The following is a 124447-nucleotide window of genomic DNA, read 5'->3' on the forward strand; positions in this document are numbered from 1 at the left end:
TGTCATATTCCGTAAACAATAATGTGTTTCGGGGGTTTGTTCAGCAAGTTGAACATCTCTTTCCATCACATATGAAGCTTGTTTTCAACCATCGGTTTCGACCAAACCACTCTGTGCTTTCAGTTTCAGAAGTTCGAGCTTCCATCATCAGTGCCGAAGCAGTTTCAGTAGGTATGTGGGTTTGTGCTGTCATTACCATTGTAACGGGCTCTTCGGCGGTGCCATTAGTGCTAACGGGCGCTCAGTGACGCCCTAAATGGCCACTTGTCAGGCCATAGCGTGATGGACGGACCGACGGACCGACGGATCGACGGACCGACGGACCGACGGGCCGACGGACCGACGGACTGGCGGGCCGACGGACTGGCGGGCCGACGGACTGGCGGACTGACGAACCGGCGGACCGACGAACCGACGAACTGGCGGACTGCGAGTGATGGACCGACGGACTGACGGACTGCAGGTGATGGGTTTGAAGGCGGTGGACGGTGCTGGGACTGGGACAGGTGTTGGAACGGGTACAGGTGCTGGGACGGGTACGGGTGACGCTACATGCAGTGGGCGAAACGGAGTCACTTAGCGCCGAGTGTTTGCTTAGTCTTAGGGCGGGTGATTATCGTTGATTTCATTTTGAAAACTGAACTAGGATTGAAATTAACGACTGAGTAATTCATCTTTCGAAAAATATGAAATGAAAATCACAAACGAATTCTGAACATACGTCTATTACACTTACTGTCATTAGTTTTTATTTCGTCTTCAATAACCTATCCCCGGTGATTCAGTCAAATACAGGGTGTCCCAGAAGTCTTGAAGCTTTTTTATTTTTGTCGTGTGACCTTGCTATGCCACCGATTAAGGCGAATCATGCCTCAAACGAAAGAGAACGAACTGAAATTTTGCATTTTCATGCGTAGAGCACCACTTTAGTCAGGTGGCCCCCGTTGTGAGTCGCACAAGATTGAGCACGAGAGATCACGTTCTTCGCTGCCGCCAAGATCTCCCGGTTTGCGAAACATCGGTGTCGCCATGCCCGTTTCTTGTCAGCTTCAGAGTCTTATTCCCTGAAGCGAGCGACATAATATTAGCGACATTTATTTGCGACGGGTTGATATTTGTTTTAGCCCCATAATAATGCGACGAATCAAAGGATTACAACCAGCTGTTGCTCACCGCGCTCAAGCAGCCTTATTTTCGTAATGGATGCGTGCAAACATGTCAGGAGACTTTCTGATCAGTAAATCATTATGTTGCTAATGTTTTCTCGGAGATCCAATACTCTGTTTCCTGGCTCGCTTCATGAAATAAGGCTCTGAAGCTGACCAGAAACGGGCATGGCGACACCGGTGTTTCACAAACCGGGAGATCTTGGCGGCAGCGAAGAACGTGATCCCTCGTGCTCAATCTTGTGCGACTCACAACGGGGGCCACCTAACTAAAGTGGTGCTCTACGCATGAAAATACAAAACTTCAGTTCATTCTCTTTCGTTTGAGGCGTCGTTTGCCTTAATCAGTGGCATAGCAAGGTCACACGACAAAAATAGAAAGGCTTCAAGACTTCTGGGACACCCTGTAGATCCCCATTCACCTGATAAGCTAGAAATAATGCTGATCCTGATTGTGATGCTCAAGCAGAAATAATTTTCTCACAGTCAAATTTTGTTATTATTTTCTAAACAAAAGGTTGGGTTTCAGAAAAAGAGGCTGATTTTATGTGGAGATATGTTTGCACTTTGCAATGTTGTATTTGTATTACAACCATTACTCATTCAACCAATATCAGCCCAACAATTGGCTATAATTCCATGTGTAAACTTCCAGTAATTTGTTGAATAATTCTGGAAAGTGGTGAGATCTTTTTAAAATCTGGTTCAATCCAATCCAATCCAATCCAAAAATAGAAAGGCTTCAAGACTTCTGGGACACCCTGTAATTCATTGACCCCTAAAAATTAGCTTCCCCATGTATAATTTACCAGCTTTCGAGCACGAACTTTACACAAGCACGAGCACGAGGATTACACGAGGAAAGTTTTCTCGTTGGTCCCTCTTCACCAGTCCAATACAATATAATGCAACAATAAAAATAATACGAAATAGCATAATAATCACTATAAATTATGAACGATTTTAGATAACGTAATATTGCATTACATTTTATCCCGAAGTCATTTGGTTATCCTAATGGTTATGCTTTATATTAAATTGCATGTTTTCCTTCCGGAATAGATAACAATGATGTATGTGGCAGTAGCCCGGGAAAGGCAGCCCTGGGTTATTTATGGTGACCATAAACCATATTCACGACCTGGGGGTACCAGGTATATAACCCCGGGCTCCTGTGTTGGTAGATGTGTAACCGCGCTTCCCGTAAACATGGGCGCTGGTTGTAAAGTTGATTACTTTGGGTCAGTAAAGACTGCCTCGGCAGACGGCAGGCATCACTTCTTCCGACACTTACCCCATTGTTTTACGAATTTGAACCAGGGGATGATAATGAGAAGACACGGTTGTCATGCTGATCGCTGCGAAGATGTCAGTTGCCCTGTCCGGTCCACTGGGTTAAAACTTTTTATGTATATGTTAGCATGTATAATGTATATTGTATAGATTGGAATTTATCAAATCGTGATATGCACCTCATCTTCATTAAAAAGGAGCTTCGAAATAATCAACAGTGAACAATGGACACACCGATAGCATTTCTATCATATCTGCTGAACACTAGAACTTCATTTACAAATCAATCAATAAGACACTTCTAAAATTGTAATAATTTAAGTGTAAGCAGATATGTCGAATTTGGGCTTCTTTTTGTCAGTGGCATAAACCTCTTAACCCTCGCCGGCCGAGGGGAGGGTTTTTCGCGATAGCTCCGAACACGCCGGCGATAGAGAGCTTAACTTGGAATAGGTACTTGACCTTTGATTCAAGCCGGATCTTTTGACTTCAACCGCATTTTCGGGTCAGGTCAGGTCACTGACCTATGACGTCATAAGTGAACCTCTGCACGGTCTTCACATGTCGCAACTTCCCAACTGCCAGAGGAGCTTTCACAGGAAAATGAAACTTGCAGGACCTATTATATATTAGGAGTCTCATAGCTTGTATATCTCAGATTTTTCCTAAAGGTCATATGCTTTTTCATAAAGGTCATATAAGGTCAGGTCATTTTCGTGACCTCACCATTATAAGTCAATGGGGGAAAATGAAAACTACTATTCTGGCGCCGGGAACGATCTCCAACTATCTCAAGCACACAGAATCGTGATTTCATGCACTCCTTGCAAGGCTCAATGCGTTACTTTTCAATGTTGACCTTGCGTGACGTTATTTATGACGTCATTAGGGTCATATTAGTTTTTCGTCGATAACTCCCGATCAAATTGGGCTGACGAGTCGGGAAAGCCACCAATGGGCGCAGGAAGACCTGTAGAATCGAATGATATGCGACATGACCTCCTTCGACCAAGCTCGTGACCTGGGGGCGCTGACCTGACCGTTACCCGAGGTCAATATACTAAGTTGACCTCACCCAAACAAAAAGTACCTATATCATTCGACGCGTTCAGATTCAGATTCAGATTTAGATTTATTCAAAAGAAGTCCACTCACCATGGCTTTTCACTCTTTCACGTCAGTTACAAGTACAAAAAGGACGAATTTAGGCCACCTTCACGTTCCACACGCATACCACTCATAAATCAACTCACTCCGATCATCACTGAGGATCGAAAGATCCGACGACCGCTCTGACATCTCTACGGAGCCCGGGCTCACAGGGATCTGCCCCTATATCGTTGAGCAGTGTCACGCCAAGGTAACACATTCTCCGCCTACCGGATTCAGTGCGTATGTTGGGGCGGCTGAATAGATCGACTTGTCTCGTTCTGTAGGTGTGCCTTTGGCTCGATCTCGGTCCAACAGTTCCACATAGGTACTCAGGCTGCTGAGTCACGATAACACTCGCCAGCGCACACACGGTGTGGTAGTCGGTCAGCTGCTCTACCTTGAGCCAACGGAGCCGCCGTATCTCACCACTAATATGGTCGAAACGGCGCTTCCCTGTCACTACACGGGCACAGAAGTTGACTATCTTCTGTACACGGTCGAAGCAAACACGATGTTGCCAAAATCGAGGTTCTGCAGCCGTTTTTTGCGAAGTTATTTACCAAAAACGGAACCGTATCCTGGGGCAATTGACCTGACCTCAGAGGTCAACGGTTGACCTAGGACCTTATAATTGGGTGTGAATCTCTGCGTCTTGCAACGGCGCACACGCTCGTCTTTTCTGCGACGCGCTAGCTCCACCAGAGGCAAAACGGCGAGGGAGATGTCGTACCCGCCCCCCCCCCCCCTCCCCCCCCACCTCGGCCGCGCCGGCCGAGGTAGTATGTAGAAAACAAATAGGTTCGGCGAGGGTTAATGATTCTAAGAGCAAAAGCCATCCCTCATTTGAGAGCTTACATATTGTTATATGCAAGCTTTTGCTTTTGTATTTATGCATTTTATTGTATCACTTCACGACGGATCAATTCGTTGAATGCATTTGGATGTATAGTACATATAATCGTTTTACGCATTTTGCTTTGTAACGAATAAACCCCGGGTGGCCCAAAAAAAACGTTCCGAACTTTGGAGGCCTATATCTTTAAGTTGAGTGCAAATAACGAGCCAAAATTCTCATCAAGTTTGCGTCACTTCTTTGTGCATTAGTATGCCAAATTATAACACTCTATCTTGATTTTCAAGCCGGCAATCTTATGTTGAATTAAGTAAGACGTTTTTGCTTTTTTTGCCGATGTTGGACGGTAGTGATGATTAGACGTACCATGTTAGGAAAAAATAGAAAAATGGAACACGTGAATGAAACCAGCACGTGTGTTGTTATTTTAAATATTTTTGTCCCACTTATGTGCCGAATATTCAAATACTGAGCCGAAATGGTTTTAATGGATGCCATTCGTTTCAACACTGAGACCTCTTTCGAGCAGAAGGAGTGGCGCGGTGCATGCGTTACTGCTGATTGCCCTCCCTTCAAAAAGATCAAACAGTACATCGACCGAATAGGGGAAAAAGCTAGAGGGAATGTGCCACCCTAAGGCCTGAACCATCAGTGAGGCTAGTTGCCAGTAGCAGTCATGGCTGCAGGCCGTGGTACCGAGATGGAAGTGGCCCGTTCACTCACATTTTTTTTTAGTAAACATCTAAGCAAAAAAGTAATTTTTACATGGTATGCTAGAAACAAGAACCATTTAAAGGAAATAGTTCACTTTTAACATGGGGTTTGGAACTGGAATAGCAGTTTTGTTGCTTGCGCTGAGACTAGCACAAATCAGAAGCTTTTACGGCCCAACGATCACCCTAGACGAAGATATTCCATTTTTCGTTCCGAAAAGAGTGCCTTGCAGAGGAATGCGTGCCTTGCTGAGGAATGCAGTCACGTCATCGTCAGCCAATCAGAATGCTGTTTACAGCCGATGGGTTTGTCCTACGCAATATGATTGGTCAACGCGTAATAAGCTTCCGCGTCAAATATTATTTTATATAGAATATAGTTCTTCTTATACTAAAATATTGAAAATCATCCTTTTTACAAAAACGTTTTGTTTTATTTTCTGATCATTTTGAGCATAAAAAAACATAAATCCATAGCAAAATACTAATTTCAGGAAAGTGAACTATTTCCTTTAAGAAGTAATTGCCCGAATAACATAAAAATAATACAATTTACTGAAAATGTATGCCGCATTGACTATTGAAAGTTTCAATGTTGTGTCTCTATTACTTTCTGAGAAATGCTGATTTAAAGTTGGGAACGTTTTTTCTGGGCCACCCGGTATAAGGCAGCAAAAGCACAATTACCATATAACTGTATCGTCTTCTCCCTAACATAAAAGGTAACCCTTTCCGGCGACAAGAGGTGACTTACATCTTACTCATGTCCGTAAGTCGTAACAGCATTAACAAATGAGTGCACCTGCCGGCCTACGTTCACATAACGAGCCCCTGTCGCACGTGGTGAGACCAGGGGCCGCTCGCGCACAGAGGACAGCTTCCATTGAATCTATGTAACATATTTCTCGATGACAATTTTTCATACGTGAGCTGTGAGCTGCAAAATAGGCTCAAGATAACGTTAGCGGCATGTCTAGGGTAAGGTGCCTAATTAGCGACCCCCTTAATTTGAACCGTCATTGCTCACGCTCTGTGGGTGCCACTGTATTACTGGCTTGATTTTCGGAGAGATCGCTCATTTTTCTATTAAAATATAGTCATTTTCTGCCCCAATATTCACTAACTGATTTGTAGTGAGCATTTTGGCAAACCATTGCAAAAAAACGCTAATAGGGAACTCTTCCCGATTAGCGTCCGGGGAGGGTCGCTAATAAGTCTATGGGTTTCCCCATATTAAAAATGGCAAAAAATGCGACGCCTGAAAAGATGAAATATGATCTCAAAAAGGTAGCCTATACGCAAAGCACTCAATCACTCGAACAGGAACGTTTATCCAACACATTTACGTAAGTAAAAGCTGATCACGTGATGCACCGAAGGCGAAAAGAAGGCGGAAACCCAAATTTTGCGGGCTATCTCGTATGATATTCGAGGTCCGCGCTGAATTCGGCACCCCTGCAATCGGTGACAACATTTGACATCCCCTGCCACACATTGCAAGCTTCAGCAACACCTCATTTTCATTTCTCACTTTTCCCCTTTCTTTCCCTTCTTGAGCTATTTGCGACCATGTCAGGCGCAAATAGGAAATATGAGTTGTGACACATTTTTAACCGCCGTGCTGTGCACAGTTAAGCGATTCACTATGGGAAAACGGCAATCAATTGAAAAAGGAATGTCGATTCAGAATAAAAAAGGTGCATCATCCTAATGTGCATCGCTTTTCATCAGAGAGGGCCCAAACACACACGTTTTGGATAAGAAACTCGTCATTTTTATTTAAGCTCACCTGAAACGTCCCACCAGAAACATCGACAACCGTAAAATAATTTAAAGGGACCCTCCCACCTTAACATTAGATTTGAGTTGAGATAGCCAAAATGGGGTCCCTGGCTCACAATTACCGGTTTCGGCACTCAGAACATCGAGAAATGCCTTAAATCGGAAATATTAAATTTCAAAATTGCAGCATTTTGATTCAGAGGGGCTAATGCATAGGAATACCCCTCTGAATGTGTGACGTCAGCGCAGATATCTAACGATTTTTAAATGTTTGACTAAAACGTTTTGTAGCACGCGGTGGTATATGCTGCGTTGCGCGCAACAAATGCCGCACTTTTAAATAAAGTCGCTAGGAACAGCGGAGATCCCAAAAAGTAAACAAAAGTAAAAGTCTAATATCTTGAAAACCGGTGAATATTTTTCGATGAAATTTGGTAGATATTCGTTTTCGCTCTTTCTGAACCGAGCGACATCACTTTCATGCCAATTCATAAACTTTTTTGAAGGTGGGAGGGTCCCTTTAATTTGATAACCAAAGTATGACTGACCTTTTGACAATGTTTTTACTGTCGCAAGGCTTTGCTCAAAGGACTATTGCTACAAGCGCGTATGGCCTTGTTCAGGTGCGTGCGGCCCGCTGCAGATCCGGGTTATTAATTCAACGACTGACCGGTTCTGCAGAGGTTTCCGCGTCGTTCCTCGAATAAGCTTATGCGCTTGCCGCATGACGCTCCTTATATGATCGCGCTGTGCGTGCAAGATCCTGTATAAAAGCGTGCGTGAATTATCAAATACAGAGAGTGCTCGAGACCGGCTTTGGGGACGCATCGGCACACCGAACCAAGTAAGTCGGCGATTCCACCGGCCGACATAATGGTGGCAGCGGTAGGATTATGTGCCCTACTGTGTGTCCCCCTGCGTGTCCCCTATGTGTGACGTACATGCCCGTTTAGGATTATATAGGGTGTATTTTTCTGGTCCCAATTTTTTTCCCGGTGCATTTTAGATACTAACCATGCCAGACGACCATATTCAGCCTCTCCCTAACACCCTCAACATTCATCAAATCGGTACTTTTATCCCCAACTTCGACGGTTCGTTCCCCATTCAAGATTTTTTCCGGGACGTCAGAGAAGCCGCATCCCTAGGAAATTGGCCTGACGTGGTCTCTATCAAAGTTGCCAAATCTAAAATGCAAGGTCATGTCGCTGACATTGTCCGCACTCGTGTGGCTCTGTCCAATGCAGAAACGTTGAATGACTTTGAAACTCTTTTAACGAACGCTCTTCATACGGATCGACCTATCTCCTCCCGTCTGCAAGATCTTATGACGTGTATACAACATCCCTCCGAGTCTGTAGACGCATTCGCCTGCCGCCTCAGAACTAAAGCAAAGTCATTGACAGAGTGGGACGCTACCCCAGACACCCAACAACTCAAAAACCGTACTGTGGCCGCCACCTTTGTGAAAGGGTTAAAGCCTTCCATCCGTCAGTACGTGCTTCCACAGAACCCTGCCGATTTCGATTCCGCGGTGACTCTAGCTCGGACACATGAACTTAACAGCTCTTTGCTGCCCGATGCTACTTCCACCCTCGCCGCATCTTCAACCCAGGCACAGTCTAGTGGCGCAATGGACGATCTCCAGCGCCGTGTGGCCAGCCTCGAGCTTGCCACGTGTCAGCAGGCCACCCGTGGCCGTGGTCGCTCTTCACAACGCCGACCCAGAGGTGGTTATCCACAGCGTGGCCGTGGCCGTGGTTTCTCCACACCACCCACCACCAACTACCACCAATCATCATACCGCCGATACCAGTCATCTTCCTCCCAGCCCCGCCGTGCATATTCGCCCGATCAGTGTCGCCATTCCTGTTGCGATTACCGTGCACGCTCGCCCTACCGCCACTATCGCGACTCATCTCGTGACCGCCACTACCATCGCAGCTCGTCACGTCCGTCCTCCCGAGATCGGCGCGGACGTTCGTACTCAAGGTCGCCATCGTGCTCACCTGACAGGTCCCGTTCGGACCGGTCCCGTCAGTCGCGTTCCCCAAACGCTCGCCGCTCGCAACGCTAGACGATGGTCCTGCGTTTGCGAGCATTGCATCCAACACTGCTAGTGCTGAACATCGTTCTCCTCCACCCATTCTTCAGGATGTCTCCATTTCTAAGCGAAAGGGTACTGCTTTATACGACACAGGTTCCAGTGTTTGCCTCGTCACTCGTGATTTTCTATTATCATGCGATATTACAGGTTCTCTCAAAACTCCATCTGTGTCAGTTCTCGGTGTAACCGGTTCTGCGATTCGCATTGTTGGTGAAATTGACATAGATATCCAGATTCTTGACCGTACTATCAAACATAAATTCTACGTCACAGAGAAATCTCTTTCATTTGGATGTGACATCATTCTTGGTATCGACTTCATCATTCAGCATCAGTTGATGTACAGTCCTGCGACAATGGCAATTACATTTCTTCAACCCTGTGCAACGTCATCCATCCGGTCCAAGTCAACAAACCGCCTGAGTCCAAAACGTAGGAAACGAGTGAAGTTCTTGCTAGGCACAACCGATAGCCCTAGCCCGATTGATTCTGACAATCCCTTGTTCGCTACGGACGAAAGCAATGCATTTACCATAGATGATGAGACAACGTTTCCTCTTTTCGTGTCACAGTCAGTTGAAATTCCAGCATTCTCAGAAATGTTCGTTCGGATGAAGCTCCCTCGCTACTTCACCCCAGGTGAAACTCCGTATTTCATTCAGGGTCACGTTGAACAATCTTTGGCTGGAATCCAGGTAGCTCGTGCTATTGCATTTGTCAATCGTCCACAAGTGTCTATTCGCGTTGCCAATGTGACTGATGCACCGATTCTGCTCCGCAAAAACGTCCGTCTTGCGCAATTCAGTCCCGCTGCAGCTGCACCATCTGATGAGCCCGGCTCCGTGCAGTCCGACCTTGACCATGTCGCACACTCTGCAGCGACTTCCTCTGAAAATCAAGTTACCATAAAAGACTTCAAGATAGACCACATCCCAGAGCCCTATCAATCTCAGTTACGCGATATGCTGGTAAAACACGTCTCTGCTTTCGGCAATGATTTAAAAGATATTAAATTTACTAACGTATATGAGCATCACATTGAACTTTCGGATACGACTCCTGCATTTAAACATCCTTATCGACTACCTTTCGCTCACCGTGACATAGTCAAATCAGAAGTGGATAAGTTGCTTGCAAGTGGTATAATTGAGCCCGCTGTTTCTCCATACAACGCCCCGATTATTTTGGTGAAAAAGTCATCAGGTGGATATAGATTAGTTTCCGATTTACGTCTCCTCAATCAGAAAATCAAAGATGATAGATATCCCTCTTCTTTCGCTGCCGATGCCATTGACCAGTTGTCAGGATGCTCAGTTTTTTCGACATTAGATCTTCTCAGTTCATTCCACCAAGTTCCACTCGCACCTTCTTCTAGGCCGTATACCGCATTTACTGCAAACAATGAACATTTTCAATGGAAAGCTTGTCCTTTTGGTCTCAAAAGCTCTGGCAGTGGATTAAACCGAGCCTTACAGATAGCTCTTTCAGGTCTTCAAGGTATTGATGCATTCTTGTACGTAGACGACATTCTTATCGCTAGTAGAGATTATTCGGAACATTTAGAGAAATTAGAAAGAGTTCTTGTTCGTCTTGAAAAAAACCAATTCGTTCTCAAGCCATCCAAGTGTTCTTTTATGCACCGACAAATTCGGTATTTGGGTCATATTGTTGATGAGCATGGCATTCGACCTGATCCTTCCAAGATTCAAGCAGTTCAGGACTTCCCTACCCCGACCTCAGTCAAAGAAGTGCGATCTTTCTTAGGGTTTACAAACTATTATCGGAGACATATCCCCAATATGTCTGAGTTGGCTGCTCCTCTGATCAATCTCACTCGCAAGAACGTTTCATTCGATTGGTCCGAGAAGTGTGAGGAAAATTTTCAAGCTATCAAAAGCGCACTACTACATTTTCCGGTTTTGCGATTTCCCGACTTCACGAAAGATTTCTATATGTCTACTGACGCAAGTGATTTTGCAATATCCGCTGTTTTAGAACAGAAACATGGAAACGATCTTCACCCCGTCGCGTTTATCAGTCGTCAGCTCAACAAAGCTGAGCGAAATTATTCTACTACAGAAAAAGAATGTCTCGCTATTTATTGGGCATTTGAGAACTTGCGTTGTTATCTCCTTGGTCATTTTACACATGTCTTCACAGATCACCTACCATTGCGTGGTATATTCAAAGGTACAAATCCAGGTGGTCGTTTGACTAGATGGTCTCAGAAGCTTAGTGTTTTCGACTTTGAAATTCATTATTTGCCAGGTCGACAAAACGTGAAAGCCGATGTTCTCTCTCGTACCAGAGTAGATTCACAGTCTAAAACAGATTTTCTTGGTTATGTGTCTAGCACTACCTTCGAAAACGAAGGATGGACCCGTGAGAAAATTAAGACCGAACAACGAAAAGATCCAGCTCTTGTGCCCATCATAAATCAATTATCAGGAAAAACAAACGTTCGCAACGATTTACAGTTACATGAAGAGTTGTCTGCTTACTTCCTCAGTTCAGATGGTTTGCTATATCATGTTTCCCCACAAAAGAACAAAACTCGTCCCTTTCTCGATCAAATGGTTGTTCCAAAGCCGATGCAATTGAGTATCGTTCAAAAATATCATGACACGATCTGGTCTGGTCATTTGAAGTTCGAAAAGACATTGCAAAAGATTCGGTTGTCATTCTTTTGGAAGGGTATGTACACCGACGTGAAAAAGTATGTAGAGTCCTGCCGTCTTTGTATGGAAAGACACGCCCACAAACACATCAAACGTGCTCCTTTGCAGCGAACTCTTGTTCCAGAATACCCCATGCACATCGCATCTTTTGATATCGTCGGACCTCTGAAAGAAAGTTATCGTGGCAACACTCACTATCTTAGTTGGATTGATCATTTTAGTCGGTATCCCGAAGCTGTTCCCTTATCAGAAACTACCACAGAAGCGGTAGCCAAAGCATTTGTAGAACAGATCATTTCTCGTCATGGCATTAGCAAAATTTTGCTTAGTGATCGTGGGTCAAATTTTACGTCCAAACTCATGCAAGCTATCTGCAAATTATTAGGCATCAAACGCATCTTGTCCTCTCCACGTCACCCGCAAGCAAACGGTCGTGTCGAAAGACTCCAGTCCACAATTGGCAATATTTTGTCCCAGTTTGTCGATTCTTCGCAAAGAAATTGGGACGAAGTACTGCCTCTCGCTCTGTTTGCGATTCGTTCGTCCGTAAACCGTTCGACTGGAGACACTCCAGCCCAAATCTTCACAGGCCGAGATCCGATCCTCCCTTTAGATGTAGACGCACAGGTTCCATTCGATCCGTTCTCATCCATCGATTCTTACCGCGACGTCCTTCACAAACATTTGGATTCTCTTCACTCCATCGTGCGTGCAAACAACGAATCCGCTATTTTGGCACAAGAACAGTCTCACGCGACACAAGACCAAACCCCATCCTTTCCTCCCAACTCCCTTGTGTTCCTTCACAATCCTCAGTTCAAGCCCGGTTTGACTCGCAAATTCCAAAAAGTCAACCGCGGCCCATACCGTGTGCTGCACATGACGAGCCCCGTGAATGCTCGTATACAGCACACCTCAAACCCTGACGACGTGCAGCTCGTCCACGTCGACAGGCTGAGGCGTTTTACTGAGCACACACAGCTCAAAGCCTCAGAAGATCCTTCTCGCAGTTGCGACCCTGACGGTGGTTCCGTAGGCCAGGCCACTCAGCGCAGTAATACTGATGCACACCCGCTCATTACACTGCCGGTCACGCCAGGGATTTCTGCAGGACCCCGCTCTGCTGAAGAAGCAGATCTTGCGGCACCAGAAGTGCCTGAATACAATTTAGCTCTATTAGAGGAACTATGGCAAGTTCCCGCGGCCCCTGCGGTAGACCCAGGTCCCCGACAGGACGAGCCGGCCTACAATCTGAGGCCGCGCCATCATATAGGGTGAATAGGTCAAAAACGCCCCCATTAAGCGCGAAACCTTCTGACACTCAACCCAACCCAGATTACTCAAACCTTTGGGCACCATCATGTACTTCATTCTTTTTACTACGCTTTGAGACCAAGAAAAGACACTTGCGTCTGGTATTTAACCCCCCAAAAAGGTTTCCGCATACCCTTACAAAAGGGCGTTTTGCCCCACACCCTGGGTAATACGCCCACACCCATGTGCAAAGCGCCCCCACCCCATCCATCAACAGAAAATGATGAACGTGGCAGAACTTGACGTCATTCTGACGTCATTTGTGGTCAACCTATCATAGCCTTTGGAATAAAATGTTGTTACAATGTGTAAAATGGATGCCCGGAGGAGTCCTGAAAGTTTGGTGACGATATCTGCAGTCGTTTAGGATATATCAGCAAAAAAGGACAGGGAGAGGCCTTTTCTGCCCCGACCTACACGGCGCTACCCTGCACTCTCACCACCGTGCAAAACGCCCCCCTTTCAGAAAACTGGGGGCGTCTTGCCCCATGCATCGAGTAGGCGTCTTTCCCCATCCACTCCGTTTCCGGTCAATAAAATATTGACAAAAAACGCGCCACTATCGCCGCAGCATAATAAATTCAAAAGAATGACAATAAAACGCAGTTTTGAGTGATGTGCACAATAGCAAGTTTTGTGATATAAAGAGGGCATCAAAAGCTTAGGAATCTTCTGTAAAAACAACAAAAACAGCACCCAAAACCAACATCAGCACTTACCCACGCTGCTCCTCAAGACGCAGAACCGGAAATAGAGAACTACGTAAACAAGCAGCTGACTGTTCTGAAAGGCAGGATAAAACACCTATCCGTCGATAAGATCTACGATTTTTTTAGGGGAGGCGTTTAACCCAGGGGTGCGTTTTCCCCACAGTTACCCTACGGCCGCCAGATAGATTCCGCCAGTGAGCGGACATGAAAAGGCATGCTAGATTAAGGAACGCGTTCCCTTGTACATATCCCCGTAGGATAAGATGATGATTCGTCACTGACGACAATGATTACAATTGCCAATGTTCACGATATATCATATATATCTGTTGAATAATTTTTGAAATGATTTGTACGCCGTACGTTCAACCGATAACATTAAAAGACCCGTTCTTTTTCAGGTGCTTGGAGAAAACCGTGGTACAATCATGCAGCACCCACTTCCAAAATTATTCATTGTACTTCAGTATATCTCGTTCTCTTTAGGCTTATACCATATATGTTACTATCATCGTACCACCGAATGGTGCGCAATCGGAGATTTCGACCCTCCCGTGCTGGAACTGCCCGACAACATTTGTGCCGTGGAACAATGCCCAGAACACCAAACTTGTTTAATGTGCTCCGACTGCCCCGTCGTTAATTGGGTAACTTTCGCTCAACATAAAGGCACGCTGTATGCCCCGACACATTTTCTCTCTCAACCGCATTTCGAAACCAATGGGACCCATGCTGCCTATGATTGTACCAGACGGTTAGACGACGACCGCCGACGCCAGGCAGAGGTCTGCAATTGTCCTGAGACGCAGCCCTGCCACGGCGACGAAGCATTTTGTAATAAGCTTCCCTGTGATAATCAGTCTTCATGCTCTTGTGTTACCCGCTTTGCTAGTTTCCATTCTTATCTGCAAATTTCCCATGATTTTGGATTCGAAGACCCTCTTCTAGTGTCATTCAAAGCTTGTTTTTACCAAAGCCCAATCAACTTGGCACCCGCTAGAAAACTTCTAAGCGTAGACACTGCCAACTTTCAAAATGACTTCGCCGAAATTATTTTTCATGATCCTGTTTTTACTTTCAATACTTCAGGAACTTTCATCGCCAGGAAAGATGGCCTCGAAATTATCCATACTGTTTCAGATACCGATCGCCAATTTGTTCTTCCAACTGAACTACGTTACACAGAAGGCACGTTATCGTTTACGTTTGTTTCTCCCGATGGTAACGTTTTGTCTGGCTCAGTTTTGATCCCCAGTTCTACTCGATGCTCTAGAATCTCCTGTACTTTTTGCAAAGAAATGTTGTTGAATCTTTCATGCCTACCCCACACCATTCAGTACTTAGTTTATGGATTTATCATCGTTGTTTCTGGTCTAGTTATTATCTACGTTCGATCTGCCTGTAACGCTATTTTCAGTATACTTCGTACTATTTGCTACATTATCTTTGGCATTTACCGTCTTGTCCGTTCTTGCTTCCGCCTTTCTCTGCGAACGGGCGCTGTAGCTGGCCATACATCCCGCCGCCAGATTTCTACAGCCTTCTCTAAAATCTCAAAATTTGCCGATTCACCCAATCAGGTACAGACACCACCCGCTCCTAAATCTATGCAGCTTAAGTATAGTGTGGTTATTCTTATTTGTTTTTTACCGCTCATTCTGGCTTCTTCTATTCACGATGACTGCAATGAACTCAAAATAATATCTTCTCGTATATCGCAGTGTCAAACACTGCCCACAGGTAAGCAATCCTGTGTTATCTCAGGACAGGCACAGCTTAGTCTGAGTAACATAGGTTCTACGACTTGCATGTTCTTTTCGGACGACAGTGGCGCCAATGTTTATTACATTCGGATTAAATTTGAAGACGTCTATTGCCAATGGACCACAATTCACCAATATTATACTTTTCCGGTTTCCGTTGAAATTTCTTCCAAGTTGATATGCCCTAACTTTGAGTATTGCAGCTGGGGAGCCAAATGTGTTCCTCGGCGAGAATACTTTCCGGAAATCACCAAAGAATCACTTTCATGGCCCGGCATCACGTCATGCATTTCTATTCCAGCAAAAACTAGATTTTGTGGCGTCATTCATTATGATCCCTGCCTTCATTTCCGCTGGTACCTACTCCCACAGTACAATGCCACCTATCGTGTTGATAAGATTACAGGGCAGTACTTGTCAACCGATCATTACAATTTCGGAAGCTATCGACAATCGTTTAGTCAATACCACGACATCCGATCAAGTTATTACAAATTCCGGCATTGAACTGAATGTCTTAGGTACCTATGACCAGCCCCTATCCCTGCCATCCCCATACCTCGTCCAAAACGTCCATGACTTTTCTGACTCACATCTGGAATCCGCTTCTTCTCCATCTCAGCCTACCCCAGGTCAATTGGGTGACATTCAGGCCCCCAAACCGCTGTCTACCGATTTTATTTTTAGCCCCCTCATGGTTGACTGCACTAACTACGAAACAACCCTTCGATGCCATATCCCTCAAAGTTACATTTCGGTTATCCAAAATCAGCGTCCTAATATCCTTCCTCGCGCCGTTCATAACCACCACCTTTACATTAATTCGGACGGTGTTTTGCAATCTAAACTACTTCGGAGTGCCCCAGTAAATATTCACATACGCTTCAATGACATGTCCCTTGCCATATCCCATTACAAAATTTGTCCTCGTATTGAATCGATTGATTCAGTCACTGGGTGTCATTCATGTCCAGTGGCTGCCAAAATTATCATACGAGCCAAATCCATCTGCTCTCCAGGTACGGTTTCCGTATCCTTCAATAATATCCCACTTTCATCCCGTGCAGTGGCCTTATCCACTGACAGCTCCCTCGTGACAATTCAGTTCGTTACGTCGGTCCCCTGTCACGAGGAAAGACTGTGTCTTTACTATAACGAAATTAAAAGCTGTGAACCCGTCTCTTTCTGTTTAGATACCCCTACTCTTTCACTTACCCAGCGCAATGAGACGGTCGCCCAGTCCACAGCTGTCATTCACTCCAGTGGTCTCTTTGATTCTTTTCTTTCGACCACTTCTTCATTGGGAACTACACTACAGCAGGGGCTCTACTGGTTCTTCGCTATTATCGCCGCTATCTTCATCTTTTCGATGGTAATCAATCTATGCCGTCGATAGCCCCTATACATACATCTTGGCTATATCATTTCTCCGGCTGCTCGTCAAGACCTTCATTTTCGGTTGTATCACCATGTACTTACGGCTAATGTCATGGCGGTCTGGCGGCAACTATCTTGATGTGTTGCCCCACATGTTTCATATGCATACCTACTTGCATCCACTTCAGCCAGATCGTCATAAAAAAAAAATCATGTATAGTTTTTAAGGCTTGTATATGTCTGTTCGTTTGTCTTGTGTACGTATGTGCCATTGATGAAAGATTTTGTATGTTGCAGACAGCCGACCATACTCGCATCGCCTGTTGCTGCATGCCGACTCACTCCTCATGGGCCACAATGGACTGTCAAATACACACGGCTGACCGATCTTCACGTCTCCGCTGCCTGGCCAAGGGCCCGGCCGGCAGCCGGGACGTCGAGTACCAGCCGAGTCAACCACACCGCCACTGGTACCTGACTCCATGGCGATTATCCGGCGTGCATTCTCGGGACCACATTACCCGAGTGCGGTCAAAATCGCCCTACAAGTACAATCGCCACACAACCATGGTCCGGTACCAGTGCATCGACTCGAGACGTCCCCGTCGACTTCTGCTCGCACACCATCCAGAGGTCCCCTCTACCACCGGCGTCGCTGTCGACTACAGCCAGTTGCCACCACAATCACTGGCCGCCAGCAGTCGACAGCACCGCCCGCTCCAGCCGGCCGCGCCTTCTGTCACTGTCCACTGACGGTGATCTCATCAGCGCGGCTCTGTCATGGGTCGGGACCTCGGACATCAAGATCCGGAGGACCTACACATCTCCGCGCTGCGAGCAAGTCACCCACCAGCTCGGGACGTCTACTTCTTCACTCGGTCGTGTGTTGTTCTGACGCCTCCTATTGTCGGCTCATGGGGGAGGGGAGGTAATGTCGCAAGGCTTTGCTCAAAGGACTATTGCTACAAGCGCGTATGGCCTTGTTCAGGTGCGTGCGGCCCGCTGCAGATCCGGGTTATTAATTCAACGACTGACCGGTTCTGCAGAGGTTTCCGCGTCGTTCCTCGAATAAGCTTATGCGCTTGCCGCATGACGCTCCTTATATGATCGCGCTGTGCGTGCAAGATCCTGTATAAAAGCGTGCGTGAATTATCAAATACAGAGAGTGCTCGAGACCGGCTTTGGGGACGCATCGGCACACCGAACCAAGTAAGTCGGCGATTCCACCGGCCGACATTACCCCCTTTTCTCCTGCCAGTTTTTCTGTAAGGAGGTAGGTCGCAAATCGGAAAGGGTCGCTAATTAGGCACCTTACCCTATTGACCGTAGTCTTTGATGTTGCGTTCTTGCTTGTCTTACCAGAAACAGGCCCTTATGCGGCAATTGCTTGTCGTTTAGGAGCTCATTCCCCGCCATTATCAGAGACATAGCCACTTCGTCATGTAGCCCAGACATTAAACAAATAACATTTTACCAATTATTTCTTTCTCCAGTCTAGTTTCAGCATTATTTTGACGTTGCCGTTATTTCTCAGCCGCCTACGTTTCCCCACGGGTCGCCATTGTCACTTCTTGCCGTCAATGTGGTCGAACCGTTTCAATCAGCCGTCGGGCCCGCTGACCTCAGCTATCGCCGGAGGCTAATTGTCCCCGGCCGCCGGAGAGCCGTCTGCGTGCCGCGGCACCAGTTGCACGGCCCGGTGTGACGTCACACACCGTTGACATGTGACGTCACCGGCGGCAGATCCGTGAGGCGGGGCGGCAGCGTCAATACGGGTGGCCGGGCGGCGGACGGACGGCAGTCTGCGGCGAGCTCGGTCGCTGGAAGCCGCGCCGCTGTCGGAAGAGGCGGCCGACCGAGCCGGCCAGCAGGCCACTCCGACCAGCCGAGCCGAGAGGAGAACCTCTGCCGCGCTGAGAGGAGAGCTCCAGCAGAACCGAGCGGAGAACATTACATCCGCCTCTGCACCCAAAGGTAGGCATCTGTTGCTGTGCTATCGGGCGGATAGCACAAGAAGTCTGGTCAAGTGTGATTGGATGAATACCAACCATGTAGGCTACAGTAATCATTTTGCATTTTAGACGGTAAGAAGATGCTCAAAGAATTAACTTTTATTTATTTTTGTGTTAAATAACGCTTGCTTTTGGCTTTTGCGTTTTTGCCGAGATTATTTTATGTATGAAATTGTACCCTTATAAATAATCCGTTTCCAGATGACTTGTGATTTTTTGTATCTCTCTTGTGATTCTTTCTCGCAAAAACGTTTAGGACATATCAAGCATAATTTTCGTTTCCTTTTGCATTCTAGCCGGGATTATTTTATGTGAATGTTTTTTAATGAGGTAGAGGCATGATTGACAGAACCGCTGCATTTGTACTTGAACCTTTACGCTTCTATGAAAAATCAAATGGTGAGGACTGATAGAATAAAGCTCTCGACTCTTTCAGTTGGGTGAAAAGGTGCCTGTTATTTGAGATGGTTCTTATGAAACTTGAAAACGCGCTCTTTCGGCTGAAATACGCAAAAGCAGAATGCTTTCATTTCCTATATATTTCGTAGTGTCCTCATTTTTATTTTCTACGATAATTCATAGGGAAAAGAGAATAGGTGTTTGCTGTAATGCTGTGTAAGTATGTATGAAGTAAGTAGAAAAGCGGAACGCGACATTTTTTTTTTAACTAGTTGACGTGTTCTTCTTTGACAAACATGCACTACGACGGTCGCCCATTACCCATGCACATTTTAGTTTGTCATGGCTCGCGCCTCACCATCTTAAAACTGAAGTGATATGATTTATTTTGAACGGAAAACGAATTTCACAGTCACAGCACCTGCCTGCGTGCAGAGTAAATGCAAAATACGATCACATTACAATAAGACCATGCCGCATCATGGCGCCGGTTCACTGGGAGGATATGCTGTAGGTACCGCATCACAGAGATGCGTTGCGGCACAGCATCAACGCTTGCGTCCGCTTTTTAGACTCTCCGCGCATCGCCGCGCGCTGGCCCGCTACGCTACTGATGTGAAAAACATATTCTATTTTTACGTGCCTATAACGTAGCGCGAAGATCTACCATAATTATTTATTTTAGTTATCAGTTATCACAGTTAAGGTCATTTAATTCCTGATGGGATATCATTGGTTGTAAGACGTTGACAGCATATTGATGACTTCCGAAATACTAGAGAGTAGAGACAGAGTGAAATTCCTGAAGTCAATGTTGTTGTTTCATTTCCAGGTGCGCCACCATCTCTCGTCATGCTCCGCGCTCTGGTTGCTGTGGGCCTGGGCTGCTCGCTGATCTGCAGTGTCATTGGTGCCGAGTTTCGCTACCAACTGCTCAATGACATCCAGCCACTGGACGGTAAGTACAGAATAAAGTTTGCTGTGAATGGATAGTCATTAGTCAGCTTGCAAATTAGGATAGACTTCCTATGAAGCAGACTCGACAAGCGACGACACTGCGGTGACATCTTTTCGCTAGTTAGCATTGAAATGGGTCAGGCTAACGACAATAGTCTGGGTACGGCATCTGTGGATATATTTATCATTTAGCTCACATATGAAATTAGATCGGAAAATAAAATGCGAGATGGTGGCATTAGCCAGGATAAGTTCAACAAGCCGCGCTTATTGCTGGCTTTGATCTCAGGGGTTTGTAAATTGAAATATTAATTTATACCCTATATTATTTCTAATGAGGGCAATGTTATGCCGGTTAAATGTTTCAACTAGATGAACGATAGATTACTGAGCTGAGAGCTGGACTGACCGACCTAAGGGGCGTTCCACGACAAATCGACAAGTGCCCTGCACCCTCATATTTTATTTTTTGCTTAAAATTGGTCTAATGGGTTGTGATGGGCGGGGAAGCCAGCTGTGGCAAGGATTTTTTTCTTCGAACAACGGTTTCCGAGATATAGCCTCGGGCAATTCCTGGAGTTCGCGCTGCAGCACTATGTTTGGCGGCCTATAACTCAGAAACTATTGTTTTTTTACGATAAAAACTTTATATGGTTCAACACACAATCAACCAACAAACATTTTGGCTATCTCGGATTTTCAATTTTTGAAAATTTTGATCACGTGACCTTTTGTCCTATTTTTCGAAGAGTGACCTTGATATTTTCCCCACTGAAAGTTCCAATTTTGTCTGATGACGATTAAAGCCTTATCAATTGTCATTCATTTTCGATAATGAAAAAAGTGGTTATCGCCCTGCGTTGACCTCAGGTCAGGTCATTTTTATGACCTGTCCATTATTACGAGCGGGAGCGACAGCGAGATCTCGAGAATAAAGCAAGATAGCGACAAGCGGTAAACGGTAAAGGGTACACACGGATAAGGTCTATAATTTTTACTGAGGTCATTTTCAGGTCAGGTCAAAGATGACGTCACAGGAGCTAAAAGGAAGTCAAAATAGCGGCACTATACATATATATGAAGTTTTTTCTCGAATAACTTTCAAGGCATCCCAGCTAGGAACAAACTAATAGCACTATCGTGATCCTCTCGTCGATCCGCATCGAAACATATGTATGTTGACCTCGAAAGGTCGAAAGGTCAAAAGTTGAACTTATATCACATGACCTAAGGTCAACTTTTGACCTTTCGACCTTTCGAGGTCAACATACATATGTTTCGATGCGGATCGACGAGAGGATCACGATGGTGCTATTAGTTTGTTCCTAGCTGGGATGCCTTGAAAGTTATTCGAGAAAAACTTCATATACATGTATAGTGCCGCTATTTTGACTTCCTTTTAGCTCCTGTGACGTCATCTTTGACCTGACCTGAAAATGACCTGAGTAAAAATTATAGACCTTATCCGTGTGTATCCTTTACCGTTTATCGCTTGTCGCTATCTTGCTTTATTCTCGAGATCTCGCTGTCGCTCCCGCTCGTAATAATGGACAGGTCATAAAAATGACCTAACCTGAGGTCAACGCAGGGCGATAACCACTTTTTTCATTATCGCATATGAATGACAATTGATAAGGCTTTAATCGTCATCAGACAAAATTGGAACTTTCAGTGGGGAAAATATCAAGGTCACTCTTCGAAAAATAGGACAAAAGGTCACGCGATCAAAATTTTCAAAAATTGAAAATCCGAGATAGCCAAAATGTTTTTTGGTTGATTGTGTGTTGAACCATATAAAGTTTTTATCGTAAAAAACCAATAGTTTCTGAGTTATAGGCCGCCAAACATAGGGCTGCAGCGCGAACTCCAGGAATTGCCCGAGGCTATATCTCGGAAACCGTTGTTCGAAGAAAAAAATCCTTGCCACAGCTGGCTTCCCCGCCCATCACAACCCCTTACACCAGTTTTCAGCCAAGAATAAAATATGAGGGTGCAAATTTAATTTTTTATTTGTCGATTTGTCGTGGAACGCCCCCTAAGCGAAAGTCAGAAATGCTCAGTAATCAAGCCGTGTGCGATGGCTATGCTTAACCCGCGCCCCACTGGGGTCTGTGTATAACACGCCCTACTGGGGGGGGGGGGGGCTATTCATAGCCCCCCCTCCTAACTCCGAAACTACTGGGCCGATCGTCAAAATTCAAACGGCGTCTGATAGCCCCGGAAAAACTGTCGAGCGAAACCTAATTTCATTGACCTCGAGGTCACCGATGACGTCACAGGTCAGGTCAAAGTAAAAATTATTAGCATTTTTGCTTGTTCACATTTTGGGCTCTGGCCGCCGTCTTACAAGTCAGATCAGGCTCATTTTTGGTTTCCACACTCGTGAACAGATGCTCTAGATACCTTGAGGGTACCAAACTTGTACTTTGATTTTCAGGTCAGGGTCAGGTCATCACAGGTCACGAAAATATTATATCATGCGTCGGTCACGTGACACATGTTTTATGGTCCATTTAGGCCATATATTTCGAATTTGATGTCGTCTGTGTCATTCGAGGTCATTTTGAGTCGAATTTAGCTTAGGTCAGGTCACTTTCAGGTCAAAAAAGGTCAAATTTTGAAGTTAAAATTTTTCAACAAAAAAGGTGTCTATTGGATGCAGTTTGAACTCAGGAACACGATGGTGCCATTTATATTGGTGTACGATGTCAAATACGTACTGAAAAATTGATTTGAAAAATTAATAATTGTGAATTTTTTGCAATAATGCGTATAACTTGGCCATTTTTGAAGATATTTAGCTAAAACTTGCTAGAGTTAGTCATAATCATGCATTCTGTCACAAATATTCCGGTTTTTTTCGAAAAGTCAAAAACTTTTTGAAAAAAATATAAAAATATAAATTTTGAATATTATTATATACAATTTTCGAAATTTTCACAATTTTGAAAATCCGAGATAGCAGTATGATAGCGCGGTCAATTCTGAGTCCTTTCATGCAAAGAAATTGGATCTAGCTTAAAAACTAAGCTCTTGGGAGCGATTGCCGTGGTTCAATGTTTTGCGTCGAAATCGGACGAACATGACGTCACTCTGACGTCATTTCCGGCCGACCTATGGTAGGTACGAAGTTCAAATTTTGACACAAGGTGTCAAATTGATGCAGCCGAAGGTACTGAAAGTTTGGCGTCGATCCGTCAAGCGGTTTGGAAGTTATTGCAGAAAAACGGGAGGGGGGGGCTATAAATAGCCCCCCCAGTGGGGCGCGGGTTAAAGGTAGTGTGCCAGCTTTCCTGGACCGTATGGAGTTAATGGCCCAGATAAGGAGAACCGGATTTTTAGAACTTATCCATACCTTCAAAACTAATGGAAACGTCTTAAATTCTTCAAATTTTGAGTACCCCAGTGCGAAATTCGCCCCGACGGGTTGTCGGTCGTACCCCAACCACATTTTACACCACTATGAACAATAAATGCACACACTGAAATCGCTATTACCGATAGGCTCATCCTATCAAGTTTCGATAAACCCGTTCATCAGCATCTCCTGCGGTTTCGAACACGCCTGTTAGGTGGTGCGGTAGACCGCGCCCAAAGCCAGGGCCCCGGTAACGTGAGGTAGCCGAGTCGGGGCAGCGTGCGCTGACCCAAGCCGGGGCCGCGCGTCCTCCCGGTGTCATGTGATAGCCCGGGGCTGCCCGCGGGGATGCGGTAGACCGCGCCCAAAGCCGCGGCCCCGGCTTGGGTCAGCGCACGCTGCCCCGACTCGGCTACCTCACGTTACCGGGGCCCTGGCTTTGGGCGCGGTGGTGGTGCGTCGGGCCGCGTGCTCTGACTTCGGCCAAGAAAAATGCGTCAGCTGACCATTGTCATTTCTGCCACTTTCATGTGGTGAGATGGGGTCATAACTTTAGAGACGGCTGTTTCATATCAATTATTTTACATAAAATAATATTTCCAACCATAAATTAATGTTCGACACCCATATTAAAGGTAGTGTGCCACCTTTGAAAGATTTCCCGTTTTATTTTTCCTAGGATAAGAAGCTTCTGTTTTTACCTAATATCGCAAAAAAAAAATCAAAAATGGGCCTGGAATAGTGCCTTTTTCGCCTAAAAGTTTATCGGTTTTTAGATATGTATAACAACTGTAGTGGGCTCACCTGCAAACAGGCGTCGGGCAACAATCGCGAATGCGGCGCACTTGTGACAATAAGCAAAGGTCATTATAGTGTTACGACCATACGACGTACGGGAATGAGTTATCAGCTGTCTAATCGTAGACAACACAAATTCGAGCCTTAAACTGTAAGCCTGTATTGGTATTGTTTCTTAAATTTGGCTGTCGAACATTAATTTGTGGTTTGAAATATGATTTTATGTAAAATAATTGATATGAAGCAGCCGTTTCTTAAGTTATGACCCCATTACACCACACGCAAGTGGCAGAAATGACAATGATCAGCTGACGCATTTTTCTTGGCCGAAGTCAGAGCGCGCGGCCCGACGCACCACGCGTATTTGGAAATTCCGACCTCGACGAGCATCAGAAGCCACCTAACTGGCGTGTTCGAAACCGCAGGAGATGATGATGAACGGGTTTATCGAAACTTGATTGGATGAGCCTATCGGTAATAGCGATTTTAGTGTGTGCATTTATTGTTCATAGTGGTGTGAAATGTGGTTGGGGTACGACCGACAACCCGTCGGGGCGAATTTCGCACTGGGGTACTCAAAATGTGAAGAATTTAAGACGTTTCCATAAGTTTTGAAGGTATGGATAAGTTCTAAAAATCCGGTTCTCCTTATCCGGGTCATTAACTCCATATGGTCCAAGAAAGCTGGCACACTACCTTTAAAGAAACAATACCAATACAGGCTTACAGTTTAAATTCGACATTGTGTTGTCTACGATTAGACAGCTGATAACTCATTCCCGTACGTCGTAACTCTATAATGACCTTTGCTTATTGTCACATGTGCGCCGCATTCGTGATTGTTGCCGACGCCTGTTTGCAGGTGAGCCCACTACAGTTGTTATACATATCGAAAAACCGATAAACTTTTAGGCGAAAAAAGCACTATTTTAGGCCCATTTTTGATTTTTTTTTTGCGATATTAGGTAAAAACAGAAGCTTCTTATCCTAGGAAAAATAAAATGGGAAATCATTCAAAGGTGGCACACTACCTTTAAGCGGCTCAAGCTGATTCTAAACTAAGTCGGGTCAATGCCATTTGAGCTGGTCTGGGTCACCGCATCAACAGTTTGAGTCAACGGATTTGTGTTAGGTATAGCAGGTCCAGTTATAATAGATCATGCCTCAGCTACAATAATGGTGAGGTGTGACCCATCTCTAAATACATCTTATGACCTGCGATTCCCTCACGCACTGCCTACCTTGTATCTTGCATCATCACATTGTCTTTCATCTAGTCCATCCCCTCTCCACGACTTCCCCGCGACCCCGGCCGACCTGAGACCCCCCCCCCCCCCCCGCGTGCGGCCGCCACTCGCCAGTGCCGTTAACGACTTCCGTTTGTCGTCGTCGTCGGCAGCTTTATCAGTCGACCGGCGCGACACTGATCCATAACGAGCGTCGGCGACGACACAGGTAGAGTGGTGCTGTGACAGGGCGTCCGGGACCGGCCGCCGCGGCGGGAAAACCCGGGCCGTCGGGCCGACGACGACGGCGATTATGGTGTTAGAGCGCTGGATGAACGTCGTAGAAACCTGACCCGTGTTAACGAGCGTCGCGTGGAGGATTATTATGACGAGGATTAGGGTCGCTCAAGTTAATGTGCACCACAGAACATACACATTATACAAGATACATACAACCTTTCCCTTCCATGTATACACACATGAACATCATGTTGTTTGCAAACATTACAAAAGCGCACATCTATGAGCCATTTGGTGACAGACCTAGGTTTCCTACAATGCTCTGTATTTCCTGGGTGGTCGATCAATATATATTAACACATGGTTTCCCGTGTGTAAATGGTTTTAACGCACGACGTGGATGGATTGGAGCACGAGTGTGTTAATGCACGAGTGAAACGAGTGCATTAACGCACAAGTGCTCCATTCCATCCACGAGTGCGTTAAAGCCATTTATGCACGGAAACCATGTGTTAAACTAATTAATACATGCTTAACGGTGCGAATTTAAATTAAAATTGAACCTAGTCCATGCCACTAAAAAGGGCCCTTTTTGGGAAATCTTAGAATAAAGTCAATGACCCTTCCGAAAAACTTCAGTCGAGAAAGTCATCACTGCACGAGCGTGCACCAATTTAAATTGGTGCACGGCTACCTTCGAATTAACGCACGGTTAATCTCCAGTGAACGCACCGTAAAGTATGTATTAATGTGAAATGGAACATGACAGATGAACTATAATTCTTCACTGATCAATCAACCATCGCCCGCCGTACGTAGAGGCACTTTGGCTGTCGGCATCTTCAAAGGCGCTGCCGCCGACCTCGCAACATACGAGTACAGCTATGGAAATGATTGGGTAGAACAAGTTTTTGACAGTAGATGGCCAGCCAGCGTTGATTGAGTTCTGGAGGTCATACAGCACACTATCAAAGCTCATGCATATAAGAGCAGCGTGTCGTAAAAAGGTCACTCATAAACAGCTGCTATGCCGCAGGGATGCACACAAGCTTAGAAAATATGAGCCAGTTCTAATCATATGTCGTGTATTGTGACAGGGCCGCTTGTTGCTTAGCCGCTAGTTCCTCTAGGTATTAGATAGATAATAAAATATGTTTATTTTACAGCAGCAATAACAAGCTATTTTTCAATATACCCAATGCTGAAATACAAGGATAATACTTCTGCCTGATATAACAATCCATGCTTCTGCCCTAACTTTTATCATCTTCTTTTTATCGCCCATTACATGGAGATGGTCGTTGGTGAACCATAACATGAGTATGAATCAGATCATATCAATCAGGTTAACCATAATATGAACTTAGATATAAAACAGTATTCGTGTTACACAGATATATGAAAAAATGTAATGTATGACTTGCAATTTATGTATTTAATACATACAAAACCCTTTTCGTTTAAATTAACCCTCGCTGGCACAGGCCATTTTGCGTCCTTCGACGGCACAAGGGAGGGGGGTTGGTACGACCCCCCCCCTCGCGTTTGGCCCCTGATCGAGCTAGAGCTTCGCGGAAAAACGAGCGTGTTGCCCGTCACGAGACGAAGCCGATGATACCCAATTTTAAGGTCCTAGGTCATCGGGTGACCTTCCAGGTCAGGTCAATGACCCGAAAACCGGGAAAATCGGAACCTTCTTAGAAAGCTGAAACTCTGCTTGAGGCTCATGATGAATAAAATTGATATAAGAATAACCAGTAACCTCATAATATAAATCTGAAATAGGAGCCAAAAAGTTATATTTAAGATTATCGAATATTTCGCTCCTGGAGCTTCGTCAGCGATAATTACAGAATTTTTTTTTAAATTTTACAGAAAAAAATAAACAAAAAAAAATTTAAAAAAATAAACAGAATTTTTTTTTCTGTAATTATCGCTGACGAAGCTCCAGGAGCGAAATATTCGATAATCTTAAATATAACTTTTTGGCTCCTATTTCAGATTTATATTATGAGGTTACTGGTTATTCTTATATCAAAATCGGAACCTGTTAGAAAGTCGTAAAGTGCGGCTGTTATGCGGTTTTCCGGGGTGCTGATCACGAATATCGTGTTAGTTTTGATCAGAGATGATGTCTTGAAGCATTTAGACGAGGTCGGGTCAGGTCAGGTCAGGTCAACCGGTAGGGGTTGTGACGGGTATTCGTAATACGTGTCAACCGCCGCTGACAGCTTCGTAACATGTTACGAAGGCACCAAAACTACTTCGTAAATGTTTAAATGGTTGCTAAATTCAAATTCAGCTCCAAAAACTAGCCTAGAAACATGTAAAACTCGAAAAAGTGAACCGAGGTCACCCGAGGTCACCAAAGGTCAATGACCTGACCTGACCTTCAGGTGACCTTGACACCCATCCTAATGTATGGGAGCAACATCAAATCACATGTTTGAACGTTTGAAACCACGAAAAGCTTGCAAACGCGCGGCTAATGCGAGCCGACATACGCCGAATCGCGATTCCAGCCAAACATGGTCTCGGAAAAGAGGTCACAGGTCAAAGGTCATTTGGGTCAGGGTCATGAAATTTTCAGGGTAGGTGTAAAATTGATCAATGCAAGGGTACTGAAAGTTTCGTCGCGATCGGCCGCGTTTTACGCGAGTTATTCGCGAAAAACCTTAGGGGGGTTGCATCAACCCCCCCCCCCCCTGTGCCGGCGAGGGTTAACTTTATAATCGTGATCGGCTTTGAACTTTAGAACCAAATGAACTAACGAACCAAATTTCGTGAAGCTTTGAGTTCGCCAAAAGATTAGTAGGTTATCAATCAATTAAAGGCTAGGCACCTTTTAACTCAAGCATCAAAGAATAAGAACAAAACATCATATTTTCAAAGAGATAAAGAGTTGTGCCTTACCCTCACTTATGACTTATCCATTATCCATACCCTAAAAAGAAACGTACGTGGCAGGTTTGTATTGACTATTGAATTACGTTTCCCTCATTTCCAGATTTGCCGCCGAGCGCCTATCTTGACGAGGACAACTACTTTAGAGATCCTGAACGAATGATAAGGGTAAGTACGAAACCAGACAAATGCTATTTCTGCAAATTTTTATATACTATCGGAAGCTCTAAAAATTCAAAGTCCCAGTGCTATCTTGACCTCTCACCGTACTAACTCTGCACGCAGTTCCAGAAGGTAACGCTGGCTATTTTCCCCATTACCAGGTCAGGAAGGCAGCGGGCAACTGTTACGCCCAGGGCAAGTGTCTCTACTACAGCAAGCGTATGAAGGGCGAGTTCTGTGGCACTTGCGGCAAACGCGGCAGCTGTTTCCCAGGTGAGTCCCCTTCTAGAAAGCTCCATCAGCCGCAAGCTTCGCCAGCTTTGTGGAAAGCTGGGGCGGCCTACCACTCGCAGCTCACGAATAACGGCGGTCGTATGCGGGTTTATATAGGACGTATTTGTGGCAGCTATTGCCGGGCTGTGACGCAGGGACAGCCCCCGAGGCAGTAGGTATAATAAGATTGCATATTACGGGCTGGAGCCTCCGCACATGTATTATTTATGGAGCAGGCTGGGTGCTTACGGCTATGCAGACGAAGTCCATGTGGAACCGCGAAGCTATAGTTTACTCTTTGTTTGATAAGGATGCTACGCAACAAAATAATAGCAAATGCTGTCGTGTATGGTTTGCTGTTTTGTTTATAATTATGAGCCCCAGTACGCGCGCCTGAGGACCTCAAAATTAAGTCCATCATGCTATATATCTTGTGAGAGGTCTGTCCACAACAGGTGATTATAATCTTACACACTTTGCTGTGAATTGTGCGCAATTTCCTGCGATTTCCCGGCGCTTTCTGCAGCACCCTAATGAGTTTGCCACTGCTCCGCTATGATTCCATCGCGTTAAATGCCAACATTTTCCCCACCGTCCATTTCTGGCGCTCACAGCGTTTCATTTTCCGGAGCGCTCCCTCGAGTGCCGTGCCCTCTGCGACTGGTGTCGGGTGATCAGTCAGCCTGCAGAGCAACCTTTTCCGACCTGCCCTCGATCACTCATGGCCGCCCGGTCCCGCCCTGTCCCATGCCCGCCTTGTCCGGCTTTGTGTCGTTGCGTGGACCTCCGGATCAACTTTATTAGCACGGGGCGCCGCGCCGTGCCGGGGTGGCGGTCTGACCTCCGCGCGCCGTGCCGCCAGCAGCGCGGCCGACCGCTCGGCCTGCACGGCGCCCTGTTCTGATCAATACAGACAAACGCGCCACGCGGCGGCCCGCGCCAGAGCGGTGCAGAGCCCATCTCGGGGTGGCACGGCGCCGACGGCGGCCGCTAAGGTGACCACAGGTGGCCAGAGTGGCCGCCCCCGCAATCCGCCGCCGTCATCCCACGCTGACCACGGCGTGATGGATGGCGATCAATTTATAATGTTGCCATGCCTGTTGAGTGATTGCTATTAAGGTCAAACAAAGTGGCTGCTGTCATAATTATCCGCCATCTTTATGTAACTGATTTCTAATATTCAATCCAATTATTTGCGATCTATAAAAACTGGAAATTATTTTTAAAAGGTCAATGAGAAAATGATATAGGGAAGATGTGATGTCTGCAAAAACTAAGATGCTCATTAGCAAATACTATCAAATGATGCGAAAATTGCAAGTGCAGTGTAGCGTATTTTCTCTCGTAACTAGCTTATCCTTTCTCAACCATTGAGGGGGATGTAATATTATGACCGCACCAACTCGGCCCGGTGGCCACGGCTGCTTCTGGCACGCAGTCCGACTGTTCGCCCAGCCGCTGCAGCAATCCAATTACGCATAAGTAGCCCGGCTTGATGAGATATTCATGCACCGGCGCTCGTTTCTAATGCAATCACGTCGTTGTTACTTTTTAATTTGTGTTTTGATAGGATGGTAATATCCGACTTTTGATGGAGTGCCTCAAGATATCTCGAAGTCTAGCAGCAGGCAGAAGAAAAAAGAAAAAAATCATATAGCAGTCATTTTTATTGAGACCCATGTATGCTATGGGAGGGTAAAAAAATGCTTTCTTGATCCCCAATGGATTGTAATCTATATAAGTCCGGTGAACAGAATATAAGATGAACGTTTGCTATCTACCCTTTTATATTTATCTCCCAGACATTATCCTATATGTAGCCTCCTTTAATCGTCAAACCGTACTCGTCAATAGTTAGTTTTGCTATCCTCGGAAAGCTCTTCTCGAAAATCTGGCAGGATAATCACCCTCTCATTTGTATTCACGGGGCGCCCAGTAACAGATCAAGAACAGCATCTTGTGGAGCTGTCGGCAGCCGCTTCACAGCATAAATTACGCTCTCCGACGTTTGATCTCTGCTTATTTAAATTCGTCAGCGTTGTGAGCTGTGCGTTTATAAAAATAGGGCTCCTTGGAAGTCATCAGTTGAATGTTCTGAAGGCAGTATATCCTTGTGATATCAATTTAGGCTTGAACTGTGACTAATTTAGGATATTACTGATAACTGCGATGAAGATGATGTAACGCTCCTTAAAGTTTTTTTCGAATGTTATTTTTCTTTTGAAGAAAACATTGCTAAAAAAACAGCTCTGCTTATTTGAAATCGAACGTTACATTCGTTTCATGCAAAGGCTTATACATAAATAATGCGGATACATTGTGGTCTCTTGCAGGGAGCGCTACAGTGCTGAAGGAATCGGGCGAGGTCACTCCGATGACGAACCTTCGGGTCAACGATAGGGTGCTCGCAGGTAAGGACTAAGAATCACCCTCAACCTCATGTCAGTATGACATTATCGCATTAAGGATGAAGTATTGATGTACCCTGAAGCATCGACACGCACCATGAATTTACTCCTTTTCAATAATAAGAATTCTGCGCATTTCATTATCTTATTGATATTGCATTAACTTTACACCAATATTGGATTTTCACCATCTTCTTCTTTGGCACATTAATCCTTGGCACAGTCACCTAAAGGAACCCAATCATCAACAGATTGTCATGACCGTCTGTTCGCCTTTTTTCAGCGAGCCGCTCTGGAGAGCTCACCTTCAGTCCGGTGGTGACCTGGCTGGACAAACGCTCTAACGACACCACCCAGTACCTGGAGGTGACCACAGAGACGGGTAACCGGATCCGGCTGTCTCCCAACCACGTGCTACTCGTCAACGAGCAACAGGAGCTCGTCTCCCGGTAAGTGTGAGCAAAGTGCCATGGCGTTTGGGCTGGTGGCCAATGAGCATTGGGCCTATTAACAGGTGAATACAGGGGCGGGACAATCGGATGCAGTGAGTAAATTTTTATTGCAGATATATGTACTAGACGAGAAAAAGGGTGGAATATGAGCAGGGCACTACTGTGCTGTGACCTGCTCGTAATTACTAATTACTGCTATTTACTGTGTCGCCACAGTTTTGCCTCGGACATCTGTCCCGGAGACCTGCTGAAGGTGGCCGACTCTGACTCCGACTCAGAGTCATCCTGGTCGCCGGTGACCGACGTACGTCCTCTGGTCGACACTGGTGAGTACAGAATATTAATACACCAACGTGGATTTATCGCAGACTGGTATTCACCGGGCGCCATGTGTCCTAAACGGCTCACATACATTTGTTTGTGTTTTATCGAGGCTTCAAAAGCCAAACACTCGTTCCACTTCTCCAGCTTACAAATCAATGTCACCCCGCCTGTAATATTTTGCAAAATACAAAGCCTTTCCACGGCACTCAGCACAGAAATGCTGAACGATATTTCTTATGTTTCGTAGCGCGGTATTCTCCTCAATATTATAGTACACCAAACGGTGGCATTGCATCGCTTAGCTATGGCAGCCTGTTTCCTTCCCTCATATCTAAAACATTTAAAGTGCAATGTGCGATAAACCATGACAGGCTGTGCCATAAATATTTCCATGGGATGGTCGTTGTGCCATGCAAGCGCGACATATTGGCCTTCTCACCATGCTATTGCAAGTCGTGGTGGGCTAAATCGTACATTAATACCAAGCCCAAACGGGTTTCTTGCAGACTAAAGAGCGATGAACCGAACAACATAGCTGACTGTCGCGCATTTATTATTCTGTCTCGGAGCGGGGACCAGTAATAGTAACTGCTCCGCTCGATAGATGACGCTAGCCTACAGCGCCTGGCGGATGCTGTGCCGCAATGCACACGGTCCGCGAGGACGCTGCAAGCTGTAACGGAGATAGATATGGCGAGCGACTGGAGGAGACAGGGATTGTGGAGGACATATGAATCTGCTAACATGAGAATAATGCCTTAAATACCGAGGTTTCAATCTTGCTCCTCTGCTTTTAATTGCAAGCTTTCGTTCCACAATGACCATGTGGAGTAGCCAGTCATTCGTATAGGGGAAGCCGGGGGAAGCCCGGCATAGTAAGCTCTTTTTCATTTTTATTACATACCATACGTGCTGTATAAAATGTTGATATCCTGCTAGCTAGCTAAGTTCATTGGCCGTGTTTTCCCAAAAATTCGGTTTCGTGGAATAAGTATAAGGTTGAGAAAATCGAGTTTTAAAAAAGTGTTGATTTTTCTGGGGTAAGCCCGGCATAGGGGTAACGCCGGCCACCTCCCCAGCGCTTTACAACGAGTTGATGAAACCATTATGTGTTTTCCAAATATTAACGGAAAGTGAAATATTAAGGTACTGATTAGCTCTGGACATCTTAGAGTTTATGTTACTACTGGTATTTTAGCTAGCGTCTACTGCATATACAGTACAGGTCGATGAAAATCCTGATGCAAAATTGACAAAAAATGTGTATTTCAAAATTCCTTAAAATTTATTTTTCTTTTTATCTTAATGCATCATATTGCATATCATTCGACTCGGCTGATGAAGAAGAACACAACGACACCATTTTTGAAGCTCTAGCTTCATTGTCTGTCGCGTTATCTGCAAAAACGTAGTTTGACCCTAGTTGACCTTAAGTGACATGACTGGCTTTGTCTATGATAACATGTTTATTGTCGAAATTCATCATTGATCTAGGTGTAAACCAAACCTGCTCAGTACCTATTATCTCATGGAAAACAGTGGTTTAGTGGCATTGCTCTCGGTTGGGGGTAAGCTTGGCCACTCGCCCGGGGTTACCCCAATGTGCTAATTTTTATTTTAGAACATCGATATTCGAAAAAATGTCATACTTAAGCCAGCCTGCCTCGTCACCCCTCACTACAAACACTTAAACGGTCCTTACATAACATTCGTATAAATATTCGTACTGTATGGTATAACATTAACAGTGCAAGATATCTCACTTTTTAGCTAAAAACCCTTAAAATATCATTTTTGCGCTATAACTTTAACAATATGCAATTTTTGTCAGCCTTAACTTTTTTGCTGGCGTTACCTTAGCTGCCACGCTGAAAGGACAAACAGTTGAGCATCTTATTGTGAATAATTTAGCCGGAAACGGGGTGGCCGGGCTTCCCCCGCGCCCGGGCTTCCCCCGGCTTCCCCTACATATGAGTTATGACGATATTCCCATGCGCATTTACTTGCCTACCAAAAATAGTCCTTACTCGGCCCACCCTGAGTGCCCTCTCGTGTCTTTTCCTGACCCTACCGCGGTAACACCCGGACCTCCACTCGCACCTGATTGGCCTGTGGTTCGCATGCCGCCAAAGGCTAGATGTCCAGGCGACCCGGGCCATGAAGTTGACAAGCCGCTGGTCACTGCAGGCAAAATAGTTCTTGGGTGTAGCCTTCTATTGAAGGCAGGGAAGTTAGTAAGGTGTTAGTGAAGGGCGAAGTGTTTTATTCGTTCTGGGAAACCGCTCAGTGCAGTACGTATTTAGCCCTTCTGTGCCAGCAATGTGAGGGCATGAAAATGAATGCTCCTTTACCTATATCCAGCTTAAGCATTCAAGTTTCTTGTTCACATGCTTCTGGCTTCTTCTTAATTATTTAGGTAGTGCAAAGGGATGAAAATTATGGCGCTTAGGATGGGCGTTTGTAGCATATTGGCAAAATGACATCGTTTTGGGTTTCATTTTCTATAAAAAAAATGTCGCAGCCTCTTTCTGGTTGTAGTCTCAATGCTCTCGTTTGATAAGCCTGCACCGGCGGCTTTTCTTTTGATCTCACTTCAAAGCAGAAACGAAGGAGTGCCTCTTAGTAAGAATAATTCATAGTTATCTTGACATCCTTGGCGGTTGTGTTCGTGAATGCTCCAAATAATGGTAATTTTAACCATGTATAGACCCGTTGCTACGCATCCATCTAAGTTGAAGCCGTCTTTACGTCCCGGCGTATTCATCCCAGGACCTCTCGAGTAGGCCATTGTTTGCGTCTATTTAGAGCACATCTAACGTCTACTCGGTCAGTCAGTGACCCGCGCGCCGCATTGAGTGCCAGTGGTGATGAAGCGGCAAACGCAACGTGATGACGGTGGCGACAGCCGGTGGTGTGATGGTCGATACAACGCTCTGCGACTGTACCCTGAGGGCAAGTCCCTCAGGGTGCGCCTGTTGAGATTACGAGTACTGTGAATCCGAGACATTGTGAGTACGCCTGCAGACGCCACGGTGAATAGGACGAATGCGTCTCTTGGGTACTTAGCCGCCCCCGCTGCAGCCTGTGCCTCGTGCGCCGCTGGCTGGTCTGCGTGTCGAGCCTCCTTTCCGGCTCAGATTGGACGAGATCGGGTGATAGAATTGATCGGCCCGGATATGATTATTTGGCGCGGGGCGGTTGCAGTCGGTATTGCCTGGGAGAGCGGGCTCCTGGAGCACCTGACGATGGAAAATGATTACTGCAAAGGAATGCTACCACCTGGCACTTCTCGGCGGTAAATTATTTACGTGCCGCGGCCACCCTGCAGTGGGGATACCAGAAACTGGTGGCAAAAAGCAGCCGAGCAGAAGCTACTGAGCTGACAATCAAGCGAGTGCTGTCTGATGCCCAGTCACCCGGCTGGATAGCATCCTATTAGCGAGTGTCCTATTAGCTTTTATTGGCAGCGACGGCAGAGCTGTAAAAAACCATTGCAGCAAAAAATAAAACGAGACCGTGCGACCCTTGATGCATTCTTTAGGAAAGTAGATCTGTCATGGAGTCTTGGGGCCTGCCTAGTGGGAACAGGGGAGTTAACGCTTCCTGCTGACGTTTTCCAGGCTTTGAGTGGAGTGGGTTTGAGTGGGCTTGTGGTATGTGTAGCATGTGGTACGCACCTAGGCATAATTGCATTCATTTCAAGGAAATGCCTAGTGCCCACTTACAAGACACTAGTGGATCCGACCTTTTGCCAACATTGTTGGGTCTAGAACGTTTTATATCGCCATGCCTCTGAAAAGCGTGTTCACGGCCTAACTGTAGGTAACTTTTACACTTTTTCCATTGTTCATTTAATTTAATATCCATATTTAAGGAACAAAAATTGTTTGTAAGTGGCATATGCCCAGCAGAAGATATATCCCTCCCTCCCTCCCTCTTTATCTCTCTCTCTCTCTCTCTCTCTCTCTCTCTCTCTCTCTCTCTCTCTCTCTCTCTCTCTCTCTCTCTCTCTCTCTCTCTCTCTCTCTCTTTTCCACACACACAAACACTGAGCACGTTTATTGATCATGTATGTCTGCTTTTCAACGGAATGTCTGTTTCAATTCGATAGGTAGACTGTACCGCAATATCCCAATGTACTGCGGCACAGTATGACTTCTATTGACACTCGGCAGCTGCGCTGATCGTGGGAAATTGTGCTAGCCGCAGCTATCAGCAAGCGCTTAAATGTAGCGGAACGTCGTCATCCTATAACCACAGGCCTCTGTTTACAGACTACAAAGATTGTACAGAGGTCTATGCTATGATATATTTTTAAAGCAAATTTTGTGACCCCTATCGCCCCACGATCACAGGAGCGTTCGTGCCGCTGACCGCTGAGGGGACGATTGTTGTGGACGGCGTGCTGGCCTCGTGTTACGCCTCGTTCGACCACGACTGGGCCCACCTGCTGACCACACCGGTTCGCTGGTTCCCCTGGCTGTTCGAGGGGGAGGAGGAGAGGGAGGCCGACGGACCCAGAGGTAGGGCGGCCGGCTCACGTCTTGTTTGACGTGTGCCTGACTGTTGTATAATTGGTATTTTACCGATGTTTAGCAGTGAAAGGACTTTTCCTTTTTATAAATTGCATTTTTTGCATAGATGTTTATACGGGTAGTTTGAAGCAGTTAGCTTGTGTTTATGTGGCTTAAGCCGAACCTCAGCCCGGTGAGTTAGATTATGAAAATAAAAAGTAATGTTCGTAACTGCAGTGTCGACTAGAAGTTTTGTAAACTGAGTTTGTCAAGCTTTATGTTTCAGGAGCTTTATTTCTATTTATAGCATTTATATATTTCACTGAGGGAACAACATTTTGGCCTAAGCGTTTTATTGTTTTGTAGCTGAATGTCTTAAGGTTCTCCATAGCGAGATCTTTTAGTGCCATTAGTTTGGTTCACTTTATTTTTTGAGTGTTGCCTGTCTGTGTTAATTAAGATCTTGAATAGTTAAAATGTAATTTAGGTTACATATAGATACCAACGCCATTATACACTTAGGTACCATAAAGTGTAGCAAAGCATATTTTACTCGAAAATACCAATCAGTTAACAGTAAACTGCATATCATTAAAAGACGTGAAAACTTCTCGCGCTGCCTGTTACGCTTGTGCGACGTTCACACCACTGCTCCGTATGAAATTATTGCTAATCTCTAACTTTTCACTTGCCCATCGCTGAGTAACTCGCTGACCGGCCTCTCCCCGTGCGTGTGCGTGTCTGCAGCTGCTGTGGAACAGCTGAAGGAGCTGGGTCGCTGGCTCTTCCCCGAGCCCGGCTCCAAGAACCGCGCCGCGCCGGACGACACCGTCATCCAGCTGACAGACAATGACGCCGGCGTCATCCACCTGCCGCTGATGTCGTCCCTCGCCGCCACCAGTCAGTAGAGGCGATCAGGGAACACCGCCGGGGTGAGAGGACCCTCGCGGCTGGTTAGATCCGACAAGAACCAACCCGACCCGGCCGCAACTTAGTTGATCTAGTGTCACCTGGCTCTCTGTGCTGTGAGGCTTGTTTTTGGTTAAATTTCAGTTAGTTGGAGCCAGTGGTGTGCTGGAAGATGCCATGGACGGTGTGCAAATTATGCTAAAACATTTAAATTGGCGGAGTCTGGACTCAGTTTGAGAAACACTATGTCAGAAGGGACGGGCGTACTTCCTCAGAGGAAGTCAAATGAATGACAAAAGTCACGTGAATACCCAAACGAGCCCCAAACCAAATGAAGATAGCGAACGTCCAGGGCATCTTGCTGCACACCGATTGGTCCCTAGTGTCACCCAATGAGCGTTTGTCGGCCGGCCGGCCGGGGGCTGGCGGCGGGGTCAAGCCCCACTGTGACCCTGCCGCGCCCCTCCCGGCCGGCCGGTGACCTCTGGCTGACTTCTGACCCCTGAGCGCGCCCATCTGGCCGGACGCCGGCCGGCTCGGCCGAGGCTGTCGACGATGCCAGCAGATCACCACCAATGGCCAAACTGTCGTAAACGCGGCCCAATATCCGGCTCAAGTTGAGCGGCCGCCGCCGTCTGCCCATTCCGCCAGACGGTCGGAGAGAGGCCGGTTCTCCGTGACGTCCGAGTTTGGTGATCCTCGTCGTTCAGCCGACCGGCGTCTGTCGTTGTTGTGGATCCTCCCCGGGCAGAGCGCAGCAGTGGCGGCGGGCCGGCCCGTCCCCCTGAACCGAGGCGTGACCTCTGCCTGACCCTGACCGGGTCACGTCTCCGGACGACCCGACAATGGGCGTCCGACCGGGCCGACCTGTCTCCGACGATATCGCCGCCACAACTACCCATCGGGTGGCTCTCGACTCCCGGGGAGTCATCAACAACCAAAGGTGTGGCGAGGCTCAAACCGCTTGCAGCTTGCTAAGTTTGGAGCCGTTAAGCTAATTTATAGAAGCTAAGTTTCGTTTGTGATCAATAGGCGGAGTTGGTCCCGTTAACGCTGCCGTTCAGATTTGTTAACCATTTTTCGGAGTGACGGCGTCACGCGAGTTGAATTCTGTGACCTGCCGACCCCCTCGTAACTGTCGGTCCCTCGCAGCTAGCGCTACAGCGCTAATGAACAGAGTTGGTCGGTACACCTGGCTGCCACGCAACAGCAACGCCCACACCCACTGAAAACGGAGCTCGGATGCCTGGAACTGTATCGACGAATATAGCAACACTAAAATAGACTAACAGTCAATAGCAGACTTTTCAACACAAGTCTGGAACGATCTCTCGTAGATTCGTCGATTCTGTTTCACGCTCCCGACCCCGGCGATGAAGAGATTCGTGAAGGATTGTCTGCGTCGCGAGCTGCGAGCTGTGTAAGGTCTCGAAGGACAGTGTCAGAAAGCGTCAGCCCGTGCCAGCCGAGTGCGCTAGAGTGCGGGCTGACTCTCGTGTTGTGTGTGAAACGCGACATATCATTTCGAGCATATCAGCTAACGTTAGCGGTCTCTGGGCCAGCGAACTGTAGCATGCTACAGTCTCTCATAGCCATGCTGTCGCTATAGTACAGTTAAACATATCAGATGTGTGATATATTCTCGATGAGTGGCGCCTCTTAGACATAGTTATGCGTACTCGCTAGTTTTAAAGTGGCCCATTAGAGTGCGACAGAAAAGGTTACATATTTTACTCGTGGCATTCGGTAAGACGAGAAGTCTTTGATTGAAACCAGTTTTCATTGTGCATTTTGAACACTACAGTTCCTGTGATCGTCTGATAGGTATCGACTACAGTCGTTAGGTGCTGCATATTTGCTCTCTTACAAGACAAGACCAGCAGATTATATTGTTTGTGGCGTATTTGGCGTTTTCAAATATACGGGCAACACATCTCTTATCTTCTTTTGGTTGCTAGCTCCTTAGTTCCTTCCTATTCCATAGCGGCTGATAAAAATGATGAACTTGAAACTCTGGACTCCGCTATCTTCACCCCGATGTCGGGTATTTTTATTCAGTGTCGTCCCTTAGTGGAATTCATAAAACATCAGACGGAAGGCGGCACACAACACTGGTGACAAACACCTCGGTCATTTTAGTGTCGTGCAGCGTCGTGAACCGACACCATAAACGTTTCTTAACACTCAACTTGTTTGAACACTCTGGTACTTTACCATCGCATGCAACTTGACGGAACAGAAAGAGGCACTTAGCTTTAAAAGGAAAAGGTTGAGTGGATATAAGTCAGGGACATAGGTACGTCTAGCGGCGACAGAATAAAAGCGTTGAAATTGTGTATGCTTCAGGTAATTGTTCGATCTACATCGCACCCCATATATTATATGAACATCACAGGAAACAGTTTCAGTATCAATACCGCTATACAATATACATAAATAACAATGCATCAGAGCTGCATAAATATGTCAGACAGGAATGCAGCCGAAAAGTGACAGAGCAGCCCCAGGGACTGCACTGCTGTTGTATCTTTCAGTCAGGTTATTTCAACAGCAGCTAAATCTTAGCTGCAGCTAATGGCATTCCTTGTTTCACATACCAATAACACATTGCCTCAGAAATAATTCATTATACAGATATTCAATGTCATCTCGACCCATCTCGCCTTCAACACGTATCACATTCAAGCTCTCACTATGCGCAAAAGTAGATAATCTTCTGCGCAAACACAATTAAACTACCGCGTCTCCATCATCCCACGCCAGCCGGCACCGAGCGCAGCCAGTCTGTGGAGCCGCCGAAAGACGCCGATCCCCAGGGCTCTGGACAAGGAGACGGCATTAGGCTGATCTTTGCCGTGCCAGCTGAGGGCCATTCGTCTTAATCTACCGGCTGACGCATAGCGCAGCTCAAGCAGCGCGGCCTTCGGTCCAGACGGCACATTACCGGCTCGATGGCATCGATTACGGGAGAACGGAGCCATATGCTTCCACACGCACCAGGTGGATGCGATAATTATGCGTGCTCCATGTCACGACATTCATACAGGAGAACCACAGAAACTATTACAAATATCTACGCAATGCTGTAAATACAGGGACGCAAAGGGCACGCCATATCACGGCATAGTGTAATTCGAACAAATAGATAATTAAGCAACGAGCAGAAACCCTCTGTTCACGCAGTGGACAAAAACTACATCAAATATTTATACACATAAAGGTCTGGTACAGACACGTTTATTTGATAAGGTACCATTCTTGCTTTGGTACCCAAATCCAATGCAATTCCGATGGAAAGCGACTGGTCAAGACACAAATTCTTCTGAGCACAATAATGTAGAGAACAAAACATCAAAATGTCACAGAGCAAATCTACCAAGCACCTACACACAATACAAAGCTCTATCGACTACATGTTACAGGAGCCTTTTCCGCTACCCCGCGGATGCAGCAAACACATCGTTAACACACATCATTACACCAATACGGCGAGTCCGGGAAGGTTAGCGCCTCGCCAATGACCGATCGCCTTCTCCAGGGACCTCAGTGAGCGGCGGGGCACGCCACTGCTCCGCTGCTCTGTCCGGCGTGGTCACACCGTGCTCTGTCTTGCAGCGCAGCCCGCTGCGTCCACCCTCTATAGCCAGCGGGCTGGGATTCACCCCACGCACTACCTGGACAGTAGCGTTGATAGCCGCTGATCGGGGAGCAGATACGTGCACAGGGAACCACGCAGCTCGCGAACCGACTCCCGGATTTGTCCACGATGCTTCTGTTCAGGTTTTCAGGTCACGTGACGGGTGACATTGGGCGTGCGCGGCTTTGGTTGACCATCACGTGACAAGACTGCGTTAGGGGGCGGCGGCGGTGTTGAGTCATGTGACCGACTAATGGGGTGGATGGCTCAAACCCGGCTCTCGGGGCCCTCAGTCACGTGACAGAAGGACTGACGCAGCGCGGCCAGCTCTCGGGCACACTCGTGGCCGTAGACGCGGCTGTACCAGTCAACAGAAAGACCCCTGAAAACGAGAACAAAATCAGTCAGTTGGCGTCAGTAACACGACGACATCCCACCCAATCACCTCTATCAGCTGTAATCTCAAACAGAAGCCTATTGACCATTGTGTTGGGCGGCTCGCTCATGCATACACATCAGAGCGATTCACGAGCATTGGGCGGCGGCAGCCGGATGGCTCGCACCCGCCGCATGCAAATCCCCCATCACCGCCTGGCCCATGAATGGCTAGTGGACGGCGAGCCTTTCCATGATGAACCCGAGCAGCGCGGATGGCCCCTGACTCGGCCCGGGACGGCGCCATCAATAGAAACACTTTGCAATTCACATGGTCGGCGCCGCCGGGGAGGCAGCCGTAAATCAGCACCGCACTCGTTCCCCCGGTCATTTGCAGTCTGACGAGCGGCGCCGCAGCACGCCCGGGAACGCTTAGATGCCGATTTGGGTCGGTGGCGCCGGCCGAGCCACTTTACGTGGGCGGTAGAGAGGCCTGTTGGGACGATTGGTTAGCGCGGCGGCGGCGGGGCGACGCACCTCTGTTCGACTCGCGAGAAGTGGGTGACCTTTGACCTGCCGGAGCCGCAGGGCTCGACCAGGTAACGCGATGCGAGCACGACGCCGCGCCGTGCGCCGCTGCCGGCTGGCGACTCTGGGACGGAGAACGGGACGGTCAAACTCAGGCCGCATCAGAGAACGACACGGTGACACAGCCGGATTATTCCGCTCAAACACGCATGCGAGTATTCGGTTCAACAGTTGAAATGGGAAGCACAACAGTCAACATCCAACAGGCTTATGCTAGATGCAAACGAGATTGCCCGCAAACCAAACATATCCAGGCTACAGGGTGGAACTAATTGGTATTTGTCTGTCGCTGGAACATTCACGCTGTATAATTTACTCCATGACAATCACAGTCCAATGCAACTGAGCCAGACCCCGACCGTCAACATTGTTCCACAATGGCACCACACATTCGACCAGCGAGATTACAGCGGGCTCGGTTACACAGCTGTCGCGCTAACTAAATGAGATGTCTGCGTCCGCATGGGACTAATCTGGTTGTCACCAGCGAGCAGCCAGTCTGACTGGTACCATTAGCTCGCTCGGACTCGTAACAAGCAGTAGAACGGACAGCTGGGCCGAGCGGGCTCGACTTCCGACCGGAAATTGCCAGCGACAAGTTCCGAGAGAGAAATACCGGATCTAAGGTGGTGTGATCGTAACTGTTACGTGGTAGTAAAATGTCACTGTGTGATGGTTATATCTCGGCGGGATTCGTATTCAGGCTAGGTACGTATTAAATTACAAAGGGAGACGGAAAGTTGGCGACAGCTTAGCCCAAATTGCATCAACGTTGGGGCTTATGTAACAGCCAAACGGCAAACGTTTCCTGGGCGAGACGGCACAATTTATATCGGCTTTGGCCGGGTGGCCCGCATGGCTCGGCGGCGGGTTTAGGGCGGCTTGTGGCGGTGACGGGGCCGCCAGCGGAGAGCTGTGCCGAGCTGCGCCAGCCGCCGCCACCGCTGGCCGGTCGATAGTGCCGACCGTGAAGCGGGCCTGGTCACGACAGCGTCGCTCCACTCGGCGGCTCAGCTCAAGTGGGCCGACAGCGTCACTTGACACCGAGCTAACCGCGTCAGACGGCCAACACGGGCCCTCCCGGCGCGACGGCACCGACCTCGGAGGTAAACACTCGAAATGGCGCGATATCGTCGACATCTGAAAACAATCCTTCGGTCACTCACCGGGGTGTTCGATGGACGTCTCGACGAGCGCGCACGCGCCGCGCGCCAGGTCGGTTCGCCATGCCCTCAGGACGCAGAACTCTGTGGCTGGCAGGGGCGCTGGAGCCGATACAGCATACTGGTACACCTCGGCGTCTTCAGCGAGCCGCTCCACGACCCGCCACTTGACCACGCGCATGTTGAACGCGTGCCTCTGGCGGAGGATCCTCTGGAGCGCCTCAGAAGGAGGTGCTTCCACCTCAACTGCCGCCCTCCACAGGCGCAGCCGGTGTCCGTCGCCGACTTTTCGGTAGGCCAGCTCCACATCTGCTGTGGTAGCCGGAGGAAGCGGCGAGGAGCTCGGAGACCCAGAGAAGACGGAGAACGCTGACCCTCCGTTGGCCGAGGGAGTGGTAGGGGTAGATGGACAGCTCGCCCCGGCCGGTACACAGGGCACCGTCACCCATCCTCGCGGCTTGTCACGAGCCTCCCGCACCAGTGCCGTGCAGCAAGAGTCGGTGTAGGCGCGCCACGAGCCCGGCTGGTCCTCCGTTCCCAGTGAGGAGAGAGCCACGGGCTGGGACACGTCCAGGTAGGAGAACCGACACCGAGAGAGCAGTGCGGCCGGCAGTCGGAACAGAGCATCACCCTGCGGAGGAGAGGCGGGTCGGTCAGATAAGAAGATGATATTGGTCAGAAGTAAGACGGAGGCACACTGGGGTAACAGATCAGATGGAAGACAGAGGATTTTAGTGGCAGAAATAGCTATACGATGATAGAAATCGAACGTCACATGGAATATGATCCAGTAGTAAGGATACACATGTGGGCCGATCAGGAAATGAAATGTCAGACGGAGATCAAAACAAAGGTCATGAGGCAGACGGATGACAATAGAAAAGCTAAATGATGATGAAAAGCGTGGGACAGTCATAAAGCATATGTAGAAAAGCCCCGTGTAAGCCGCTCGGCGAATGAGTGGAATTACGGGGAACACCGAAGTCAAAAACAAAGCAAACTATTTTTACGATGGTTAGACTCAGAGCCCTTCATCTTTTAAAAGTAGCCTATTTTAGTAGGATCAATAAGCTTGATCTCGACCAATATTCATCGCTCCAACGCCCTCAGCTAATCCAATATCATGCTGCAAACACCAGAACATCTAACGGCTCATCGTTCCGGAACATAATCAGCGACCACCGCTCAGATCAGCGATCAAAGCGTCGGATGTTGCCGAGAGCTCTCGTCCACCTACCTGTCTGATCAGCTCTGCGAGACACTCGTGAGCTGCGCGGTTTTCATCGAGCTCCCTCTGAGCGGGCAGACCGGCCCGGCGCGTGCGGCGGGGCGAGGCAGACGAGGAACGTTTGGACGTGACCGCCAGCACGGAGGGAGCCAGACACACGGCCAGGTTGTGCGCGGTCATCTGGTTGGCTTCAGAGGCTGTCGCTACCTCGCCGAAGAAGGCGAGCAGGGTTTGGAGTGCCAGGCGAGATTCGTCCGGTAGAAGAAGCAGTGCGCACCGGACCAGGTCCAAACGCAGCTCGGCCGGAACATCTGAGGGACAGAAGCCATACATTGGTTAAACAGCGAGTAAATATCTATAATTTAGTTGGACATTTTAAGGAGGTAAGCCGATAGATCTTACAAGCTATTTCACAAAAATGACTTGAACTGATTAGGAAATGCATTCGCCATAAAGGTATAATAAAATCCGGCGTTATGACGTCTAATGGTGATGAAGAAAGCAGATTTCGGAGTTTATGGCGTCATACAATAGCTAAGCAAATATGGAGTCACACCTGACCTTTCAGACATGACGATTTTAGCATAAGACGGCGCCAGGTTTTTAGTTCGAAGGGTATAAAATACATTCCACAAAATTATCTCGTTAAAACAACTACATTCGTTCCCAACCAATTTTCGTTCTTACATTGGTAGATGGTGATGAGCATCTGCGAGACTCGTGATGTGAGCAGCACCTCCGGCAGCTCTCTGAGATACTGTTTGACCAGGTCGGCCACGTCGAACGCGCTGAACCCGGCGAACGAGACCTGCTCCTCGTCTCCGGCCGCCTCGCATATCAGCCTCAGCTGCTGGATCCGCGAGCGAACGCCCGACTTACGGAACAGGCCCACCTGAAAACCAGAGCGGAAACGGTCCTTGGTAAATGCTGGAAATGTCACCCACCAATGGTCTTCCGAGGCCCATTCTTCACCCATAAAGGCACTCCTCGTCGATATCGTCTGCAAGTGTGTGCGCTTAATTGTGCCTTGCGTCGACATCGATGTTTGTCTTTCTCACGCTCTATTGCGGTTCGGTAACACGATATTTGGTCGGCAAACAGCTGGGACGGACGGACGGGGAGTATCCACCGTCGACGCAGGGTTCAATAGTTGTGGTGGGAGGAAGGGATACGAGGCGCCGATGGGCGACAAAGAGCGACATTCGGTGGTTGATTGGGCGGCAGTGGGCGGCAGTGGGCGGCAGCGGAGACAGAGGACGAGAATCAGCGACATTGTGCCATAATTGCGGGCTGCAGACGGCGGCGACATAAGAAAATGAGGAACCAATCACAGGTGATGGAGGACAGAAAATAGCGAGCGAGAATGGCACGAAAGAAAAAGCTGGCAGGGCATGATAGAGGGCGATAATACGAACATCCACCATCGTTCGCCATTGTTGGCTAGCGTTTACCAGCGTTCACCAAAGTTCACCAGGGTTCTACGGCATTTTGCAACTTTTACCAGCGTTTATTAACGCTCGCCAGCATTTAGCAGCCTTCCGCATTCCATTCCACTCCATTCCATTCCTTCCAGCATTTAGCATCATTCCGCCATTCCGCACTCCTCACCTGCTCTAGGGCCGTTCTTTTGAGCAGCTCGAGCGCCTGTACGACGGGAGCGGGTAGCGGTCCGGCGCCCCTCTGTGCCACCACTGTCAGAGGTACTCCGAACACTCGCCGGGAGCGGTAGTCCGGGTCGGCGCGCCGCCGTCGCATCAGCTTGGGCAGCTCCCAGCCCCAGCCGGCAGACTTGGACGGGCAGTAGCGCTGCACGGCTGTCGTGATTCTGAGGAGAGGGAGGGAAGCTATCGGTGACGAAGAGTGGAAGCAAGCGTTAGCACCAGAAGCCGGGAGTTACGGACAGCGAAACTTCGGAAAAGTAATAATACTTGACGTCGAGTGAAGCCTAAGCCCCGTTAGCTGAGATGAGCTCTCATCATTTATATGCAGAGCTTTGTTGTCGAGATAGCAAGAGCTGGAGGCACTCAAACGGTAGCCAGGGTGCTCTTCAGAATAATTAATGCTTTCGACCTATTTGATTATGCAAACGGCAAGAACACAAATATCATACTGAATGTTCAGAATTGTCCGACGTTGAGCTTTTACAGCAAAGCAGGCTGAACAAATTAAAACGATGTTTCAGTACGTAGCCATTTGAAATTTGATTTGCGCCTCACAGCGTCAGCGAAATATCTTACATCCGGCCAGCCAATTGCTGATTGAAGCGCTGCAGAATATTAAGCATCGGCAAGCTATTGATAGGTTCGACCCACACTATTTTTACTGGATCGTATCGTAAATAAATGATTTAATTTATCCAGTCGGCTTCGAACGTCTCTGTACCACTGGTTCTCATCCGTCGTCATCTTCGCTCTTTACCTCTTTCCATCTCAGTTCGTCCCGTCTCCATCCCGTCTCCGTCCCGTCCCCTTCTCCGTCCCGTCTCCGTCCCGTCTCCGTCCCGTCTCCGTCCCGTCTCCATCCCGTCTCCGTCCCGTCTCCGTCCCGTCTCCCTCGTTTTTCCATCCGTTTCTCCTGTCTCCCCTATCTCCCCACCCGTCTCGCCGTGTCTCCCCTTGTCTCCTCGTGTCTGCCTTTGTCTCCGTCTCACCTGAGCAGGGCGTGGTTGCGCAGAGACTGGATCTGACCAGTCGTCAGCTGGGAGACGGGTGTGTCTCCCCCGTCCGTGGGCGGCAGAGGAGCCGAGCCAGCTGCACTCTCCCTCCGGAAACTGTGCCACCGCACCACGCTCGACCTGAGCACCAAACGGGGGATGAGATCAGCCGCAGAAGGTCAGACGGACGGAGGCGGCACAGAGGTTACCTAAACACTGTCCGGGGAGGCGCCATCAGTTGGCTTTGGCGAACTCGTGCAGGTAAGCTCTGCCGATGCCAAAGTGGATGAGAATTTATATAACTTGAAAAACTTGCGTGTCGAGAGGTGTCCTGGATGAAAATACCAAGAAGGGCCTGGTACTCTGAGGTGGCTGGGCCCGACAGCACCGTTGACTAGATCGAACGGCACATGGAGACGAAGATTGCCTGGGGACCGACGGCCGCCAGTTTTAGCCCTGGCCGCTGAGCCGTGAGAGACGAACTGCGGCTCGGGGCCCGTGTGCCAGTGTCGCAATAAATTCCACTGACCAGAAATACAGACCGGCGCGGCGGCTCGATGGCATTCAGAGATGGCCGAATCGACCACGCGACACTCCCAGCCACTGCAAATGTCAACTCGGCAATTATTTACGCCGGTGTTAATGCCGGGAGGTTCTAGCACCGGCCGCAGTGCAGGATTTCAGCCGCCTTAGGGGGTCACGCCACCGGCCATTTATATGATTTACGCTAATCCAGACTGGGAAATGTTTCTCGGCCGAGCGGAGCAGACGGCGGCGGCGGTGTTAAATTCCATCGGGCCGGCCCGAGGCGGCGGCCGCGGCGGTGAATTGGCAGAGCGCTCGGCCAGAACGGACAGCGCGACAGCGACACATCGATTGGATGGTCCAACAGGCGGCTCGGGCCAGACACTGGACAAAAGGGACCCGACCCTGGCCAAGACATACAGCCGCCACTCAGTAATAGCCGTCCCGTACATTTGCTACAAAAGGCTGATGTCCTTTGATCATGGTGCCATGTATTCCTTCTCTTTTCAGCATTTTATTCGACAAAGGGAAGAAGAGAAACTGTAAAAAAAAAAAAACACTCAAAGGGATTGTCACTCCAATCGATATTGTAGCGGCCCCACGTCCTCTTGACTAACGCGATGAACGTACTACATGTATTTCAACGGTTTCTGTCGGACAAACAAAATCATGACAATACAAAAGACGACAAACAAATAAAACTTAAATTCAGACGCAATTTCGAGCAAACACAAGCTTACACATACACATAAGCCATCAGGTCACCTAATGTAACAGAAATAACAACATAAAATAACGCAAACAACTACTCACCAAGAATATCATACAGACGCGGGTCGCTTTGTCTCAAATCGCTTCTTCGTATCGTTTTCGTTGTTCGTTTCGGTCACAGGTGTTTGTTTTGACGTCGTAGCACGTTTTACAGAGACAAATAACGTAAATAAACTTAACCAAAACGTAGCATACAATTTTCCAAATAAATAACTTAAGTCCTTACCGATCCATTCTAAGGGTCTACAAATTTAATCCACCACAAACCAAATAAAATTAGTGAAGAGCAAAATCGCGAGCTCGGCAGCATGTGCCGGTTATCGACAAAGATCCTCGCCGATAACACCCTCCCCTTTGTATCGTCGCAGCGATACAACATGCCCATGTGTACAACCGTATATCTAAATTGTCAATCCGCATCTGACAATTTCTGACAATGTAACTAGACATCATGGGCAATGTGTCTGCGGATCAGTCCTACGATGTTTCGTCTTCTGATAGTAGTTTCACCAACTTTTGGATAGGTCTCGTCAACTGTGTCCCGCGACAGAGAATCGTAACCGATCTTACCAGACCGTCTAGACTCGTTTTTACCGTCTGCACTCTTCCTATGGGCCACTGCCCTCTTGGTACTGCTGTGTCAACTAGGAGTACAACGTCTCCCTCTTTCAGATTCCCTCTACTTCGAGTCCATGCTCTCGGACGGCTCTGCAACAGTGGCAGGTATTCGGTTCGCCACCTCTTCCAGAAAAGTTCTGTCATATATCTGGCCTGTTTCCATCTTCTTATGCTGATATTATCAGTTTCTTGCCAAATTCCAGCTTGCAGATCTCCCCCTGGTGCAAGCAACAGTAAATGGTTGGGAGTGAGCGGTTCAGCATCCGTGGGGTCCATCGTTAAAGGAGTCAATGGACGGCTGTTGATAATACTTTCCGCTTCGCATAAGAAAGTTCTTAGCGTCTCGTCCGTAAGCAACTGCGATGAGAGCAAGGATTCGAGGACTCTTCTCGTGGACCTTATCATTCTCTCCCACACCCCTCCGTGATGTGAGGCACCTGGAGTGTTGAAAATCCACTCGATTCCTCGTTTTGCTAGTGTGTTATAGATTGCGTCTGAAGAGTGCAGTTTTCTCCATTCCCTTTTCAATTCGTTATTTGTTCCGACAAAATTTGTGCCGTTGTCGGACCGAATCACCTGCACATTGCCTCTACGGGAAATGAATCTTTTTAAGGCACAAATAAATGAATCTGTCGAGAGATTGTCAGCCATCTCAAGATGGACGGCGCGAATTGCTAAACAAGTAAAAATGATGCCATATCTTTTTTCTTGTCCTCTTCCACGTTTGACGAAGAATGGTCCAAAACAATCGACACCAGTACTTGTAAATGGAGGTTGCAACGCCTGAACCCTATCGATAGGCAAATCGGCCATTTTCTGATTCTCTGGCTGACTAAATCTTCTTCGACAGTGAAGACAGTTACTCAAAACCTTTCTCACAGCTTTATTTCCATGTATAATCCAAAACTTTTGTCTCACTGTGGTAAGAACGTGGGACAGTCCTTGATGCCCCAATTGCTCATGTACATCCTGAATGACCATGGTGGCATATCGAGAACTTGCGGGGAGGATGATAGGATGTTTCGCCGTTTCTGGTAGCAAGGCACGTTCGAGTCGCCCACCAACCACGACGAAGCCATCTTGTAATATTGGATTAAGTTTCTGCAAGGAACTAGATAGTTGAACAGGTCTGCCAGCTGCCAAATGTTTCCTTTCCGATGCATAGCTTGCCATTTGTTCATGAATCACTATCTCTCGCTCCCCAGCTTCCATCTCCTCGATGCTCAAATTTCTTCTCGTAGCTCTAGGCGCTTCCTTACATAATAGTCTGTGACGAACTCTCAATAGCCAAGCTATTGCTCTAACCACTTTCCATCTGCTGCTGTAATAACTAAGAAGTGTTTCTACGGGATGTACGTCCAGCACGGTAATGACGTTTGTGCAGTTCGCTCTCAGATCAGTATTCGGAAGCTGTTCCTTTTTGCGCTCTCTTTTCACTTCAATGTCTTCTGTTATGTCCCCCAAATTATTGGGCGTCAAAGGCCATTCGTGGCTTTCTTTCCACAGAAATTCGGGGCCGGAGAACCACTCCTGGTTCTTACTGATGTCTTTCCCACTTGCTCCACGTGAAGCAATGTCTGCAGGATTCAGGGAACTTTGAACATACTTCCACTGGTTCGGCGAAGAGCCTTCCCTTATGACTGCTAGTCGGTTTGCAACAAACGTGTGAAAACGTGTCTTCTCGTTTCGAATATAACGCAAAACTGTGGTACTATCGGTCCAAAACCATGACTCAATTTTGGTTTGGAACGCGCTTTGAATCATAGCGTTCACTTTCACAGCCAAAGTTGCTGCGGCTAGCTCTATCCTTGGGATAGTCGTCCCTTTCAACGGTGCCAATCGTGACCGCCCGAATACAAAACCACAGTGAATATCACCTGCTTCGTTGACAACTCTGAAATAAGAGACAGTTCCGTAGGCGCGTTCACTACCGTCAGAAAAATGATGGAGCTGGCAAAATGCGTTCCTGAAAGACCGTGGCCTCAGACACCTAGGAACGGAAATGTTGTTCAAGACCAGAAGATCGTTTAGCCATTGTTCCCACTGCTTCTGATATGGCTTTGGAATGCATTCATCCCAGCCGACTTTGATTCTGCACAGGTCTCGCAATAGATGTCTTGCGATTAAAACGTAAGGGGAAATCAAACCAAACGGATCATACACTGAGCCTACGATTGCGAGAATACCGCGTTTGGACATGGGCCTTTCTTTTATGGCCGCCGAAAAACTAAAACTGTCAGTGTCTAGAGACCATTTTACTCCAAGAGCCTTCCGTGCAAGACCCCTTTCCTGATCAAATTCAATGCAACAATTGCTCTTGTCATTGTCCAAATGAGGAGAGAGCGCGCTGCAATTACTGACAAACTTTGTTAAGTTGAAGCCTCCTCGTGAGCATAATTCTATCAGCTCTTGACCGATCCTGATTCCATCGTCACCTGTTTCAACCGACTTAAGGCAGTCGTCAACGTAAAAGTTGTATAGAATGGTCTCCACAGTATCTGCGCTGAAGTGTGATCCGTGGTCAGTGGCGGCCCTTCGCAAGGCGTAATTGGCGCACGCCGGTGATGATGTGGCTCCGAAAGGATGTACAGTAAATCTGTATTCAGCTGGCTGATCAGTCAAGTCGCCACCAGTCCACCAGAGAAACCGTAAAAAGTCTCTGTCGCGATCGGGTACTCGTACTTGATGGAACATGGCTTCTATGTCCGCCGTAAAGCATACAGGAGCCCATCGAAACCGTAATAGTACGTCGATAAGGGAATTGGTTAAGTCGGGTCCCTGTAGCAATGCGTCGTTCAAGGACGTGCCTTTGTAGCTAGCTGCCGCGTCGAAAACGATACGAACTTTATGTGGTTTTTGCGGATGATACACCCCATGGTGTGGGAGATACCATTTCTTCCCACCTTTAGTCATTGAATCGAGCTCGGGTGCCCTTTCTATGTAACCCTTGGAGAGCATATCTGTCATAGTCGCCGTGTAGTGCTCTCTTAATCGGTTATCTTTCATAAGTTTCCTTTTGAGTCCCTCAAGTCTTCTTATTGCCAACTCCAGATTATTTGGGAGCTCGGGATTCGCCTGGCAGAATGGCAAGGCTATCTCGTAATGACCATCAGCACTCACTCTACAACTTTCTTGAACCATTGCCATCCATCTTCGATCTTCATGTGACATCCCCTTTGCGACGGAAAAATTTTTCTCTGGAAATTCTTGTTCATACATATTTTGTAAGGTCTCATCGAGCCCGTGATGGAACGCCGCGGCGCGTGTTCCATTCGCGTGTATTACGTTCGCTCTGAGGTCTCTGACAGGTCCGTTGATGACCCACCCCAGCTTGGTTCGTATGGCGTAAGGACCGTTCATTTGACTATGACGCACCTCCCACGGTTCCATAGCCTGCGGGACGTTGTTCCCAATCATTAACTCTATTCCAGCATTGATGCGGGGCATATCAATATCACTGAGGTACGGAAACTTACTGATGTCATGATATGTTGGAATATCGTCCTCCGATACAGGTATGTAACTAAGGGTGAAGATTGACGGAAGTGGAATATGCTCGTTCTCATCCAGGTCACTTAACATAAGTCCGTCGATCCTCTTGCTCAGCAATGTTTTCTTATGTGAATGAACAGTTGTGAGCTTCAATGTGATGGGCTTTGTGTCGGAAACGTGTAGTCTTTTGCAGAGTGATTCAGTACAGAATGAAGCCGAGCTGCCATTGTCTAGGAATGCATAAGTTTCCACACAGTGTCCAGTCCTGGTCCTTACTTTAACCGGTACAATTGCCATTCCACACGATGCTAAAGACGCCTCATTGTTAATATCAACTCTAGCGTTTTTTATGGCTTCATACGTCGTCGTTCTTCGTGTGCTCTGTACCTCGCCTGGGGGCGAATGTAAGGCGGTAGCATGCTTCCCTTTACATTCGCGACATACACTACGATTTGTACAGCTTTTTGCTACGTGACCTTGGACCAGGCATCCGAAGCAAAGCGAATTGTTTCGGATAAACTCCCTTTTCACCTCCATTGGATTTTGGACGAAATGGGCGCATTCATCGAGAGGATGCATCGCTTTACACCACAGGCAAGGCACTGGCTGACCGCCGTGGTTAGCTGGACCAATATGAGCAGCAAGGCTGTAACGGTTCGCTGGTCCACTTCTTTGCCCTTCCGGCTTGCCTCTGGTGGCGGGGAACAGGTGGCGACCGAACAAAGGGTTTGTCGCAATCCTGGCTTCTCTTTCCACAAAATCTACTAAATCTTTAAAGGTGACTATTCTGTTCTTGTGTTCACGAACATCTTCAGCAAGCCGACGCCAACGGTCCTGAATGGTCGGCGGAAATTTTTCCAAAATTTTACGTATTGTTTTAGGGTGATCCAATTCCGAGGTTTCTGTAACCATGCCCGCCATGGAATTGTAGCAGGTGCGAAGAGCGATAGAAAAGTCATCCATGGCGTCTATTTCGTCCACCTTGATTGCTGGCCAGTTCAAGATTCTATCGACTGATCGTGCTGCAATTTTATACTGATTTCCATATCTTGCCTCGAGCAAACGTCTGGCTTCTTTGTATCCCTTGTCTTCAGGCATATGGAGACAGCCTCTAACAACCTCTCGAGGCTGGCCTGTTGTATATTGCTCCAAATAGTATAGTTTCTCGTCATCGCTTTGAACTTTATTGCAGATGAGGTGCTCGAAAGCGCGTATAAAAGATCGATAATATGCCACTTCCCCATCAAACTTTTCTATTTCCACTCGCGGAATGGTGCTTCTTTCAGTTAATCCCAACATTTGCGTGAATAGGTCAGGGGGTACAGTGGTTAGGTCATATGCCTGGGCTGTTGCTTCACTGCAAAAACTTGTCTGCTTGTGTGCTGGTGATTCAGTTTTAGTAGCAGTCAGACAATACCTGCCCTCAACATCAGTGTTCTGCCCCCTCGAGACCATGCCCTCGACACCTACACAATCTTCACTCATACTAGCTGCCGTAGCTTTATTCTCTCTGAAAAGTGTAGGACGAATTTCCCTTTGCGCCTCCTGCTTAGTAATTGATGGATTGACAGCTGTACTATTTTCGAGGTGAACCTGGAATTTTTCAAATTCTTTCTCTCGCGCTGCAGAATCCAATATTTGCATCTGCAGGTCGAGTTTCTCTTGTTGTAATTCTAGTTCGAGCTCCCGCTGTCTAGCTAACCTTGTTTCCTCTGTTAATCTCTGCTTCTCAGCAAGAAGCATCATTCTGGCTTCTAAACCCGCTCTTTTCGCAGCCTCGTTGGCTTGCTTGATAAACAGTGATTCCGATATGCAAGAGCCAGATTGCGCAGAGTGAACAGAGCTAGATAAAGATTCGGTAGATCGGTCCGCTTTTCTTATAGAGTTCGTGGAATACTGTAGTGAATTTGTCGATCTCGGCTTAGTGGAATCGTCGTCGGTGTCTGCCTCGGCCATAGCTGTCCGTAACCGGTGCAGAAGCGTCTTTTTGGTACCCCTTTGACTCAAACCTCTCTGACGCAACTGCTCACGCAATTCCGAAACTCTCAAATTGTCCATGATGCTTAGTCACAGTTCAGTTACACGAGACAGAGTGGGGTCGCTCCGTGGTGAACGCACCAAGCTTCACCTGCTAAATTTACCTGAATATATAAGCTCAAAACAGACGTTTCGCGATGAAAAACATTAGAACATAGATGTCTTGCTTTGCTCACTTAATCCAAGTACAAGTAACAACATAGCACGGGCATAATCACGTTTACTGCTAGTCTCTCAGACGATCTTAGTTCATGTGTCCGGATTTTCTGAGGTCACAATGTCGAAGTTTGAACTGCAGCTGCAGCAGCTCGTCACTTACTGTGGGTAGACGTCTGTCCAAACCGGCCGCGTGACGGTAGAGAGGATTTATCCTGATATGCTGCAGTCGGGGACAGATATTCTTGAAACTGTAGCGGCCCCACGTCCTCTTGACTAACGCGATGAACGTACTACATGTATTTCAACGGTTTCTGTCGGACAAACAAAATCATGACAATACAAAAGACGACAAACAAATAAAACTTAAATTCAGACGCAATTTCGAGCAAACACAAGCTTACACATACACATAAGCCATCAGGTCACCTAATGTAACAGAAATAACAACATAAAATAACGCAAACAACTACTCACCAAGAATATCATACAGACGCGGGTCGCTTTGTCTCAAATCGCTTCTTCGTATCGTTTTCGTTGTTCGTTTCGGTCACAGGTGTTTGTTTTGACGTCGTAGCACGTTTTACAGAGACAAATAACGTAAATAAACTTAACCAAAACGTAGCATACAATTTTCCAAATAAATAACTTAAGTCCTTACCGATCCATTCTAAGGGTCTACAAATTTAATCCACCACAAACCAAATAAAATTAGTGAAGAGCAAAATCGCGAGCTCGGCAGCATGTGCCGGTTATCGACAAAGATCCTCGCCGATAACAGATATATTTCGTTAACAAAGTTGTTTTGCAGGGGAAAAGCATGCTTCTTATATCATCAGCGTGGGACATATTCGGGCTACAGTAATGTTCATAACGCTTCCCCTGAGTGCAGTAAATTTTCCTGCTCCGGAGAAGGCGAGTCGCCAGCCCTCAGTTCACAAACATGCCTGTAATAATGTATGGGTGCTTAACACGAAAGGATTGTAATATCACTACGGCCTATATGATAAATATATCGGAACGGGAGCATTTTAATAGGTGATTGATCATAGTTACACGAAGTAATATGATGCCAGTTTGTCAATAAACGATAATCATACTTTGAATAACACTTCGACTGCCTGTCATCTCTCTCATACGTGCCTAAGTCCATATTGGTGCAAAAATAAGCGGCTACCATACGATCATAGCCACTAATCTGAGCTCGATCCACCCGGCTGTTGTCAAAGTCTAATCAGCTCCTATTCCTCGACCCCGTCAGTGTGTCTGTATGCCTATACCTGCGAGCCACGAACCCCCACTTTTCGACCGGCTGTGGGTGTGTTTCCGTGCCGTACCTGCGCTGCCTGCCGTCCGTCTGATCGGGCGACGTCGCCCCTGTCGAGGACGCCAGCGAACACTCGGAGCCGTGGTCCAGGGTGTTGGAGCAGCTGTTGGATCGGTTCCGCCACTGAGCCAGTCCGGAGATCATCGGGCCTGGAAAGAACCGAACCGTTAGGATATTTTATATCGTAGAAGGCCGGTGTCTGGCTGGCGCTGGCTTGTTGACGATCTAAGTATACCATGCTTAATGTCAGTGTGTGATGTAATATTAGTCCGTTGCAAAGCTGTACATTGCAAGACCTGTAAGGTTCTGACGTAGCCGGGTATATTGCAAGCTTATTAATATAACCCGCGCACCGACGGGGGGGGCGGATATCCGCCCCCCCTGAGGTTTTACGCGAATAGCGGGAAAACCGCGGCGCTACGCGCCGCGAAATTTGGTATGACTATTCCCTTATCAATTTTACACATGGTGTGCAAGTTTGAACCTCCTACCTTTCAAGGTCAGGTCACCAGGTCACTTTGAATGACCCAACCTCAAGTCACTTTTTTGCAACTTTGTCACCGTGCCAGAGCTACAGTAGATGTCGGAGGCCTTTGAAAGTCGCAGGATGTTATTAGGTCATTAGTAGCTACAATTTGTATATCTCGGAATTTTGATATCGGTGACCTAAGGTCAGGTCAATTTCGCGACCTCCCCATTATAAGTCAATGGGGGAAAAATCAACTCCCTGTTTTTACCACTAAAACGGGTCGGAATGGCCCCATATACCATACATGACTTCATATACGATCAACCTTCACTACCTTGAGGTCTGTTTTGCTGTTGGGCAGCTGTGAGGTCATGTGACGTCATCAAAGGTCACCAAAGGTTTTTGGCCAATAACTCCGTGCAGGAACAAGATACAGACGCGTGGATGGTCTCATTGTGTTCAGCTCGTCAAGACGCATCGAATGATATACATGATGACCTCGAGGTCACGTGACCTGAGGTCAACCTTTGACCTTGACCTTTTGAGGTCAACATATATATCATTCGATGCGGATTGACGAGAGGATCACGATGATGCCCTTAGTTTGTTCCTATCTTGACTAATTCGAAAGTTATTCGAGAAAAACTCTCTCCATATTCAGCGCCGCCATTTTGACTTTTTCGACCCCTGTGACGTCATCTTTGACCTGACCTGAAAATGACCTTTGTAAAAATTGTAGATCTTGACCGTGCGTATCCGATGCCGTTTACCGCTTGTCGCTAACTTGCTTCGTTCTCGAGATCTCAGGGGGGGCGGTCATCCGCCCCCCCCCCCCCGTCGGTACTAAGTTGGCGCAGACCCCCGTCGGTGCGCGGGTTAATTGCTGTATGCTACCTAAATGAAACAAGGCCTTCAGTGGATTGCTGTCCTACATTTACGTAACAGCGACGTTATAAATTATTCAGGCGCTGAAATGTTTCGCGACAAAGCTGGGGCCACCAGGGGCCACTCCGTGAGGCGTCAACTCACTCGAATTGGCCCGGTTCTCGCGGACACTGAACGGTGAGACATCCTCCTCCTCTTCCTCTGTATTGTCCACGTAGCTGCGGTTGTAGACGATGAGTGGCGCAGGAGCACCGGACTGCGGCGTACATGACGTGGACTTGTGCAGTGGTGGAAGGGCTGCTTCGCGTAGCTCTTTCCTTTTCTTCAACTTGTCTGAAATTAAGCGAAAAGTGGGTGTTGAATAATATACGAGAAACGTCTAGCCTACTTTAAGCACAAGGAATGTGGAGCATGACAAATAACTTTATTTAAATGTTCCAAGCTTATTGATCGATTTAATATAGTGATAAGACAGTGACAGTTTAAATTTGTTTGTTTGTTTTGTTGGGTTAGGCCCTTTCGGTCCAATGGGACCATTTCAGAGCCGGGAGGATGATAGGAATTAGGGGGAGACATTGGTCTGGGCAGGCACCTTAGTGAGTCGCCGGGGCTGAGCCCATCCGTTAAGACAGGCCGACCAGCCCCAAGGTTCTCACTGCAGCCGGCTACGGGGTGCGCTCCCTCGGGAGCAGCGGTGCCGCTCCAAGGGAGCAGCCCGCATGAGATAAAGCTGCCTGTCCAGCCCGGAGTGGGGGTTGCGGCGTGGAGGAAAAGAATTTGATTGTCCGGGACTCCGGAGGATGGAAATGACGGACGGGTGACAGCTTAAGTAGCTCGGAATGTGCTTAGACCAGCGGACATCAGCATCTGAGGCACGTACTTTGTACTTTCTTTCTGTAGGCGCCGCTCTCCTGGCCCATGTTGAGGCTGCTCGGTCTCCAGCTGGCCGTTGTCCGTCTGCCGAGCCGCACGCTGCCTCCCCGGAGCCAGCGGCTGAGCGGGGACGGTTCCGCCGGCTCCGCCTCCTCCTGTCCTTCCAGCCGCTCCAGCGACAGAGGCGCCTCTATGTTCGAGATGGCATACCCGTCACCCTTCGTACCACCTAGGTGGCGGTGGCTGTCACCTCCGGCCGGGTCCGTCTTCCTCCTCCGCCGGCGGGCTCGCATGCTCTCGACGCGTCGAAGGAAGGCGGCTGCCGACTCCTGAATCCTGTCGCGGCTACTGCGGCGCGGTTCCTGCGCCACAGCCGCTCCCACGCTGGACTCTGAGCTCAGGGTGCTGTTAGAGCCGCCGCTAGGGGCGCTGCTGTCGGCGGTGGCGCCCAGAGTCGGCCTCATTCGCCAGCGCTGTGAGTGCCTCCCGTACAACCACGGGTCACCGGAGGGCGCCAGCCGCGCCAGTACGTCCTCGTGCACCTGAGGAAGACAGTGACGTCACGTCAATACCTGGGGTAAGCGATGACGTCAGGGCACAGCCAGGGAGGGCTCGTGATGTCAACATTTGGCTAACACCTGTGGAGCGGAGGTGATTAAAAACCGCAGCGGATAGATCGAGTCATGGGGAGAAACCCAAAGCCACTGCAATGACTATAATAGCCGGTGAGCTTTAGCTCCATCATACATAATGTAACATAATATGTAATAGGTATGTACATACATACCTATGTATCGTGACACCACGACTAGACATTACATCATGCGTGACATGATATAAAATTTGCGTATGCAGAGGAGGCAAGGACTGGCTGAAATAACTGGCATTGAAGTCACCAAAACCAAGTGAACGCATCGGCTTAGTTTATTTGCTGTTGTTGGGAAGATCACAGGAGCTGAACATTTAATAAGAAGGACAAGCAAAATAATTCGCTTGATCCGACAAAAATAATTAAGCGATAAAGCCATACAAATACGCCTGCACTTCGAATAGTAACGCAGTGCACCTATCAACCATTTCATTTATCCGATAGTTTCCGATTTTCATGACAGATTCGTATAAGTCAAACAGATAAGTCTAGGTTTGGGGTGCTCTGCGAGATACTACTTTTGTACACACGATAATGCACTGAAAAGTACATCATAAGCAGTCGACTCCGAGAAAATCGGATGTCGAGTCGTGAGCGTTGCAGCGCCCCGACGTCGCTAAAACCGCAGCTCGGCTCATGTCGATGCAGGGCCACGATGTGTTGGTTTTATGTAAGATAGGCGTTCCGTCTACGAAACGTGACGGGCAGATGTGAGATGACGCTCGTAGAAAATCGCTGCCCACCAGAACCATATATGGAAACGGCCTCCGTGACAGAAATCCTATGAAATTTCACCGGATGTAGGAGGAGAAAACGCCGATGGTGTTTCATTTGTAAATGTAAAAAATGGGATAAGGTTTATTGTATCAGATAAAGCAAGCAAGTTTCAGCAAAAAGGAAACTAGCAAGACCTGTTAGCTATATTTATGACTCGTTATATTTGCAACCTGCTTAGAGCGTCATGGAACATGCATACGTAATTAACTGAAATTGCCCTTGAATCTTGATGCATAACGCCGCTTTTCATCAGCCATGAAGAAAGTCGTGAACAGCTGCAACAAGCAGCCGGGCCAGCCAAGGAACACGAAAAGTCTGATGTTGGGCTCGAGTTGAGGCGGCGGTGCCCCGCTACTGCGACATAAAACCCTGTATTGACGTCTGCAGACGGGTTGGAGGTAACCGGTTCCAAAGCCAACACAGAGCTGGTCTGGGGGCCAGCCGGTCGGGTGGGAACGATGGTATAGGAACGGGGTCGGAACGGGGCGGAATGGTGATTAAAACGGGGCGGAAAATACCTAGTGCAACAACGCGGGAGATCGGAGCAGGGTCCAGTAGATTGGGACGGGAATCTGCGAAGATTGAAAGATGACGGAACAGGGTCCACCACCACAGATATTTCGGGAGTATCACACGTAGCGGAGTATAGCATCACAGAAATTTCGACTTTTGAGAACGTGATCCAGTCCCATGAGGAACTCTGCGTTCAGGTTTAGTCGAACAACACGGGGTTTCGGAGGCCAGACCGGAAGTCTGAATCTAGCCACACAGGTTAGTTGAGTCCCGAGTCCGACAGCTGGCAGATGGCTGCGGGTCGGAGCGATAACCGGACCAGACAGGATCGTGCACGGTACGGGAGCACTGTCGTGATTGGGGCATTTGTGACGACGGTAGCTAAAGACTGAGTTAAAAATGGCACTCGATCACATCCGGTGAGGTTAATTGGGGTCAGTCGGTGAGCTTAATATCAATTTCCGCATTGAGACGTTTTTAAGATTCACGAAGGACATCGACCTTGGCGTGGGATAAAGTTGCAGCACTGGTCAATATTGAAATCATTTACAACCAATTCAACTACATACGAGCATTTAGGCATGTTTGACTGCAACGAGTGATTTATTGTTTGCTTGAACGAAACTTATCGACCTAACAGTTATCGTGCCCCGATACTTAAATAAACAAAGAACGAATTATGCGAATTGCACGCGAGATATGAGCATCCCAGTTAGTGGGAAAGGTTTTAACTAGCACAAACAAATAAAACCCACACTATTGTCATGCTATATTATAATTTCGTATCTGCGGTCCTCTCACTTTCATGGTGCGAGCCAAAACGGATGACTTATTTATCCCCAAGAAACGAAAACAATGTAGGTGTCCACTCACAAATGGAACAACACGCTGTGTTTGGCAACTCATAGGATTTCATAAATTACGCCGCACCACTGCTCAATGCGGATGTCTCCGGCACCATCACAATATTTCACCGAGACAGACACAGAGGTCCTCAAGGTAACGACACCAATACGAGTGTTATCTGCGACCAAACTGGGCCTTCGCGTGATGCTATTGCCGTCATGCTATGAGGTCGCGGCATATTTAGCTGCTGTTGGAATGTTACTGGGCTCTGTTTTTAGCTAAGGAATTTGGACTTATTGATTGCGGCGTATGAATAATTACTCGTGTATTAATCTTTAATATGTGTATGTTCTTTTGTGTATTTCCTAGTTTACTTATTTCTCAGCAGAGTAGTTAAATCGAAACAATGACCATTTGTATTTTAGATACATTAAATTATCACACTTTAGTTGTGACATAATTGTTTCATTTAAGTTGAATTTTCCCTCATTACGTCGGTAAATCCGATCATAAATTCAGTAAAGCCGTCATCATCTGCCCCTGTCACAGGATCCCCAACTTCGACAACCCGTGACGCCGGGGGCTGGCCCCAGACTCGCGCCTCGCTGCACACTGCACAGTGCACAGGCCTTCAACATTGCACCCCAGCCCCCGCCGGTTCACCGTCGCAGTTCTGAAAACCAGCTGACTCAACTGACGTCCGTCCGCGCGAGGGGGAGGGGGGAGCAGCCAGCGAGATCGGGAGGGTGGGGGCGTGTCACAAAACGACAAAGTGCAGGACACCCGCGAATGGTGCGGAAGTGACTCTGGGCTGAAAGACACGCGCTGTATGAATGACACGTGATATTATACGAGTCGCAGGCCGGAAGGGGATTGCGGACGGCTCTGAATGAAAGGCACGCGCACGACACGTAGAGCTCATTGTATAGAGAGCGGCTCATGTTCGACCTTTCACACCCTTTGCTCGTTAACAATAAGGTGTCTGGTACTGCAGAGAGGTCTTAGATAAAGGGACAGAGAATGAAGGGCTTCTATGTTCAGGAGAAAGAACTATCGTTTATCAAGCATTATTCTGCTGATTGTTTCATTAGATGTTTTCTTACACGGGGTCATTCACGTTTACAAAAGCCGTGGCGTGAGCATATACATCAAGGGTAAGGGAGAGATAAAAAATAAGTCAATTCGGATCATGGAATCAACGAATATTTCATGTCAATAAAGTTAAACTTGCCAAATGTGCCAGTCTATTTAATTTCATTTTAAACACATTCTTTTTTATGACATACACTTTTTAAAAGACCTATCACACATACAAAAAAAGCGCGACATACACTCACAGCATGCATAAAACAGAATCAAATGAAGTGCATTATCGAGGCACATTTGATCATTATGTTCAATTTGGTGACTCAGAGACAGCGTCCCAATGCTGAATGATCAAAGCAATATTACAAAATGTTGCGGTACATACCATTTGCTCAGACACCAGCTCCAGTTTCATGTCCAACATCGGTGGCTTATACTCGCGAACGTATTTCGCCAATAGTTCCCCACAGGGGCTACCGACGCCGTTCGGTCTCTCCGGTCTTCACACTCTCCGTCTGTTCACTTGAGGTCTCTCAGTTCACCTCAGTTCACCTCCCAGTTCACCTCATCACACGCTCTCCCCCGTGCCCTCCCGCACCGGCGCTCCGTGGCAGACTGCCTGTAAACCGGGCCCAGACGCGGGTAGTGTGGTGGACTCCTCCGGACCGGGCCGGTCCGGGCCTCCACTCCGACCGACAGATGGCGCAGCGGGCATGGCTGCTGCGGTTAGACGCTTCTTCTTCTTCGTGGATTAGGGTGCGGTTAGACGCGATAGCCGCAGCCGCAGCCGCCGCCGCCGCCGCCGCCGCCGCCACAGCAGCCCTCTGAGCCCCTCCTCCGCAGCGGCAGCGAACACAGGAGGGACATCACCTTATCCCGGGGATTACTGAGAGGGATGGCCGGGCCGCAGACGGCCGGCCGCCGAGGCACCAGTGGCTCCGCGGCCGAGCCGAGCGGTTCAGGAAGTGATCGACGCCTACTGACGCAAAAGTGACGTCATTTTGACCCGGACGTCTGCTGAGGATTAGTGTCCGTATGAACAGAGCTTATAATTGGCTGTTCAGGGTGACCTTGACCACAACATTCAACCTATGTTTTGAATTTCAGTCAATGTTCTTAGTCTGAGGCTGTACGCAATTTGTCACATAACAAAACGTTTTAACAATTATGTCGCAGCTAAAAGTTTAGAAACGACGCCCTCAATCGGTTTTATTGCAAATTTAATGCACACACGCTCTATGTGTATTATGTATAGTGCATACTGCACAGTTAAAAACAAATAAGTTACAAAGCAAAGCTTACAAGTTACAAGCTTTCTAAGTTGTACCGACATCTCCAGCCTGTTACAGCATGTTCGCCTTCCCGTGAATCACCCGTGATATGGCATTTCCGTCACGGTACATCGGGATTACTTTCTTTAAACGGACCGACTCACCCGCGGTCTTTGAGTCTACTGAGACGCCGCCATTAATCGCCCAAGACGAATCGCGAGACCAAGCCTGTAGGTAAGCCACAGGGGATAATGAGCTAGCGACCACCTGCGGACATACGATTGGCTGCAAATTTGGTCAGTGGCAGTGGCTCATAGTTCAGCTGTGGACATGCCTATGTCAAGTCACTGCAAATAAGGCACGCTGAAGCACAAGTCCGGGCCACACCTGTGCTGGTGTAAATACCCTGCTCAGTGCATTGATTGACAGATAAATTTGATACAATCGCTCCTCGTAGAATTAAAATATTAATATGCCTATTAGGCATGGAATAAAAAATGGAAGGATAAGTGATGACATCAGAGGCGGAAAATCGATAATTTGTGGGTGCTCGAGTACCCTTCTCACTAGCTACCAAAACCACTCCCTGATATTTGTAACCCTTTCATAAAAATTAGTACCCTTTTTCCGGTGGATAGCTAGTGGACACAGTCGTGTGCGCAGGTGTGCTGCGTATAAGCGTATAAGCTTACATAAGATGAATTAAACTAATGAAGTAAGCTGCGCAAGATTTCGCCGCTCCATAGCACATTGCTAAGAAAGCATCTCGTGGTATTTGGCGAGTCCACATTTGGATGACATCGCTTGATGGATGGGCGGTCGATTCTTATTAATTCAGGTTGCCTCTGCAAGGCGTTATAAAACATTTATTGATAACCGCTTCCAGTCCGCCTACGCTGACTATCCTCGCGATCCAAACTTGTTACTGGAAGCTCGTTCTGCAATTTTGGCGTGACGAAACCTGAGCACCAGTTTTTAATCTCACGAGGGCGATATTTTTTCGGTTGCTGGATCGCCCACAATCGACATGAGATAAGTTCATGCCGTCAGTTGCTATTGTTCACGTCTGTATACGGCAGCCACGAACACCAAAATTGCAACCAGCAACGGCGTTGCAACACCGCTATGCCTACATTGCCTCATGACGGCGAGCTGGAGGTCCGTGAGCCTCGTTTTTACCAGAAAGTTGAGTAAACGAGGCTTGTTGTGTCCGCTTCACACGGTAGCGTGGTACTTACTTCTTACAAATGGGAGCGGCAAGGAGGTGACAACATGTTAGCTGTATCTGTACTTCAGTTCATTCCAGTTCGGTTCTGGCGTGCCGCTAAGATTGTCGTCCCGACTGCCTGCAGTCCGTATTATACTGAGCTCTCGGTCAGATACAGCCAGCACCTTAGTGGCCGGGTCAGGTGACTGCCGGCTAAAAATTAAGTCCAATGGGAATCCAACTAGGAGATACTACCGAAGAACACGATGGTTAATCCCGTTGTGCCTGCAGCTGCTGCAGGATAATTTAATGACGCATAAGAAACTAACGACAAATAAATTCGCCATTCGCCAGAAAATTTGTTGAGATTGAATCGTCAACAAGTTACATATTTGACTAATTTTTTATGGATGGTAATGGTAATTTTTACTGACATGTTCTGTCATATTTAAATGTCTTATTTATCCAGGTAAATTACGGATCATATTAATATACTTTATGTTTCAATGTTTTTTAATAAGTGAATGAGGACTTTACCCCACAAGAAATCGTTCGGGTATGACATGTTCGGGTCGGGATTTTTTTGTGTGGAGTAAAGTCTTCATTCACGTATTACATTAGCGAACTCCACATCATGTGCTTTCAATGTTTTTATATTTATTTTACGTTCATCTAATCACAATAATTGAAGGAACGGTGGTATCGCCATTCCTAAGCCAAACAATCATATTTGTCTCGCCGTTTTAAATCTATTGCTATATTTAAAGAGTCATCTAGTTATTGCTATATTTATCCGCCCCAACAAGCATTGCCAATACGGGAAGATTGCCGTTTAAATGTCACGACGATATTCTTAGAAGTTGCAATCACATATACACCCCGTAATATAGGAACGCCTATAAGTTCAATTAAATGTCACGACACTATTTTCTAGCAGCTATACTTTCACCCAAATTAATATGGGAACGGCTTATTTTAATGCAAAGAAGAGACATCAACCAGGGGATAACCATTAGCAACTCAAGCTGCTTAGATCAGCATGCTTCTTGTCGGTAATCAGTATTTAATGTCACCTCACTCACGGTGAGTTTCGATTTATGACAGTGCTTACGGACAACATACAGAGGACGCTCAGCAATTCTCGGAGGATTGACGTTAATTGACCTTGGGTGTACGTGATCTTATTTATTTACTTATTTATCTATTTATTCATTTATGTATTTAGTTATTTTTGTACTTCGGAGAGGCATTTTAGCGTCTAGCACAGACGCACAGCCACACATTTTTACCACTCGTTTCTTATTTATAAGTGAAAAATATCAGCAATTGTCGCTGAATGCTGATGCTATCATGCTAATAGGACATCCAAATATTAGGAATTTAAGCTTATCGACACACTAGTTAGGGGATAGCTGAAAGACATATAGCTACAATAGACATATGAGGTCGTATGTTTAATCATAGAATGGCACGTCATACGATTCTCGCATGACATAAAACTGAAACTAAGCAAAAGTGCAGGAATCTGACCAGCGTTACGCTATATGTGTTAAGTATTGCAATCAGGCTGTCATATCTATAGGTACGGATCAATGATCTATAAATATTTGCATAGTTGGAATAACTCAGACATCTCGCACAGCCAACGGAAACACAGACACGCATAGTTGCACCTATTTGGAATGAATGCATACAGGATGGCATCGGGGATCGGCCACATTCGGTATTCGTCGCATTGATACCAAATAAGGTCATGCCGACTCTTCACTGGAGCCTGCCGCTCTGGCCCGCACGGGGAGCTGCCATTGCAGGTCGGCTTTTGACTGGCTAATGTCTGCGCGTGTTCCGTCATCCCTGGCTAACCGGACACAATGAACTCTCACTCTCTGATCCTGTGAGCGGTGCCAGACGGCCGCGCAATGCCCTGTCGTTGAAACTGCAGCGGCGTGAGAAGCCTCCCAAATAAGTCAATGTGCTCGCCGGCCGGCCGCGCCGCCCGGCGAGTCGCGACAAAATTTTTACCGTCCACTGACGGCGTCAGGGATTTCATGAATCAGTTCATTTTTACCGACTGTAGAAAGCTGGCTTACACACTGATGACGTAATCTGTGTATGACAGTTACCAATCGCCTTGTCCTGGTGCTTGTATCGATAGATCGACGGCATTTATAGTCGGCTCGTGTCGTCAGTTCAGCAGCGAGGAACGATGTCACGTCGTCACGCAAAAACAGCGTCACCTGCAGACGTCACTACCGGTATGCGGTATCACGACAGTGGCCACGAGCGCACGACGACGAACAGGGCCGATCTACCCCTATTCAGCGGGATATGAGTCACATTAGCGGTGAGGGTGGCGAGTGGGGTCGTGACAGGCGAGGGGAGGAAGCTGGGTCTCCCTGTGACTACCCGGCACCTCTGCAACAGGTGGGCAGCAGTGCGGCTCGAGTTCCCTTGTGACGTCATATTCTGCCTCATTGTGATGTCCCTAGCGACGGCTACACCTGTTGTTGCCTCCCGATAGCCGGGAGAGGGTTATTTTTATCGTGTTGTCGCATAGCGCCATTGAAATGCGACGCTGCCCCGCATGCATGATGAAGCGACTCGGAGACGCTGTGATCATCGTTCACCGCTGCTCGACACGCTTGTTATTCGACACACCTGTGTTTGGCGGTGTCGTGGGTGGAGTCAATCGACGGTGTTACCTCATACATACACCGAACTTCATAGAAAACAGACCGGTGAATACCGTCACCACGCTTTAGCTGCCTATCGGGGTGAAATACCACAGCACAACATGGCGTGTGTCTTGTCTCATGCAGTTGCCCTGGTGTGATTGTCCCACCTTTGGGCTGGGAAGTTGTGTAATGGACCATCCATGTTACAGGGGGAGAAAATGACATCATGGAGTTCGAGTTACCGGGGCTGGGCTTATCAGAGGTCAGTTACAGACCGGATGATTGGATAAGTAGACCATTTCTTGACTCTGAACTCCCCGCTGCCGACTTCCATGAATACGAGACGTCTCGTACATCTCGGTGAAACGCCCCATGAATAATCTGATACTGGCATTGCTGTCAGCAGAGATGCAGATATAATCACTGATTGATTCAGTGTGATATTCACGAACCAACTGTGCTCCATCGCTAGCCCATGGATCGTTAATTTGAGTCACACCCTCGATAAAGAGTCAATGACCACTGACCAGCCATGAGCTAAGGGTCACGTTCACAACACAGACAACCGTGACTATCGCAATAATAGCTGACCTGAGGCCAATGCCCTTTGGAAACGGCCGGGTGCTTGCAAGCGGGTCGCGGTGGTAAATGACTCTGACTCTCCGGAGTCGGAGAAGGAACTCTTTCACAGCTGGCCTGCGGATTGACTCAGGTAAGAGTCAAGCATACACGGACATAACCTGAGCCGGACCTGCAAGTCGAGGACGAGGCGCAGCAGTCTTTATCCATGCTTTAGCGTAGGTGTCTGAGTCAAGAGTCAGAGTCGACACCAAGGTCGATGAGCTCATCAGAAGTCATCAGCAGTCGGCTGACCGCAGATAGCATCATCCTGTGCAGCAGTAGCCGCGCCGGGCAGCGCGGGGAAGACTGTGCAGCACACTGGCGAAAGGCGACCGCCGCACGTCCGCTTCGGCGAGCTGAGGAACAGTGAATTACATGGATCGTCTGCATCTCCGCGCCATCTGCCGGTCACCTGTTCCACCAAGGTCGAGCCGCGAATGGCCACCGAACGCATGTCGGGAAAGCCAGCGACATTGAAGGCACTCTGATGAAGTGTTGAATACGCGACACGGGGTTAGCCAAGAGATGAATAGAGGACAAGAAGACGAGCCGTAGGGTACAAAACGTGACATTGCATTCACCGATGGATTAGGGCCAAGAGCAGGGCACGCAGCTGTGACACAGTGACCTGAACCGACACATGTGTAACCAAGCTTCAGCGAATCATCCTCGACAGAAATTGAGGAGTCGGTGGCCTTTCAATGTTTCCAGAAGAGCTGTAAGTGAAAGGGCAGTAAAAGTGCACACCCGTGACTGTGCGTCTCCAACATAAGAAAGTTAAACGTGATTTTGGATTCACATTCTCTCTAAACAACTCGAGAATCCAGCTTCCTGACGCTAGTTATTGACGATGACCAGCAATCGAGTCTCGGGCCCCAGACTGTCTCCTCTCTCTCTCTCTCTCTCTCTCTCTCTCTCTCTCTCTCTCTCTCTCTCTCACTCTCTCTCTCTCTCTCTCTCTCTCTCTCTCTCTCTCTCTCTCTCTCTCTCTCTCTCTCTCTCTCTCTCTCTCTCTCTCTCTCTCTCTCTGTCCCTTTCATTCTCTTTCCTTGCTTCCTTCGCGATATTCTGCGCTGGTAGCACAGTGCACTGGGCAGCAAAATCAGCGCCAACAGGCAAACGTGACGATCGGGGAGGCATGCAACGCAACATGGCCGAACCATAGCGTACCCTATACAGCCGGGTATACCAGCCCCGCCAACTGTAGACATGTGTATATTTGAAGCAGCTGGTGCAGAAAGTTAGTACATGGAGTTCGAACGCTGCAGGCGGTGGACCCATGGACCGGACGCTGCAGTCCGTGGTGATTCAGCCCAACAGGAAACACACCGTGGGGGGAGGGGAGGGGTCAGTCGGGTCCCGTTTCGTAACTGGTGCGTACCGCATATCCTGTTCAACGTCTAGAGACCGGCAACCTCAAGACCGTTATTACCTAATGATAAAAATCATTCACGTGTTAAATTGTCGCGGCGCTTACGGCGTTGTGTGGGGATGATAACAGGGTTAGGAGGAATTTGCGGATGTATAAAGCACGAAAATGAACAACCATGAGCTTGTTGTTTAGTGAGAACAACCGGATTTGAGAGCTCGTTATCAAACTTGGTGCATTTTCGTAAGCGTTGAGAATTGCAACAAATGTGCCAAACTTGTGCAAGAAGAGAGATATTGAACTTCAAAGAAATTGCATGCTATCGATCGCCTTTGCCAAAAAAGTAAGTTCCGAACGCTAACGACGATGAAAGGCTTAGTCTTGTTTTCAGACTCACTCATCAAAAGTAGACGGCTGAGAGTGAACTATGGCACTCGGTTCAAACTTCAAGTTCACGCCAATGTGAGCGCGCCTCACTACTGCGCCTTAGCTGTGGCGTGTCTGCATGTAGCACAAGCGGCAGCGCTCGCTGTAATTCGTTGATAGCCGTTTTAGTGGCCGGTAAACTATGTCGATGGCCGGCATGGCACTCGGTTAGGTCTGGTTGGGGCCGCGGCGGAATGACGGCACTGTTTATCCACTGGTGCCCATCGGTATAAATTAACATACGGTGTCGTTCAAGTGCCGGCCAAGGCGGGGCGCCGCGTTCCAGCGGTGTTAGACTTTGACCTTGGTGTGTTAGTCGCCAGAGCAGGCGGCATGGAGACAGCATTGTTTGCTCTGCTGTGATGAGAAGCAGGGAGGAATGCGGGGCGCACTCTGTCCTCTCGCAGATTATGGAAGGAGACAATCAGCATAGTGAGAGACAAAACATTGACTTTGACTTTGACATTGAGGTTCAAGGGGACAGGAGGGCATCGCCTGTAAATAAGGCTTTCTGGTAAGTTCTGAAATCGGATATGATGTCTTACATTCGTGTCTTCCACGCCCTCACAAAACAATAAATTTGGTCAATTTTAGTACTTTTCAGATAAGGAAAGGCCGAAGTCAAAATTAAGTTGGAGATTTCTTGAACCTGATGATTGGAAATTGCATGAGCAAAGGATATCCCAAAGTTCATCGCTAGGCTCATTGCATCGGTAATGTTTTACATAGATGTTAATAGTGTAGGAAAGGCAGATATTTAACCAAACATTGGATGAACGTACCTCAAAGTTGCATTATGTCATGAGCATAGCGCCCATGCTCCCCGTTCACGGCATAATGAGCGATTTAACAGACGACCTATTCAGATAAAACGGTTCTTCGAATGATGCTCGTTAGGTCGCTAAGTAAGGGTCAAGTATGTTTGCAATCGGATAAAGCAATTCTTTATTCTGCTTGACCTTCAACTTCATTAGCGCTTTGTTTTGATCCGCTTGTGGCAATCATATCGCACTCTGAATCGCTAGGGCCTAAGACTGGTAATTCAATCTCCAATCTACGGGCAGTTCGGCTTCATTACACATAACAAATAAAACTTTCCACGTAAAATATCTTACAGCGTTTACAGAAGAAATGGCCGATTTACTTGACTAGTGAGACGCTTTGGTCTTGTCTCACACGTCACGGGATCGCCCCTGTCTCCCCCGTCCCACCGTGTGACGGAGCTGACTCGGCTGCCGTGTGACCCCTCACAATCGCCCCACAACCGAGCCGAACCCACGTATCTTCAACACCCGACACCGGACAATAGAGTAGGCCCGACGCACGGCGATGCGGAGCTGACTCAGGCCTGACCGCCGGCGGCTACGCCTCGGGCCGGCGCATAGGTCAAACACGACCTGTCAGCAGCGGGCTAAGAGCCGTGACGTCACAGTGACCCCCGTGACGTCACAGTCGCCACCGGCTCACCTTCGACAGTGCGTCGGGCGAGAGACGAGCATCCGGTGGGGGAGGGGGTAGGGGAGGGACCAACAAGTCAGGGTCCGGACTGGATCGGGCCCGTTGGCCGTGAGCGAGTTATGGACTGTGCAGCTAAGGTAACGGGACATCGCCACGCCACCACAAGTCACGGCCCCACACCGCCACCGCTATCGTCCCCGCAGCCACCGCAGCTTCTGCCATCGCGCCACCCGTCAGGTGAAACCTATAGAGCTCAGGAGATACGCACAGTTTAGATAGAGGATAGCACGGGCGGGATAGCCATCAGGCACCGCACGCATGCAGACTGGGAAGATGGATGGCTGCGGAAGAAGTAGAAACGAAGATAGAGAAAAGCAGAGGCCCGGGAGGAGGACAGGGAGGAGATATTCACTTTGCAAAGATTGCATACGGTAGCAGGAGAGCGAAACCCTTTCAGGCGGCCGCGATCAATCACAAGATTTGTGAATGCTAGCTCGGTTTCAACGGGAAAGTTTCACATCTTCAATCACATGTAAAAATGGATAGGGTTTGCCCTACTAGAGAATGGCGGAGGGCGGAACAGATTTTGCCAGCTGCGCCCATTGAGAAACCGTCTGCCCCTCTGCCTCGTTACATTATGTGTTGAACCAACTGACTCCCCCATCGGTTGGGCCAGATTAAAGAGTTTTAAATCGTTCGATTCCTAGACCGGGCCGCGGAGCGAATCTTCGCCGAAACGTCGATCGCAGCCGCCTCCGACTCTGTAATCTCAGCACCCTTCCGTCGTTTTTCCAGGCAGTCATCCATTAGTCAGTTCGCGAGAATCATCAGACGTTTTCCTGCGCCGCGGGCGCTTTCCATTGCGCGGTTCACAGCCTCATGGTGGGCGCACACACAGGCTGGGTCTTTTCCCTCGGCTTCGTGCCGCAGCGAATGTTAACAGAAACGACGGACGGTAACACACAGGCAGTATAAACATCATCATCGGATCGAGTGTCTCCCAACGCAAACGGCCCAGAGTGGCCGTGACCTCATCGTGGTCGCCGCCACCTCGTCATTTATAATTACACGGACGGGGCGGGCAGCCCAAACAAACTGAACAGTCCGAGTCGTGAAAAGGCATAGCCGGCGGCTGCAGAGAGCCAGTACGTCGCAGAGCTGAGAACGTCCTCGTTATTAGAAATAAATCAGCTCTTGGTGGTTATGAGTAAAATATAGGCCTTATCTTCGTAATTATCAGCTTTCGTTTGCAGTCGAATCGATTTTTGTCGGCGGCACAAAGCGTTAGTCGGCGTCTTTGAGCCTGCAGCGAAATACGGAAAACTATAATGACATGAACATACTATCGGTGGGTGGCAACCGGCGACTTTATGGTCAGTGCATGCCCACTGCACTGCGCACATTTAGAACCACGTACAAGGAGGTGCGTGCGCGCCCCCTGCACGGAGGCTGCAGCGCGGGAGGTCCTGGAAACGCGTGGGGAATTTGGCGAGAAATGCGTGTTCTCCAGTCTGCACACGTGCACGACACACGCGTATGAGACCTTGACGGGAGCGAATGGTCAGAAGTGCTGCAAATTTCAGACGCATGAGCTCACCATTTGTTCAAATACATGCCAAATGTGCTGTAACTTAGCTTTAGTTTGAAAAGAGACTTTTTTCGTCTTTGAAATAGACGAAAAAGCAAGGACTTATTCGTGAATGAATGATATCGGGACTCAATAATGGTTCCAGTCCGTGTTTCACTCTTTCCTATGCCTTAAATATTTGTGCATTGGGTCTGCTATCGCGTGAGGTGTCCTTCTGCTACTGCATCAGATTCCTTATGGTCATAACTGCACAGGGAGAATGGATCACCGGATCTTTTCCATTAGGAGCATTCATTGAAGCCTGAAGGTCAGATCTTGTGATCAGTATCATGCTCAAAATGCCGTCCATATTCTCGCTACGCCTTTTCAGCCACGCACGAAGAGTATCGTAATGTGAAGTTCAGGGCCTCACATAATGTCAGACTTCAGTAGCCTTCACAGTGCCTTACGTGTGCAGCTTATACTCAGACATAAGTGCTGATAAGCTCCTGGTCAATTTAAGAGGTTCTAATCCGAGGCAATGCAGGAAGGAGTATTCCTCCAAAATTACTTTCACCTTTTATCAATAATGAATAATGGTTGATGTGCTCTCTGAGTACTTAGTTAAATACCTACAACTTTCGGTACACATGCATTTACACATGCATTTCGGTACACATGCATTTCAAAAGAGAGACATTTGTATTCCATGGTTTCATCCATAGACCACTATATATAGATATACAGTGGTCTATGGTTCATCGATCATCAAAGTTTTGCTTATGAATCACAGAAGTATTGCTATGATTGCAAATTTTGCACTAAGATAACAGGCAAGAGCTATCGATGCATGACCACAGACCACCAAAAGGCCTTGCAATGCTTGCTGCCTAATTGGTGACCGAATGATCACATTGCAGGAAGAGGTAATTATGTGTCCCACATAGACGTCCTTTGTGCTTTTAGCAACACACCCTAAAGCTGCAATAATCATGCCTTAAAACTTTGTTTAAGTGCTCGACATCCTTGGCAACTTGGCTGCAAAGTTTTTGCTTTTTGCTCTGACACCGTCCCGCTTGCAAGTGCACTCAGTGCCTGCAGTCACGCCGCGGCCCTCGGTGCCTTTCTCTTACCGTTTTCCTTGTCTCTTTGTGGCATATCGAAACTGTATATGTATCTGCGGTGGAGATCCGGGTCACCAATATACGGTGAGGGGAGAGCCACCCTGCGCCGGGGGTCTCCCACACGCAGACCGGTCCACGGCCCCCGGCCGAACCCACGCATAGATAACCGGCGCACAAAACCAAGGATGCACGCGAGCTTCGCTGATCTGAGCACGCTAAACGCGCCGACTCGGGCATTCGTCGACGGCGGGCGGGATTCTTGCATGCATCAGCAGCATAAATCTGCAGATGCTGACAGCACGGGCAAGGGGCGCCAAGGGGGCACTACAGAGAAAAGGAGTGGTGGGCGTAGACTGTATGTAGAGGGTGGTGACAACTTCCCACTAACAACGATGGGGATTTACACCGATACAGAAAACGTTGATTTTTAGCTCCACTAAGCCGGAAAGATCCTTCGTGGTATCCAGTTAGTCGATATGGTGATATTTATTCTGTCGAGGAATGTAGGAAAGTCGAGGGTCATCGATGCATATCATGCACCTACCTTGCAAACGTCAACCCTCGAAATGCGATCCGAAATGTATGTCGGATTCCGGCCACCTTCCTTTTCAGTTACTGGCTGTTATATATGCTTCACCTCATCACTTTTCCTGAAGCCCAGATCATTAAGCCACATTGATTCATATTCCACTGATGCTGAAATCCCCGCCAGTCTCCGCGCGCCATGGTCAGATATATCTCACCATGAATCACCATCTTCTGGAGCCTGCAGCCAGTTGTATATGTGACAGATTCCGGTGGCGACCGCAGCAGTCGCTTAACATCAACACAAATACACACTGCATGAACTCAACTATCAATCACCTATCTATGCGTAAACACGCTGTTAAATTTCAGTTGCAATACGTTCATTAACTAGAGCAGCGTTTGACACAGTCATGTATCATGTATCATGTATTACAACAATCACGAATGCCGGTTGGCCCTGGTGATGTTAAATCTGGTTCACACATCATGCACACATCAGTATCGCACATACACACAAGTACATACACACAAGTACATACCTACTCACATTACTACTGATTTCAGATTGATTCATTCTGCATTACTCATGAGCAATTTCAATTACAATCACGTTTACGCCGAATTTACATGTGTTTGAACGTTTTTCCGAAAATCTTCCACAGATTCGGCTTCCATCATGCTGGGCAAAAGTTGGTTCCACTCTCTTATGGTTTTTGGGAAAAACGAGTTATGGTACTGAAGTAATCTCGACGGAAGTCTCTCTATCTTTTTAGGGTGATCACTCCGTGATATATAGCTAGGTTCACATATAATTCTACTAACATCTACTTTCATGTTGCCATGGTGTAATTTGTACAGTAAGCATAATCTCGCCTCTCTACGTCGGCTTTCTAGGGATACCCATCCTATTGTGGCCAGCATGTCAGTAACACTGCTATGTCGGTCGTAGTCATTAAGTATAAATCTAGCAGCACGCCTTTGAACCATTTCCAGCTCATGCTTCATGCCCTCTCCCCATGGGTCCCAAACAGAGCTGGCATAGTCTAGATGTGGCCTAACAAGGGACAAATACATGATTTCCTTTACAGCCTGTGGGCAATCCTTGAAATTTCGCTTAATAAATCGTAGCATCTGATTCGCTTTACCAGTGACATGTTGTACATGATTTTGCCAGGTACATTTATTCGAAATATGCACGCCTAAATATTTGAACTCATTGACAACCTGAACTTCTATTCCATTCAAATAGTATCTAGGCATTGCAGCAAGTTTTTGCTTTGTCATTCTCATGATAGCACACTTTCCAACATTAATAGACATTTTCCATTTGGAACACCATTGAGATAATCTATTTCATAGACCTCTGTATACAGAGGTCTATGTCTATTTATATTTGCCTGTAACGAAAAACTACATTCTTCATTGCTTAAGATGTCTGTGTAAAGAACAACATCATCAACATCATCATCATCAGTCAATGATATGCGATAAAATAATACACACATGCGATAGTATCGTAACATCACGAAAAGTTTCTAATCACATAACCATTTTTGGTCAAAGTATGCTCAGAAAAATACGGTGTTAGGATAGTGACTCAGATGGTAACAGCGGTAACAGCAAACAACAAAAAGAAACCGTCCTTGGCGTATAAACTAGTTATAAAAGGGTCTGAAAGAACGTGTTTCATTAGCTTATAGCTACTCCGGCTTATGCAATTTCCCATGGCACCGTATTGTCTGATTGTACATGTTCGTGCCAGCCCCGTAGGCCCGTTATTCGCGTTCGACCCTTTTCCTTCTCACGAACCCATGTGTGACAGTAAACGGGTTGCATCAGCTCCTTTCATTAATCTGAGCATTTTAATTGTTTTCTAATGCCGCCGGGTAAAACTGGACGTACGGTATCCGCCCATTCGTGAGGCCTGGCTCCTACCCCCGCATTACATTCTCATTAGAAAGTCCGCCGCCCTGCCGTTTCCCTAACGCGAGGTCAGCTCTGACTGCGAAACTACCCTGGTCAGATGGTCAAAGCGGGGAGATGGAACCGTCATCGGCATCAGAAAGACCACCAAAGGCCACTTCAGTGAGACGTAAAACTTGGTGCAGTGAAGCTCCACCCCAAGAGGCCAAAGGGGCAGGCTGGAGAAGAGACTCGCCTAGCAGTTATGCAGCCATTACTGCCACTAAACGACGGTAAGTGTCTACTTCACCCACTAGGTTACCTCCAGGTCAACGGACAGGCGGAAAGACAGACGAAACAGACGTATGGATGGATAAACAGACAAACATGAAAACATAAACGAGAGAGAGAGAGAGAGAGAGAGAGAGAGAGAGGAGAGAGAGAGAGAGAGAGAGAGAGAGAGAGAGAGAGAGAGAGAGAGAGAGAGAGAGAGAGAGAGAGAGAGAGAGAGAGAGAGAGAGAGAGAGAGCTTCAAGGTATCCTGCATATCTAGATTCTGTACAATTTGTATATCAGCTAATTCTGCATAGCTAGTTATTCAATTCAACTTAATAAGTCCATAAGTTATAATATTTTGAGCTTTTATACCTATTTATAAATAGCAGCGTTAGCCTTCATGGCCACCGCCAGCCACCGCTACTCACTGCCCAAATGCTCGCCGGAGCGGAAGAGGAGGGGGTGAGGGAGGGACTAGAAGTTCAGGTGAACCGAGTCCAATCGCCTTGTGCTGTGTGCACTCGGCGGCATGATCAGACAGTGCAGCTAATAAACCGGTTAGTGCAGCTAACGGGGCTGGTCGGGCACCTGCTCCATGCCGCAGCCGTACCGAAGACAAAGGTGAACAAAAATGGAGTGCATGCGGGCACAGCTAGAACAATGACTCGAATGTTTGTAGTGTAGGAACAATGGTAGTTAAAGTCACCAAAGAAATTCTCACAAGTGGTTGATTTTAATGAAGCTATATTTTATTGATGCTTCCGCCCGGTTGGATCCGAGACTGATGAACCCATTTTTTAACATAGCAAAGAGCACATAAATTGAAGTGCTCGGTTTCCGGTGGCGGGACAAACATTTTAGCACTGCAATCCGACGGAATATAACGGCGACTTCAAAGGTTACTGCCATCCTATCTCACCTTACCAAATTATGCACTACAATCAGTAATGATCATTTGTAGATACATTTTAGGATCAATAACACTTGGCAGTCAGCATTTATGTTCAGTGTCGGTAAAAAATCGTTTCGCGTTATCATTAAATCCTTTTCATCACTTTTCATCGAAAATGCATGGAGGGTCACCACTCACTGTCCCTGACCAAGATCGTATAGGCGGTCGTGGGGAGTGGCCGATGGCGATATTTTCTTGAAAAGGAAGCGGCGGCGGCGGTGGTCTTGCTGGAGGAAGTGAGGTAAAGGAGGTAGTCATCCGCTGAAGAGATGAGCTGTCTGAGCTTCCTGAAGCCTTCACATCCCGACCGCCAAGGAAGGAACATCCGCGGTGGTCGTCAGATATGGTTTTAGTGGTCACGCTGTACACTGAAGCGAACACCAAATGAGGTTTGCATGACATAGACGAAATGCAGGAGCGATGTTGATGAATATTTACGGATATTTACAACATACATATAGGTAAGGTCTTAGTGCTGGTAACCACGAACAGGTATGTCATAATGAGTAAAGGATTACATTGTTTTCGCTTTTGATATTAGGAATGCAAGTCATTCGCTTCATCTTTATGCAAGCTTTGCACACTACAAGCTGCTGGAGCTGCCTTCATGGAATTCGACTATGGAAAGTGAAAATCTTCGACGACAATTTAATCACAAAAATACGTGACATATTAGCCGAACCCAATGTCGTTGCGATTAAGATATCGTCGGGTTATTCCGAATACATTAGTTAATAGTTTACCGTCTACAACATTTGGCATATCAGCTGCATGCCAGCATTCACCATCAGCAATAAACTAGCCGTCACCGACGCATCAGCTTAGTTATTTTGCATAGTAAAGCAAGGGCGACGGTTGCATCATACATAATGAATGTTACTTTTGAAAGAGCTATTTCTCAGGACTTATATGTTCCTCATGTAATATGTACCATCACATGAAACAGAAACACATTAGCGTTTTTGCACACACAACTTTCATTTTAATGCTTCTCAGGAATTTTCCACTGTATCGCCCTTAATTAAGGCACACGTTTCGGCCCTCTGACGAAGGTGTCGACCCCGCGCCTCACAACGTCTGGGTCCAGGCTTCCAGTAAACCTCTCCACTGTGGTTCACAGTGGATGGCTGCAGGAGGGTTTTGTCTCAGATCTGCCAATGCGACTCCCCAAAACCAGTAGTCCAGCGGGGAGAGGTCATGACTCCGTGGTGGCCATGGTCGCTCGGTGAGGCGGCTGATAACGCGCTCTTCGAAATTCTCGATCAGCCACTGGCGCAACAGCTGCCATGGTGTGCACTGTGGCACCATCCTGCTGGAACCACAGGCCGTCTCTTTGAACCTTGTCCCTGACCTGAGGCAGAAGCATTCCTTGAGCAGCCTGAGGTAAGCCGTACCCCGTTCAGTGTTGACCCAGGGGAGAGCCAATGGATGAAGACTTGTCCGTCGACCGTAATCCGTAATGCGTTTTAGTGGTGTCGACATACTCTGCTTTTCCGTGAAGGAAAATTGGCGTTGTGAATTTTTTGCACGTGCGCACGTGCAGAATGCCGCTTCCAGATCTCAGGAACGGCTGGGCCGATTGCGCTCAAATTTGGTACACCGCTAGCGACCGGTTAGAAGGGTGCTTTGCACAAGCCCGTTGGAAGTACCCTCTCGCCCTTCTGCACGTGCAGGGCTCACTATCTCGCTCGCTCGTTCTTCGCCCAAAAGGCGTTTTACTGGTGAATAAATGAATCAAACCGCAGGTAATCGCTGTACGTAGCGTAGGTACAGCGTACTATGGTGCATTTGAAAGATCGATTTGTACAAGAGACAGAGACTTAGAGAGGTTTGTGTTGTGCAAGGATGCATTACCTGCGCCGCAAACCGAAATGCCCCAAGCCATTCGAGCGATGTGGACCTCGCCGCGCTCAGTGATAATGATGACTCACGGCAAAACCGGCCATCCTTCGCTGTGTGCCCCGTGCCAGTCGCTAAAACAGCCCGTCCTGGCTCGAATAAACTGAGGGCGACTGACGCGGTCGGGGATCCCAGCGGGCCCGGACGGACCCCCGCCGTCGAGGGTAGTCACCAGGGAAACAGCGGACCCACGGCGGACCCGGGGACCCCGGATTCCGGCACCACAGGTGTCCAGGCTCCCTGGACCGCACCGCATCGTCCGTGTCATTTTAACACACACACAAACACAGAATGTCAACAGGTCAGGTATGTGCCCTAAGCAAACACAGACTGAAACACCGCCACCGTGAAGCTGTAAGCAAGCGCAAATGGAGTTTACAATGCGGAGACATTGAAGCTGTGAAAATAGACGCTCTTTTGTTTGTGACAAGAACAGCGGAGCCTGAGAGATGTAGCATCGATTTCGTCATAGGTGAGAGTGACAGCTTGCGATTTCACTCTGACGTGTGATTTATTTTTGGATTGTTGGACATGGATTGGGGGATGCGATGCGTATGACATTAATTCAGAGTATCTATACCTGTTCAATTCCTTTGCTTCACACTCACTGCAAAGTGCAACCGTGACCTCGCGTGAACACTGATGTCCACTAAACGGAGACTAGCGAGCATCAGGCATTAACGAGCTAGACTAAGTTAAATAGTCCTTAAATTAAGAGAATGCACATTGCATACCCATTACCTAACTTAATGCTTGTAGGAATTTATTACGCACTATAACAAACACATCGAGCAAAAAAATATCCAGGAGTGAATCTGTCGAGTGTCGACCACCTTGAGCTTTTGTTAGCCTTTAACTGATGCTATCTATCTAATCGGTATGTAAATAAATGTATTGGAGTGTTGATTTCAGTGTGATTGAAATTCAAAATGCATAAAGCTTGGGTTTCCAGAACAGGCGTCACTCTATTTACCTTAGACGCAATCTAGCTCTCTGCCTTCGTTTTATACCAGAAAGGTTCCCTATCCTCTCAAACAAAATAGGTAGGTACCTACCAGCTTTCATATATTCATGGCAACGTCTAAGCTACCAATCACAGAAAAAGGCTCGGCTGTGCTTACGTAGTCGATTACTGTTCTGCTGAAACAGATACACGGTTGTAAATAATGCAAAGAAGCTATCACATTTTCAGCTTACGGGTATTTCCCAGCATTAAGAACGTAATCAATATTCATCAATCCCTTATGTAATATAGACATTTATCACCAGCAGCTTATGCCTTATAAATACTGTTTTTCACATCCAGAGCCGCTTATGCTCACCCAAAGCTGCGTCAGTACTTAGAACCTAAAACCTATTGTTTGGAGCGGTGACCACTCGAGTGTGAGCTCGTTACAAAAATGGCCGCCCGCCAGCCTGGTACGGGCGTCTCGTCCCCCTGAGAAAACCCCACTGACTCGGTACCTTGCAGAACCCAGTAACGGGCTGCTGTTTTATAGATGTCGTAGATTACGGTTCATAGATTCACACGTCGTGTGCAGGTTTTTAGAATGAGTTCTGTACCAGGAGCTGCTGTCGGTGCGACGGTTCAAGAGCTCCTGTGTTGAGTTTTGACGTCATCATTGGGACATAAATGACGATGTGCGCAGTGCTTGGTGCAGTGTAGCGTGACAGCGTTATCTTCATGTTTGCCTAGACACATTGATCGATGATCGCATTGATTTCGATAGAAGGGGACAGCCTTCGATAGAAACGACAGCCCCTGGCGGCACTTTCCAGTTTGTCATAACCCGCGCCCTGATGGGGGGGGGGGCATTTTGGCCCCCCCCCCCTGTGGTTTTTCTTAAATAGCGAGAAAACGGCGGCGCGCAGCGCCGCCAAATTTTGGGTACCTTACCGGACATCAATTTGACACCTTCACACAAAATTTCAAGTCACAGGTCACCTCAGGTCAGGAGTTATTGAGGTCAAACTGAGGTCATGTTCGAGTAAAAATGAGCAAAAAACATGACATCTTGAAACGCTCACCAATTCTACAGTTAACAAGCAATTTTAAAGTTCTTTATGTGGTTGTGTAGAGAAAAAACGGCTCTACAAAACTGCTATCTCGGATTTTCAAAATTTTGGGATTTTGACCCCCAAAAATAAAAAATTGATTTTTTTAGAAAAACTCAAAAAAATTCCAAAAATTTTTCGAATTTCGAAAAAAACGGAAAATATGTGATAGTCCCTGCGCTCTTCGATATACATACCAAATTTTAGATCGATACCTCTTTTTTTGGCCAAGTTATAGCGAAAAAACTGTTAAAAATTGATGACGTCAAATTTTTGAACTCAATTTTTAGAAATTCTAGACCTCGTAGCGCAAAACGGAGACCACCATTGAACTCCCCGTGACGAGCTGCATCGAATCGATACCCATTTTATGCAAAAATATCAACTTTGAAATTTGACCTAATTTCACCTGACCTTGACCTGACCTTGACCTGACCTTGACCAAAACGTGACCTAAGCTGGCCCTAAAGTCTGTCTGACCCACATAATCGCATTTGTCATGTAAAATGGACCATAAAACATGCATCACACGACACTTTCATATTGTGACCCCCCAGTGACCTGACCTCTGTGACCTGACCTGGTATCAGTGACTTCAAATAGCAAAATATGTGTTTGAAGAACATTTCCCCATCGATGATTTTCAATGAAATGCATTTTACACGATTTTACAACGCATTTCTTGAAATGCCTGTAAACGGTGAAAATTCGACCTTTGACCTGACCTGTGACGTCATCGGTTTGACCGAGGTCAATGAAATTGGGTCACAAGGTAGTTCCCCGTTGGGGCTATCCAACACCGTTTACCGCTTGTCGCTATGTTGTGTGGTTCTCGAGATCTCAGGGGGGGGGGCCAAAATGCCCCCCCCCCCATCAGACCGCGTTGCTCGGCAGACCCCATCTGGGCGCGGGATAATTCATACATTTGTAAAAATTACCTGGCAAAATAAGATTTTATTTCATTTAGTGTATTTGATAATGGTGTTTGGTGTTAATTCAAGTTTTTTTGTTTGTTTTGTTTTGTTGGGTTAGGCCCTTTCGGTCCTGTAAGACCATTTCAGAGCCGGGAGGATGATAGGATATGGGGGGGGGGGGGGGGAGACATTGGTCTGGGCAGGCACCCTAGTGAGTCGCCGGGGCTGAGCCCGTCCAGAGGACAGGCCACCCAGCCCCAAGGCACTCACTGCACCCGGCTACGGGGTGCGCTCCCTCGGGAGCAGCGGTGCCGCTCCAAGGGAGCAGCCCGCATGAGATAAAGTTGCCTGTCCAGCCCGGAGGGGGGTGGCGGTGTGGAGGAGAAGGATTTCAGTATCCTGAGGATAGAAGCATGGAACGGTCTAATTCAAGTGATAATCTAATGTTTTGTGATAATGGTCAATGGTGTCTCGACTTCGAGGCTCGAGCACTTAATTATCTCCGTTCCTGATTTTATTTTTGCCACCCCTTCCGGAACATAATTGGAAAGCACGATTACGACCGCGGTAAAACAATTAAGAAAATAATAAGATAAGGCGGATGTTAGACTTAAGAGCTATAGGTACAGACTGGCGAAACGACTCTGACACCTCTAGCTAAAACAACCAAATTCAAATCACTATCATATGTGTATACGTCATAATGTGTACGGCGCAACACGCCATACGGCCTAAATAAACGATGGTTAGGGCATCATAACTTCATATTGGCATCCTGTTTACATCATACAATACCTCTCTGGAATAAGACGTTATCGTACGAGCCATTCCCAGACAAAAACACCGGATTCGGCCGAAAACACTGGATTCGGCCGGTATCAGCTCAAAGCCCTGCGGTTTATTCATCGATGACAGCAAATGAAGCACAATCACATGAAGATCAATCAATGTCGGGGTTGCGCCACTGTAGGTAAGCCGGCCCAAAATAACCGGCGCATGCTGGTATAAGAGCCATAACAAGACGGATGATTACAATGCAAACTGGAACGCACCGGTAGTCTGCTAGGATCGGTCGTAGTAGCGAGAAAGTTCAGAGCACGATTTCAACAGAGTCAGTTCTTTACTTACCATTCGGTAATCCTTTTGTCCGAGCTCTTGTCTTTTTGGGATATCTTGATTGCATACACAGTATGTATGTACACACGGCACCGTGTGTCAAACGAAAAAATCACTGGTTCCGATGTCACCCTCAGAGTCCTGGAAGGGTGCAGCGCCTTCCTTTTGGGTAGCCCCTCGCACCCACGCCTGTATCGATTCACAGTGCAACTCGGCGCCGCTATTTTTCCGACTGCCCCCCGTCCACCCGCTCTGCTGCAGCCGGGGGGGGGGGGGGGTGCCCGAGCCTCAGGGCCGACCGCCACCGGCGTCTCTGAAGCCCGCACTGCTGTCACTCCCCCTCCCCCCGTCACCACAGGGGGGAGGGGTGACCCCTCGGGCGCCGTCACCGTTGACAGGACCAGGGAGCGGCCACAAACGATGTCGAATCGCATCAGTGGCCAGTGAAGACGATTACGGCGACCATAATAGGCCTGCGGGCTCTCCCGAACGAGCAGAGGAGGTCCCGGGGAGGGGAGGGGGAGGAGATAATGGCGGATTTACGCGGCGGGTATGCAGCTCTTCGTGGGAGGACAGCAAAATCGCCAGCGGTTGGATGTTTACTCGGTTAGGTGTTTTTGTGGTCGGAACTATTAAGAAGTCCGAAGGCCGATCTGCACAGACTGTTTATCCGTTGTGCCACAACAGTCCTTATCGGGAGGAAGACGCTTTGAGGAAGTAAGCCATGGTCTAGTGTTAAACTTATCCTCAGCCAAAGTCCTATCTGAGAACGAGTCTTTTTAAGGCAGAACATAAGCGGCTCAGGCTGACTGCTGTCGGTCGATCGCGGCTTCAGGTGCCCTTGACGTGTCGGATTGACGGGTTGTACTGTCACCGATGCATTGGCGGGCGGAGAAACGGCTCCTCTACGTTTAACAAACAGTGTAGTGTGTCGGGTATAAGGTGGTATAAGGTGTGCTGACTGCCAACCGATCAATGAATATGTGAGCCGGTAGGACCTGGAAATAACAACTTCCAAATAGGTATTCAGACTCGGCTTCAGTTAGAAAGAAGTCTGACTTTAACAAAGTATGTCATATATTTCATGTGCTGTATGCGCATTTTTCGTATTATTTTGATGTATAATTGCCTTGTTAAATCCCCCCATAATATATCATAAGCAAATTTCACTGACATAGTTATTTCCAGGTGCAACTGTATATGAAAGAATGTAGTAGCTCACTAGGGTTACCCGCGTGCTCCGCAACGCAAGGAGGGGTAATGTTTGACCAGTGGGTGTTGGGTTGGTCCTGTGTCGATTAGGTTGGCATCCATTTCGTTCGATTGCTTTTTGACGGCCAAACATTTTGTAATGAAACAAAAAAGATCCATCGCATTGAGGTGCCCGTGTCGGATAATCATGCGTTTTTCTATAGAATGATTCGAAAACTGGCGTGAAGTCTTTTGAGGGCCATCGATGAATTTCGCTAAAAATGACGATGTAATGGTTTGGAACATTTACATTTTTAAAAATACTGTTGATCATCATGCAAAAATGGAGACTGAGCCTTGGACAGAATTGAATGCTCTATCCAATGGTACCATATTCAATTGCCAAAGGTATCAGGTTATGCAGTAAAACCCGTGTAATTAATAAAGTGGCACATCATTGACATACACCATTTTCTCCCGTGATTTGCACCACCTTGATTTGGATCAATCAGCTTTTCACATTTTTTATATGAGAGGCGGTACATTTATCTTGCCAACAGGCGTTGTTCCAACTCGCTCCGTTTAACGGTCACCTAAAAATAAAATCAATTCCAAAATCCGTCAAAAACCGCATTTTTTCAACAAAAGTGCCCTCCACGGTGCACGTGGCGCGTGCCATCCCCTGCACCGCACACCATTCGATAGCCCGTTCAATTATTTACACGATACCGTTTTCCCAGTGCCGATCGGACCCCTGGTCACTAAGATATGGCACCGGGACCGGACCCGTGTCGGCCAAAATAAGCCGTTTTCGCCCGATTTCGCACGCAGATTTATACATGTAAAGTCTATGACGCGAATTTGCACTTTTTGAGCATGCGCCACGCGCTCCCTATGAATCCGATCGAGCTGAGACCCCTCAAAGGCACGTCGCGCATCCTTGATCTATAAGTTGTGCAAGTTTCACCGCGCTAGGTGCAACGGTCTGGCCTGTAGTCCACGCAAAGCACGACCAAGTCGGGACCTCGGTAACGGACAGACGCACCCTCCTCAAATAGTAATATAGATTCGCAAAACACCTGATGTGGAAAACGTTATATTCTGCGGACATCGGCAGATGACACCTCTTATGACGCAAACACATCAAGTGCCATCGTTCGTCTTCTTACCTCGGACCTCAAAACGTCCCAGGCACACATGCGGGTCATTCCCGACCACCGCCATGCAATACATAGTACATTGTACACAAATACAAGCCCCAATTCGCTGGTACACTGTCACTGGTGTGAATACATGCCGGTACATCCAACACTGAACACACATTCGACGAACATCGGTATGTACCAAACACCACTCGAGGCTGTTTGAGTAAACGTTCAGCAAACACGGAACAAACGTCTGTCCTCATGGTTGTTTGAGTACACATTTCACAAACAGAAACACCTGTACCACACATCTCGCTCACAGCTGCTGTTAGGGAGTACAGAAAGACTCCCAGGTTCCGGCTGGGACGTGTCGGAGTCACCATCACACAACTGTCGACTGGACATCGAGGTAGCTTTACCAAGCTAGTGTCTCAAAGCTTAGCGAGCGCAACCCAGCACTCTTGGACCAATCTTGGATACAATTTGTGAAATGGAGAAAACTCAGAGGTGTATTCACTGCAGGGAAGTATACGTCCCACAATTACTGCAGGTTAACTGACCCTGAGAACCTTACTACCACCTCCCAGTTCATTCACCAGGTCCCAGCGGTGCACTGAGTTCACCAGCCTGGTGTCATCAGCCGCCACCGGTTCGTATCCGGATGAGTTCACTCAGTTCTCTGCACTATGACTCATGTTACCGCACCGACATGGGTCAAAGGTCATCTTCTGTGGTAGGAAGCTAGCCATGCTAGGCTAAATGTCAAAGGTGGTGGTGGCGGACGGTAGCTGGAATTCAGCTATGACGTGTGTAAATTCACCACACATGTCCCAGACGAACTTTTCTAACACCCCAGTCGGTGATTGACCCGGCGAGATCACTAGCGCCGCCGCTAGGTGCAGCGCGCAAGTAGTGGTACCGGTGACCGCCGCTAGGGGCGCTAGGTGCGCTGACCTGGCGGCAGCTGACTGACGTGCTCGTTGGAGTCCAGCTGTTTGAGGAGCCGGAACAGGGCGGCAGCCTCGCGGATCCTGATGAAGTCGATGCAGAACGCCTGCACTTCGATCAAGATCGTCTGGGAAAAGACAAAAATGTGGTCAGACTGGCGGTGGCCGAGTTTATGCTAAAACCAGCCAAATAATCCGTGAAAGTGCAGTTCTGGCGCGATCGTTATCGCACTATGTCACTAACAATTTCGAAAATGTGGTTTCAAGAGTACATGTGACTCACAAAACCTTAACTCCATGTGGTTATCAACATGCGATTACTACCAGACAAGCCGTCTGACAATTATCACGCGTTAACACACCGGAGCTATACCGTGCCAACTAAGCGGAAAATCCAGCATCAGTCCCCGCATCTACTGTAGGCACCGTACCGACCATAATCAGACCAGCAATCAGCCGTTAAACACCCAAGGTGCTCACCAGGAGGCAATATTCCGTAATGTGGAGAATTGAATGATTCACCCTTTCGCATAACACCTGACCAGTCATGCATTGATAATGATCATCAAACACATGTAGGCCCATGTACGGAAATATTTGAGCACATGTAACCTGGCCATTCACACTCGAAAACATAGACTTATCAGTGCAACATATCCTAGATGAGAGGAATAATTGTTATCAGTGAGCTACACTTTCACCTTTTGAATGTGGAAGAGAAAACTCAATTCTATGAAAATTACTTTGACGATAATATCTACCGACATATTCTGTATCCTCTTCCTGTGACATGGAAACAGCGACATTAACATGTCACTATTAACTGGAAAGAGATGTCCAGATTTTCAGCTGACAACAAATGCAAGTTTGACCAGCAACAACATTCAATACCCTTCCCTTTAGGTCTTCATTTAAAGCAGCTTCATGAAAGGAACAGAAACACCACCTCGCACGCCTCCTACATGCCTCCTGTATGGCGGAACGTGGCAAAATAACATAAACTTATAGGTCACATGCGAGCATTGGACATCCAGCATCCAATCCATATCCATCCAGCATTACGCACCTGCACGTTGATGATTTTGTTTCTGATGAGCGACTGCAGGAAGACGCAGACGAGTCTCACCAGCCGGTTCTGCATGTATCTGTCCTTGATGGCGCCGCAGGTGGCGATACAGTTGGTGATGTACAGGTGGACGAACTCGGCCGGCAGCTCCACCGCCGTCGTCAGCCTGCACAAGGTGGTCAGATGGGGTCGGCGCGGTCAGGACAGGACAGTGGGGTCAGGTCACCAGCCAAAACGAGATGGCAAAGGGTCAGCGAGATGGGGTCTGTGGTCATCGTGGCCAAAACCTGAACATAGGTCATCAAGTCTTTTTATCACCAGTAAAGCAACCCGTTTAAATGTCATCGGTTACCGGGCACATAAATGCGTCATCTTCTCCATGTCAACGCTGAGATTCTCAGTCACCGGATCAAGTCAACTGTCTGCAGGAGTGACGCAATTCCGCTACAGTAGCAATCAGCACCTCCGACAATCCTACCCCTTTCACTACTCGTAGATCTCTTTCCATTCTCTCTTTCCTCTCCCTCCGCGAACCTCTATTTTCCTCGTCCACCCGGCCTTTCTCCCTTCCTGCGAAACAGTCGCTTTATTCCCCTCGTTCATCTCTCAGTCACTGACCTGTTGACGACCTCCATGCTGTGGAGCGACATCTCCATGTTGACGAGGACGTTGAAGAAGTCTGTGATCTGCGGCGAGTCCATCAGCTGCAGCAGCACCTCGATGGCGATGATGGGGTTGTGCTCCACCAGGTCCGGTAGCTGAGGACATAAATCGATGGGGAAAGGAAATGAGATGAAACCATTAAAACCTGTGCATGACTTATCAGAAATCAGACGGGTTTCATGTAATACGACAACCAACGAAATACGCCAAATTAGAAAACAAAATTACACATTCGTTCGCAGAATCAACCAGACACTAGTATATCCCGAGTCTTCCCCTCCCGTATGTTCCAACCAACAAATACCAATCCATCACACACTCTCCCTGTCACCCTACCTTGACAGGTGTAACGCCCACTTGGTACACGGTCTTCAGGTCGCGTTTCAGCTGGCTGATCAGTTGGTTCTGCTGCTGCAGGGTCAGCGGCCCGTTGACGGCCAGCGCCATCAGTTGGCGAGCTTCTCCGACGCCCGCGGGCGCCGTCAGCAGACTGGGGTCGTAGGCCACCTGGTGCTCGTGCGGCTCCGTAGGGACCATGTACACCATCTGAGGGGAAATCGGCGGGGGAGCGGGTTAAAGTCTATGTATGTTGAGATTGTGGCGGCACGGTCTCCATGTACATACACTCGCCATGTCAACCGTATAAAACGATAGTTCAGATGCGGAAACGGACAAGTTTCCTTTTTAGTTTGCCGGGAGTAACGACTGAAAATAGAAAATAAAATATAAGTTTTTACATTTTACAAAGCCATTGACTGACAACCAATGAAGTGCAACTTACCCAAACATAATCCGAAACCTTTATGACGTAACACATTTTACACTCGCAACAGTCCTCAGCATTCATCAATCGTGGTACTCGACTTCGAAAATGGCGATTTACATCCAAAAATCAAGACCAGCTGCTAAGAGGGGAGCAAAACGCAACACCTTGCTTACGCCCAGGGTTTGGAACTAAAGACAAACTGTATCGCCACTGAGACAAAACAACACGGTCTTATCTGGCCAACAGCCAGTCTTATCTAGTTCCCAGATGAAGATCCTACTGGCGTCACTGGATTCAAACGCTTTACTGTCAGAATTCCTATTATGACTTGAACTAAATGAAAACCACGATACTCTGATTCTAACAATATGACGTCCAAAACACAGCCTCCTTTCCTCTCCCTCAGGCCCTCGAACTCTGCCCCCGCCCCGATCCTCGGTACCACTGACCTCATCGATACAGTTGTGCAGTGGCGGCGCCAGGCGCAGAAACTCGGGGGCCAGTCGCTGGTGGGCGTAGGGCGCCGGACTGCTGAGGACACCCTCCACCGTGCGGCGGGTGACGTTCTGTTCAGAGTACGCCCTAGAAACGACAACGAAGGGGAAACGTGGTCAAAGGATGGGCCTGGATATAGATTCGGCTAGCCGGGAGCTAACTATATAAAAATAAACAAGACTGCAGTCGAGGGACTGATTTAATTTGGGTTATTTGCACAGCGGTGGAAAATATCAACAAAGTCGACTTTCAGCCATCATCACAACAGAGCCCGTACGATACCCATACAATCAGCTAAGGCCAGCTCAATAATCACCCAGTCCCAGTCTGACTCCACTCTAATTTCAAGGCACTCCCAAGAAGATCCCAACAAGACGATACCCAAACGTCCTCGCACTCACCCGGAGGCGTCCGGTCGCAGGTCGGGGTCGGGAACCACCACGCTGACCCCGGACCGGGCCGCCGGGGGCACATCTTTGAGCCGCTCCTGTACGGCCGTCTCCAGCTCCGCCAGACTAGTCTCAGAGGCAGCGGCCGGTGGTGGTAGCTCAGAGTGTAGCAGCTGACTGGCCGGCTTCTTAAACAGCTGCCGCACAGCGGGACAGGGGATCGGTGCCATGGTAACGAGCCGCAATGGGCAGTTAATCACGCTAGGACACTCCCAGGGAAGTTTATTATAAAACGTTGCTTCGATAGTTTGCCTTCAGAGCAGGAAACGATTTCAAAGGCAAGATACTTGACTCCATTGAATGCCTGACATGTTGTGACGGGCCGGTTGACGTCGACAGTCGCTACCCTCCCACACCTAAAAAATGGACTTCAACCGCGCTATCCTGGAAATTATCGCAACTGTTTCGAATTCTACAGTGTCTTTGTGTATCATCCAAATAACGGGAATGACACAGGTCAGAGACACATGCCAAAGGAGAGATAGCAATGATACTGTTGAATCTTCGAACGAACACATTCAATATAAAGCCATCCAGAAAATGAGCTTGAATTTCGCATTTCCCTGTAATTACTTCGTACCTCGGCTAATCATCGTTGCCCAGCGACCCAGGTCCGTTCTGCGGCCGTGCTCCGTACCTCCTTGTTCGGATTGATGATCAGCTGCCGGACAAAGTATTTCTCTCCCGGCGTGAACTTGGTGAAATGCAGAGCCGGGTCCGTCGGCTTCCCGGGCGCCTTGGACATCTCGGAGTGTTGCTGTAACGTTAATACAAACGTAAAAATGTTGTTCTTTTAACCAGGGCTGCGGAGTCGATGGAATTTAAGGTGACTCCGACTCCGACTTCAAAAATCGACTCCGACTCCGACTCTGGGCATTGCTCATAAAGTCCATATGATGAAATCAACTTTCATGTCGGAGATCTTTTAATCTTGCCTGAAGCGACCCTTTGCTCGTTCCAAGGCACTGCATTGCATTACAAATAAGTACCTTTTAAAGGGACCCTCCCACCTTAACATTAGTTTTGAGTTGAGATAGCCAAATTGGTGGCCATGGCCTGAAAATACCGGTTTGGGCATTCACAACATCGAAAAATGCTTTAATTCGGAGATATGGAATTTCAAACTTGCAGTTTTCGGATTCTAAGGGGCTAATGCATTGGTATGCCCCCTTAGAATTTGTGACGTCAGCGGAGATCTAACGATTTTTAAATCTTTTACTAAAACGTTTGGCAGCACGCGGTGGTATATGCTGCTTTGCGCGCAACAAATGCCGCACTTTCAAATAAAGTCGCTAGGAACAGCGGAGATCCCAAAAAGTAAACAAAAGTAAAAGTCTAATATCTTGAAAACCGGTGAATATTTTTCGATGAAATTTGGTAGATATTCATTTTTGCTCTTTCTGAACCGAGCGACATCACTTTCATGCCAATTCATTAACTTTTTTGAAGGTGGGAGGGTCCCTTTAAATAGCATAAAAAAATAAAAACAAGTTTTGACGTAGCAGCCGTCTTCAGCCTTTTTCAATGAAAACGCCCGTCAAAAAAAAAAAAAAAACGGGTTTGCCCTAAGCTTCAACAAACTCTTATTTTGAATGGTCAACGAGCGAAACATCGCCAAGAAACCAAGTGTAGGGCATGACTTTGAGCCATGCAGTGTGAACTCCGACTCCGGAGTCGGAAACGACTCAAACTCGGACTCCGACTCCGGGCAAAACTGCCGACTTCGACCAACTCCCACTCCCGACTCTGCAGCCCTGCTTATAACGGACACGTCATGAAGCTTCACATAAAAATTGTTTAAACCTGTTGCAATAGCCAGCTTTGAAGCCAAAAGATATTACACAATATAACTACATTCGACACGAAATAGCGAAATATGTGGTTATTCGATGATTACAATTTGTGATTCAATTGTTACACAGTGAACTACTTACCATGATGTGGAGGAACACATTGGCGAATGGGTTTCTCTTGATGGGCTCGTTTTTGTAGAGAAAGTAAAGGATGGCCGTGGCCACCACCCTCTGGTGTGGATGAGGCAGCATGTCGGGCTGCAGAATCAGGAACACGAGAGCATTGCCCACTGCAAATGAACAGAACATAATTCAAATATCTGCAGTGCAGTCTGCACACCACTAAAATGCCTTTATGAAAATGAGGCCTCAGGGGGAAATGGAAATCTAGTGTAGCAGGCACAAAGCAGAGGTCATCTTTTTGTATGCAGAACAGCCAATTGAGGTTACCTTTGAAGTGGTCCTGCTTGTTGAATGTCGAACAGCATTGTGCAGCTAGAGTTTCTATGGGTTGCTGTTCTGTGCTCTCCTCAGAGAGAAGGCTGAAATAGAAAAGGCTCATTAGAATATAACATTGTCGGCATGCCCTTATGAACTTTGAACCAGGCATGTTTGATTGAGCTAACCCCAGGGATCTAAAAAGTGAAACATGTCATTGAAAACAGTTTAAATCTCCAAAGCAATTATGAAAAGGGACTGTGAAAATATGCATTTAAAGCTCAACATCATTGGTTTTGGTATCCAGTACAGCCATAACCAAACCAAACCATGGATACAAGATATTTATGGGTTGTTACCCATTTCCTGTAGAGCAAGTGTAAACTGCACTTTTACAACACTCAGTTACAAGGAGCCACAAAATGATAAGACTTCATGACTTGCAGCAAAAGGCCCCAAGCTGTTGGATGTAGATTGTAAAACCTAGAAATAAGAATGTTGACTAATTATCAGTTATCACATCACCTTGAGTTGCACCCATTTATAATTAAGAACACCTACTCATTATGACATTGTGCGCATTGGATGAGTGCATGGACTTCAGTGCTGGCTCTGTGATCTCAGTGGAGCTCAAGGCAAGCTACAGAGGGGTGTTCACGGGCACCGCACACTGCTGCGTGCGGTGTGTGCGGTACGTCCAGCAGGCGTGGGGGTAGGGGATGGGTAGGCGGCTCTGACGTCACGGCTGCGTGCGGTGGACGGTCCGCTGTGGCCAGTCCCGACCGGCCACAGCGGTCGCTGTGTGCGGTGATGCAAGGCTGACGTAGGGACGCAGTGGGCGGAGCTTGGAGGCTGTGTGCGGTCCGACCGCACACAGGGTCCGTGAACAGCCCTCAGGTTGGGATCCATGCTGTCCTAGGACCTGGCATAAAACCAAGAACAAAGATCCCAGATCTGGAACCTATGGGGATCCCACAGCAAAAAACCTGTAAAATAATCATCCAAAGAAATTCCATGCTTTTAAGTGCCTGAGCATGGCAAAATGTTGGCTTTGTTTGCTTCATATCCCTGAAAGAGGGCCATTGGATAAGGTAACAAATGTCCTATAGGAACATCACATTCCTGCCTCCACAAAATCATCTAAGCATTTATTATCTCACTGGATCTGTTGACAATTGCTACTTCCTGATTCGCACTCATATCGAATCTCAAGACTCAAGACAAATTGGAATAGCTTAATTTATGATCACATCACATCAAAGATAAAGATCGCTGGGCTTATATAGAATCTTTATCCATATTTACAGACCCCTGCATGTCTATTATGTACAAACAAATGGACATGAAAACCTTGCTTCCAAATTGAAATAATTAATACCAACGGTCAAATGACGTTTAAATTTGGAATGTTATTCCTACGGAATTCACAAGAACCACAAATTAAAAAAGTATGAAACTTGATTGTAACCCACCTGAGGAGAGTAGATATATCCTTTGTTGACAATGCCATTGTAGAGGGAAGCTGAAGCATACCAGTAGTTCAAGTTGGTATTTTCGATCAAAAGGCATTCACACTTCAACAATAATAAGGCCACCAAGCCAATACCTAGCAATCCATCCCAGCAACAGTGCAAGGCCACATAAGTCTTGACATAAGTTAACAGCGTTCAACCGGTATATAGGGCCTTGGTTCAATCCTTGGTTCAATCGTAAATCAAAATTGAAATATTGCAAATAAAATTAATAATCTGTGTATCAAAATATCCCATCCGGTGCGAAACACTGCAAATATTTTTGTTGTTAATCATTCGTTTATTTTTGATCAACTCGATACGTCATAAGTAAAACCTCTTTTTATTGAGCTTGTTTGATAAATAGGCCTCATTTGATTGAGACTATCATAAAAATTATCACAACTATCGTATATTAAACAAAAAGGACCATATAATAAGTTATTTATATATATAAAATGCCTTTAAAAAGGGTTATAATTTTCTTAATTTGTTTATAACAATGACGTCATACACCAAGGATTTGAAAAGTACATCAACAGTTTGATGATCCTTGACTACGTCGGCATATATGGCGCAGTGGATCACAGTTGTGTTGTCCAATCCACATGGCAATCCACATTATTATTTTATTATTTTAATCCACATTATTATTTCTGCATTATTATATTTATTCACGACCCATTCCCAGTACCTTGCCCAGTACCAAATCATAACTACGGGGTGCAGATGTAAAGGCGAAACCCCGAACAGTCCATCTGCAGCCTGCAGGTGATATAATAAAGATTTATGTGGAATGTTTTCTTAATATTTCTTTTCCTGTTTCAATTTCTTGTAGAAAGATTCATTAGTGAAGGGATCGCTATCTATTCATTTTATTTTAGTAGACTGGGTAGTTTGGTATCTACCTACCTACCTATTTTATCATTATTAGTTATCAGCATTACCTATTAGTAGGTATCAGAACCCAATAATGATAACAATAAGCCAATGTCACTTCAGTTTATACAAATTGAAATTTTCACTCAGTTGCAGCAGTTAACCTTTTTATCACATGTTTCACACTTCATATCTGATGTCTCAAGAGTCAAGTCAGTCTTCTATACACTGCCTCTTGGTTTGTCTGTTTTGGATCCTACCCTTCAGTTCATAGCATAATAAATATGAGAGACAACCTTGACTCATAGCTGGCTTATATGCCAGTCAAGAGTGCAATTATAAGAGAGACTTTGACATAACGTGAGGATGTTCCAGTCCAAGTCCTTGTGGAAGAGCATTTTACCTAGATCTTGTCATTGCATAAACAATATCAGTCGGTGACACACCAGGGAAATAAGCTAAAATAAGAGCGCTCTATTTATTGCTCCCGCTACTTCACCGTCTCCCATAGGGTCCTGTGTTAAGCTGGTGTCGAGGCTCTAAAAATGACGCCGATTTTTGCACCCTTCTCACGAAAACCGCTCGGACCGCCTGGAAACTAATTGTTCCGCTCTAAAAATTTCATGATCGACGGGAAAATGAATGAGGAAAAGATTGGTCCTGAAATAATTCTGAACTCCCTGTAGAACATATCGAAATATGGCTGCAAACTAGGAGCATGTCAAAATCGACAAAACAATACAAATAAACTTACCGGGATTTTTTTATTTTCCATGCATCTGTGTATGAAATCAGTCGGTTTTTCGGAAAGATCATCTTCTGTTTAATAAATAATTCCACAATTGCAATCGAGAAAAAAAAACATTTCCGCTGTGACAGCAGTTTTGGCATTGTGCCAGTAGTGTGGCGTGCGCGGCGCTGCGTGGTCGTCGGGACGGAGTTGTGAGTATTTTCGGTGTTTTAAATGGTTGATGGCCATTTGAACCAGCTTTATATTATTTCCTACAAATTTTTGCATCAAATTATTGCTTTGAAAGACCATTGAAACCCCTTATCTCTTCATGAAACACGATCATATTCATCGTCGACGAAAATGGCGCGGGACTCCATGTGCATTCCGATCGAAATAAATCGTAAATTAAATAATATTCGATGATAAGTATCATATTCTAGTGACACGTTTTCATAAAATAAGGCATAAACTTTGCAAGGAAGTCAACATAGGATAATTGGATTCTTATTTTGCTCACATATCCTTGTAGTAGTCAAATGGCTCAATTGTTAGATAAATGTAAGTATATGTTTTGGCTTGATGTTTGCTGTGAAACCACCCAGCCACTTGCTGGTTGAGTGGTTTTCTGATAATTACCTGATAATCATTTCTCCTTTTCCTGAAAAGAAACTAAAATTCCTTTCAAAGTAATCCCTTTTTAGGAAAGGCGGATTGCTCATTGACATTTCATGTTCTTGTTTTGTTATTGCTGGCAGTATTTTGATACAATAATGCAATATGATTTTTTTTGCAATAAGAAAACCTAAGACAAACTTAGTTAATGCGTCAATCAAACACCCAACAGAAAGATTGTGAGTCCTTGTGACGTGAAGTAGAATATTCCATGAATGTGTTATATAGAATATGCCAAATATTAAATTAATTATTATTTGATACTGATAGCTGAGCATGTGAATTATGCCACAATATAATTACATTTTCTGGTTTTGAAATAGCCAGCAGTATTTTACTTCAACAAATGTAATATACATGGAATACATGTTGTTATGTTATGTTAAAAGTTTAATAACAGCCAATTGAAGGGGCTGTTTCAGCAGATAATGTTTGTACCTTATGCATTACCTTTCTTTTCTGCAGGACCATGCTTCCGCTGGGTGGTCGACATTTGCCTCCTGAAGAAGTTGAGCAACATGAAGACCACCAGATGAGGTGTCTGCAGTTCATGTGGAACTCTGCAGACTACAAGTGTTATGCCAACCACAACCAAAGTGCTGTGATCATGGAGGCATGAACCTCATGACAACACTTCAGATTTGCAGTTGAATCAAAGTGTGATTCAAACCACCTGTGGCATCTCACTCAATGTGTGAACAGTGTGATTATTGTGCAGTGTTCAGCTGCAACTAAGACATTTATTAGTGACTCGTTTTGCAATTAGCCACCAAAAGCATTTTTTGGGCTAGCTGCTGTAATTTGTTGTGCACTGCGCAATAGTGGTAGTGTTTTGTCACTTGTCAAGTTGTCAGTTGTGCATGTTGCATGTTTCTCTTCCCTCGGCCCTCATTATCAGTTAAGTGGTGAATTGGCATCACTCAGTCTCCCCAGATCTCCATTGACTGTCTGTCAACCACCCAACTTGAGATGGTATTTGCTAATAGTGTCAGAAAAGAAGTGATTGTAGACATTTTTAGGGATATGAGCTCCGTTTCATGCGTGTTCCAGTTGTCATTTTGTCACATGTCCCATAGTGTAATAAATGGAAACTGTTGTTCCCTTTTGAAGGTACTCGCGGATGCAGAAAGCGTTGGGCCTAATTATTAAACGCACCCTCCTATCAGCGACGCACGAAATCGACAAATATCATCCTTTCTAGAACAGGAGGAAACGAAAACTTGTGAACATAGCTGTACCTACAACAGTGCATAAGGAATTGAAATTCTGGGAGTTTTTGAAATTCGGAGAAACTCATGTTGTCGACAGGTATGCCCCCTTGCACGTCAAAGACCGCCTAAAAAAACAAACGTCTACAAATGAAGGCAGTATTCGTATGTTCGTTGTAATTGCAGCAGCCTAGCAACATGCATTGCGGCCCGATGGCGAATTACACTCGTGCTCAAAAACTATGCCGGTAACTGCCAATGCACTTAGGTCATAGGTGAGGAGAGGAAGGGTTATGTCATATGTCAACATCATAGAAATGGCTTCATCTGAGCTGTGCCTATTGTACATAATTCAACCAATCTATGCATTTCGTTTCTTGCAATCTACTCATGCCTTCACTCCAGCTTCAGAGTAATCATCCCATATTGTACGTATTGATTTCTATGGCGGTTTGCAATTGCTAGCCGCGTCTCACCTCAGTTTGGTGGCCCCGCATCGGCCGCGTATTTACAAATTGCAACCGAGCTCCGCCGTAGGGTATTTTATTTCCGCCGTAGTGTATTTCACTTGGGGGATTTTCTACCATACATCTGCCTGAGCTTAGGGTAATTACAATTTGTCGGCGACGTTCGAAAATGATGCACCTTTTTTCGCAGTATAGGATATCGCATGTGCATATTTCTGCCTTTTTGGGTGCGCTATATCGGTTTTTCGCGAGTAACTCGCGTAAAAACCGTCCGATCGCGACGAAACTTTCAATACCCCCGATTTTATCAATTTTACACCTACCCTGAAAATTTAATGACCCTGACCCAAATGACCTTTGACCTGTGACCTATTTCTCGAGACCATGTTTGGCCCGAATCGCGATTCGGCGTATGTCGGCTCGCATTAGCCGCGCGGTTGCAGTTTTCACGTGGTTTCAAGCGTTGAAACATGTGATATGATGCTGGTCCCATGCATTATGGTGGGTGTCAAGGTCACCTGAAGGTCAGGTCAGCTCAATGACCTTTGATGACCTCGGTTCACTTTTTCGAGTATTACATGTTTCTAGGCTAGTTTTTGGAGCTGATTTCGAATTTAGCAACCATTTGAACATCACAGCGGGTGTAACGAAATTATCCAGACACCTTTCTTCCCGCTGTAAAAGCAAAACAATCTGGTACTTTTTCTTTTAACTGAGCTTGTAGCCACCTTTCATAAAAACACAGTTTACTCACCTCGTTGGTTTCTGCATATCTTTGGAGTGGTTTCAAAGGACAGTCAGAGAGGAAATGAGGAACCCACACAGTGGCGAATGTTCTGGAGCATTTCAGCCAATGGATTCTCCAGCACACTGGCTTTGATGCGGACCACCGCCGTCTAAACCTGTGCCTGCGGTTGAGCAGTGCTTATGGCGGGTGGCTCTTCATACACCTCCTGCTGAACAAGAGCCCACAGGTTTTCGATTGAATTGGGATCGCGACTTTTTCCAAGTCATAAGCGTTAGCCCAGAATGATTGAAGGTTCTATCGGCATCACTTCCCGTTCTTTTAGGCATGGGTGTAGGAGCGCCAAAAATATTGGTGAAGGATGCCACCTGAACCTTATGAAAAGGGACAGGACCGTGCCAACCAACACGCACAGTGCAAGCGGGGGGGGGGGGGCGAATTTCGCCAACCCCTTGTTTTTTGCAGATATCTTACGCCCTTATCATCCCATTAACGTCAAATTTTCAATGCCTGCCTAAAACTGAATTGTGCATCTTGTCATGACAACAAGATGTAAATCAGGGCCTCGGCTAAGGAATTTTGACTACTGGGGCAAATGGTCAAAGTGTGTTAACCCGCGCCCTGCTGGGAGGGGGGGGGGAGGTTTTTGAACACCCCCCCCCCCCCCTGCGGTTTTCGCGGATATCTGAAAAACGGCGGCACCTTATCATCTATCAATTTTATACATTTTGTGAAAATTTCAGACCAGGGTCCTTCAAGGTCAGGTCACCAGGTCGCTACAAGTGACCTCACTTCATAAACACATCATAAAATGTTTCAATGTATGCCATAGCTACACCAAGTGACGGATCGCTTTGAAGCTTTCAGCAATTGATAAGTGCAACAGTATGTACAAAATTCGGAATTTTCATATCGGTGACCTAAGGTCGGGTCAATTTTGCGACCTCTCTAGGTATTATAAGTCAATGGGAGAAAATTCAAAACCGTCTTTTTCGGACAAAAGTCATTCTAAACACTCTCAAACACTAAATTACAAGTAACTTTGACACACTGAACATGAAAACGGCACCCGTGACCCCTGTTTATGCCCCTAAGGTCATCTCAGGTCACGAATGGTATCTAACAGTTTTTTGCGACTAACTTTTGAAAGAGGCATGCTAGAGCGATGAAAACGCCTTATATATGTTCAGCTCGACGATACAGATCCACTAATATGCAACATGACAATGTCCGGTCAGGTCATGACCTTGACCTGAGGTCAAATTTTCAAGTTGACCTTTCAAGGTCAAGTTATAGTTCATTCGATGCGTCTTGACGAGAGGAACTCGATGCCGGTAAAAGTAAGCTCGTACAAGGCTTGGGTCAAAAGTTATTGCAGAAAAACTTTCCGAAAAAATCGGCTATTTTTGCAGTTTTTGCCCCCTGCAGGCAAAACCGTTGACGTTAGGTCAAATCTGAGAGAATTACTCAGAAAGGGCGTTAATAGGGCTATCGAATGCGCTTTTCCGTGGCGCTGTAGCTCTATTGGTTCCCGAGCTATGCGTTGGTTTCTTGGAAATTGTCGACATTCGACCTGGAAATCGGCGAAATTTTGCCTTCAATGACCTCTGGTGACCTGACCTTTGACCTGACCAAAAAAGTGACCGAAGTGATTTCGTCATTATTTTTGGCGCTCTTTCGAACGCCGCCTTCTGCGTATCGCTACGTGGCCCAGGAGCCGAGTTAGAAGGGGGGTGTTCAAACACCCCCCCCCCCCCCCAGCAGGGCGTGGAAATCCAGGACCCCCAGCCGGGCGCGGGTTAAAAAACAGACATTTGATCAACCGTCGAATCCAGTAGTTCTAAGCATAGGTAGGTGAAGACCCTCCCTTGCATTGTCCAAGATTGGTGAAGGATCCTTCACCAATCTGAAACTTTGGTGAAAGGTATCCTTCACCAAAGAGATACGTTGCTACACCTATGCTTTTAGGGACTTTTAAGTAGCGCGCCGCCACGCATGAAGACAGCGTGGCTTGAATCAGGCATCAGTGCGCGTTCAGAAACCGTGCCCTCCTATGCCGTCTGGTTGAGCGCCTCCAATCATGCTCCTGACCACCTTCCCTGGAAAAGCTCCACCCTTGCCTATGGGGCAAAATAAAAGGGACAAAAACACAAAACAAGACAGATAAAAACAAAGCAAAATTAACTCATTACATAATGAAATTCAGGCTGGAGCAAAAACATAGGTAATAGGTTATGTCAAATTAGAATGAAAGATTGAAATCAACCTCACCAGGCCTTACGGTCCGACCGGGTCCTAACCACCTTACTTCGCCTAACTTGACCCAGTTCAACCTAGCCTACCACAACACCTGCAGAGTGCAGAGGTACCTTCCTGGAAAAATGACGCCCAGGGAGATGACTGTCCAACTTATTGAAACACTACCATGATTGCTTGTCAAAATGTGTGTCATCATGCTCTTGTTTGACAAGTGATGCATAATAAATGTGATATTCAATAATTACTCCTGACTGTTGACTGTTGTGTGCACTGCTATGTGCACCTAAGTAAAAAAGTGACTGGTGGTACATGACAAAAGGTTGAGCAACTGTGAAGTTCATGCCCTTGGTCTTGCTGGTGCCAAATGCCTATAGCTAGGATCAGTGAGGGTTGTAGACATGCTACATACATTGTGCATTGAAGATATTGGCACAAAGTTCATCCGTAATTACTATGCTTAACACCTAATGCAAGAAGCGACATAAATGCCCAGATGATAAAGCTCTCTGGTCAACAACACACAAATTTATTGACATATTTTGCAGGTACATATTTACATTCATGGCAAATACTTTCGATTTGATTCAGAAACTAGTTGCTAGTAAGCTTGCATTTTTGTAGGCACATCAACGACCATATATTAAATCATAAAAAACCTTCTCATGGCATTCATCAATACCTTTCTACCGAACAAGTACCTTATACCTAGCTTCCATGCAATGATTATAAAATTTGTCCGCAATCCATCTATATCTCGACTGACACAATGAATTTCAAATACCCTAACAACACCTATAACTGTACATAAGAAGAATGAAATACTACAAGAATTGTGAATTTATGAAGTTATTCTCACATGCGGAATGATGAAACTCTACTTTTGTCGTCCATTTCCATGTTTGATTGAGCCATCATATAGAACTGTTTCCGTTCTACAGTCACAAGCTTTCCCACAAATCTTGAATTTTTACACATCATCTTGAACCATGCTCCAGTCTTTCCAACAAAGCAATTTTGATTTGTTGCAACAGCTTCAGATCATGATATGCTTGAGGTTTGTTACACCATTTGTCAGACAAATCTCTACAAAATGTGTATCAATTCCCAAACTAAGTAATTGATCATATCAGTATTTGCAGTTTCCACACAATGTTTCATAATACTATTTTATGTTTATATAAAGAAACTCAAATAATCCACAAATTGTTATTGAAACACTCCCACTTCAAGAATTCACAGCAATAACAGTAGAAGTTCAGAAGCAAACAAACATTGCGCCACATTTCGTATGAAACGCGCCATCGCCCTGAAGTTTCTACCACAGACGGTAGTTCAACCGCAGCCGTAGTGCGAAAACCCCTGCCCACCTTACCCCACGGCGGAGCTCGGTTGCAATTTGTAAATACGCGCATCGGCCCACTCGGCCGCTCTAAAATTGACTTACGGAGGAGGATGGTGGCTTTTATTTTAGCTTCTCCGCTGACTGCGGGGAGCGCCGTCGCCGAGGTAGGAGCAATAATTAGCTTATGTTTGGGACTAATTTCCACGCTTAATTAACATTTTAATGTTATTTTTATTAATTCATGTTAATCTTTGATGCATTCTCTTTCTATTGATACCATCCACCGGTCTGAGAATTACTGCCTTGCTGCGTAAGGGCCGATAAAAGATCACGCTTTTAGGGGTATCTCTTCAACATGGGGCAGGAGCAATAAATAGAGCGCTCTAATTTTAGCTTATTTCCCTGGTATGTCACCAACTGATATAACCTGATGACCTTAAATGACAAATTCCAACCTGGAGTGAAGTGCTCAAAAAAGGTGCTTGGTCCTACTGGTAGCCAAAATAAAAATATTGATGACATACCTAATTAACTACTAACTTAAACATTGAAGTCAGAAAGGAAAGCAAGGGATGGGATGACATATTATGTTATAGCTCATCATTATCAGCTATATTTTCCATTATAACTGCAACATAATAATAAGTCTCATTTCATACTCTGTTCCAGGTGCCTGCCGGCTGCCTCTCTTGCCAAGTGGCTAGTGACATCCTGAAATACACTTTTTGAAGGATGTTATAATGAGCATTAAGTAGAGCATTTTATCTTTTATTTGGGCACATTCAAGATGTTTTATTTGCAGAATAACCACCAAAGCCTTGTTTCACTACTAGGAAAGCACTGTTTGGGCTTAACAGCACACCCAAGCGGCAGAGAAGATGAGTTGTTAGACTGGTGGAGAGAGAAGTTTGAGCTGTCCAGATGTTCAGATGTGAGGGTGCAGAGTGACAGCTACATCACTTGCTTGGCATTGGAGGACATTGAGCAAAGATAGTAAGTTTATTTAAAAGATTCATTTATTTGTTACTTGCCTTATGCCTTATGCATTAAAGGAAATAGTTCACTTTCACGAAATTATTTTTTTTGCAACGATTTATGATTTTTTATGTTCAAAATAATCAGCAAAGAAAATAAAACCTTTATATAACAAAAGATTTTTTTTCTATATTTTGATATTAGGAAGAACTTTTCAGTTTCTGTAAGGCACACGCGATCCAGTATGAAAAGAGCATGGGTCCCGAAAATTCTTCAGAAACAGAGAAATTATCGCAGCCACCGGCATTTGGGCGATCTGCTCGATCTGATAATGTTCCCCTGAATGTCCTAATTGATCAGTACGAGAATTTCTCTAGAGTTCTCGTAGATAATTTCTCTAGTTTCTGAAGAATTTTCGGGACCCATGCTCTTTTCATACTGGATGGAAATATATGCAAGGCACACATCCTCAACGCAAGACACCTTTTTCGGGACGAGAAATAGAATATCTTTGCCTAGGGTGATCGTTGGGCTGTAAAAGCTCCTGATTTATGCTCGTCTCAGCCCAAGCTACGGAACTGCTATTCCAGTTCAAAACCCATGTTAAAAAGTGAACTATTTCCTTTAAGTCTCATTAATTTGCTTAAATGTTTTGCAAAGTACCCAAATCAGGAGCAGTTACTTGTTGCATTGAACAAAGGCAAACTATTGTTAAAAGACGAACTCTAAACAACCATGCAAATTGTAAAATGCATGCCATTTGCACAATGTGCTGTATTTATTATCTCTGGTGTTTACTACATTCACACTGTCCACAGTCTTCTGTCTGGTGCAAACAATGGCAACATATTCATCCATGATCTCTTCAATCTGGCTGGAACCCATCATCATGCTGCAGAAGTGGTGGCGAAGCTGGACAGGTAAGCAACATGATTGGTGTTAGCAACTGGTAACTAACTATGCCGAAATTTTGTTCTTTTTAGCACATGTTTACTTTTGAGTAACCTCAGATCGCACAGCAATGTACCTTGTGCTTAGCTTTTAGGTGTGGTGTTATTTGTAGGATGCTTTGACATGTGTAATGTCATTGGTGTATACCTATCTCATTTGGCTAACCCCTCCATACAGTTAACAAGTCATTTTTTTTAGGGAGACCGGTCAAGGGGGACACCGGTCGGCAGTGGCGGACGTTAGCTGGTACCCGCTGGACACGGGTCTGTTCCTCAGCAGCGGCTCCGACGGCAATCTGCACGTGAGTCATAGATATAGACGCATTCTTGAGTCTGCTTAATGAACCGTAGTCCTTGCCACGTCTTGTGTTTTGCGAAATGTGTAGCTTTTTACGTAGCTCGTATGAACTTTGCATGTCCAATTGCTTATTCGGTCTTCCCTTTGTTTCCTATGTTGATTTGTATGCCGATTTTCAGGTGTGGGATACTAACTCGATGACGAAAAGTGAGAGTTTTCGTTTTAAGAACAAGCTCATCTGTCATGCGATGTCTCCTGTGGCCACAGCCCACTCCTTGATAGCAGGTAGGTGATATTTCTGCTTGCATTTTTATAGTATCATTTTTCAACGCTTATTATCATTACTCTTTTATTATCAAGTCATTATTTCTTTTATTATCAAGTCCCTACATTATCATTATCGCTTATTATCATTATTAGTATCATATACGCTTACTCGATACGCATGACGACAAAGGCTCCGATATTGCTGTGAACGACCTCGCCACGATCCTACCAGATACCGAAACCCCTTCTCTGATGATAGAGACGGAGCAGCTTCCTAGGTCGACAGACCTTCTGAAAAAGTATCGCGAGCTCTATCAGGAAATGCGGGCACAGTTTATTGCCCAGGGCCTGGACCGTGACCCTATGTCTGACCCTGAACTAGCGAGATACCTGTCTCGTGGGGGCAAAGGGAGCAAATAGGGGAATGGAGATGGGAGCGTTTTTTTTTTTTTTACTGCACTGTGTACAATGCGTGACCTGTCATTTATCAACGCTGTGTAGTTTCAGGTTGCACTTACGTTGATGGAGTCTTATCTTTTCTTTAGTCTGGCTTACATAGCTTTGGCAGAACGACTGACATTTGATATGTGACATCCGCTCGTAGCTAAAGTTAGTATAACTATTCTATTTTAAATACCTATTGCTTTCTGCAGTGGGTGGCGAGGATTCCACGGTCACCCTGTGTGACCTGAGGTCGGGCTCCAACACACACCAACTGCGGGGTCACGCGGCTGCTACCGTCGACACGTGCCGCTGGTCACCGGCCCACCACTACCTACTGGCCACCGGGGGACGCGACAAGCGGGTATGTTAGAGCGCAAACAGAGGCGCATGGCGTACTTTTGTCCTTACTGTATTGTGCTTTAACAATGAATGGGGTACCATCGTGGAGTCATCGTCCTTAGTTTTCATGAGGCACTCAGTCCGTTCGCGCATCGTGAATTGTTTGATTTTCATTGTATCTGCTTCCCAACAGCATTTGAAGGTTTATGTCACCATTTCTGTGTCGTATTTGACGTTCATACGTGCGTGCTGACGCTGTTGTTTTCTATTATGGACATGCTTACTTTATGCACTCCATGTGAACTGTTATCCCCCAATCGTGTTGACAGATTCTGTTCTGGGACGTGCGGTACGCCAAGAGTCAGCTGGCGTCACTGGTACGGAGCCAGTCGCGGCCGGACGGCGCCCACCGCGCGCCCGTCGCCGGTCTGCGGTTCCTCGCGGACGGCCGACACCTCGTATCGGTGGGCCGGGACGGGGCCTGCGCCGTCTGGGACCTGCTGACAGGCCGTCCGCGGCAGCTCACCGTGCCGCCACTGCGACTGGCCGCGGCCAACTCGGCCGGGCTCGGCTGCCAGCTGGCGGTCACCACACACGGCCGCCGGCAGCTGGCCTTCCTGCCCTGCGGCGACCAGGTGGTGACCTGTGACCTGGGTAGCGGCGAGCCCGTGCAGCGGCTGGACGGCCACCTGCGGCCGGTCACGGCGTGTCAGTATGACCGCCGTGAGGGCCGTCTGATCACCTCGGCGGCCGACGGACAGGTGCTGGTGTGGTCGGCCCAGAGGGCGGCGCCGCCGGCCGAGGACGGGGTCAGAGAGGGAGGGGAGAGGACCAATGGGAACAACGCCGACCATCTCATGAGAGACGAGTGGAGTGATGACGATTAGAGAAAGGTGCGGCGGAAAACCAACTGTGATACTCGTGTCCATTCGGTGTGTGTATTGAGTCACTGTACAATAAATCATGCGCATATTCACTTTGTAGCGTTAAGGATCTGGGGGGCCGCAAACTTGCATCAGCCGAACTTCTTGTGTTTACTGTGTTCATGTGTTGGTTAAGGTTTTGGTGAACAGAATTTGAAATAAAACAATTCCCAGGGAAAGCAGTAAAAATAGAGGATAAAACCGATGTAATGCACTCGATTAGCTGCGCATTAGAATTTGAGTGAACAGAAAACCATAAAACCTCTTAATGACTCGCACCGTTGTTTCAAACTGCATGCATTCACCATGCTATCTATCTGCATGCTTTCTTGTATTTTGATCCTTGATAAATCGCCGTGATGCTTGAAACGACTGGGCAGGATTGGGGAAAGGCTATAGAATGATTGGACAGATAGTCATTGAAAATGATCGCCAGAATAATTTAGTTACGGCATCTTTCCGGCATTCGGCGCGGCTGACACGATCATGATTCCCAATGATGCTGAATACCAAGGAAAATACACACGACGAGTCATTGAAGGTGTTTGAGTGGGCTTTCTTGATTTTTGCTGTTTATTGATTGGAATAAAGGTGAGTATATGTTGTTTGATGTCTGAAAATTAAAGAAAGCTCCATGCTTCAATATGCATTGGGTGTTCACTTGGTGCCAGTGCCAAAATAAGATTCAATTGCAATGAATTAAAGGGACTGTCCCACCTTAACATTAGATTTGAGTTGAGATAGCCATCTTGATGGACGTTCTTTGAAAATCAGTGCCGTGAAAACCGTTTCTCCAGCAATTACTTCATCGCAAAGAAATTTGAGTTTGATTTTGACATCTGTGCAAATAAGTGCCACAATGTATTGGTATAGGCACTTAAATCTGATGACGTCATCAGGCTTTCGAACGTCCGTTAAATGTTTGACTAAAACGTTTTGTAGCGCGTATATATCTGCATATTTACGTCTGGACAACGAGTTGCGTTGGAGAGGCCGGAAATAGTGGCGATTTCAGGACCGCAAGAATGGACCGTCATTGGAATGATTCTTTTTAAACCGTGGACTGATTTCGGCCGGAATTCAATAGTTACTACAAAATATTTTGTAATTACGTTTCAACCAAGAATGAATGCCATCAGGGCTAAATTTTTACTTCTATTGCATTTTGTCAAGAAGCATATAGTGCTGTTATATTGCAGTTTTGGCGCGTTTGTTACAAAATATGAAGCGAGTAAGCGTCAGTGTAATTCATTCAGTGCAAGGCCGTATATTCAGTGCCAGAAGTTAACTTGAGGGGAAGCTATGCTAATTGCTCTTGTCCATCCACTGAAATTTATTAAATATTTTGCTTTGTATATTCCAAAAGGAGAGGGAACTATTTCATTTGTGCCTTTATGTCAGAATTGAAGGTGGATCATTAAATTTTCAACGCAGTTTACAAACAAGCATTTTAATTTGGTCTTTCTCGTATATAAGCAGTGGCTAAGAAAAGGTTGATCAATCCTGAAGTTAAGTCATTGTACCTCAACTTGGCAGCAAGATCCCCCAAGGACAGAGGATATATTGTATACATGTCCTGTAAATCAAAACAAGCATTTGGTCTTTCTCGTATATAAGCAGTGGCTAAGAAAAGGTTGATCAATCCTGAAGTTAAGTCATCGTACCTCAACTTGGCAGCAAGATCCCCCAAGGACAGAGGATATATTGTATACCTGTCCTGTTAATCAAAACATTTTTGTGCCTGCAAAGGCTTAAGCTATCTGTGGTGTGTTCGGAGTTCAGTAGGCGGAACTATGGTCATGAGTACCCAAATATAGGAACGTTCCCATTTTTGGGAACGGAGTTCCCAAATATGGGAACGGGCGTTCCCATTTATGAGAACGGAAGGCAATTTTTCGGCCGTTCGCCCACTAAAACTCAAAAGTGCATCACGTCTCAAAAAAGTGCACGCTGATTTAAGTATCTACTAAATTTCCATAAAGTTATCTTTAATCTGACCGTGGAACAAGGAAATTGACCGTGGAATGATATTTTTAATGATTTTTTAAAAATGACAGAATGGTGGAAATATGGGTTATACGACATTTAACATGCAATTTTAAGGAAAATGAAGCATTTTTTACATTTTGAGGTCAAGTATAATAATTTTCGCCTGGTTATGAAGTTTCATTCTAGCGACACCAGATGCTGACATATGCAAGCGAACACGCGGACAGTCCCGAGGTAATATTGTTGACTTTTGGTGTCGGGGCGATCGACCGCGTGGAACGTCAGTGATTTTACCGAACTACTGTTGTAAACTCAGTTTCAGTGGTTTAAAATCATTCAGCTGTATTTTATCAGCCCTGAAAGACATATTTTATTTGGATGCTAGCTGTTTAGCGTTGTTTTATAAGCAGCGTCATGAGCGTGGTTTTTGTCTTCGGCGTTTCTAAGCATGATCGTTTGGTGGGAATTTCTCTGATATAGGTCGCTCTGTGTGGCTTATTTATAATTTTTATGCTGATTTCGATCATTCCTCGTGCCCATCCTACCAGGCCTTTTGCCACTTACACTCATTAAGAAAGGAAAAAACTAGATTTTCATTGGGACTAGGTGTTTTGAGGGTGTAACATATTCAGCGTTCCCATTTTTGGATACTTCTTGTGCTCTTCAACTCTCGGTGATTAGCAGACAGGTGCTTGACATGTCTCCACCCTCGGCGCGGACGGTGGATATAGGTATGGAAGACCTTGTTGAACATTGCTGAGCGTTGTGGATTACGTAATCCTGCAGAGGGGGGCGTGCCCGCTGCGAGATCGACGGGAATAAAAGCGCAGAAGACCGGGCGAAACATGCAACGGTCTTGCCGGAAAGGTCATCTGATGATTGTTGCGTTAATAATAATTTGCGGCGTTGGACGTGATGCTTGTTAATGAAAAGAGCCCCTGAAAGGCGTCGGTGAAATCGTTCCCAATTTTGGGTACGCCGTTCCCATAATAAGGAACGCTTGCAGCGCCAGTGTACGAGAGCGTTCCCAAATTTGGGCTCGCGGCCCGGGTGATGGACTGCTTTAGAAATAGGGGAACGATTTGTAACTACGATGGGCCTTACAATATCAAACTCTTTCCCAACAATATTGAGACAACTATCAGGCGGTTCACGATCGTTTTATATTTTTTGGACGTCATTTAACGGTTCTTTTTTTTTGTTTTAAATAATGCCTACATGGCGTTCCCATATTTGGGTCTATCGTTCCCAAACATGGGAACGAAAATGCGTTCCCGAAAATGGGTACGCTTGACCATAGTTCCGCCTACTGAGTTAGGCCATATGACCGTTTTTGTTGTATGTTTATGTGGAGATAGAATATAACTGTGACCCTGTGCTTGTTTGTATACTTACTATGGTCAAACAGTGAACAGCACATTCACATAACATACTCACCTAGCACCTAACTCATAGCTGTACCCTGCAGGATCTGTACTTGTTCATGTCTTGAGCATTAACAAAGCACTAAAGTAGCTTAGTAATCATTTCCCACATTTTCTGAGCATCTAACATGACATACAGCAGTGCAGAGCAGCTTCAGAGAAGAAACACTTTAAATGCACAGACTCACACCAGCCACCCAATGAGCCAGTTCCTCAGTTGACTGTTTCCCTGGATGCAGCTTGGCAATGTGAGCTAACTTTTGGCAAGTTGAAGGTCAGCAGGTAAGATTGAGTTAGGGTGAGTACCTACCTATAACTGGGTGCTACTGCTATGCAGGTCTTGGGTAGGCTGCAAATATGTGCGATGATTGAGGTTAGGTCAGCTGTCAGGTTAGTCAGGAGTATGCTCATTGCTCAGGTCACATTTTTATGGACACTTGGCAAATTAAAAACTAACAATCTAATCTAAGCTAACCCGACTAAACATACACAACTACTGACTATAGGAACTAAGCACCTACCTACTTGTGCCTACATCTCATACCATGTCAAAGTAGAGTTCCTTGGTGGAAGATTACCCTCAGTACTTTTTATCCCAGCCCTGTGAAGAAAACTAATACTTCTAAGCTCTGAATCACTGCTGGCCATCCACAGGAAGAAATGCTGAGACTGAGAGCTTTGCCATGGTATATTGGACCAATAATCACTATCACGAATGACTATGAACACATTATATGATCACATCGTTGCATGGATTGTCACATTGACAATTCTACTACAATCCTTTTTCAAGAAATACAGTGATGATTAACATCAAAATCAACATAAAGTGGATTTAGTGATCCAAGCTTTCTCCTCCAGTAGCAATGGAATGATCGCATGTTTCATTTGCCAGACACTGAGTACCTGATGCACATTACAATCTGCATAGCATGAAGCATCTAAGCTGCCCAAGTCGATTCATTCTAGATTTTTAACTTGAAAGTTAGCACTAATTTATCTTGCTGTTGTAAGTTATAATTCAATATCCATACCAATACACCAATATGCACTCATCAGTCAACATTTTCTGGCATGATCCTGCTCAGCGTGCTCTTCAGTAGGTATTGCTCCAAGGTCTGCAATATTATAGCTTGTTTTTGGCCAATAAGCTCTTTTAGTTTTACTTTTTCTTGCTGATATATGAGCCCGATCACCTTGCGTTTATTAACCAAAGTCCAAAATTTCATAACTTGTTCAACTTGATATTGATATTGCTCAGGAGTCAGGACCTCTGTCAGCCTCCTGGATCCTTCGGATTGTTTTCAGTCAGCATGCTTCTTAAATATGATATAAGTCAATATTCAAAACATCCAACAAAACGATGTACAAGAGTAAGAAAACCACCAGATAAACTAAAAAATGGCCTTGGAACAGAGCCAAGTGGTGCACCATTTGTTTGTTTACAATGATTGTAGTGCTGATGTATTTTTAGGACTCTGAACGTCGGCTTATAAAAAATGAAACGTTTTTTACAAAAGTTGTAAGGCAAGTAATATTTATCTGAAAGAACTAAAATATTCAAAAGCCAAACACTATGAAATACATGAATCGGAACCAAAAAGTAACCCAAAAATCCAGCCTAATCACCGGCTCCTAAAACTGCAACAAAATCAGCACTTTTCCCCGCAACTCGTTGTCCAGACGTAAATATGCTATATATCTTTCCCGAGCGAAAAAAACAAACATTCCAGTTTTTTGGCGCTTTTGTTTCAATTGTGGTGGTTCTGTTCGAAGGCCTATACAGATGGTGTTTGCGCAAAATTTCTAACGGAAAATCACCGACTATTTAGTGTCGACAGCTGCATATTAACTTTTTGAACACGCCTTCATCACTGCTTGTTTATTGGCTGTCTGTGGTATTGGGCTGTGTGGCTGTAGGTATATACCGTGTGTTGCTGGGTGATTGTGATAATATTTTGATGATTAACCTTTTCATTCAGCGGTAGAGACCCACAAGTTGACTCCATTATAAATATTGTCTCTTTATCATGAAACAGACTCAGAAACCTTGGCATGAATGCTCTCAGGCTCTCAAGAGAATGTTGAAATTCAGGTCTCAAAAGATTAAAATTACAATAATGAAATGTTTCACCTACCTTCCAAGCCATAAACACTCATACTGGTACTGGATGGAACTTAAAATAAAAAACAGGGGTGGATAATTAGGGGTTTGAAGCACCCCCTGGGATTTTCCACCAATGAAGTACCTACCTGTATGCTGCAGAGACCAGGGCCCTGTTTCACCGTTGATAGCAGCACGCTACTATCAAATTGCGCGAGCTGACGTAATGTGATGAGGTCACACTAATGACGTTTCGTGTAATCCGTGAGCTGCGTTTGGAACAGAGTTGCTGTTTCGTTGAATGCGATGTGTTTGATCGCACGGCCGTGAAGCTGTTGGCAGCAATATTTGATGACATCACACAGATTGACGGTGTCATGGTTTGCTGATGTTTCCATGGAAACCCAATTTGACACGTGTGATAGCAGCGTGCTGCTATCACCGGTGAAACAGGGCCCAGAATAGCATGGTCTGTGTTGCACATATTGATGCTGAAGCTATACCTACCTACCTATCAAATGTCTTTCAGATAACCTACCGAGTGTTCACATTCATCACAAATGCAGTCATTCTCCGGTATATTACATCTGATGTCCTGGGCATCATCAATGTCAGGTATGCACCCTTTACTTTTTTCCTATCATGCATCAGTGATGCATCCAATGTCTGAGTTCCTAAGTAGAACATATGCTATTTTCTCACCAGAACTGTAGTGTGTACTCCATAAGAAAAATGCTAATTTTTCGTATGTTTCTAGTTGAACAGAGTTTGCTCTTATTTTCTAGTTATTGTATAAAATGAAGTAATATACGGTTATCTTCATAAGCATGTACCGAATTACCTGTTCCTTTTGACTGACATTCAGTTCTTTATTTAAGTGTAGTTTTAAAGTAGGTAAATCAATTCTGTTCAAAGTTCTGAAGCCCTAGTCTGCTTCCCAGGCTGGCTCTACTCTACTCGACTGACACCTTTGTCAGTGTGGAGGCTTTCCGTCGGGCGGCGCTGGGCGTGACAGAGAGCAGCACGTGGCGCCAGGCCATCAACTTGGTGTGGCTCAGGTACATCGTTCCGGTCCGGACATCAGTTTAACTCGAAATGGTCACAGCTGTTGGGAGAAGCTGCATATCGGCAGTTCCCAGCAAGAACATCCCAAGTGTTAAATTTTCGAAACTGTGATTTTCATACCATTCGACTCAGCTCGACGAGCTGAGTCGAATGGTATAGAAATCTCAATTTCAAAAATTTGACACTTAGGATGTGCTTGCTGGGAACTGTCGATATAGGTACCTACTTCAAAAACAGGTGTTGTTGTGGAATGTGGACTGTGGAGGCAGTCAATGGGTAGCAGCTAATCGGCACAGTTCTGTTGAGTAGTAGTGGTTTTAAATGGTCATTGCCTCGATAAATGACGTTTATTTCTTCAGATGTGGGGATCGTCATAGGCACATAAGTATGTAATGTTTTATTGCCAGTGAATTGAGTGTATTATAAAAGAGCAGTGTTGTAATTGCCTCTGACTGACGCCCCGCTCCCCTGTTAGCGTGCCCGTGTCAGCGGCGGTGTCGGCGGCGCTGGCCGGCCTCTGGCTGCACGCGCTCAGCCAGCCGGCGCCCGAGGTGACCTCAGAGTACCGTCTGGGCGTGTGGGTCACCGCGGCCATGGTTGTACTGGAGACGGCCGCCCAGCCGCTGGTCATCCTGGCGCAGGCCATGCTCTTTGTCAAATTGAAGGTGAATGACGGCGGTGGGGTGACGCAGAGGAGAGGAACAGGGTGTCAGGGGAAAATATTTGAGGCGCGTCGGTTCCCCGATGACTCTGCTCGACTGCTATATGCTCGATGACTCTGCTATATCAGTGAAATTATATCCGAAGCTCAAATCGCCTGCTGCGACAGTCGTTTGCGGATCGTCGATCGTTCACACCGCGTTAATGTACTGTATTCTCCCTACCTTGCTGGCATATGTGGATTATCTCTGACTCTCTTATCGTCTTCTCGCCCCTCCCCATCTCCTCTCACCACTCTCTCACCCACCCGCTCTCCCTCTCTCCCAAGGTGGTAGCCGACATGGTCACTCTGTGCAGTCGGGTGGCGCTCAAAGCCTGGCTGATCGCCCTGTACCCGTCCCACGCCATCTGGGCCTACTGTGTGGGCCACGCGGTCAGCTCCGCTCTCCTCGTGGTCATCTATTACGGCACCCTGCTCTGGCACGTCCGCTCACCGGATAACTGTCTACCGGTGAAGTCGGCGAGCGAGCTGGGACCCAGACTGGTGCCGGGACAGGTGAGGCCAGTGAACTACATATTTGTAAAGGGGCGGGGTTTCAAATGTAGTCAAGCGTTTTCGCGGTCATAGTGGTTTCTTTTGGCCAAGTCGTCGCATTCTTCGTTTCATTTAGCTAGAACTTTAGGTCTAAGGCCTCTTAGACTGCAGTCAAACGGTATTAAGACCTACCTGTGTTACAGACAGCTCACGGCAGCGCTGGTTCGAGTATCCTCAGAAATAGAGCCAAAGTTGTGCTGCCACGTTTTCCCAGCAACCGCGTCTGCCTCTAACATTTCCTGTCGCGACGGTGGCGATGTGACCCGTGCTGCCATCTCTCTTCACTGATCAGTAATACCTCTCCACAAGTAAGCACACACTCCTCTGATATTAGCCAATTATACTCGTAGCTACTCTTCATCTCCGCTATAAGTCCTTACTGCCAGTCGTTGTGATCTTCATCTTGGTGTCTTTTTTTGTCATTCGGTTTGTTTTGTTGCCCAGCTTCTATCCTTCTGGCCATCTCTCCCCTTCTCGCCAGTCACTGGAAGGGGACAGTTTGGCACCTCTCCTCCAGCTGGTGCCTGACAGCTCCCTCCCCCTCCAGCCGGTGTCTGCGGTGGCGGGCCGGGTGCTACACGACCTACTCCGCGCTATGAGTCTGACCCTACCCCCTCTTCCTCCAGCCGGTGTCTGCCGCGGGGGGCCGGGTTCTGCACGACCTGCTGCGCGCCATGAGCCTGCTCTGTCTGGTTGCCGTCACGTTCGGCTGGAGCTACTCCCACCTGCTGCTGCGGCTGTACGGAGGCGCCCTGCTGACCGCCGGTCCGGCCGTCAGTCTGCTGCGCGCCCAGTGCGCCTACGTGCTCCTACTGGCGGTGAACGGAGTGCTGGAGTGCTACACGTTCGCAGTGATGCGCCAGGAACAGATCAATGGGTAAGTGCCGTGGAGGGTTTATGGAAGGCAGTCGGGAAATGGTCGGGGCTTAGTAAGGAGTGAGGTAAATTAGTCGGTAGAGGCTGAGCGGATTAGGAAATGACGTTCTCATGTTGGTTTTTGTTGTTAGACTGCCTTTTGCGGCTAAAGGCGAAGTGGAAAGGCTGGCCAGTCGTGTCGATAAAGTGAAGCTAGGAACGTTACTATCGGGCGCTTTGACAGGTGTTGTGGCGTTTTCCGGTGTTTCAGGTATAACCGGAAGATGGTGCTGCTATCTGTGATATTCGTCATCTCGACAGGGATCTTTACTAGGCTATTCGGCGGGGTTGGATTGATCCTCGCCAACTGCGTCAATATGCTGACCAGGATATACGTTTGGTGAGTTTTTGTGTTTTTGAATAGATTTGATTTGTCCTAATTGGTCTAATTATTTACATCATTATCCAATATGTCATGGATAGTCAATATCACGCTTTATTCGCCGATCTCGATATACTTGGATCTCGTTACTTCACCCGTCCATCGACTGATACGAATGTCTGCTGTCCCCAATAGTGTCCTGTACCCCTCTCAATTCTCATCCCGTGCCCTCCCCGTATGCTGCTGGTTCCCGATACAGTGTCCCGTGCCACTCTCAACCATCATGTCTTCGTCCCATTTTCTGCTGCTGCTGCCCGCTCGCCCCGTCCAGTGTGTTGCTGGCGCTTGATGCAGTGTCCCGTACCCCTTTCACCCTGTCCCCACCCCGTGTGTCGCTGATGCCCGATACAGTGTCCCGTACCTCTCTCGTATGTATGTATTGTATGTATTACCTTCATGGACAATCCACGCGGGGCGTGGCGATTACAGTCCGATTACTCTCACCCTGTCCCCGCCCCGTGTGTCGCCAGTTACCGGTTCGTGGCCGGTCTGCCGCTGGAGCCGGCGGTGTCCGTGCCGCCGCTGCTCGGTCTCCGCCCGCCGCCCGCCGTGGCTGCCGCGCTGGTGACCGCCGGCCTGCTGGCAGCCGGCTCCGAGAGCTGGCTGTATAGTCTCTCTTGAAAGTATCGCGTCCTGGGCTGCGGCGGCTCAGCGAACTATTCCATTCAGTTTGAGGACCCCAGTAGGGAGGTCATGGCCTGTATCATAAAAAGTACGCTGTAACACGATTTCACGCCAGCGGTAGAAGGAAAATTGCTATATGACGCAGGCCCCAGCGGCTGACAACTGGGTCAAAACAGGCGGAGGCCGGCCAAAGGTCATGCTCGTATCGCTCTCCCTTGACCCCGTCCACCGCCCCAGGCGGATACCGGTGCCTCTTGGGCTCACCAGCCGGACGCTCATTGGTGTGCCTTTCTGGGCGCCAATCACTCAGTGTGCGTGACGCGTAAAATCACAACGAAGCGAAGTTCCGCCATAACCCCAGTGGCGGATCCAGGGGAGGGCAAATAGGGCAATTGCCCTCCACAAAGGACATCATTTTTAACATTACGTCTATGGCAGTGCATGAAAAGAGACAATAAATTGTGATGGTTTGCCCCTCCCAAAACTTTGGGTTGGATCCGCCTATACATAACCCTTACTGTAATGAGGCCTTCTGAATGACGTAAACAGGTCATGCGGGGTGTGGGGGGGGGGGGGGAGGAAGCCTGGCATCAAATAAGTTTTTAAAAAGAACATGGCTGAACAGCATTATTTTTTCTTTTTTGTCGCCGTTCGTTAACCGGCTCATTAAAAAGAGAGAACTTCAAATATAAGACTAAATGGCTAGACAGCGAATTGGCGAACTGGCTAGAGAGATAATTCTTGTTTTTGAATCCGCTTACGAGTGCATGTGCAAGCACGGATGCATTCTGTTAGCGGGTGCAACAGATGATTTTTTAGGTATATGCGCACGAGTTTCCGGATTTTACCCCCCCCCCCCCCCCCCAAAAAAAAAAAATGTGACAGTCGTGCCGATGACGAGTCAAATTGCTAACTTTGCAATGAAACAAATCTCAACAAATCCTCTGCGAGTAGGGTGGCCTCCGTTGACCACATGCTTAGCTACCATCACAAGTAACCGGATGGCGACTGCCACCCCCCCCCCCCCCATCCCTCCGCAGTCCGCAACCACTTCCCTCGGCCCGCTGCGCCGGCTGCCTCCGCGTGTCAGGCTTCGGTCAGTGCTACCAGCGCGGCGGCTCTCAAACCTTTCCGCTCAACCGCGGCTGGGACAGGTGGCGCCTTCCTTCGGAGTCGCGATACTTTCAAGAGAGACTATACCCCAGCTCCGCCGCCGCCCATGTGGCTGTGGGCGCGCTCTGTGGGGCCGCCGTGGTGGCCGCGGCAGTGTACAGCGAGCCCCGCCTCCTCCAGGCGGTCAAGGAGCGGGTCGGGGATAAACTGAAGCGCAGCTAGCGGGGAGTGCTACTCACATGGTCACGCAGGGAATAGGGGTTGTTTTGTTGTGATATTTATGTGCATTTTGGGTTGAATATACACCGTGCCTGTCAGTAGAGTGGATCTATTAATTTTAAGACTGGTGCGACTGCAGGGGGCGTTGAGGCTATCGGCCATTTGAGAGCTGGACAGTGCTTGAAAGCAACTTCCTACCGATGAATTTTGGCATTCAGATCCTAATTATAGCCATTTGTGATGAACGATGGCGATGCAGGGGACGGCAGGGGAGGTGAAGGGATGGCACCTCCCTGGAGCTTATGGTAATCGCGGAAGCCCATTACCGTTTACCACCACTGCATAGCCAAAGTGGTAAGACCGGAGAGACGCGATCAGGCCGGATTGCCAGTTGTCGATTCCTCTATCGTTGTAGAGGTCGCTTGCAAAGTGAGATGACTGCTTTTCGTAGAGGGCGGTAAAATCGTGGCCGGTTAGCGTCTGGTGGGGCTTGTAGGCTAATGATGGGCACGACCGGGTGCTGTATGCTATGTGTGGTGACAGCGGCGTTCCTGAGCGTAGGGTGTATCTCTTGCTCTGAAGTCCAGAAGTCCTTATCGTTCTTGTGCATTCACTTTGTCAGTGCCTGATGTCAGTGTCAGTGTTTGTCAGTGTTTCATTCTGTAGCAGACATGCAGTCATATTTGGTTAAATAGAACCTTGCAGTCTGAGGCAGTCTTTTCATTACAGTACCTCATTACAGCGTCTCATTCATTACAGTTCAATATTTAGAAATGCAAGACATTACACATTAGGGCCGATCGGGCATAGAAATACAAAACAACAGTATACGCTCGCTGGCTATTATTCTGAGACTCAGCATTGAACCTGCCATCACTACAATACAGGAGGCGACAGGTGTAGAGGTGATGTCATACTCATTTATCAAGTTCTGCTGACTTGACCCACAAGTTGACTCCATTATAAATATTGTCTCTTTATCATGAAACAGACTCAGAAACCTTGGCATGAATGCTCTCAGGCTCTCAAGAGAATGTTGAAACTCAGGTCTCAAAAGATTAAAATTACAATAATGAAATGTTTCACCTACCTGACCTTCCATTGCCATAAACACTCATACTGGTACTGGATGGAACTTAAAATAAAACAGGGGTGGATAATTAGGGGTTTGTAGCACCCCCTGGGATTTTCAGAATTCTCTACCGCTGAATAAAAAGGTTAATCATCAAAATATTATCACAATCACCCAGCAACACACGGTATATACCTACAGCCACACAGCCCAATACCACAGACAGCCAATAAACAAGCAGTGATGGAGGCGTGTTCAAAAAGTTAATATGCAGCTGTCGACACTAAATAGTCGGTGATTTTCCGTTAGAAATTTTGCGCAAACACCATCTGTATGGGCCTTCTAACAGAACCACCACAATTGAAACAAAAGCGCCAAAAAACTGGAATGTTTGTTTTTTTCGCTCGGGAAAGATATATACGCAACATTCGTTCGGACGACAATAGCCAAGGCGAATCAAGAAGTTCTTCATGCGATTGTTAGTTATCTGTCGTGCTATTTTAGTATGATTGTTATAAGCAGTTGATTTGTGAAATGTCTTATCAAAATCAATGTTTATTGAACGCAGATTCAGTTTATTTTCAGATGTACCTAGGTACCCTTACACTTCACTCATCTCAAGCTGTTCAAACACCCTTGACAAAGTCGATTAAGATGAAACGTTGGGTATAATTTATACTGTGTTTTCTCTGCATTATTAACATATTCATCATATATACAATATAAGGGCCACATGCTTTTTACAGGGAGACATGTCAGACAGCCCAGTAGGATGAGGCTTTGTCAAGCGTCATTTTTAGCAAAGCTTTTCTTGCTTAAAATCCAGTCTGCAAAACATGGCTGGGCTTACACTTTGGCTTACACTTGACTCCCAGCTGTTGTGTCTTTGCTATGCAATGTTAAACATATAAAACATCTTACTATTCATGTATGCGCCATGACTCATGTAATCTTTTCACAGCCAAGACGCTCCTAAGGTACTGGGAATGTGGGGAGTGCAGCAGCATCAGTGCAGCACCGATGGTCGGATGCGACGGCTGTGATAAATGGTACCACTTCCGTTGTGCGGACTGACTAAGGAGCCAGGTAAGCGCAAATGTTTTCTGTATCAGTATTTTTGTTGCAGCTATAGTGATCAATGAAATATTTTCCGCACTGTTCAGCCAAACATGTATTTCAAACAATCTGCTTCCCAATCAAGGGCGTCGCCACAGGGGGACGGAGGGGATCTCATCCCCTCCACTTTTTAAAATTTTAACATTACACCTATGGCGTTGCATAGAAAGAATCGACAATGGTCTTCGTCCCCTCCAAAATGGTCAATGTCCCCTCCAGTCGTCGCACCGTGGCGTCGCCCCTGTTCCCAACTACACAAATTTAGTCAAACAATGTGCCAATATGGAATTTTCAGGTTCAGTTGAATGAAATAGGAACAATGATAATTGTAGATTACGTATACCTGCAAGAGAGGAAAACAGAATACATTGTATTGCTTGTCCTTCACCGATACTGTTATTTTTCCATTTCTAGAAACACCGACATGGCGATGCAGGTGGTACTGCCTGGTGAGGCCGCGGTCTCCGGAATCGCCTGCAGACGAAGTCACCTGGCGTCCATCTGCACATCACTTGCAGCAGTGAGGCCTGCTGACAGCGTCTGGCAGTGTCGGCAACGTGCCAGACAGCTATCTGGAGTCCTGCTCACCGCAGGTCGCCGACAGGAGGGGCGACGCATCGTCTCCGAGGTCGCCTCAGCAGCAGTGAGACCCCACTGGCCGTCTTCTTAGGCTTCAACTAGATTGCGAACAACCTATGCTGAGACAACGCCCATGACGTGTGATCCGGTACCGCTACCGCACTGCGTGCCTGTGCCCGCCGTGAGCCGCTAGTGTATGGGTTTGACCATGAGAATATGTGTTTATGTTGCTTTTACTATTGTATATACGTTAAAGTGACGAATTGTTTATTTTTCGCAAGCCTCCGCTGTCCGGTTGCCTGCAGCTCCATGCAACGCCAGCTGTACTGTTGTTTTAATGTTGTCTCTCCGCTCAGCTGTACTGTTGCCTCTCCGCTCATAACAACCTATGCTGAGACAACGCCCATGACGTGTGATCCGGTACCGCTACCGCACTGCGTGCCTGTGCCCGCCGTGAGCCGCTAGTGCATGGGTTCGACCATGAGAATATGTGTTTATGTTGCTTTTTATACTATAGTTTATACGTTGAAGTGACGAATTGTTTATTTTTCGCAAGCCTCCGCTGTCCGGTTGCCTGCAGCTCCATGCAACGCCAGCTGTACTGTTGTTTTAATGTTGTCTCTCCGCTCAGCTGTACTGTTGCCTCTCCGCTCATATATGACACCCTCTATATGAATGGCACTACTGATTGTCACACCCACTGTCCGTATTGTCCGTAGTGGTGTCTACGCCCATGTTAATACAGCGTGCAGAATCCAGATTCTATTGAGGAGAGTTGAGCCAAGTCACCATAGGATCGGGAAGAGAGCAACGTGGAGGCCCACTGCCCCTTCCCCGGCCCCCACTGGGGGCGCCATCCACTCCAACTTTTGACTGGATGTTAAGAGCGTCGCCACGAGGGGAACGAGTCGCCGGCCAGCCAAGGTAGCCAACGGCGTGTGAAGGTTGCCTGACCTCGAGGAAACTGAGATGGCACCAACGGAGGTTTTGTTAAGTAGGCGACCAAAATTCGAGCGGCAGCAACCTGGGCACCTTCACAGATAGCAGTGCCGCGTATCAGGGCGCCTTCGACGTTGAGCTGGGCGCCGATCATCAGGACGCCGGGGGAGTATGACCCAATATCCCCCGTAAATATGTGCCTCGGAAGGGAGACCCAACCATAAAACTGAAAGCTCGCCGTATTTTATCCACTATTTTTCGAGCAGGTCCATAGATTTACGCCCTCAAAAGTGCGGGGATATTCCCCAGTGTTTGAGTTGGATGGGACTATAGTGGCGTTTACACCGACAGGAGATTCCCATTGCCGGCTGTGGGAAACTACTGTCGGTGTAAACGCCATTCATATTTCCTGCCTCACCCCTGTGGGGACGCCCTTGCTCCATGGTGCCGAGCTTATCAATTTGGATATCAATGGAATCAAAATCTCTTATCGATCGATGAAGAACTAAATTACCCCGACCCGGAGAGCGTCTTTGGAATCAAAGCAGTAGCACATGACGTAAGACTTCAGGCAAATAAATCCTTCTTGTCTGAAATAAAACATTTGTGTATTGATAAGCACGTTTTATAAGCAATGGTAGCAAGATTCTCTATGTATTTGGTTAAAGTGATAATTTAGTAGCAGATACTTACCGTCGCATTTCGTTTTTTTTAATTAATAATTTATATTGTCAGAACTAGCAACATGTCTCTTCACTCAACAATAATTACAAAGTGAAAAAGAAATGATAAATTGCTTATATTTTGGTGAAACTAAAAATTAATTCAGCACATATTTTTTTTACAGCGTTGAAGTCCAGCTCCAAAGGACAGCTGACGATCGTAGCCGAGCAGGCTGTTTGGTACTTCTTCACTACTTCTTAGAAGTACCCGTTAGTACCGATCATGTCTCACATAATAAGCTATTGGAACAAAAATACCCATGTTCTTCTAATTATTCTCCTTTAACACTTTAAATAAATACTTTTGAAATGCATTTACTAATTAATTTCACAAAAACGGCTTAAAATTTTACAACGTCAAAATACTTATTCCAATATCCACCATGAAACCACCACTATATTACTTGCTTACAGAACCGTGCGCACAGTGCGCGCAGTTTTATCGTGACGTCAGAGGGTGCTTCCTCAGTGGCGCCCCCTGGCGGGGAACGCGTGCAAAAAGTCCAGCTCTTAGGCATGTCCGACCTGAGGAGCTATAGGGACTTGAGCTTTCCAAAACTCAATTTCTAAGGGCACTGAGCAGTGTTTGGCTTTCACACGAATGCGATAGTAAGTTATATGAAGTTGACAAAGCAAGCAAAGCAAAGCATGATGCCCCGCGCGTCCGCCCGCGACCACGCCCCGCGTCCGACTCCCAACCGCCGCGTGACCCGAGGCGCCCGGCGGTCACGTGACCTACCGGCCGGGACTGCAAACGGCCTTCACCACCATTCTTGTATGACGTCATATCCTACTGAGGTGCTGATTGGTCGGAATTAGATACCTGAAGGTAATTATCTGCCGTAGTTATTTTTGTTTCATTGTTTTGCGTGTTTTCTTATATGAAATGTAATTAAAAAATTTGCCATATTTTAATCACCATTAAAACATAACTGAATAGGTATGAAAGAGAACTCGATATATACTTTCCTTGTTTTTAAGAATTCCGGAATTAGATACCCGAGGGAGCAAAGAGGGAGCAAGTTGCTACGCTGATTTGATACCTCATAGTCGAAAGGTGGGCTACTAGAACCGAAAATTGCTGTGTTTGTAAATAAACCAGTAAAACGCCTTTTGGGCGAAGAACGAGCGAGCGAGATAGTGAGCCCTGCACGTGCGGAAGGGCGAGAGGGTGCTTCCAACGGGCTTGCGCAAAGCACCCTTCTAACCGGTCGCTAGCGGTGTGCCAAATTTGAACGCAATCGGCCCAGCCGTTCCTGAGATCTGGAAGCGGCATTCTGCACGTGCGCACGTGCAAACGGGGTCCAAAATGACTTTTGCACGGCACCCTACTAACTGGTCCCCAACCGTGTACCAAATTTGAGCGCAATCGGCCCAGCCGTTCTCGAGATCTGGAAACGCCCCCTGCACGTGCGCACGTGCAGTAGCACCCTAACCGCAACACATGGGAATGCATTGCCTGGTGGGTGCCTACCTGTATGCCAAGTTTCAGCGAAATCGCCCCAGTAATTACCGAGTTACTGAAATGGGAACAAATTTGGCACCTCTTATTGTTGTATTTTGCACGTGCACTGGGGGGACCCACATGCATCGAGAGTATCCTATTTTGGGTAGAAGGGATGCTGCTACCCTACAAAAATTACCGCAAGTCAATCGCCCAAGCGGCTGCTGAGATGTGAGCCTCCCAAAATCACTACTTTTGCAAAACAGCTTGAACACCCTTGACTTTTCACGTGGCACGTGCCACGACGGTCACTGAGATGTATCAAAAGTAGTCAATTACGGGGTAGAAGGGATGGGGCTACCCAACAAAAAAGACCGCAGGCCAATCGGTCCAGCGGTTGCTGAGATATAAGCCTCTCAAAAGCGTTACAGGCCGGGCCGGGCCGGGCCGGGCCGCTCATACTGAGATTTTTCCGTTATATTGAAAAGACTCACTTCGCTCGCTGCGCTCGCTCGCTCGTAATAAGTGATTTGAGGGCAAAGAATGCCCGGATTTAAACTTCTAAAATTAATTTGAACATAAAATATTTCAGTTTGAGGGGTGTTAAGGCCTCAAAGAGTAGGTACTTTTCAGGTATCAAATAAGTTC

General features: G+C 46.9%; 6 protein-coding genes across 10 annotated transcripts; 3 read left to right on the top strand and 3 right to left on the bottom strand.

Moving 5' to 3' along the window:
- Positions 1-18661: 18661 nt before the first annotated feature.
- Positions 18662-39782, top strand: LOC122389657 (tiggy-winkle hedgehog protein-like). The gene is made up of 9 exons (XM_043381873.1): positions 18662-18882; positions 20152-20277; positions 28906-28970; positions 29126-29237; positions 31571-31648; positions 31929-32094; positions 32314-32423; positions 36777-36944; positions 37683-39782. The coding sequence occupies exons 2-9, from the start codon at positions 20172-20174 to the stop codon at positions 37841-37843; spliced, it is 966 nt and encodes a 321-aa protein (XP_043237808.1). The 5' UTR covers positions 18662-18882; positions 20152-20171; the 3' UTR covers positions 37844-39782.
- A 422-nt stretch (positions 39783-40204) lies between these two features.
- On the bottom strand, positions 40205-84071 carry LOC122389656 (stAR-related lipid transfer protein 13-like). 2 transcript variants are annotated; one of them, XM_043381872.1, is made up of 11 exons: positions 83885-84071; positions 58649-59183; positions 57913-58101; positions 56425-56563; positions 47486-47629; positions 46444-46660; positions 45523-45727; positions 44845-45146; positions 43611-44238; positions 42394-42508; positions 40205-41863 (listed from the first exon to the last, which is right to left on the bottom strand). In XM_043381872.1, the coding sequence occupies exons 1-11, from the start codon at positions 83885-83887 to the stop codon at positions 41749-41751; spliced, it is 2592 nt and encodes an 863-aa protein (XP_043237807.1). In that variant the 5' UTR covers positions 83888-84071; the 3' UTR covers positions 40205-41748. The 2 variants fall into 2 exon arrangements, with proteins under 2 accessions (XP_043237807.1, XP_043237806.1); XM_043381871.1 differs by lacking the exon at positions 83885-84071 and adding an exon at positions 62898-63161.
- Positions 48590-55858, bottom strand: LOC122389655. Of its 2 annotated transcripts, XR_006258009.1 has the most exons (3): positions 55565-55858; positions 48827-55401; positions 48590-48663 (listed from the first exon to the last, which is right to left on the bottom strand). XR_006258009.1 is itself a non-coding variant. In XM_043381869.1 (2 exons), the coding sequence occupies exon 2, from the start codon at positions 54950-54952 to the stop codon at positions 49262-49264; it is 5691 nt and encodes a 1896-aa protein (XP_043237804.1). In that variant the 5' UTR covers positions 54953-55401; positions 55565-55858; the 3' UTR covers positions 48672-49261. The 2 variants fall into 2 exon arrangements, 1 of the variants encoding a protein (XP_043237804.1); XM_043381869.1 differs by lacking the exon at positions 48590-48663 and having other exon boundaries at positions 48672-55401.
- Positions 84072-86146: 2075 nt separating the features above from the next.
- Positions 86147-94654, bottom strand: LOC122389669 (CCR4-NOT transcription complex subunit 11-like). The gene is made up of 10 exons (XM_043381900.1): positions 94298-94654; positions 92838-92929; positions 92529-92677; positions 91232-91351; positions 90547-90731; positions 90100-90232; positions 89221-89430; positions 88840-88979; positions 88222-88387; positions 86147-87283 (listed from the first exon to the last, which is right to left on the bottom strand). Exons 1-10 carry the CDS (start codon positions 94354-94356, stop codon positions 87149-87151), a joined length of 1389 nt encoding a protein of 462 aa, XP_043237835.1. The 5' UTR covers positions 94357-94654; the 3' UTR covers positions 86147-87148.
- LOC122389670 (DNA excision repair protein ERCC-8-like) lies at positions 93893-106890 on the top strand. 3 transcript variants are annotated; one of them, XM_043381903.1, is made up of 7 exons: positions 93893-93916; positions 103311-103634; positions 104435-104536; positions 104766-104868; positions 105044-105149; positions 105785-105936; positions 106244-106890. In XM_043381903.1, the coding sequence occupies exons 2-7, from the start codon at positions 103429-103431 to the stop codon at positions 106799-106801; spliced, it is 1227 nt and encodes a 408-aa protein (XP_043237838.1). In that variant the 5' UTR covers positions 93893-93916; positions 103311-103428; the 3' UTR covers positions 106802-106890. The 3 variants fall into 3 exon arrangements, with proteins under 3 accessions (XP_043237838.1, XP_043237837.1, XP_043237836.1); XM_043381902.1 differs by lacking the exon at positions 93893-93916 and adding an exon at positions 94869-94925; XM_043381901.1 differs by lacking the exon at positions 93893-93916 and adding an exon at positions 94918-95107.
- Positions 106891-112147: 5257 nt separating this feature from the next.
- LOC122389673 (protein RFT1 homolog) lies at positions 112148-118637 on the top strand. Its single transcript, XM_043381915.1, has 9 exons — positions 112148-112166; positions 112884-112969; positions 113296-113412; positions 113895-114084; positions 114408-114635; positions 115301-115551; positions 115801-115929; positions 116442-116578; positions 117794-118637. Exons 4-9 carry the CDS (start codon positions 114013-114015, stop codon positions 117928-117930), a joined length of 954 nt encoding a protein of 317 aa, XP_043237850.1. The 5' UTR covers positions 112148-112166; positions 112884-112969; positions 113296-113412; positions 113895-114012; the 3' UTR covers positions 117931-118637.
- Positions 118638-124447: the final 5810 nt, after the last annotated feature.

Source organism: Amphibalanus amphitrite, unplaced genomic scaffold (assembly GCF_019059575.1).
Source record: "Amphibalanus amphitrite isolate SeventyFive unplaced genomic scaffold, NRLGWU_Aamphi_draft 000367F_arrow, whole genome shotgun sequence".
Classification (NCBI taxonomy): Eukaryota; Metazoa; Arthropoda; class Thecostraca; order Balanomorpha; family Balanidae; genus Amphibalanus; species Amphibalanus amphitrite.

What these genes read in the sequence shown, in the direction of transcription:
- LOC122389669 (XM_043381900.1), bottom strand. Translation starts at nt 94,356, where the DNA reads ATGCTTCAGCTTCCCTCTACAATGGCATTGTCAACAAAGGATATATCT. An exon ending in TCATCAATCCGAACAAGGAG is followed by an intron (nt 90,732 to 91,231) that starts GTACGGAGCACG and finishes GCTGTGCGGCAG; the next exon opens with CTGTTTAAGAAGCCGGCCAG. An exon ending in AGCATGGAGGTCGTCAACAG is followed by an intron (nt 88,388 to 88,839) that starts GTCAGTGACTGA and finishes CACCTTGTGCAG; the next exon opens with GCTGACGACGGCGGTGGAGC.
- LOC122389655 (XM_043381869.1), bottom strand. Translation starts at nt 54,952, where the DNA reads ATGGACAATTTGAGAGTTTCGGAATTGCGTGAGCAGTTGCGTCAGAGA.
- LOC122389657 (XM_043381873.1), top strand. Translation starts at nt 20,172, where the DNA reads ATGCTCCGCGCTCTGGTTGCTGTGGGCCTGGGCTGCTCGCTGATCTGC. An exon ending in ATCCTGAACGAATGATAAGG is followed by an intron (nt 28,971 to 29,125) that starts GTAAGTACGAAA and finishes CCCCATTACCAG; the next exon opens with GTCAGGAAGGCAGCGGGCAA. An exon ending in CAACAGGAGCTCGTCTCCCG is followed by an intron (nt 32,095 to 32,313) that starts GTAAGTGTGAGC and finishes GTGTCGCCACAG; the next exon opens with TTTTGCCTCGGACATCTGTC.
- LOC122389673 (XM_043381915.1), top strand. Translation starts at nt 114,013, where the DNA reads ATGGTTGTACTGGAGACGGCCGCCCAGCCGCTGGTCATCCTGGCGCAG. An exon ending in TGCTCTTTGTCAAATTGAAG is followed by an intron (nt 114,085 to 114,407) that starts GTGAATGACGGC and finishes CTCTCTCCCAAG; the next exon opens with GTGGTAGCCGACATGGTCAC. An exon ending in CGGCTCCGAGAGCTGGCTGT is followed by an intron (nt 116,579 to 117,793) that starts ATAGTCTCTCTT and finishes AAGAGAGACTAT; the next exon opens with ACCCCAGCTCCGCCGCCGCC.
- LOC122389670 (XM_043381903.1), top strand. Translation starts at nt 103,429, where the DNA reads ATGTTTTATTTGCAGAATAACCACCAAAGCCTTGTTTCACTACTAGGA. An exon ending in GAGGACATTGAGCAAAGATA is followed by an intron (nt 103,635 to 104,434) that starts GTAAGTTTATTT and finishes CACTGTCCACAG; the next exon opens with TCTTCTGTCTGGTGCAAACA. An exon ending in AGCCCACTCCTTGATAGCAG is followed by an intron (nt 105,150 to 105,784) that starts GTAGGTGATATT and finishes TGCTTTCTGCAG; the next exon opens with TGGGTGGCGAGGATTCCACG.
- LOC122389656 (XM_043381871.1), bottom strand. Translation starts at nt 62,936, where the DNA reads ATGTTGGACATGAAACTGGAGCTGGTGTCTGAGCAAATG. An exon ending in AGCTGGTGTCTGAGCAAATG is followed by an intron (nt 59,184 to 62,897) that starts GTATGTACCGCA and finishes TGTCTTCCTCAG; the next exon opens with GTGCACGAGGACGTACTGGC. An exon ending in CTACAGAAAGAAAGTACAAA is followed by an intron (nt 58,102 to 58,648) that starts GTACGTGCCTCA and finishes GCTTAATTTCAG; the next exon opens with ACAAGTTGAAGAAAAGGAAA.